At 46.2% G+C, this 141,324-nt stretch overlaps 5 protein-coding genes across 13 annotated transcripts; 3 read left to right on the top strand and 2 right to left on the bottom strand.

Moving 5' to 3' along the window:
- The first annotated feature begins 16,714 nt into the window (after window positions 1-16,714).
- On the top strand, window positions 16,715-23,391 carry Foxo4 (forkhead box O4). The gene is made up of 3 exons (XM_042694861.1): window positions 16,715-17,552; window positions 21,872-22,925; window positions 23,226-23,391. Exons 1-3 carry the CDS (start codon window positions 17,100-17,102, stop codon window positions 23,231-23,233), a joined length of 1,515 nt encoding a protein of 504 aa, XP_042550795.1. The 5' UTR covers window positions 16,715-17,099; the 3' UTR covers window positions 23,234-23,391.
- A 1,888-nt stretch (window positions 23,392-25,279) lies between these two features.
- On the bottom strand, window positions 25,280-28,480 carry CUNHXorf65 (chromosome unknown CXorf65 homolog). Its single transcript, XM_042694863.1, has 6 exons — window positions 28,008-28,480; window positions 27,662-27,796; window positions 26,536-26,604; window positions 25,918-26,078; window positions 25,650-25,765; window positions 25,280-25,315 (listed from the first exon to the last, which is right to left on the bottom strand). Exons 1-5 carry the CDS (start codon window positions 28,024-28,026, stop codon window positions 25,667-25,669), a joined length of 483 nt encoding a protein of 160 aa, XP_042550797.1. The 5' UTR covers window positions 28,027-28,480; the 3' UTR covers window positions 25,280-25,315; window positions 25,650-25,666.
- Window positions 28,481-28,779: 299 nt separating this feature from the next.
- On the bottom strand, window positions 28,780-33,086 carry Il2rg (interleukin 2 receptor subunit gamma). The gene is given in 9 exon segments (XM_042694862.1): window positions 28,780-29,189; window positions 29,192-29,347; window positions 29,739-29,808; window positions 30,041-30,137; window positions 30,594-30,756; window positions 31,479-31,618; window positions 31,786-31,970; window positions 32,176-32,329; window positions 32,924-33,086. Coding segments are annotated over 9 exon segments (1,155 nt in total). The 5' UTR covers window positions 33,039-33,086; the 3' UTR covers window positions 28,780-29,114.
- An 8,248-nt stretch (window positions 33,087-41,334) lies between these two features.
- Med12 (mediator complex subunit 12) lies at window positions 41,335-71,518 on the top strand. 4 transcript variants are annotated; one of them, XM_042694835.1, is made up of 45 exons: window positions 41,335-41,636; window positions 42,127-42,231; window positions 42,426-42,614; window positions 42,692-42,851; window positions 44,449-44,630; window positions 45,038-45,148; window positions 45,257-45,511; window positions 46,485-46,631; window positions 47,425-47,524; window positions 47,642-47,778; window positions 48,671-48,799; window positions 49,926-50,052; window positions 50,496-50,725; window positions 51,314-51,394; window positions 51,861-52,031; window positions 52,241-52,385; window positions 52,554-52,604; window positions 52,938-53,056; window positions 53,272-53,415; window positions 53,835-53,998; window positions 54,275-54,406; window positions 54,769-54,996; window positions 55,172-55,316; window positions 55,489-55,609; window positions 57,340-57,441; window positions 57,541-57,654; window positions 57,898-58,073; window positions 58,264-58,443; window positions 59,740-59,811; window positions 60,265-60,398; window positions 60,539-60,700; window positions 61,384-61,495; window positions 61,766-61,855; window positions 62,614-62,723; window positions 62,975-63,110; window positions 64,787-64,948; window positions 66,013-66,387; window positions 66,830-66,980; window positions 67,116-67,309; window positions 67,478-67,555; window positions 67,645-67,862; window positions 69,983-70,217; window positions 70,576-70,716; window positions 70,915-70,996; window positions 71,238-71,518. In XM_042694835.1, exons 1-45 carry the CDS (start codon window positions 41,538-41,540, stop codon window positions 71,279-71,281), a joined length of 6,540 nt encoding a protein of 2,179 aa, XP_042550769.1. In that variant the 5' UTR covers window positions 41,335-41,537; the 3' UTR covers window positions 71,282-71,518. The 4 variants fall into 4 exon arrangements, with proteins under 4 accessions (XP_042550769.1, XP_042550768.1, XP_042550767.1 ...); XM_042694834.1 differs by having other exon boundaries at window positions 67,116-67,318; XM_042694833.1 differs by lacking the exons at window positions 70,915-70,996; window positions 71,238-71,518 and having other exon boundaries at window positions 67,116-67,318; window positions 67,645-67,699; window positions 67,775-67,862; window positions 69,983-70,631.
- Window positions 71,519-73,525: 2,007 nt separating this feature from the next.
- Nlgn3 (neuroligin 3) lies at window positions 73,526-99,332 on the top strand. Of its 6 annotated transcripts, none has more exons than XM_042694904.1 (7): window positions 73,526-73,642; window positions 76,523-77,182; window positions 82,734-82,793; window positions 84,638-84,787; window positions 93,091-93,276; window positions 96,341-97,130; window positions 98,070-99,332. In XM_042694904.1, the coding sequence occupies exons 2-7, from the start codon at window positions 76,726-76,728 to the stop codon at window positions 98,911-98,913; spliced, it is 2,487 nt and encodes an 828-aa protein (XP_042550838.1). In that variant the 5' UTR covers window positions 73,526-73,642; window positions 76,523-76,725; the 3' UTR covers window positions 98,914-99,332. The 6 variants fall into 6 exon arrangements, with proteins under 6 accessions (XP_042550838.1, XP_042550837.1, XP_042550839.1 ...); XM_042694903.1 differs by lacking the exon at window positions 73,526-73,642 and adding an exon at window positions 77,846-77,905 and having other exon boundaries at window positions 76,726-77,182; XM_042694906.1 differs by lacking the exon at window positions 73,526-73,642 and adding an exon at window positions 93,974-93,994 and having other exon boundaries at window positions 77,062-77,182; window positions 93,091-93,280; window positions 96,339-97,130.
- Window positions 99,333-141,324: the final 41,992 nt, after the last annotated feature.

Genomic DNA, 141,324 nt, shown 5'->3' with positions numbered 1-141,324 from the left:
AGAGTTCAACCAAGTCAATTGCGTGATGAAGTAAGTACATCCACATACACACTCTTCAGAGAAAGTAATTGAATTCAGAGTCTCTACAACTCAATATTCACAATGTCCAGAAAACCTTATAAAATTATGTAATATATGAAAAGTCAACAAATTGTGACCCAGTCTCAAGAGAAAAGACAGTTAATGGAGGACAAACTTGAGATGATGTGAAAATGAGGTAACAAAGGAGTTAGCAACCTGAAGATACAGTAATGAAAATGTATAATCTGAAAAAGAAAAAAAAAGATTAGAAAAATATGAGCAAAGCTACTAGACTTCCAGAACAATACCAAAGGGCCAACCTTTGTGTAATTGTGGGTTGAGGATATAGCTTTGTGGTAACGTGCTTGCCTAACATGCACAAGGCCCTGAGTTTTACTCACACACACACACACACACATACACACACACACACACACACACACACACACACACACACACATACAAACAAACAAACATAAATAATTTATGATTGTAATACCAGAAGTAGGAAAGTGTACAGATAGATACATTTGGAAAAAAGGACGATTGAATATTTCTCAAACTTAGGGGGAAAAACATGCATTTACACAGTCAAGCTGGGAAATCTAAAACAGAATAAATATGGAGAAAACTGGACCTACTTGTATCATAATCAAACTGCTGATAACCAAAGATAAATAGAAAATCCTGCAGGGCATGATGGTTCAAACCTTTAATCACAGCACTTGGGAGGGACAGGCAGGAAAACTGAATTTGAGGCCAGCCTGGGGTACGTAGTAGAGTAGCTTGGGCTACATAGTGAGAACATGTCTCAAAACAACAAAAACCAGGGCTGGGAAGGTGGCTCAGTGGTAGAGCGCTTGCCTTGCATGCATGAGGCCCTGGGTTCGATTCCTCAGCACCACATAAGCAAAAAGAAAAAAGCCAGAAGTGGTGCTGTGGCTCAAGTGGTAGAGCCCTAGCCTTGAGCTGAAGAGCTGAGGGACAGCGCCCAGGCCCAGAGTTCAGGCCACACGACCGGACCCAAAAAACAACAACAAAAACAAAACATTTAAAATGAAGTTTAAAATAAAGACATCTTCAGATAAAAGAAAGCCTGTTGCCTAGCCTACTGATGATGTGCACCTATAGTCCCAGCCACTTAGGAGGCTAAGTCAGGATAGCTAAAGCCAATCTGGGCAACATAGCAAAACCTTGTGTAAACAAAAAATTCTCTCTCAGCAGGGCACCTGTGGCTCACACCTATAATCCTAGCTACTCAGAAGGCTGAGATCTGAGGATCACAGTTTGAAACCAGCTTGAGCAGGAAAATCCATTAGATTCTTATCTCTAATTAAGCACCAAAAAGCTATGGCTTAAGGTAGAGCACTAGACTTGAGTTAAAAAAAAAAAAGGTCAGGCCCCTGTGTCTCACACCTGTAATCCTAGCTACTCAGGAGGCTGGCTGAGGTCTGATGATGGCAGTTCAAACTCGGCTCAGGCATAAAAATCCGTGAGACTCTCATCTTCAATAATCCACCAGAAAACTGGAAGTGGTACTGTGGCTCACGTGGTAAAGTGCTCACTTTGAGCTGAACATCTCAGGGACAGCGCCCAGACTGAGAGTTCTAGCCCCATGATTGACAAAAAAATAAAAAAGCTCAGGGATGGGGGCTGGGAATGTGGCTCAGAGGTAGAGTGCTTGCAGTGTATGCATGAGGCCCTGGGTTTGACTCCTCAGCACCACATACACAGAAAAAGCCGGAAGTGGCGCTGTGGCTCAAGTGGTAGAGCGCTAGCCTTGAGCTGAAGAGCTGAGGAATAGTGCCCAGGCCCAGAATTCAGACCCCATGACCAACAAAAAAAAATCTCAGGGACAGTGCCTAGGCCCTGAGTTCAAGCCCCAGGACCAGAACCAAAAGTGAGAGAGAGAGAAAGAGAGAGGAAGGGGGAGGGAGGGAAAAGTTTTTCTCCTAACGTTTTTGTGCTTGTTATTTGCTGTGTCTGGAATACTTAGACTCTTCTCTAGTCTTTCCCTATATTTAGCTTGCTATCTCCTATTATCCTTCCCATGAAAACATCCTGATTTCTCCAAGTTCAATTTAGATACTTTTGTACACCTACAATCCCCTGTCATATTTTCCCTATCACATTGTATGTAATTATTTCTATGATTAACTGTGAACTCCACAAAACTATATGTTCCACAAAGACAAGTATTTTGTTTTTAATTAATATATTTATGTACTACTCAATGAATATTTATTGAACAAAGGAAAGAATGTCGGATTCCCACATATTGTTTTTCTTGCTACTACACCAGGCTGCCATCACAAGACAGGGTCTCCTAACCGTGGCTTAAAATTAATTATTATTATACTCTTTAATTTTATGAAATGTATTATTTGTTGAAAATTACACTTTTCATTGAACTATCTACACTGTTTACATGGTTGATTACTGCTTTGGGACAATCATTATGTACTTTGCACTGAATTTTAATATTTAATGATTATGGAAATTCTCATTTTAATAGTTCTTCAAGATAGATGAGTAACACTATGGGAATTATAAGGCTATGATATGTATAATTGATAGACTGTTATAGAGGCACTAAAATGACATACAGACCTCTGAAATTAGTTGAAAACATGCTTATATGTGAAATGAGAGGAAATAAGAACACAAACTTTATAGTAGGTGCCAATGGCTCAGACCTGTAATCCAAGCAACTCAAGATGCTGAGATCTGAGGATCACATTTTTGAAGTCATCTTGGCCAGGAAAGTCTGTGGGACTCGTTTTTTAAACTTTTTTTTATTGTTTATGTTATTTATTTATCTTAAATTATTGTAAAGGTGATCATGGAACTCATCTCTAATTGACAAGCAATAAATTGCAAGTGGAGAGCAACAGCCTTAAGCAAAAAAAAAGCTACGCAACAGTGCCCAGGCCCTGAGTTCACACCCCAGAACCAGTGTACACTCAAAAAAGATCACATTTTATGTATAATGTGATTATGGTAATTTTTTTGTGCCAGTCCTGGAGCTTCGAGCAGTTTTCCTGAGCTTTTGGTTTTTGCTCAACACTAATGCTTTACCAATTGAGCCACACCTCCACTTCCAGCATTTTTTTAGTGATTAATTAGAGATAGGAGTCTCTGAGACTTTCCTGCCTGGGCTAGCTTTGAGCAATGATTCTCAGACTCAGTCTCCTGAGTAGCTAGGATTACACATGTGAGCAACAGGCGCCTGGAGATTACGATACTTTTAATTCATTCATAAAGAAAAAAAACTGTAGGTAGCAGGGGCCAGTGGCTCACAGGTGTAATCTGAGGAGGCTGAGATCTGAGGATCGCAGTTCAAAGTCAGCCAGGGCAAAAAAGTCCATGAGATACTTGTCTCCAATTAACCACCAGAAAACCGGAAGTAGTGCTGTGGCTCAAGTGGTAGGACATACGCCTTGAGCTGAAGAGTTCAGGGACAGCACCTGGGCCCATTGTTCAAGCCCCACGACTGACAAAAAGAAAAGAACCGTGGGGGCTGGGAATGTGGCTTAGTGGTAGAGTGCTTGGCTAGCATGCATGAAGCCCTGGGTTCAATTCCTCAGCACCACAAAAACAGAAAAAGTCAGAAGTGGTGCTGTGGCTTAAGTGGTAGAGTGCTACCCTTGAGCACAGAGAAGCTCATGGACAGTGCCTAAGCCTTGAGTTCAACACAGAGAAGCTCATGGACAGTGCCTAAGCCTTGAGTTCAATTCCCTAAGATCGGCAAAACAAAAGGACTGGAAAGGTGACTCAGTGGTAGAGCGCTTGCCTTGCATGCATGAGGCCCTGGGTTCAATTCCTCAGCACCATATAAGCAAAAAGAAAAAAATCTGGAAGTGGTGCTGTGGCTCAAGTGGTAAAGTGCTAGCCTTGAGTTGAATTGCAGAGGAACAGTGCATAAACCCAGAATTCAGGCCCCACGACTGGACCCCCCTCCCCCCCAAAAAAAGAAAGAAAAAAAAGAACTGAGCACCATATGTCAGTGGCTCAAGCCTTTGAGCCTAGTTACGCAGGAGACTGAGATCTGAGGCTCAAGGTTCTAAGCCAGCCCAGACAGGAAAGTGTCACACTCTTCTCTAATTACCTACCACAAAGCCTGAAGTGGAACTGTGGCTCAACGTGATAGAGCACAAGATTTGAGCAAAAAAAGCTCAGAGACAGTGCCAAGGCCCCAAATTCAAGTCCCACAATCGAAAAAAGATAAAAGAAAAAAAGAGGGAGAGAGAGAGAGAAGAAGAAAGAAAGACAGAAAGAAAGAAAAAGACAGAAAGAAAGAAAAAGAAAGAAAGGAAGAGAGTGAGAGAGAGAGAGAGAGAGAGAGAGAGAGAGAAAGAAAAAGAGAAAGAGAAATAAATTGTGGAAAGAAATACCAAAGTAGTAAGTGTAGTTTTCATTAGGTAGTAGGATCTTCCTTTATTCTCTAAAGTAGGAACATACTTTATTCTCTACATTTTTTTTCTATAATATACACATGTAGTTTATTACTTGTATAAGGGGATAGGGACTTTGTTTCTTTAAAGTTTAAAATAGAAAGTCTTTGACTAGGTAGCTCACTAAATTGCAATCACAAGTAAAAATAAAACAGAACTGCATTTAAGCCTGTTTTCTCTTTAACTTATATCTTAATGGCCTGATACCACTTACAGATTTACTGAGTGAGTGCCTGATCTTCTTGAAGGAGGCCCCAGGAAAAGAAGAAAAAAGGGGATCAGTAGTGGGAATTGCCAGAAGCAGAGGGAGAAAAGGGCTAAGCAGAGATCAGAGAAAACATAAAAGAACAGGAAATGGGAGGGGAATGGAATGACAAGAAGATAGGTAGACTTTTCTTACATTGGGATTCATATAAAAAAGAGGAGCTAGAAGCAGAGTTAGCATCTTTTTATGCTATTTTATTATTGTCTATATTAAGACTACACAGGATAGTGTCCAGGGTACAGGCTGTATATCTTCAACACACATGTGCTGTCATATCTGCCTGATACTGCCAGGAAAGATCAACTGGACATTAGATCTGGACATTCTGGAGCCTACTCTGGGAGCAAATTGCGTAACCAAGTGCCTATCTATGTGAGCTATAGATTTTGCAGGCTATTTGGGACAGCCAGGAACCTTCTGGTGGGTGATAAAGCAGATTTGGATGGGGATTCAGGGAGTCCCAAAGGCATTTATAGAAAACAAGAATGCATTATCAGTTGTCTTAGGGTTTAAACCCCATTTATGACATACAATGAACTAACTAGTTAAGATGCTATTTGTAAGATGTTTGTGCTTTTTTTTTCTGTTGAGTTCATGCCCTACTCTGTCACCCACAAAAGTTTTATTTTATTTTATTTTTTTGCCAGTCCTGGGGCTTGAACTCAGAGCCTGGGCACTGTCCCTGAGCTTCTTTTGCTCAAGGCTAGCCCTTTACCACTTGAACCATAGCACCACTTCCGGCTTTTTCTGTTTATGTGGTGCTGAGGAATTGAACCCAGGGCTTCATGAATGCTAGGCAAGCACTCTACCACTAAGCCACATTCCCAGACCTCAAAGCTTTTAGTGGGCTAGTGGAATGACAGATGAAGGATTCTAGTTTATAAAATGTCAAGTGAAGGTATTCAGATGACTTTCTACATGGTTTGATTTGATTATCGTTATTTTCCCAGAAAGAACAGTTTTTGAGCAATACCCTGTTTTTTCAGTATAGTAATCCATTTTTCTTTTGTCAGTGTGAACTTAGGGCCACATGCTTGCTAGGCAGGCACTCTACCACTTGGGCCATGTACAATAACCCAATCTAGAGGCCAGGAAAATGGAGACTTAATTATAAGAGAACAGCATGTAAAAAGGACAAAGAGAGGGGCTGGGAAGGTGGCTCAGTGGTAGAGTGCATGCCTTGGAAGTGGTGCTTTGGCTTAAGTGGTAGAGTGCTAGCCTTGAGCTGAAGAGCTGAGGGACAGCGCCCAGGCCCAGAGTTTAGGTCCCATGACCAACAAGAGAAATAATAAAGATGAGACCTCTGAGAAGATGAGTCCATGAAGACAATGACTGAAGCCATTATATTGGAGTGTATGTGTGTGTGTGTGTGTATGTGTGTGTGTGTGTGTGTGTGTGTGTGTGTGTGTGTGTACTCCTAAGGCTTGATCTCAGGTCCTGGGCACTGTCCTTGAACTTTTTTTTTTTAATTTAATTTATTTATTTTTTGGGTCCGGTCATGGGCTTGAACTCTGTGTCTGGGTGCTGTCCCTCAGCTCTTCAGCTCAAGGCTAGCGCTCTACCACTTGAGCCACAGCACCACTTCCAGTTTTTTTCTGCTTATGTGGTGCTGAGGAATCGAACCCAGGGCCTCATGCATGCAAGGCAAGCACTCTACCACTGAGCCACCTTCCCAGCCCTCCTTGAGCTTTTTTATTGAAGGCTAGTGCTCCCCTACTTGAGCCACAACTTCACTTCCAGCCTTTTTGGTAGTTAATTGGAAGTAAGAGTCTCACAGACTTTCTTGCTGGCTTTAAGCTGTGACCCTCAGCCTCCTGAGTAGCTACAAATACAGGCACAAGCCACCAATGTCCCAGCAACAGTGGGTTGTTGTTGTTGTTTTTTTGCCACTCCTGGGGCTTGAACTCAGGGTCTAAGCACTGTCCCTAAGCCTCTCTGTGTTGAAGGCTAGCACTCTACCACTTGAGCCACAGCATCACTTCTGGCTTTTTCTGTTTATGTGGTACTGAGGAACCAAACCCAGGGTTTCATGCATGCAAAGCAGGCCACCTTCCCAGCCCATGGGAGTGGGGTTCTTTTGTTTCTGTTTTGTTTTGTTTTTACCATGAGAGGCTTCCTTAGGAAAGATAGGTTCCTTCTCTCTCTCCCTCTTGAGTGGTCTCTGGCCATATGATGCCCTCTGATATATATTGAGGTGAGGCAGCAAGAAGACCCTCCCCAAATCCCTTGATCATAGACTTTCCAGCCTGAAGAACTGGGAGCCTAATAAACTTCTTTCACTTATAAATTATATGTAATTATAAATTATAAATATAGCCACAGAAAACAAACTAAGAAAACAATACTACATTTTTCTATGTAAATATAAAGGTCTGAGGGCTGAGTATTTACTTAGTGGTAGAGTACTTGCCTAGTATGCATAAGGCCCTAAGTTTGATTCCCAGAACTGCACAAAGAGCAAAGTTCTAGAAAAATACTGATCAATCTCATGACAGTAGTTATTTCAGAAAGAAGGAAAGGTCTATACAGTACAGGTTCAAAGGGATTTTACTTTTATTCTGTGCTGGTCTAAGTTTTTAAAAGAAAACTATACTCATGTATGTTACAATTATTAAACAGGATACAAATTGGTATATGCAATATGAATACAGATGCAAAAATGAGAAAACAAAGGGAATCTTAACGATAGTTGTGCTAGAGGGTAGGATTTTGAGCAATTAATTTCTTCTTTTCTATTTCTAAAAATGTTTTTCATTTTCTTGGTGCAATATTTACTTTAAAAATTTTAGCCAAGGGCTGGGAAGGTGGCTCAGTGGTAAAGCGCTTGCCTTGCATGCCTGAGGCCCTGGGTTCAATTCCTCAGCACCACATAAGAAAAAAGCCGGGAGTGGTGCTGTGGCTCAAGTGGTAGAACCCTAGCCTTGAGCTGAAGAGCTGAGGGACAGTGCCCAGGCCCAGAGTTCAGGCCCCACAACCGGACCCAAAAAAAAAAAATTTAGCCAAGTGCCAGTATAATCCTAGCCACTGAAGAGGTTAAGATATGAGGTTGGAGGTTCAAAGCCAGCCTGGGCAGGAAAGTTTGTGAGAGTCTTATCTCCAGTTAACCATCAAAGGGCCAGAAGTGGATCTGTGGCTCGACTGGTAGCATACTACCCTTGAGCAAAAAAGCTAAGGGATGGCACCCAGGCCTAACTTCAAGCCCCAAATCCATATACACACCAAATAAAAGCTGATGAAATGCAAATCTGACTTTGTGCTGCTGACATAGTTATATTATCACATATTAGTTGCAGCTCTTAAGAGGAAATTGGCTATGGTACATATTAGTGCCAGAAATAACAGCTTGACATTAGTTATGAAAAAAAAAGTGTAATCATCTTTGGTGACAGTTTCCAAAATCCAATTGGTCAATGTAAAACCCCATCCTGCAGCTAATTTATACTGGCAGGCACAATGGGACACTACAGTTTGTAAAACCAGAGATCCCATTGGAATATTTTGAAACTTTCCTTCTTAGGCCTAAGTCACATGACTGGTAATGAGCTTTGAAACCCATCAAATCAAAAATCCCTCTTCTGTGGTGTGGAACTCACATCCAAAGCTCCTTGCTATGGAAAAACTTGATTTCACCTGCACCCCACTTCCACAGGGATATGAGACAAACTTCTCTGTAAGCAACAACACTAGTCACGCTTCTCAACTTTCACACCAGATTGGTAACCCTGTGACCTGACCACCTGTCTATCTGGCTTCCAAAACATATGGATCCTGCCTCAGTCAACAACGGTACATAGCAATACCCCTGGCCTTCATCAGACAACAAATGTAGTTGGTCTCTCTGAGGTCTTGTCAAGGCTGGCTGTGAGAAGAGATATTTATGGAATATATTGTAAGGGACATTCTATCCATCCACTCCTTTAGGTGGCATTTTAAGTTGTGTCCTCAGATCAAGTTAGAACACCAGAAGGTTACATGCCTGGACCATCTGAGCTCAGTCCCTGCAGAAGTGTTTTAGTACTACGCCCTTGGCTTTTAGCCAGGGTAGTTAAGAGAAAGTAATATGGAAATCTCTTCTGTGTATGTTATGAAACTGTTACTGAGGACATGGTCCCTTATGTTAATCCCACATGAGATATTTCTTATGGAATTCAATACCAACAATGGACCATTATGTGGCTGTTAAAAATTATAATTATGAAAGACTAAATATGAAAAATGTGTTTATGATATGTTCACGAAAAAAGCAGAACACAGAATGGTATATAGACTAATTGAAACGATGTAAAATTATATGTGTCTATGGACAAGGATTGAAAGCTGATAGGCAAAGAAAAATTGCATGAGGGCAATGGGATTGTAAGTGTTGGGTGGTTTTTAAATGTTTGCTCTAGCCCTGTCTTTTCAATTTGGGGAGAAAAGAATTCAGAAATAAGAAAATCTCTATCTCTCTTGAAGAATGTTCTGCTTCCCTCTTCCTGATAACAAGACTTGTATAATTTACTGCATTTCCAGCTCTACCCAAAAGGTGTATTTAATGCTCAGTCATCTCACAGTAGCTTATTCTTCCTTTTTATGCCCCTGATTTTCTATTTCTATAATCTTACAACATTTGTAATCTTCTTTCAGTAAGAAAGAGACAAAATATAAGGCAGTTGTCCTAGTTTAAGTTCTCCAGAGTAGGAACGTCTTGGAAACTCTCCAATTAACCAACAAAGTACAGGAAGTGGGGGCGCAGCTAAAGTGGTAGAGCACCAGTCTTGTGTGGAAACAGCTGAGCAAGAACTCATGTACCTGAGTTCAAGCCCTGGTACCAGCACCAAAAAAGGGAGAAAAGCTACACAGAGTTGCAGCAACTTGGGAAAAAATATTTAAAAAGAAAGAGACAAGAACACTGTTAATACTTTTTGGCATATTTTTCCTTTTGGCATTTCTTCTGATCTTTTTTTGAACATATCAATCCAAACTATGAAATTATGAGCATATAACATATAAACTATCATATCTAGCTCTTTTCCTGTATCTTTGGAATATAAATATTTTTCATGTACTGGAAACTCTTCCTGACTTTTATTTAATGCTCTGTTTCGAACCTATGGGCCTCACATATGCTAGGCAAACACTCTACCACTGAGCTATATCTCCAGCCCCTTCTTTCTCCTAATTTTTTTCAACATAGGTAACTCTCCAGCAAATCTCTCTAGCAAAAATTCTTTGGTAGAGAACTCTGGTAAACTAGACACTTATGGTCCAGGTTTTTAATCCTAGCTACTCAGGAGGTTGAGATCTGAGGATGATGGTTCAAAGCCATCCTGGGCAAGAAAGTCATGAGACTCTTATCTCCAAATAACTATCAAAAAGTCAGAAATGGAGCTGTGGTTCAAGTGGTAGATTGACCATCCTTGAGCAAATACATTTCAATGATCTTGTCGAGTACCTGAGTTCAAGCACCAATGTTCTGCACACATACACACACACACCACACACACACACACACACACACACACACACACACACACACACACACACACACACATACACAAAATCTGGTAAAAAAAAATTGTGCTATTATAACTTTCAAAGGCAAGAATCCTAGAAGTCCATAGGAAAGATTAAAAGACACCTGAATGATGAGGCACTGTGCAAGTTATCCATGGCGGGGGGAAGGGGCATAGCAGGCTCTAGGGTCAAATTTATATGGATATGAAGTCCTAGCTCAGGGAAGTCTAAGGCCACAATGGCAATGTAGGGCATTGTACTCACATTGGAAATCACTGAAAGTAGGATTTTAGAGACAGAGAAAAGTTGGAGATCATCTAATACAACATTCTGATTTTTACAAATGAAGAAAACAAAGCCAGAAGAGTGGAGATGACTTATATAGGTTCTTGAATCAGACTACTAATGACTCCTAATAACTCTGGACTCACTTTCCTCTGCAAAATGAAAATAGTAACAGCATTTAACTTACATATTCATTGTGTAGAATAAATCAGATCATTTTTGTCAAGCATATTAGTATAACATCTAATAAACAATAAAAACACAGCTTACAGGATCGTGTCTGTATTCCTAACTACTGGGGAGGCTGAGAGCTGAGGATTGAAGTTCCAAGCCAGCTGAAGCAGGAAAGTCTGTGAGAGTCTTATTGCCAATTAACTACCAAAAAAACAGAAATGTGGCTCAAAGTTGTAGAGCACTATTGTTGAGCACAAAAGCTCAGGGACAGTGCCCAAGCTCTGAGTTCAAGCTCCAGGACCTGCACACATGCACACACATATAGAATAAAATCCAGGTGCCATTGGCCAGGCATCAGTGACTCAGCCTGTAATCCTAGTATTCAGGAGGCTGAGATCTGAGGATCGTGGTTCAAAGCCAGTCCAGGCAGGAAAGTCTGAGAGACTCTTATCTCCAATAAACTGCTCAGAAAACTGGAAGTGGAACTGTGGCTCAAGTGGTAGAGTGCTCGCCTTGAGCTGAAGAGCTGAGAGATAGCACCCAGGCCCAGAGTTCAAGCCCCACGACCAACAACAACAACAAAAAAGCCAGGTGCCAGTGGCTCACTACTATAATTCTAGTTATTCAAGAGTTTCAGATCAGTGGCACTGTGGCTCAAGCAGTAGAGCACTCGCCTTGAGCTGAGGAGCGCAGGGATAGCGCCCAAGCCCAGAGTTCAAGCCCCACGACCGACAAAAAAAAAAAAAGTCTCAGATCTACCTAAGTTATGACGCGAGTGGTAGAGTACCAGCCTCAACTGAATAAAGCCAATTGAAAGCAAGAGTCCCTGAGTTCAAACCCCAGTATACACTCTCTCTCTCTCTCTCTCTCTCTCTCTCTCTCTCTCTCTCTCTCACACACACACACACACACACACACACACACACACACAGAAGTTAAACTATTTTAACACACATTTGAGAAAGATAGATTATAAAATTAGGACTAGAATTTATTCACAGAAATACATCAAAAATGACATAAAAGGGTAGAAAAAATATAGATGCTAGCTATGTACCCGTGGCTCATTCCTGTAATCCTAGCTACTCAGGAGGCTGAAATCTGAGGATTGCAGTTTAAGCTAGTCAGGGCAGGAAAGTCTGTGGAACTCTTATCTCCAATTAATCTCACAGAAAAAAGCCAGAAGTGGAACTGGTGGCTCAATTGGTAGAGTGAGGGATAGCCTTGAGCAAAACAGCTCGGGGACAGTGCCCAGGCTCTGAGTTCAAGTCCCACTACTGACACCAAACAAAGAAATACTATGAAAACCCTAGGTGGAGGTTATACATTTCTTCAGAGCTGGGCAGAGTAACAAAGAAGTAGGGAAGTATCTATGTAATTCAAATTAATAGAGCTGGTTTGTCAGCAGGCACAAGTAGGGGGTGGCACTGTGTAGAAGAGTGGGTGGTGACAGTGAAAGAGGCAAGAGAATCAAGCCCCTATGGACTTCAAAAGGCAAAAAATCAAGTGGTGAGTGGGGTGCCATTTGACCATATAAACTCTGGGATTTCAACTGGGAGAAAAGCCTACACCTCCCATATCCTGCCATATCTGTTCACCGCTTATAACAAAAGTGCTTTTCTATGGACTATCTCTTAGTCCTCCTCCTTCCTGATCAATATCACTTCTAATTTCCAAAGTCAAGGACACATTGCTGACTCTGCTTCTTTTTATTTTTTTTGGGGGGGGGGTTATTTTATTTTTTAATGCAAGCACTGTGGCTTGTCCCCCTTAACTTTATTTCTCAGACTGGTACTCTACCAATGAGCCACAGCTTCACTTCCAACGTTTTGGTGGTTAATTGGCAATAAGAGTCTGGTAGACTTTTCTGCCAAGTCTGGCTTTGACCCACAATCCTCAGATCTCAGCCTCTTGAATAGCTAGATTTACAGGTGTGAGGCTGACTATGCTTCTTGACTGATATATATTCTAACATTCCTACAGAAATGAGGTGAATTATCTTGACCTTTCTAGCTTTTTACATCATGGGTTCTGTTTTCTTTTTTTTTCTCCCACCAGTGGTGTTGCTCACTATTACTTAAACATCTGGTCTCCTGGTGTATGATCATTTTTATCCGTCCAAGGTTTCAAAATATACATTTATCTTATGAAGTCTCCACAAACATCTGTTGATTGATGACAGAGTTTGTAATCCAGTAGGGGAGAAAACATGCCTTTATGAAATGAAAAGCCATGCAAGCATAAGCACAAAATTAAAGAATAAAAACCAAGTTCATAGAGGTTCAGGAGGTGCAAAGGGCATAGTGATCCTTCAGGTTAGGCTAGTCAGGAAATTTTCCAAGAATACACAGATTTTGAGCTTTGAATTAGAAATTTAAGGAGATGATGGACGTGAGTTAGTGGAGAGGTGGGTCTTTTCAAACAAAAGCACAAAGGGTGACAATACAAGCTATAACTCAAGCTAGGACAGGTGCCTGCCCCACCCTATCATTTCTCCTGTCTCAGCAACTGTATACGATCTGCCACCACACCTGTTTCAATTAGAATAGAGCTCTTTGGTACTTAGTGCCCACCAGACTCTCTCCTCTACCAAATTCACCACTCATGGAGCACTTAGCGGGTGCTCTAGGCTGGGCTGCAATAGGAAAGAGTATATGCAGATGTTTACAGGCATTGAAAACAACCATGTCCCATCTCTCTAACCTGGAGTTCAGATAGAGTTGTATATGATCTTCTGAACATCATATAGGTGGACATTAAAGGAAAATTGCCATATCGGAGTCAAAGGACAAAGACTATGGAAAATCAAGATGGTTATTTTTAATGAGCAGTTCAGTATCATTTTAAATCTCAATGTGCTTTATTTAAATCCTGGTTTCATGGATGTCTTTCCACAGAACAAGTGCCAAGCAATATTTCAAATGATAGACAAACTTGCTCCAGAAGTTTGTTGTCTAGCAAGAAAACACCAAGTAGAGCAGCATTTATTTAAAAGTTGTTCAATGAAGGTGGGCACCAGCAACTCACACCTAATCCTTAGCTACTCAAAAGGCTGAGATCTGAGGACTGTGGTTCAAAGGCAGTCTGGTAAGGACATTCTGAGAGACTTTATCTCCAGTAGACTACCAAAAAAAGCCAGAAATGGAGCTGTGACTCAAGTGGTAGACCACTAGCCTTGAACAAAAGAAGATTGGGGATAGCACCCAGGCCTTGAGTTCAAGGCTGAGGAGTGGCACAAAAAAGGTTATGTGAGTGTAATAACCATTCATTCATTCATTCAACCAGCATTTCCTGTGTATTATGAGACCAAGAGCAGAGGTCACAGAAATACATAAAACTTGTCTCTTCCCTCAAGGAGCTCTCATTTTGCTGGGAGAGACAGACAAGTAAACAAATATGGTATGCAGCTATCTAACATGAGCCTGCCTGAGGCACATTGGAAAAGGGACATCTGACTGTAACTAAGGGAAACAGGGAACACTAAATGGGAGTTTTTCAAAATAAGAGATTTGAGGAGGGGATGACAAGAGCTATGGCATCTCATGAAGCAGAGAAAAAGCTACTAAAAGGGCGTGGTGTTTTGGGGTGGGGGGAGGAGAACATAGGAAACAATGACTACTTAGAATATAGTGTATCAGGGAAAGGTGAAAAGGGAAAAGTGTAAAGTGACATGAAGCTGAACAGTTTTGTCAGGGAGTTATTAGGATTTGTTTGTTTGGTTGTCTGATTGGTTGGCTTTGTGCAGGGATTTGTGTGTGTAGGGGTGTGTGTGTGTGTGTGTGTGTGTGTGTGTGTGTGTGTGTTGGTTCTGGGGCTTGGACTCAGGGCTTGGGCACTGTTGCTGAGCTCTTTTGGCTCAAATCTAGTTCTACCAATTGAACTATGGCTCCACTTTTTGGTAGTTTAGTGGAAATAAAAATCTCATGGACTTTCCTGCCTGGGCTGGCTTCAAACTGCAATCTTCAGATATCACCTCTGGAGTAGGGTTACATGTGTGAGTCACTATCACCTGGCTTGTGGGGGGTTTGGGGCCATACTGGGCTTTGAACTCAAGACCAGGCATAGGCAATGTCCCTTAGCCTTTTTTTTTTAAATCAAGTCTGGCCCCATACCAGTTGAACCACAGCTTCACTTCCAGCTGTGTGTGTGTGTGTGTGTGTGTGTGTGTGTGTGTGTGTTAAACTGGAGATAAGAGTATCTCAGATTTGCCTGCCCAGATGGGCTTTAATCCATGATCCTCATATCTCGCTTCCTGAGTAGCTAGGATTACAGGCATTAGCCAGTAGCAAGCACCCACGTTTGCCTGAATTTCATCACATAGGCAATGGGCGAAATCAGAACAGGGAAATTAAATGACCACATGTGACAGTTCCCAGTTCTCCTGTTGCTTGATCTCTGAATATGTTTAGATTATTCATCCATAAAAATGCCAGTAGAGGCCCTGGGTTTGATTCCTCAGCACCACATAAACAGAAAAAGCCAGAAGTGGCACTGTGGATCAAGCACCGGTAGCCTTGAGCTGAAGAGCTGAGAGACAGTGTCCAGGCCCAGAGTTCAAGCCAACAAAAAAAAAGCCAGTATAGTGGTAACTACCTTCAGATTTGAGGTAAGAAATAAATGAGTTAATACAGGCAAAATAATTAGCACATTGACTGACATACAATAGGAGCTCCATAAATTTAGCTGTAATTAGTAGGTGTGTTTCTTAGAAAGGTAGCTTTGTTGGCAGCATGGAATATAAACTGTAGTGGGGAAAAGATTGATGGCAGAAGGTAGAATTAAGATATATTGTGGATTGGAGGTGTGGCTCAACTGGTAGATGACCAGAAATAAGTCCCGAAAAGACTAGCCAGGCAGAATGCAAGCCCCAGTACCGACACAGAAAATAAATAAATAAATAGCTATTTAAACCCATTTATAAGCAATGTCTTCAACTGGATTTTGGAAGTATAGCAAGTTAGGAGAAAAGAGTGGTGAAGGTTAAGGGCATCTCTCGAGACCAGGAAAAGCATTAACTAAATTCATAGATTAAAAGTAGCAAAAGGAAAGGAGTGTGGGTGCAGAAACTGATAAAAAGTTCAGTTGGGGACCTGTTGAATGAGAAGTGAAGCCGTTTGAGGATAGGAACAGGGAGAATATCAGTATTTAAGGAGAGGTCAGTACATTTGGTGAGGGAAACTAAGTGAGAGACGAAGAGATCGGCTCACGTGGAGAGCGAAGAGGGGTCAGAGGGGTCGAGTGTGGGGGTGGGGGGACTACCTCCATCAACAAAGCTTGGTTTATATTGCACCAGCGCCCACATCCAACGCACCAGCACCCACATCCACCTCCCAAACGTGCAGTTTCTAGTTTCCAGTTAATTCCTTGCTTCTTGCCTCTAGGCTTCTGCTTTTTGTAAGGACAACATGTTTTCTTTTCTTTTTGCTTTCTTAACCAAAGGGAGGGAAAGGTCTGGAATCTGTCAACACAATGTCCTAGGTGATCCAGAATCATAAGGGAGTGGGTGGAAAGAGAGGTGGGTAAAAAATGATTTTTAACAAAAGAAAAAATAGTCCGCGACGACCTCTAATAATTAAAGTTCCACCTCCCCATATCCTGCCACGCCGTCTCCAGCCGCTGGTCTTGGACTCCTGGTCGTGAGGTAGGACGGGAGATGTAGTCTTCAAGACGGACCAGAGTGGCACGACTGAAGAACTCGGTTTCCCAACTGGCTCTCTAGGCGCGTGCGCAGATGGCTGCCCCAGCGAGTGGTAAACAGAGACGTCAGGCGGGGGCTGCTGCTTGGAGCAAAACAAAAGGGAAACCCGGGGGGCGGGGGGTGGGGGGGGTCGGATAGGGGCTTCGGTGCGGGAATCAGGGAGGCTGGGAGCGCGAGAACCTTGACCCTGTTACGCGGGACGAGAAAGGAAGAGGAGGGGGGAGGGAGAGTCAGGGGAGGGGCGAGTGACGCGGGGGAGCGGGGCGTGGGGGAGGGCAGTGATCCGGGTGGAGGAAATTTGGGAGGAGTGTCCGGGGGGCAGCAACTTAAAGGGGGTGGGAACTGCGGCTGAAAAGACGTTCGGTGATGGGAGCGCAATGTATGAGGGGATACCGTGCCTCAGGTTTAAAAGAGCAGGAAGCTGAGTGAGAGGTTGCAGAAAGTGTCTTCGCTAGGTGGAGGTTACAGGTGGTGTGTCGAGGAAGAGCTTAGAGGCTGCAAGCTGCAGTCGGGAAAGGGATCAGAGAACTGTGTGAAAGACACAGTTTGGGGGCTAGCGTCTTGGCTCTAGAGAGAAGTTCTTGACTTTGAGGACTAGAGGGGAATGTGCCTTCTGACCCTCGGTGCTTCCCCCGTGAGGGGAGGCATGGTGAGGGACTGTGGCAGACTCCTCTGAACGCCCAACTGCAGAGGTCCAGCTCCACGTATGGATCCAGGCAATACGAAATCAGCCACAGAGGCTGCCGCGATCATAGACCTCGATCCCGACTTCGAACCCCAGAGCCGTCCCCGCTCCTGCACCTGGCCCCTTCCTAGACCAGAGCTCGCTAACGAGCCGCCTGAACCGTCCGAGGTGGAGCCAGGTCTGGGAGAAACGGTACACACGGAGGGGCACTCCGAACCGATCCTGTTGCCCTCCCAGCTCCCAGAGCCGGCAGGGGGCCCCCAGCCGGGGATCCTGGGGTCTGTAACAGGTCCTCGGAAGGGAGGCTCCCGCCGGAATGCCTGGGGAAATCAGTCATATGCAGAACTCATCAGCCAAGCCATTGAAAGCGCCCCGGAGAAGCGGCTTACACTCGCCCAGATCTATGAGTGGATGGTCCGCACTGTGCCCTACTTCAAGGACAAGGGTGACAGCAACAGCTCAGCAGGATGGAAGGTAATAATGACCCCCTTACTTTCATCCCAACACCATCTACATCTGGGCCCTTTCTCCCTCTCCATACTTCTACTCCAGGACTCCCTTTATTGCCCTCACTCCTTTGAGAAGCCTTAGAGATCCACCTTCAATCTTCAGTTAGGCAAACATTTACTTAGTACATAGTATATGCCACACTCACTTCGAGCTTGATGCTGGAGGATCGCAGATGAATAAGATACTGTCCCAGTCCCAGAGAAAATCGAATTCTGCTGCTCACTGCTCAGCACTCCCAGCACTTTGGCTTGGGCTTCCCCAAACACTTAGTCCCACAGAGAAGTCTTTATCTTACGCACAGCAGGAGCTGTGGATTCCTTGCTTGAACCTAGCTGCTTCTCCTCCCCCACCTCCCACCCCAACACCTTTTCTCCCATTCCTGTGTGATTACTTGGATTCGCTGCTTGCCTTCGAATAACTCAGCGTAGAGGTACGGTTGGTGTAGAATTCTTCTACCCAAGATGAAGGGTGGAAGCAAAAGATTTTTTTTAAGTGATGTTCATAGGGAAAATAGTTGATTTTTTGCATCATGGAGAAAAAGAGCTGTGGCTGGCTGTCTCCGTTTACCCTCTTAATTACCAAGAGACTCTCCCTTGTAGAGCAATCCAAGCCTTGAGGAAGAGTCTTGATTTACTTTCGAGGAATATTACTCGTGAAAAAGGAGGTAGGGCTTTCATTTTAGAACACAGGTTGGGAGTTTCCTTGGCCTTCTGCAAATAAAAGTGGGAAAAGATCTTACAAGATCCCCTGAAAGGGGCTGGGAAGGTGACTCAGTGGTAGAGCGCTTGCCTTGCATGCATGAGGCCCTGGGTTCAATTCCTCAGCACCACATAAGCAAAAAGGAAAAAAAAGCTGGAAGTGGTGTTGTGGCTCAAGTGGCAGAGTGCTAGCTAGCCTTGAGCTGAAGAGCTGAGGGACAGCGCCCAGGCCCAGAGTTCAGGCCCCACGACAGAACCAAAAAAAAAAATCCTCTGAAAAACTCAGTCAAGAGAAATCAATAACTAAAGACAAAATTAGGCAGCTTCAACTCATAAGAATGCCTTGTACTTTGGTGGGTGGTGTGGTTAGCATACAACAAAATGCTGAGGGCAGAATGAGCAGAGGGTCTTCCTCTTAAGTATCAGCATTTGAGGGATCAAATTTGCAGTATGTGTAGGGGCTGGACAGAACATAAGACAGGACAGCTGAGACCCTTGGCACTATTTCTGGGTAGACTGCCACGCCACAGTCTCAGCTCATAAAGAGAGCTCCACTCCTCGGACTCAGCCTACCCAGCTGTTTTTCTTTTTTCCTAGGTTCATTTTCCAGGGCAGAAGAAATAACTAGGAGTTGTTAGTTATGTTGTGGGAGTATGGCCCCTCTTTATGATTTACAGTTACATGGGGCTTTGTAATTTATGAAATCATCTAAATTGCCTTAATTTTATTAATCTCCACAGCAATTCTAAGATTCCACAATCTAGATATGAAGAAAGTAAGGCACAGAAAGTAAGATTAGGAAACCTGCCTCCTATTAGAATGAAGGCTTGAACTGGTCTCACTAGAAATTTTACTTATCTAAAGAGAGCACATCCAATGAAATGATTGCAGAAATAAATGAAGCTGGGTCTAGGACTTGTGAAGCCGCCCCCCCCCCCCACATACACACACCTCTCCCAGAGGTTTCATGCCTGAGTTGGCTTCCCTGGTGCTATGCCAAAATCACTCCCACCCCACCAGGGGGCGGCACTCACTTAGAACCAGAAAGCTTAGGTTAGGTGTGTTAGGGAACAATTAGCAGCCAACCGCACACCCCCCCCCCCAACACCTAAGAACTGCAGGTTCTTAGGGAGCCAACCTCTCTGGCTTGGATTGCTCTAAAGCCTCAAGAAGAGAGGTTGTGAATGGGAGTAGAGCTCAGTGGTAAAGCACTTGGATGGCATGCTTTTGTGTAGCATGCTCAGTCCTAGGTTTCACATCCAAGTACCACAAAGAAAAAAGAAAGCCAGTAGACCCAAAGATTGAGAATAAGGAAGGGGAAACTCATGGTGTCAGAAGTCACCTCAACTGTCGTCAGTTACTAAGAACTTAGCTCGATGGACAAGTGTGATTTCTTGATGGAGCTACAAGCATTGATGCAACCTTATCAGGGTGATAAAGAGTTATATAGCCTGGGCACAAGTAGCTTCTCAAGCTATGCTCCCTAGGCAAAGGGTCTGCTTATCTGAAAGCACTATGCAGAGACACGAGTTGTTTCTGACTGTCCAGAGTTTCAATCTATTACTGGCTCCAAGCACTTTTTGCCTCTCCCTTAGTTTCTTAACTAAAGAACAATCTGTGTAGAGGATCAAATGTCCCTAAAGGTAGAGAGATTATGCACAAATTCCTGAGAAATGGGAGGAAAGTACCGGGAAAGAAGTAGGGAAGGGGCTGGGCGCCAGTGGCTCACGTCTGTAATCCTAACTACTCAGGAGGCTAAGATCTGAGGATCACAGTTCAAAGCCACCCGGGCAAGGAAAGTCCGTGACACTCTTATCTCCAATAAAGCACTAGAAAACCAGAAGTGGCGCTGTGGCTCAAGAGGTAGAGCGCTCGCTTTGAGCTGAAGAGCTGGGGGACAGCACCCAAGCCCAGAGTTCAAGCCCCACGACCCACCAAAAAAAAAAAAAAAAGAAGAAGAAGAAGTAGGGAAGGAAAGGAAGATGGGTAAAATTGGTGTAACTACCCTACAGCCTGCAGTGGAAATAATCCACACTACAGGTTGAAGTGCTTGCTGATCTGTCTTTTTCTCTGGGTCCCTGGAAGAAAAGGTATTCCTAGTGTGGCTAGTGAAGGAGGAATGGTGCAATACCCACAGCACTCTAGAGCTGACAGAGCCTCAAAATGGAGCCACAGCATAGTCACCCTAGGCTACCCACCAATCAGGCAACATATATTGATCATGCACTTTAAGCTTGATGTGCTGTGGGCTTACTCCAAGGGGGCACTGTTGGGGACTATAGAACTGTCCTTTCCCTTCATGCTTACACTTAATGAGACTAACTATATGAACTATAAACCATACCACATAGCTTGGGTAAAATTAATGTAGAATCAATTGAAAATACGGTGCAAGAAATTTGTCAAGACAGGGGCTGGGAAGTTGGCTCAGTGATAGAGCGCTTGCCTTGCATGCCTGAGGCCCTGGGTTCAATTCCTCAGCACCACATAAGCAAAAAGAAAAAAGCCGGAAGTGGCGCTGTAGCTCAAGTGGTAGAGCACTAGCCTTGAGCTGAAGAGCTGAGGGACAGCGCTCAGGACCAGAGTTCAGGCCCCACGACCAGACCCCCCCAAAAAAAGAAAGAAATTTGTCAAGACAAGCAATTACAATACAAAAGAGGTCGGATTTAAGCTTGGTCTCTAGTGGAATCTAGAGAGAGAACATCTTCTTCAGGCAAGAAAGGGAGAGATAAATTGTATCTCGTGAAATGTGTGGAGGGTTTGTATCCTGTTGGCAGAAATAAGACTGGGATTCAGCAGAGGTGGGGAATGGGGGTGGGGAGGAACCTTCTGCAGAGAGCTAGTTGGGCTGCCTGAATGCCCAGTGGGGAGTGGAGTACAAGCTGTACAAGGCTCCAGCCCCTCAGCCTATTCAGAGAAGAGGTTCAGGACAGGGGTCAATTCTGGGCTGATACGAGCACAGTCCTATAATCTCCACCCAAGCCTGCACTCAAGGAAAGGAGTAGAGCTATGCAACCATTTTCATTCCCATATCAACAGTAGCTCATGCTGAGTTAGGAGTACTGTTTCTCCATGCCCATACATCCCAGGATTTGGGAGAAGCTCTCCTGGGAACTGAGTATGGTCTCTTCCCTCCCCCTTTTTTTCCCTTTCTCTCCCCCCACCCCTGAGGGTGTGTGTGTGTGTGTGTGTGTGTGTGTGTGTGTGTGTGTGTGTGTGTGTGTGTGTGTGTGTGTGTGTGTGTGTGCGTGTGCACATACTGGAGCTGGAACACAGGGCCTGGGTACCATCCCTTAGCTATTTCACTCAAGATGGATACTTTAACTACTTGGGCCCTGCCAGAGCTCCATGTTCAGCTTTTTGGCAGTAAGAGTCTTACAGATTTTCTTGGGCTGACTTTGAACCTTGATCCTCAGATTCCAGCCTCCTGAGTAGTTATACTTACAGGTGTGAACCACCGTTGACTTTCCTTTGAGTTTCCAAGAATACCCCTGCTGTATCCTGGCCTCTCTTTAGACTTTGGCAAGTCACCTTCTCTTACATACCTGCCTCATGCCCCTTTCCTGCTGTTTCTGCCCTCTCTAGAACTCTATCCGCCACAACCTGTCCTTGCACAGCAAGTTCATCAAGGTTCACAATGAGGCCACCGGCAAGAGCTCCTGGTGGATGCTGAACCCTGAGGGAGGCAAGAGTGGCAAGGCACCTCGCCGCCGGGCTGCTTCCATGGATAGCAGTAGCAAGCTACTCCGCGGCCGCAGCAAAGCCCCCAAGAAGAAACCATCTGTGCTACCAGTTCCACCTGAAGGTGCCACTCCAAGGAGCCCCATGGGCCATTTTGCCAAGTGGTCAGGTAGTCCTTGCTCTCGAAATCGTGAAGAAGCTGACATGTGGACCACCTTCCGTCCACGAAGCAGTTCCAATGCTAGCACCGTCAGCACCCGGCTGTCTCCCATGAGGCCAGAGTCTGAAGTGCTAGCAGAAGAAGAAGTGCCAGCTTCAGTCAGCAGCTATGCAGGAGGCCTCCCTCCCACACTAAATGAAGATCTTGAGCTTCTGGATGGGCTCAATCTCACATCCCCCCATTCCTTGCTGTCTCGGAGCAGTCTCTCTGGCTTCCCTTTGCAGCATCCTGGGGTTAGTGGCCCCTTACATACCTATGGCGCCTCTCTCTTTGGCCCAGCAGAGGGGTCCCTGTCAGCAGAAGGGTGCTTCTCAGGCTCTCAGTCTCTAGAGGCCCTGCTCACCTCTGATACACCACCACCCCCTGCTGATGTCCTCATGACCCAGGTTGATCCCATTCTATCCCAGGCTCCCACACTTCTGTTGCTGGGGGGTATGCCTTCCTCCAGCAAGATGGCCTCAGGAGTTGGCCTATGTCCCAAACCCCTAGAGGCTCCAGGCCCCAGCAGTCTGGTTCCCAGCCTTTCTATGATGGCACCACCTCCAGTCATGGCAGGTGCTCCCATCCCCAAGGCCCTGGGAACTCCTTTACTCACACCTACTGAAGCTGCAAGCCAAGACCGAATGCCTCAAGATCTCGATCTCGATATGTATATGGAGAACCTGGAGTGTGACATGGATAACATCATCAGTGACCTCATGGATGGGGGTGAAGGACTAGATTTCAACTTTGAGCCAGGTACAACAGCCCCACCACCACCATCACTATAGCATTCCCAAAGCCACATCCACTCCTAATTCCATGATCTGAGCCTAGGAGAGAGAACAAGGGGGTGGTCAGAACTCCTGAAGAATTGAAGGGAGGATGTCACATTAAAGCAGTCCAGTTTCCAAATAAGGCCTTAGATAGCACAGAAATGGGAGGGGAGGGAGGAAAGGAAGCTGTGTTTCTCTTGATGTGACTCTGGATGGTGGTGGGACATGAGCCTGTCCCATATGAATCTCCTCTTACCTTGTTCTCTATTTCTTCTTCCCACAGATCCTTGAGTCACGGCGGGAAGCTTTGCCCTCTGCTTCATAGGTGGAGCCAGGCGTGTCCATATGCAGTTTTTTTTCCCTTGAGCCCTCCCCAGGAATTTGGGACCCTGCATTAGAGCTAGGGTGGGGTCTGGTCACACACACATACACACACACACAGGTGTTGAAAAAATTATAAAGATAAACTGCACCATATGGGAAGTGTGGAGGGAGGGATATGGGAGGGAGAAATGGAGGAGGGTTATTCTCACTGTGCCAATTAGGGGGTAATTATGGCCCTTTCTCAGGAGCCATTCTCTACTTCCCCCATTTGTACCCCCTAGGCTTTTGTAGCAGGAACCAGCAATGCTGTTGGAAATGTGAAGTCACCAGTGGCCTTACCCCTGCCTTTAGGAGCAGGATTATTTTTTTTCTCTTTCTTTCTCTTTCTCTCTCTCTTTCCTTTCTTTCTGTAGAGTTATAATCTGAGCTGAGCCAGGCGAGGTAGAGCCTGGGATTTTTATGCAGTGGCCCCTTAGGCCAGTGGGGGGGTGGGTTGGGGGGAATATGGGACCTTAGAAGGGCCAAGGTCTGAGCACTGGAATAGCTCACCTGGCCAAATTACTTTTGGAAGGCTGCAGATAATGGAAAGGCTTTTATAAACTTTTAAAGAAATATAAACACAAATATCAAGATTTTTTTAAGTGGCAAGTTGTTAGTGATGGAGAGATTTTCTTTTTCTGAAGGCTTTGTCATAATTAAATGATGTGATACAAACACTACAGACTATATTAAGGGAGATGGGACATGAGGGAAGAGGTGGGAAGCAATAGTGAACTTGGGGAAGAGCTCCTATTTGGACCAGGTCTAGAAAAAGGTCTTTGCATAAATGAGTTGGAGTTTCCCTAAGACAATATCCCGCATTCTGTCAATTTGTGCCTAGAAAAGTGTGGTATTGAGGTGCAGCCACATTCTTGTATAACCCAATGCAGGTTAGTGCTACTAGGGAAGAGTGCATTGAAGGCCTAGAATTAGCTCTGGGCCTGAGGGGGAAGGGAAGAAGAGGAGGAAAGGATTTAGAGTATTAAAGTTAGGTACAGAGACCTCCCTGTTCAGGCCCCTGACAGCTGTCTCTGCCCTTCTTCCCCTTCCCTGACTACAGAGGTTATGTGGAAGCCTGTGTGGTGGCAGGCAGTTGGGGGGAGGAGGAGAACTGGGAAGGGGGAGGTGGGGAGCTTTGGCTGAGGGTCTGGGAAATGAGCAGGGATGGGGGGAATGTGGATCAGGTTTACTAGCACCTGCCAGGGAGGCCATCTGGGGCTCTTCCACCCCAGTCCCCGAGGCAGCCCCTCCCCCAGTGCCCTTTGCATTGTCCCCTCCCCCACCCCTGCTGTGGGTTCCCATCATTTCCTGTGTCAGCGCCTGGCCTACCCAGATTGTATCATGTGCTAGATTGGAGTGGGGAAGTGTGTCAAATCAATAAATGAATAAATTCAATAAATGTCTATAACCAGCTCTGGTTTCTGCTGCCTTGCTGCCCCTCTCCGCTTAGGGGGAGGATGGGGAGGAAAGGCGAAGGGCAGTTGGTTGAAGGGCGGCTGGGGAGGGACTGCCCTGAGGCAGCGAGGTAGCAGGGCGGGGAATTTCAGCTTGGGAGGTAGTGGAGTGTGGTGGGGGAGGGACACCTAACCCCAGCAGGAGTTAGGCGGCTGCTAGATAGGCCTCTCTAGGGGAGGTAGTCTGGTTTGAGAAGACCCCACCCCCTACTCTGGCCCTCAAAGGCTCATTGTACTAGACTTCACAGCCTTTGCCTCACCCCTACCCATGTTCTGGCTTCAGCCTGGTCCCGTCGTCGTTCTCCTGTTCACCCAGAGCCTTCCTGGTGCCTGGGGCCTACTTGAGCCTTTGTGTGGATTTTGGGAGAAGGAGTCTTAATGGAAAAAAGGAACTTCATGTTAAATTCCAAGAATTTCATACCCGAAGTTGCTGCTCTTACTTGGTCACTTTATTAACTTAGCGAAGTCTCTCCAACCTATCAAAGTCTGTTCTGGTCTTAAGGATTGATCTGGGTGGGAAAGGAGACCCATTTTCATCAGCCCGCACTATCTTGGACTAGAAAGGGAAAGCAAATCAATTTACAAAGAGGTCCTGCTTGGACAACTTTGTTGTTGGTTGTGGGGCTTGAACTCGGGGCTTGGGTGCTGTCCCTCAGCTCTTCAGCTCAAGGCTAGCTAGCACTCTGCCACTTGAGCCACAGCGCTACTTCCGGTTTTCTAGTGGTTTATTGGAGATAAGAGTCTCACGGACTTTTCTGCCCAGGCTGGCTTTGAACTGTGATCCTTAGATCTCAGCCTCCTGAATAGCTAGGATTACAGGCATGAGCCACCAGCGCCCAGCTTGGACAGTTTTTAAAATGTAATTTCATATCTGAACTTGCTGCACTTACTTGGTCACTTCATTAATTCAACGATGTCGATCCTTCCTGCCAAAGTCTGATCTGTTCTTAAGGATTGGTCTACGTGGGAGAGGAGTCCCATCTTCATCAGTCCGCACTATCTTGGACTAGAAAGGGAAAGTATGTGAATTAACAAAGAGATCCTGCTTGGATAATCTCAAAAATGTCAAAGGAAGAAGCAAAAAGGTTAGAGGTACATCTTGGGTATACAAGTGGGATTCTGTAAGAAAATGTAGCCTGGGAAACCCGGTAGAGGTACCTTTTGCTGGCTGAGAGAAAAGTGCTGGGATGTGCTGCCTTTGAGAAGTCTTCCTGAGACGTTTGTGGAAGATTCAGCGGCAGCTAGTTTCTTGGCTTCCAAGGCTCTAAGCATCTTTAATCGGCTCTTCTCCAGTATGTCACATTGTGTTCGAAGAGCCTCTGAGAACAGGAAGAGGCCCCCAGTGCTCTGAGGAAGAGACATCTTCCCCATCTTGACCCTCCCATATTTCAAACAATCAATTGGAGTAACTTGGCATTAGGAAGAAATTATGGCTATACAGAGAAGATGGCAGAAAAATCGGGACACATGGTTTAAACTACCCATCCTCCCCACAGTGGACCTAGACCCTCCTCACTGTCTAAGGCTTCCATGATTCCACCTACCTATATTTTGTTTCATTCTTTCCTTTCTTAATTTCTTAATTTCTCTTGATTTATTCCTGCCTTTTTTCCATTCTGTTTTTCTTTCAGATACTCTTGTTTTAGGTAGTCCAGACTGACATCAGATTCACAATCCTCCTGCCTTCTTAGCCTCCCAAGTACTGGCCTGTGTTGTCTATCATGTAGCTATGTACAATACTCTCCATGTTCTTCCTTACCCCATCACACTCCTTACCAAGCAGCTCAAGTTCCGGATGCTTCAGGAGAGGCACAACAACTTTGTAGGAATTCTCAATTCTGGTTCCTGTGAACATAACAGTATGATATCCCCAGTCCTCCCTTTGTTACCCAGACTCCCCCCTACTGAAGCCCAAGATTTCAGAGCTTTTAAAACTAAACACTACCTGGAGCTAGTGTACCTTATTTCCTCCCCTTCACTTTGAACCCAAAGGTGAATAATGGACTCCAGGGGGGACATAGGATTCATGAACTTAATCCATTTTCATTGATGCAGTGCCCTTTTTCCTCTTTCTTTTCTTTCTTCTTTGTCTCTTGCTTTTTTTTTTTTTGTTCCAGTATTGGGGATGCAACTCAGGGCCTCAAACATGTTAGACAAGTACTCTTATCACTTAAGTTATGCCCTCAGTCCAGAGGCAGTGTACTTTCAAAATTAGACTGACTAGATACAGACAATTGGGATATCTGGTTTAGTGTGCTCTAGTTTACTTATACATCTGAGGGGGGATTGTTTTGTTTTCTTATTTGATTTGTTAATTTGTTTGTTTCATTATATAGGATAGACTATCCTCAAATTCAGGATCCTCCTGCCTCAGTCTTCTGAGTGCTAGTGAAGAGTATCTCTCTCTTTTTTGCCCATCCTGGGGCTTGAACTTGGGGTCTGGGCACTGTCTCTGAGCTTCTTTGGCTCAAAGCTAGTGTTCTACAACTTGAGCTACAGTTCCGCTTCCAACTTTTTTAGTGTTTAATTGGATATCTGAGTCTCATGGACATTCTTGCCCCGGGTGGCTTCAAACCATGATCCTCAGATCTCAGCCTCCTGAGTAGCTAGGAATACAGGCATAAGCCACAAGAGCCCGCAAAGAGTCTCATTTTAAAAACAATGTGGGCACCAGTGGCTTATGCCAGACTGGAGATGTGGCTCAAGTGGTAGAGTGCCAGCCATTAGTGAAAAAGCCAATTGAGAGTTCAAAGCCCTGAGTTCAGGTCCTATCACAGAGAGAGACAGAGAGAGGTAGAGATAGAGACAGAGACAGAGACAGACAGACAGACAGACAGAACAATGTTTCTGACCCATCTTGGAGACCTGGTTCTGTCTCTGGGAAACATTCCCAATATTGTACCTGGAGCCCCACGCTCCACCTTACAAACGTAGTAGGTGTTTCGAACTGTAAGGAATTTGCTTGCATATTCTGTAGGGGTCTTCGACAGGAAAAGCAGCTTCAAAGTTCCTGATTCATCACACAAATCGATGGTGTCTAGAGGGAGGCCACAGGATAATTGGGGCAGTTAAGGACAGAGAGTGAGAGCAAAAAGGGCCAGTGATCATAGGGTGGGTTGAAGAAAGCTTCAGAGATATGAGGAAGGAACTCTCTTCTTATCAGAAGGAGGGTTTGGAGACAAGAGGTGATGACCCTGGTTGGTTTTTTTCCCCCCTTGGTTACTAATCCTCTCCCCCAAATTCCTCACCTGTTTTCCGCAACCCCATTTTAGTGCGAATATAATGGAGCAACAGGAGGATAGAACAATTGGTGTTGACCAAAAATTCCTGATTATCTGAGAAGAGAAGGGATGAGGTATTCCATCATCTGTGTCATCTCTGCCTCAGCCCTCCCCATGCCCATACTCATATACCAGTTATATTCTGCTCCTCACCTCCATGTTTGATGACTATGAACATATTTTTCAAGATCATCTCCGTCTTCAGAGAGCCCCCTGATGAGTCATGTGGAAGGAATGTCTTCTACAGGCCCTGAACAACCAAAGGGGCCCATCCGGTTGGGGACTGGAGGGTCAGATGGATCTCATAGGTTGAAGAAACCCAGACTGGGCAGCCAGAAGAAAACTTATTGGCAGTTGTGGATAACCACCATCCCTAGGGGTGGGGCCTGAGGCTGCATATGAAGCATTATGAAGTCAGAAGTGGTGTATGTGGTAGAAAGTTGGAGTAATGATAAGGACAGAGGCAGTAGGCTGAAGTTTAAAAAACTTGCTGGGAATCGGGGCAAAATGGCAAATCTAACTCTAACCTGACTCCAGGAATGAATGCAGAAACTAACAGGAGAAAAATAAATTTCTAGAGCATTACTCTTCTAGTCAGTTAATTTGTAATACAAATGTAGAAAAAGTAGCTTGTACAACATGGCTCTAATGCTCTTTTTTCCCCACCCTCACAATGCCTCCCACACTAATGATACCCCACTTTTCCCCTGCCTCCCACCCCCACAACAGACATTCTTGATGATTAGCAAGAGCAACTTTATTTCTTAATGATTCAGGAACAATCGGGGGTAGGCCAAATTCAGGGTTAGGTGGAAGAGGGCGATGAAGGGATGGAGGGAGAAAGAATCTTGTAAAAGGAAGGGCTAGACTGGGGGAGATGAGAAACTTGTACAGAGTAAAGGAACAGTACCTAAGTAGGGTGATATCTAATTAAGGTGCAATCACATTTGGGGTATAAAATTTACAATAAGGGCTGGGTACATGGCTCAAGTGGGAGGCTCTGGGTTGAATCTCCAGTACCATCAAAAAAAATCAAATTTAGCCAGAGAGGGAGGTAGGATGGGTGAAGGGAAGTTAATATAATTTAGGGCTACATGACCCTGGGGTTCTAGCTGGAGATAGAAGCTCAGGCTTCAGGGTATAACATGGGAGGGGGGCCAGTAGTGGCTATGTTGGCTGCAGGGGGAGCCCCCAGGCCCCTCCACCAAGGCTCCTCCTTTTGGGGGGATCTCACTGACATGGTAGAACCGTTCACTGTAGTCTGGCTGCAGACTCTCGGCCAGTCCTTTAGACACACCACTCCAGGCCTAAAAACAGATATCTCAAGGTCAGAGGTCAATTAGGAAAAAGGGAGCAAAAGACTCAGGCTCTGTGCCAAAGAATCTCTCACACTGTCTGCAAGCATTATGATTATAGAAGGATCACTCATACTCCTGAGCCCTAATACCACTATTTCCCTGGGCTTTGCATATCTATAGTCGATTTTTTCTGTGTGTGTGTCTGCCTAGCCTATCCAACACTTATTTAGCCATATCCTTACAATACAGGTCCTGTCCTCCTTCACTCAGTTGTTTCCCCTGCCCAACACACACACACACACACACACACACACACACACACACACACACACACACACTGTCTTGCTGGCTAACAGTTGGCAGTTTACAGACTGCAGTATGCTTATGACAACGTTCTCACCGAAAAGTTCCCATGGTATTCAGTAACCAGATCCTCTAGGTTCTTGAGAGTGGGAATTCGAGTCATTGTCCTGAGTGGGGAGAAAGGGAGATCACATAGGTTAAAATTCCTTCATTACCCCCTTCCCAGCTGTTCCATATGAAGCCAAGGAATTCCCTGTTTTCTGTGTCAGTGGCTTCCCCCCATCACCATGCTCTTTGGGGGTGATCCTTCATTCCTTTCTGTCTTGCCCTCTATCTCTGGGAACCCTGGAATAACCCCAGCTACCCCACCTCATTTGGGGGTGGCTCATGAAATCTCACCTTTCCATCCAAAAATACACAAAGAAAAGGCAAATAATCACTCCCACAGAGCCAAGGGGGATAAGTGAAGCTTTCAATGCAAACCACAAAGGATTCTCTACAGGAAAAAAAAAGAAAGGAAAATGGACCTTACATTTGTGATACCTCTACGACGTGGGCACCAGGCACCGTGCTAAACGTACTCCCTATACTTATAATCTTTACAACAGCTTCTGAGAGGAAGAAATATTATCTATATTTTACAGATGAAGGAATAGGATCAAAGAGGTCAGTCCAGTTCCAAGGCCATCTTCACCATGCAGGTTCTCTGGAATGCTGCAGGGAAAGCCTACACATTCCATATCTCCCTTGAGAACCCTTTGGCCTATTTCTCAATCTACTCTCTGACTCTGATAGCACACCCTCCCAACCCTTCTTCTCAGAGGATGACTAGGGAGGGGAGCTAGGCATCTAGTGTGGAGGCTTAGGATAGGGAAATAAAACAAAACACAGTGATGATGGAAAGGCTGATTGGGGGGGTTGTGATTGGAGTCATGGATTTGACTGGCTTTACCTTTTGAAGTACTGCCTCCCCAGTGGATTGGGTGGCTCCATTCACTCCAAACCTGAGCACTTCCACAAAGTGGGTTAAAGCGGCTCCGAACTCTGAATGTATACAATTTCTGCCCATCCACACTAGGTAGGGAGAAGTACCGTCTACGATCCACTATTTGTTCCTTGGAAACAAAAGTAAGGCGAAGAAAAGGTGAGTGTCTATAAAAAGAAGAACAAATTAAAGAATATTCCTGCCTACAATTCAAGATCATCTTCTTTTTCCAAGTTCTGGTTCTGTTCCAGTTCTGAAGAAAACTGGTTCTGGCCGGGCACCAGTGGCTCATGCCTGTAATCCTAGCTACTCAAGAGGCTGAGATCTCAGGATTGTGGTTCAAAGCAACTCCAAGCAGGAAAAGTCCATGAGACTCTTATCTCCAATAAACCACTCAGAAAACCAGAAGTGGCGCTGTGGCTCAAGTGGTAGAGTGCTAGCCTTGCGCTGAAGAGTTGAGGGACAGTGCCCAGGCCCAGAGTTCAAGCCACACGACTGACGAAAGAAAGAAAGAAAGAAAACTGGTTCTGGTTCCTCCCAGTTAGTTTTCCCCCTCCTCTCTCAACCACTCAAACCACACTGAGTCCTTTACTCATGTGATTCCCCTCCCCTCCCCACCATCCCCTTATGGCTTTCTTTTGTTTCCTTGTCTGTCTGGTGTCAGGAAGAATCTGGACAGGAAAACCTAAATGAAAACTCTGGTGATGATAGACAAAGGAGTGGGGGAGGGGTGGTCAGAGAAGCTGGGAGGCAGAGAACAGAAGAGAAACTATCAGGTCCTCCTATCTGACTGCATCCTTTCACCTACTTGCTTCGCCTTAGCTACTACATCCATTTCCCCAAATCACTTACAGTCCAGCCACGATCCTGGTCACTCTGGTACTGCACCAAGTGTTGTAAACAGTGATCAAAATATCTGTTGTCCCACCTCAGTTCCAGCTGAGATTCACTCAGGTCGTGAAGTGTTAGATTCTCTGGAGCCCAAGGGATCACTGGAAATATGTGTGTATGTGTGGTTATTCCCTTGGCCTACACAAGTGGGAATCTTCAAGGTAGCACCTTTTATGCCTCCTCCTTTCCCCATCCATTTCCACGTGTACAACAATGGGGGAACACCACATCTTTCATCCCACAGGCCTCCCACTTATTTCCAGATTACCCAGATTTTGCAGTGCCAGCCTCCGTGTGACCAATCTCTTGGGTTTCTGAGGGTCCTGGAGCCGAACAACAAATGTTTCATAGAGATGGATTTCTTCTTTTTGAAACCAACAGCCAGAAGTGATGTCTTCTGCGAACAAATAGTGGCCACACTCCTGGAAGGTATTATTATCAGAGTTCTTGTACCTAGAGACAGATTGGAAGGAAGAGGCATCATGGGGTAAACTTCCCTAGCCTCACCTGGTCCGAACTGACATATAATTTATCCCATGAGAAACTAATGGGGTGTCTGGGAGACACACCTTTCTTGGTCCCCATGCTGTTTCTCTCATCTGGTTCACCTCCCCATTTCATTTCCTTCCCTATGCAACCCCCTCTTCCCTTCACATACAAATAATGCAGAGTCAGGTTGGTAGGCTGGGGCTCAGAGCTGCTGTTCCAAGTGCAATTCATGTACTCCACATTGAACACAAAGCACTGAACTTCTGGGAGAGGCAAGGTGGAAACACTGAGGGATTCAGGAGCCATAGAATTCGAGGAGAGATCTAGCTTGGAGAGAGAATAAAGTAGGAGAGGAAAATAGAAGAAAATGATTGTCAGAAGAAGAAGCATGAAAAAAAAAAAAGAAAGAAGAAGGAGCATGAAAGGTAACCACTTTTTATAAATAGAGATAACAAAAAACAAAGATAATAAAAATAAGCTTGATGCAAGTGAGTCACACCCGTAATCCTAGCTACTCAGGAGGCTTAGAGCTGAGGATCATGGTTCGAAGCCAGCCATGGCAGAAAAGTCCATGAGACTCATTTCCAATTAACCACCAAACAAATCCAGAAATGGAGCTGTGGCTCTAGTGGTAGAGTGCTAGCCTTGAGCAAAAGAAGCTCAGGGACAGTGCCCAGGCCATGAGTTCAATCCTCAGGACCAGCACCAAAAAAAAAAAAATATATATGTATATAATATATATTAAAATATAATTAAAAACAGAAATGAAGGAACAGTAGTATAAGGCAATGAACCCTTCCCCTAGCCCTCCCTCTCTTCTCCAATTCTGCCCACATTGTTGTAATGACCAGATTTCTCTACAACCCCTCCCCATAGCTTCCCTCTCTCCAACCCCCTTCTGGCCTCAGATTTCCCACCAGCTGTGGCGTCTTCATTCCCACTGGGCTTGAGGACTGTGGAGTTCAGCCCCACCCCCAGCAGAGGCAGCTGCAGGAGTAAGAGGGGTTTCAGTAGCAGTGATGGCTTCAACATGGCGTTTGCAATTCTTTTCCTGGGTGTAGTCTGTGTCGGGAACCTAGGCCTCTCACCCACTACCCCTCCCCACCCACACATTTCCTTCTGTCATAACTTCCGGTGGAAAGAACCTTAGAAACCAGGCTTTTACAAGGGGTGTGGCAAAAAGGTTCAGTGATACAGTCTAATTCCTCTGGGGCACTGAGTGCTGCTGTAAGGTGGCATTGAGACTAAGTTGATATGTCCAAGATTTAAGAATCCTCTGACCACAGGAGGATAAGATCTAAGGTTCATGGTTCAAAGCTAGCCTGGGCAGGACAGACTGTGGGACTTTTTTCTCCAATAAACTACCAAAAAACCTGGAAGTGGAGCTATGGCTCCAGTGGTAGTCTTGAGCAAAAAAGAAGCTTAGGGCCAGCGCACAGGCCCTGCATTCAAACTCCAGGACTGGAAAAAAAAAAAAAAACAGCTGGAAGTGAAGCTGTGGCTCAACTGGTAGAGCACTAGCCTTGAGCAAAAAGCTCAGGGACAGTGCGCAGGCCCAGAGTTCAAGCTCCAGGACAAGCACAAAAAGAAAAGTAGGCCAGGTGCTGTTGGCTCAGGTCTGTAATCCTAGCTACTCAGGAGGCTGAGAACTGAGAATCGTGGTTCAAAGCCAGCCCAGGCAGGAAAGTCCATGAGACTTATCTCCAATTAGCCATCAGAAAACTGGAAGTGGTGCTGTGGCTCAAGTGGTAGAGCGCTATCCTTGAGCTGAAGAGCTCAGGGACAGAACCTAAGCCCAGAGTTCAAGCCCCACCACCGACAAAAGAAAAAAATGGAAAGGGAAAAGGGAAGGGAAGGAAGAAAGAAAAGAAGAAAGAAAAGAATCTGCTGACCATTAAATTCTGACCATTAAATCCTGGGGAAGTACTCTGTCGCTCTGTCTCTCTGTTTCTGTCTCTGTCTCTGTCTCTCTCATACACACACACACACACACACACACACACACACACACACACACACACACACACACACACGGGCTTAAATTAACGGCCAGGCACTGTCCCTTAGCTTTTTTTTTTTTTTTGCTCAAAGCTATAGTTCTAGTATTTGAGCCATAGCTCCCCTCCTGGCTTTTTGGCGATTAACTGGAAATAAAAGTCTCCCTTGGATTTGTTTACCTCAGCTGGTTTCTGGCTTTTAACCATGATCCTCATATCTCATCCTCCTGAGTAGCTAGGATTATAAGCATGAACCACTGACACTAGTTCAGAGCATCTTCTCCTCTAAATCATTATCTTTTATACTGGAAGATTTGGACACCCTTCCCACACATTTTATGCTTCATTGGTTCAGTCACCATTAAATCTGTCAAAACCAGGTGCTGGCAGCTGACACCTGTAATCCTAGCTACTCAGGAGGCTGAGATCTGTGGATCAAAGTTCAAAGCCACCCCAGGCAATAAAGTCTGAGAGACTTTTATCTCCAATTAACCATCAGAAAACCAGAAGTAGCTCTCTGGCTCAAAATGGTAGAGCAGTAGCCTTGAGCAAAAGAGCTCAGGAACAGCTCCCAGGCCTTGAGTTCTCAAGCTTCACGAACAACAAAAAAATCTCTTTTCAAGTTCAACTTTCTCAAAAGGATGGAAAATACTAGGTTGGCTCATGTGGGCACATATATATCTATTTTTCCTCTAACCTAATCTGAACCGGAATACCTACATTAGCTGCTGTCTGAGCTAGGTCCTTGTTGACATAGGTGAGATCTGACTTCAAAATGGAGGACCAACAATATTAGCTGAAATCTCCCCAACTTTTTTTTTTTTTTGGTCGGTCCTGGAGCTTGAACTCTGGGCCTGGGTGCTGTCCCTCAGCTCTTCAGCTCAAGGCTAGCACTCTACCACTTGAACAACAGCGCCACTTCTGGTTTTCTGGTGGTTAACTGGGGATAAAAGTCTTATGGACTTTCCTGCCCTGGCTGGCTTTGAAGCGTGATCCTCAGATTTTAGCCTTCTGAGTAGGTAGGATTACAGGAGTGAGCCACCTGCGCCTGGCTGATCTCCCCATCTTTTCCCTCCTACTTCTCCCTCTTTTTTTGGGGGGGGGGGTCTGGTCATGGGGCCTGAACTCTGGGCCTGGGCGCTGGCCCTCAGCTCTTCAGCTCAAGGCTACCACTTGAGCCACAGCGCCACTTCCAGATTTTTTCTTTTTGCTTATGTGGTGCTGAGGAATTGAACCCAGGGCCTCAGGCATGCAAGGCAAGCGCTCTACCACTGAGCCACCTTCCCAGCCCCCTCCCTCTTCTTTTTTTGTACTGGTCCTACATCTTGAACTCAGTGCCTAGGCACTGTCCCTGTGCTTTTTATTTTTTTTTTTGCTCAAGACTAGTACTCTACCACTTGAGCCACAGTGTCACTTCTGGGTTTTTCTGTTTATGTGGTACTGAGGAATTGAACCCAGGGCTTCATGCATGCTTCATGGTTTTTCTGTTTATGTGGTACTGAGGAATTGAACCCAGGGCTTCATGCATGCTCTACCACTAAGACACATTCCCAGCCAACACTCTACCTTTTGAGCCACAGATCCACTTTGGGCATTTTTGGTAGTTTAGTGGAGATAAGAGTCTCAGACTTTCCTACCTGGCTGGCTTTCACCCACTATCCTCATCTCAGCCTCCTGAGTAGCTAGGATTATGGCTGTGAGCCACTGGTGCCCTGCTCTGCCTTTCTTTTTGTCTTTCCAATCTCACTTCATGGCATTATCACCCTCTTAATTAACTAGACTTGAAATTTCAAGATCTTCACCACCCTCCCATACCCTGAGAATCCAATTGGCCTTGCTTCTGTGGCATTTCTCCCAGCAGTTTCCTCCTTTCCATTACCACAGCCACTGTGCTAAATCGGCCTTTCATTACCTCTAGTCATGATTATTACCGGAACCCACGAATCTGTCTTCCTTTCTGAAGGCCTTGTGCTCTCTCTCTAATTCATTCTTCATTCTGTAGCTAGATTTACCTTCCCCTGAAACACAGATTATTGGAGAATCTATTTACAGAAATTGTTTATCCAGCCAACATTTATTGAGTCTTTCATATGTGCCGAGTACACTGTTTATGTTCTGGGAACATACAGACAAATAAGACATCCTCATCAATCCTAGATGTTCATAGATAAGCAGGGAACACACAAACAAATAATACAATATAATGTAATATGTTCCACAGAAGCGAGGTAGATATTCTCCAAAGTATATGAGCATCAAAGAGGAAGTAAACTAAATTGACTGAGATGGAGAGAAAAGCTTTACTGAAGAGGTGCTTTTTGAGCAGAATCTGAAAACAAACAAACCAGAAAACAGGGTAGGACATCAGGCAGAGCATTTGACTGAGATCTTGGAAAAAACTGTCTTATGGTCTAGGATGTATTAATTTGTGTTGCTATCATAACGGGTTATACCACAAACTGTATAGCTTAAAACAAAAATTCATTTTATCATAGTCCCAGAAGCCAGAAATCTGAAATTGAGTTGTTTTTGTTGTTGAGTTTTGTTTGTGTTTTCTTGAGGCAAGGTTGCACTTTATAATTCAGGATGGACTTGAACTTGTGATTTTGCTACCTTAACCTCCCTAGTGCTGGGATTAATGACTTTCAACACCATACTCATCTCTGCTCCATGCCCAGCTATGTTTTGTTTTGTTGTTTTGTTTTGTTTGCCAGTCCTGGGACTTGAATTCAGGGCATGGGCATTCTCCTTCAGCTTCTTTTGCTCAAGACTAGCACTGTACCACTTGAGCCACAGCACCACTTCTAGATTTTTCTGTTTATATGGTACTGAGGAATCAAACCCAGAGCTTCATGCATAGTAGGCAAGCACTCTACAACTGAGACACATTCCCAGCTCCCCAGCTATGTTTGTTTGTTTTTCTTAGGTGCTTGCTGGCAGCTCAGATGTGTAATCTAGAAGGCTGAAATCTGGAGAATAGAAGTTCAGGCCAACCCAGGTAGAAAAATTCAGTAGACTCAATTTCCAAAATAACTAGCAAAAACATGGCTGATTGGGTGCTGGTGGCTCACTTTTTTTTTGGGGGGGGGTCCGGTATTAGGGCCTGAACTCTGGGCTTGGGCACTGTCCCTCAGCTCTTCAGCTCAAGGCTAGCGCTCTACCCCTTGAGCCACAGTGCCACTTCCTGCTTTTTTTCTTTTTGCTTATGTGGTGCTGAGGAATCAAACCCAGGGCCTCATGCATGCAAGGCAAGCACTCTACCACTGAGCCACCTTCCCAGCCCCTGGTGGCTCGCTCTTGTAATCCTAGCTACACAGGAGACTGAGATTGGAGAATCCCAGTTCAAAACCAACCTAGACAGTTAAATCTGTGAAATCCTTATTTCCAACCAAAAGGCAGCAGTAGAGCTGTGGCTCAAGTGGTAGAGTGCCATTGTTGATTGGAAAAGCTAAGAATAAGCCTGAGTTCAAGTACACACACACACACACACACACACACACACACACATACATACATACACACATATACACACACACGTAGGGCTAGAGGCTGGTGGCATAGCAAATTGAGGTTCAGAGTTCAAATGGCAGTCCCTCCCCCCAATTTTTATGTCTTGTCATGCTAAGAATTTTTTGTCATGCTAGGAACCAAAGTTTAATGAAATTTGAGCATTTGTTCCTTCTAGAGGTACTGAAAAAGGATTTTTCTTTTGCCAGTCCTGAGGCTTGAACTCAGGTCCTTAGCACACTCCCTCATCTTCTTTGGCTCAAGGCTAGTACTCTACCACTTGAGCCACAGAACTACTTCTGGCCTTTTCTGTTTGTGTGGCATAAAGAATTGAACCCAGAGCTTCATGTATGCTAGGCAAGCACTCTACCACTAAGACACATTCCCAGTCAAATGGGCTTTTTTGGAGTCAGTTATGGGGCTTGAACTCAGGGTCTGGGTGCTGTCCCTGAGCCTCTTTTTGCTCAAGGCTAGCACTCTACCACTTGAGCCACAGAACCACTAAGATATTTTTCTTTTTTGTCTGTCATGGGGCTTGAACTCGGGGCCTGGGCACTGTCCCTCAACTCTTCAGCTCAAGGCTTGCACTCTACCACTTGAACCACGGTGCCAATTCTGGTTTTGTGAGTGGTTAATTGGATATAAGAGTCTTACTGAATTTCCTGCCTGGGCTAGCTTTGAACTGTGATCCTCAGATCTCAGCCTCCTGAGTAGCTAAGAGTACAGATGTGAGCCACTGGTGCCTGGCTGATTTTTCTTTTTTCTAGCCTCTCAAAGCTGCTATGAATCTGTATCCTTGACATTGGTTAGTAGCTACATCATTTCAATCTCTATCTCTGTCTTTTTTTTTTTTTTTTTTTTTTTTGGGTCCGGTCATGGGGCCTGAACTCTGGGCCTGGGCGCTGTCCCTCAGCTCTTCAGCTCAAGGCTAGCGCTCTAGCACTTCAGCCACAGCGCCACTTCCAGCTTTTTTCTTTTTGCTTATGTGGTGCTGAGGAATCAAACCCAGGGCCTCATGCATGCAAGGCAAGCGCTCTACCACTGAGCCACCTTCCCAGCCCTCTATCTCTGTCTTTACATCATCTTTACCCTGGGTCTTCTTTACCTTTTTTTCTCTTCTAAGGAAATTTGTCATTTATAAATTTTCAGTGTATATAACTTTTTAGAAGCCACCATTTAACTCATGAGGAAGAAAATTTTCTAGCTTTAGATTATTTAACATGTAAATAAATTGAAAAAAATTAAAAACTAGGGATAGCCTTCCATTCCAGCCAGATTGGACACATCTTTTTTTTTTTTTTTTTTTGTCGGTCATGGGGCTTGAACTCTGGGCCTGGGCGCTGTCCCTCAGCTCTTCAGCTCAAGGCAAGCGCTCTACCACTTGAGCGCTCTACCACTTGAGCTACAGCGCCACTTCCGGTTTTCTGGTGGTTTATTGGAGATAGGAGTCTCACGGTCTTTCCTGCCCGGGCTGGCTTTGAACCGCGATCCTCAGATTTCAGCCTCCTGAGTAGCTAGGATTACAGGCCTGAGCCACCAGCGCCCGGCTGTGGACACATCTTATGTTCTTACTCTGACTGGATTTAGCCTTTCCTTAACCTTCTGTGGTTTAAAATCCTTCAAGGCTACATACTCATTAGAATGGCTCAATTCCATAACACTGACAACACTAAAGCTGGCAAGGAAGTGGATTAGGAAGTGTCATTTCTTTTATTTTTTTTTTTTGTCAGTTGTGGGGCTTGAACTCTGGGCCTGGTGGCTGTCCCTCAGCTCTTCAGCTCAAGGTAAGCGCTCTACCACTTCAGCCATAGTGCCACTTCCAGTTTTCTGAGTGGTTTATTGGAGAAAAGAGTCTCCTGGTCGGGCTGGGAAGGTGGCTCAGTGGTAGACCGCTTGCCTTGCATGCATGAGGCCCTGAGTTCAATTCCTCAGCACCACATAAGCAGAAAAAGCTGGAAGTGGCACTGTGGCTCAAGTGTTTGAGTGCTAGCCTTGAGCTGAAGAGCTCAGGGACAGCACCCAGGCCCGGAGTTCAGGCCCCACAACCGGCAAAAAAAAAAAAAAAAAAAGATTCTCATGGCCTTTCCTGCCCAGGCTGGCTTTGAACCGTGATGCTCAGATCTCAGCCTCTTGAGTAGCTAGGATTACAGGCATGAGCCACTGGTACCTGGCTGTCATTCCTTATTGGTGACAATGGAAGGCTCTGAGTTCATTCCCAGAATGTAAAGAGCAGGAAGGATGTAGAGGGTAAGGGATAGAAAGGAGGGAGGGGAGAAGAAAGGAAGGGGAAAATACTTTCGTATCAATGATGTATCAGTCAATCCCTCAGTTGTAATAAGTGCTCTGCTGTCAGTCAGAGTGAAGTTTGCTTGGAGGGGAGAGGGATATTGGTGCTCAATAAAACAAATGTTACCACCTCCAATGTATTGCTCTCCGAAATGAAGCAATCAATTTTTCTCTCCCTTGTAATTCAATAGCACTTAGTTGTTCTCTTTGTTATTTTCTTCTTCTTCTTTTTCTTCTGGTTGTTATCTATTTGTTTATTGAAACAATCTCACAATGTAGCATTGGCTGACATCAACTCTTTGATCCTCCTTCCTCAGCTCCTCCAGTACTGAGATTATAGACTATAACACCACACCTAGTTTTGTTACTTTTATTAGGCCACCCGGGCTGTAGTTTCTGTTAAAAAAAACCTACTAATACTATAAAATAGAACATTAGTTCTGAAATTAGGAAAGAAGCCTTAGCTCCAGCTCTCTTACTTAGTATGTGTATAAAATTAGCTGAGGGAATCTTCATTCTGAAAATCAACTTCATGTATCTACAAAACAGTGATGGGGTGTTTGTGCAGATAAAGTCTGAAAAGTATGTGACTGTAGGTACCTCTTACACTAGTGCAATGGTTCTTTACTGGACTTCAAACACATTTCGGGGATACACGGATGCCCTGCTCTGGGGCGTCTGTGAATCTCCCTGGAAAATATTTTTCTGAAAAGATAGCCCATAGTTTCCCTTGGCATTTTTTTTTTGGGGGGGGGGGGTCCGGTTGTGGGGCCTGAACTCTGGGCCTGGGCGCTGTCCCTCAGCTCTTCAGCTCAAGGCTAGCTTGAGCCACAGCACCACTTGCAGCTTTTTTCTTTTTGCTTATGTGGTGCTGAGGAATCGAACCCAGGGCCTCAGGCATGCAAGGCAAGCGCTCTACCACTGAGCCACCCTCCCAGCCCTCCCTCGGCATTTTTTTTAAAAGATGGAATCTCCCTAGGTACCTCCCCAGGCTGGCAATCATTCTGTCTCAGTCTCCTAGGTGTAGTGATTATAAATGTCAGTCACAGGTTAACACCTCCTCTGAAGGTTTCCAAGATGCCTTAAAAGATTAGCAAAAGAAAGGACGAAAAGGATTAGGAATCTTCAACTTCGAGACACTTTAATAGGTACTTTCTCATGCATGCATGGTTTCTAATGTTTACAACCAACCTTACAAGTATTAACATACCCATTATCCAGATGCATGAATTAGGTAAGTTAAGTGTTTTGAAAAAAGTAGAGTTCGTAACCTATTCAAACATTACAACACGTCTGCTCGAGGCCAATAACTGAGTTAGAGGTTGGGAACTTGGTTCTAGTCAAAGTTGGCTATCACAGCTGCGTCCCCAATTACAGGTCTGGCCCTCCAGCTCCAGTACAATACCTCGATTAAGGAGGTCCCTAAATTCTCCTAGAGTGAAATTCACTTTCGGTTGGTAGGGCGGAAAGCTCCTGAGGCGCGGGACTCCGCCCCACGCCGGGGCAGACCACGCCCCCTCTGCAGTCAGTATTGTCCGAAGGTTCCCAGCGTCCCTCGGATGGCCTCGGTAGTTTCCGGTAAAAATCGAGAGTTTCTAACGTGTCCCCTAGTTGTCTCTCGGCCGCCGTCCTCTCAACTGCCACCTCCTTTTCCCTCCTCCTTTTCCTCCCCTTTTCCCCCTCCCCTCCCCCTCCCCAGGCCCGGCCCTGCTGGCGCCTTTGGCACTACGGGCTGGGCAAGATGGCGGCTTTCGGGATCTTAAGCTACGAACACCGGCCACTAAAGAGGCCACGGCTGGGGCCTCCCGATGTGTACCCTCAGGACCCCAAACAGAAAGAGGTGCGTTTAAAATGTCGGGCTCCGCTAGGGCTGGGAACCGGTGATTAGCCTGAGGGGAAGCATTGACAGTTGTACGGGGGAGGGGGGGTGTGGGGCGGGGCGATTAGGTGAGAGCAAAAGTCCCGGAAGGCAGGGGGAGTGTAAAGTGGGCCAGTGTGGAGGTGAGCCCGGGCCCAGCCCGGGAATCCCTTGGTATGACTAGGGAATGATGTCGAGGGCCGCGCCTGAGGCACCCCCTTCTACACACAAACCTAAGAAAGTTATGTGAGGCTGCCCGCGAGGGAAGTGATGTTGAGGGTGTGCTGGGTGGTTGAGAATTTTAGTGATTATGGGGGTGAGGGTGGGGTCCAAATGAATATAAGGACCCAGCTTTAAATAACAACCTGTTCTTCTCTGAAGAAGTCTCCTCCCTTTCTCCCTTGTTCCTATCTCTTCTACCCTCTTCCCACGGAAGGGAAAAAAAAGCTAAAATGCTGTTTTCCTTCCTCAGGATGAACTGACGGCCTTGAATGTAAAACAAGGTTTCAATAATCAGCCCGCTGTCTCTGGGGATGAACATGGTAGCGCCAAGAATGTCAACTTCAATCCTGCCAAGGTGAGATCACCCCTGCCAGGCTGAAAGAAAAGACTGAAGAATCTCAAAGGCCCTGGGTTGGGAAAACTTCAAGGGAAAACCTAAATGGCTGAGTTTGACTTCATAATCCATTACTACCATATTAACATTTCCCCATCAAAAGCAAGATCATCTGTCCATTCTTCCCACCCTGAGGTGCAAATTTCTTCCCTCAGATCAGTTCCAACTTCAGCAGCATTATTGCAGAGAAGTTACGTTGTAACACCCTCCCTGACACTGGTCGCAGGAAGCTCCAAGTGAACCAGAAAGACAACTTCTGGCTGGTGACTCCAAGATCCCAGAGTGCTATTAACACCTGGTTCACTGATCTGGCTGGCACCAAACCACTCACACAGCTAGCTAAGGTGAGGAACTGTCTTCTGTTCTCTAGATCAAGGAGAGAGTGTGGGTGAGATCTCACTCTTTGTGATGTCCAATCCAGGTCCCCATTTTCAGTAAGAAGGACGAAGTGTTTGGGTACTTAGCCAAATACACAGTGCCTGTGATGCGGGCTGCCTGGCTCATTAAGATGACCTGTGCCTACTATGCAGCAATCTCTGAGACGAAGGTTAAGAAAAGAAATGCCCTTGGCCCCTTCATTGGTGAGTAACCCCTAACATCAGGAATACCACTGCTGACCTTAAGGAGGGATAGAACAATCCTTAGAATCATTCTCTTTCCTAATCTGTATTTCTTGCTTCTGTTTGTGTCTTGGATTTACCCAAATAATAAACATCAAGTCATTTGATTACCTCAGTGTATTCACGTACTGTGTTATAAACATGACCAGCACATGGACTCTGCCCTTAGGATCTCAATAGGAATATACCAAGATATATGTTCAAGTAGTATAATTAAATGTAGAAAGCAGTAAGTATCCAAAGAGGATTCAAGAGATTCTTTGAGACTTTGGTGGACAGAAAGATTACTTTCTCTTGTGAATACCTGGAAGACTTTAGAAAGATGATGGCATTTGTTTGTTTTATTTTTACTATTTATTATTTTAATTTTTGTCTGTCATACGGCTTGAACTCAGTACTTCAGCACTGTCCCTGAGCTTTTTTGCTCAAGTCTAGCACTTTACCACTTTGAGCCACAGGACCACGTCCAGTTTTCTGGTAGTTAATTGGAGATGTGTCTCACAGACTTTCTTATCTAGGCTGGTTTCAAACTGCAATCCTCAGATCTCAGCCTCCTGAATAGCTAGGATTATAGGTGTGAGTCACCAGCACCCACTATATTTGTTTATTTTTTACTTTTTATTGTTATTATAAAGATTATGTACCAAGTGTTACTGTTTCATTTATGTATTTTAGAAATTATCTTTTGTATAAGTAGTTGTATATATTCAACAAAGCATTTTATGAACACAGTGTATCTCAAACAATGTAATCACTTTCCTCACTCTCCCCCACCCTTCTCAACTGCACCCCTTGCCGGAGATGATGGCATTTACCCCGAGGCTAAGAAGAAGAGTAGAATTTAGAACTTTGATAAGGGCTGAGTACAAGGCCCAGATGGTAGATAGAGCACCTAGGCAGCAAATGTGAGGCCCTGCCTGTGTTCAAACTTCAAAATACCAAAAACAAAAAATTTAAAAATAGTCTTTTAAAGGCTGGGGTATGGCTTAAGTAGTAGAGTACCTGTCTAGAATTGTGGTGGTTATACATAGAGATAGAGGACAGAAGGGTAGTATCAAAAAGGCCACCTTTCAGGTTTTTTTTTTTGTCGGTCGTGGGGCTTGAACTCTGGGCCTGAGTGCTGTCCCTCAGCTCTTCAGCTCAAGGCGAGCGCTCTACCACTTGAGCTACAGCGCCACTTCCGGTTTTCTGGTGGTTTATTGGAGATAGGAGTCTCACGGTCTCTCCTGCCCAGGCTGGCTTTGAACCGCGATCCTCAGATCTCAGCCTCCTGAGTAGCTAGGATTACAGGCGTGAGCCACCAGCGCCCGGCTTACCTTTCAGGTTTTTTTTGGGGGTGGGAGTCCAGTCATGGGGCCTGAACTCTGGGCCTGGGCGCTGTCCCTCAGCTCTTCAGCTCAAGGCTAGCGCTCTAGCACTTGAGCCACAGCACCACTTGCAGCTTTTTTCTTTTTGCTTATGTGGTGCTGAGGAATCGAACCCAGGGCCTCATGCATGCAAGGCAAGCGCTCTACCACTGAGCCACCTTCCTAGCCCTACCTTTCCATTTTTCCTTTAGAATGGACTCAGATCATCACCAAGTATTTATGGGAACAGCTACAGAAAATGGCTGAATACTACCGACCAGGGCCTGCAGGAAGTGGAGGATGCAGTTCTACTATAGGGCCCTTGCCTCATGATGTAGAGGTGGCAATCAGGCAGTGGGACTACAATGAGAAGCTCGCCATGTTCATGTTCCAGGTAGGGAGGAGGGCAGGTTGTTTGAAGCACTGGAATGGGCCTAATTTTACTCTCTGCCTAGGTAGAATAGCATCTACCTGTTACTCTGCTCTGGTTGTGGTTCTCTTCACCATTTCATTTACTTTTTTTAAATTTTTGTTGGTGGTGGGGCCTGAACTCGGGGCCTGGGCACTGTCCCTCTGCTCTTCAGCTCAAGGCTAGTGCTCTACCACTTGAACCACAGCACCACTTCTGGCTTTTTTTTTCTGCTTATGTGGTACTGAGGAATTGGACTCAGGGCCTCATGCATGTGAGGCAAGCACTCTACCACTGAGCCACCTTCCCAGCCCCTTTATTTACATTTATATGCCTCAGCTCTGACAGTCCCTGGGCTGAACTAATACTTTTCCTGTCCCTGATACCCATAGGATGGAATGCTGGATAGACATGAGTTCCTGACCTGGGTGCTTGAATGTTTTGAGAAAATCCGCCCTGGAGAGGATGAATTGCTTAAACTGTTGCTGCCCTTACTGCTTCGAGTAAGACCTAGGATTTTGGAGGGCCTAAGGAGGATTTGAGGTAGAGTAAGATGCTAGAGTGGTGGTCCTTGCAGAGAATCAGGAGGTCTGTTGGCCATGTTTTCACAGTACTCTGGAGAATTCGTTCAATCTGCATACCTGTCCCGCCGCCTTGCTTACTTCTGTACCCGGAGACTGGCACTGCAGCTGGATGGTGTGAGCAGCCATTCATCTCATGTTATATCTGCTCAGTCGACAAGCACACTGCCCACCACCCCTGCCCCTCAACCTCCAACTAGCAACACACCATCAACCCCCTTTAGTGACCTACTTATGTGCCCTCAACACCGGCCTCTTGTTTTTGGCCTCAGCTGTATCCTTCAGGTAGGTACTGCGTAGATCCAAGAAATATTAAGAAGTAGCTTAAGAAAGACTAGCGTGCTCATCTGGAGAATGAGGGTGATATCAACATGGAGGTGGGACAAGGCACTGAGTACTTTTTCTTGGAGATTATTGCTTCCCAATGATGTCGTGTTAATCCTGATTTGGGGGGATTTTTGTCAGCTTCTCATAGAACTAAATAGTACAATCAAAGCCTCTCAGGGTGAGATGCTGAGTATGGTGAGGCATGCTTTCAATACCAGCACTTGGGACACTGAGGCAAGATGATCATGGATTTGAGGCCAGCATGGGCTAAATAGTGAGATCCCTCCAAAGGAAAAAAAAAAGGAGAGAGAGGGAAAGAGGAGGGAGGGAAAGAACAAAGGTAAAAGGAGGGAAGGAAGAAAGAAGAAAGCAGGTGAATAGAGGGAATCAGTGATGGGCAATATATGCCTTAGGATAACCTAAGGGTTAGATCTTTTTTTTTTCTTTTTGCCAGTCCTGGAGCTTAAATTCAGGGCCTGGGTGATGTCACTGACCTTTTTGCTCAAGACTAGAACTATACCACTTGAGCCTCTGACTCCACTGCTGGCTTTTTTAGTAGTTAATTGGAGATAAGAATCTCATAGATTTTCGGGGGAGGGGGGAGGCTGGGAAGGGAGGTGAAGGGTAAACAAAGGAGGAGGCTGCAATGCTTGGTAAGAAATGTACGCATTATCCTGCCCATGTAATTGTAACCCCTCTGTACAGTATGTTCACAAATAAAATAAAATTAAATTAAAAAAAAATAATCTCACAGATTTTCATGCTCAGGCTGGTTTCAAGCTGCAGTCTTCAGATCTCAGCCTCCTGAGTAACTAGGTTTCTATGTATGAGCCACCACTACCAGGCCCTAAGGGTTAGATCTTTTAATGGGATTCTACAAAAATCACCATGGTAACTTACTTTGACTTACTTAGCTGTTTCTATTTGGCAGACCATTCTCCTGTGTTGTCCTAGTGCCCTGGTTTGGCACTACTCACTAACTGACAGCCGAATTAAGACTGGCTCACCACTTGACCACCTGCCTATTGCCCCTTCCAACCTGCCCATGCCAGAGGGCAACAGTGCCTTTACTCAGCAAGTAAGTCTGACCTGATCCTCTCAGATTGAGATATGAAAAACAAATTACTGGGGCTGGGAAGGTGGCTCAGTGGTAGAGCGCTTGCCTTGCATGCCTGAGGCCCTGGGTTCGATTCCTCAGCACCACTTAAGCAAAAAGAAAAAAGCCGGAAGTGGTGCTGTGGCTCAAGTGGTAGAGCACTAGCCTTGAGCTGAAGAGCTGAGGGACAGCGCTCAGGCCCAGAGTTCAGGCCCCATGACCGGACCCAAAAAAAAAAAAAGAAAAACAAATTACTTTTCCAGATACAGTTATTCTGTTTTTTGTTTTTGTTTTGTTTTTGTTTTTGGTTGGTTGTGGGGCCTGAACTCTGGGCCTGGGCGCTGTCCCTCAGCTTTTCAGCTCAAGGCTAGCACTCTACCACTTGAGCCACAGCGCCACTTCTGGTTTTCTAGTGGTTTATTGGAGATAAGAGTTTCATGGAGGGGCTGGGAATGTGGCTCAGTGGTAGAGTGCTTGCCTAGTATGCATGAAGCCCTGGGTTCGATACCTCAGTACCACATTCACAGAAAAAGGCCAGAAGTGGCGCTGCGGCTCAAGTGGTAGGGCACTAGCCTTGAGCACAAGAAGCTCAGGGACAATGCCCAGGCCCTGAGTTCAAGTCCCAGAACTGGCAAAAAAAAAAAAAAAGTTTCGTGCACTTTTCCTGCTTAGGCTGGCTTTGAACTGTGATCCTCAGATCTCAGTCTCCTGAGTAGCGAGGATTACAGGCATGAGCCACCAGTGCCTGGCTAAGCCTTCTTTTTTGATATTGCAGGTCCGTGCAAAGTTGCGTGAGATTGAGCAGCAGATCAAGGAGCGAGGGCAGGCAGTTGAAGTTCGCTGGTCTTTTGATAAGTGTCAGGAAGCCACTGCAGGTGAGTGTCGGAGGACGTATGTTTGAAGAAAGGATGGGGTGATAAGGACATAGACTTCTGAGAGTTGGAATGTGTGAGTTCTCTAGTTAAATCTTCTTTACTGTTTGTGTTCCTTAGGCTTCACCATTGGACGGGTGCTCCATACTTTGGAAGTGCTGGACAGCCATAGTTTTGAGCGCTCTGACTTTAGTAATTCACTCGACTCCCTTTGTAACCGAATCTTTGGATTAGGGTCTAGTAAGGATGGACATGAGGTGAGCAGAATTTTACTCATCCATTAGAAAGGATGATATTATATCATTTGCAAAGAAATGGAAGGTCTTGTAAAAAATCATATTAAATGAATTAAGTCAGGCCCAGAGAGACAAAGGTTGCATTTTTCCCTCATATGTAGAAGCTAGAATTAGTTTATAAACATGTAAGTAAATACATTGGGTGGTACACAAGTGTATACAGATGTATTAACTGAAATATGGCAGTATTAAGGGAGAGCTCAAATAATGTAATTTCTTAGAGAAGCAAAGTAAATGTTCAGCAAAATAAACACCAGGAAATGGGTGTTTGAAAGGAGTAGGGCCAAGGGGAGGGGAGTATATGAATGAAGAAGAGAAGTAGGAGGGGAGAGAATACAGTCAAGAATTCAGTGTGGGAAGGTGGCTCAGTGGTGCTTGCCTCTCAAGCATGAGGCCCTAGGTTCCATTCCTCAGCACCACATAAGCAGAAAAAGCCACAAGAGGCACTGTGGCTCAAGTGATAGAGCACTAGCCTTGAGCTGAAGCGCTGAGGGACAGCGCCCAGGCCCAGAGTTCAGGCCCCATGACTAACAACAACAACAAAAAAGAATTCAGTGTGTATTCTACAAAAATAAGTAAGGGAAGGTGTGGGTTCGTAGGGACAGGTAAGAATGTTGAAAGAGTGATATTGATCAAGACACACTATATTCATAAACTGCCTTGGTAAGAGGCAACTACTTAAAGATAACTTTAGAAGAAGAAAGCACAAAAACATTGCAAGGGCAGTAGTATGTATGAGGGAAGGCAAGATGAGGCATGGAAGCCAGAGAATTTCTGTAGATAATGGGGCTCAGCCTTGAAGAAATTGGAGTTCAATTCTTTGTCCCTTGTCCCTATCTTCCTCTGGTTACAGATCTCTGATGATGATGCTGTGGTATCCTTGCTATGTGAATGGGCTGTCAGCTGCAAGCGCTCTGGACGGCATCGTGCTATGGTGGTAGCCAAGCTCCTGGAGAAGAGACAGGCAGAAATTGAGGCTGAGGTCTGGGACAGAGAAAGGGGAATAAGATTGGCCAATGGGAAGGAGTTTAACTGAGTTTTGAGAGCTCAAAAATTATTGAGGTGGTAGTGGGACTGAAGTTGAATGTGGGAGAACAGGTTAAAGAAGTGGTAGGGAGCCAAGCATGGTGGTACATACCTGTAACCTGGGAGACCGAGAAAGGAGGATCATGAATTCAAGGCCAGTTTGAGCTAGAAAGCAAGACCTTGTCTCAAAAATAACTCAAAACAATAACAACAACAAAAGACACGGGAAGAGAAAACAACAGAGAGTGTTGTGTGTGTCTGAAACACCATAGTGAAATATCTTGGTGTAATTAATATACCATAAAAATAAACAACAGGCTGAGTGCCACTGGCTCACACCTGTAATCCTAGCTACTCAGGAGGCTGAGATCTGAGGATTGCAGTTCAAAGCCAGCCCGGGCAGGAAAGTCCATGAAACTCGTATCTCCAATAAGCCACCAGAAAACCGGAAGTGGCTGTAGCTCAAGTGGTAGAGCACTAGCGTTGAGCTGAAGAGCTGAGGGACAGAGCTCAGGCCCAGAGTTCAAGCCCCATGACTGACAAAAAAAAAATGAACAACAGGAAAGCAAAACAGGCTGTGATGGGGTTGGTGATACTGACAGAAGGTGGGGAGGACTAACTAGGAGGGTGAACAAAGGTAAGTATGGTCAAAATTTATTTGCATACATGGAAATAGATTAAACCTGTTGAAATTGTTTTAAGGAAGAGAGAGGATAAGGGAGAATGAAGTCAGTTTGGACTGATAGTGAAATCAATTCCCATGGATAAGGGATACATTGTATACATGTGCAGAAATGTTACAACTGTACAAGGAATGTATGCTACAAAAAAGAAACAAATAAAAGAAAGTGATAGGGAACCTACAGGCAATGTTAAGGCCCTGAATTAGATAGGTGCTGAACAGTTTCTGGCTTGAAAAGAGATCCAAGGCTCTAGTTGGGAGGTGACAAAGAAAATGGCGTTCAGAGGGGGAATAAATGTGAAAGGTGTGTCTTGGAGACGACACAACTTATACTTCAAGGGTTACACCTCAAGGAGTGAAGAAATGGGGAAAAGTCAATCATGAATTTGTTCTCTTGTAGCGTTGTGGAGAATCTGAAGCAGCAGATGAGAAGGGGTCCATTGCCTCTGGTTCCCTTTCTGCTCCCAGTGCTCCCATTTTCCAGGATGTCCTCCTACAGTTTCTGGATACCCAGGCTCCTATGCTGAGTATGAGCACCTGCCGCCTTCTAGTTCTTTTGCTTAGATTCATTTACTACAACCACTGCTATAACAAATGATAGAAATATGTTTTCTGTCTTGGACTCAATGTAGAATGATTTGTAGACTTGAGTCTAGTTCCAGATGATTTTACAGAGTAGCAGAAAAGAATAAAAACAAGGACATGTGATTGTAATGTTTTCTCTGTATAATAACAGAGATGCTGTGTTCCTTATTGAGGTGTTGTATGGGGTGGGGCATAAGGTGAGGTAGGCAACCCTACAGTGTTGCCCTCAACAGTTTCTAGAATTTAGGGGGATTATTCCTAAAATTGACTCAAGGAGGTTCTTCTCGGAGATATATGCTCGAGAAACACTGAGCCTCAGATATGTGTCTTTCTCTGTCCCCTTTTGTGCCCTGCTAATTTATCTCTTCTCATTCCCTCTTTCCAGCCGATCCTCGAAGTGAGAGTGAACGGGTAGAATTCTTTAATTTGGTACTGCTGTTCTGTGAACTGATTCGACATGATGTTTTCTCCCACAACATGTACACTTGCACTCTCATCTCCCGGGGTGACCTTGCCTTTGGAGCTCCTGGTCCCCGGCCTCCATCTCCCTTTGATGATCCCACAGATGACCCAGAGCGTAAGGAGGCAGAAGGCAGCAGCAGTAGCAAGCTGGAGGTGTGTGGCCTTTCCCTTTCCCTTCATTATTCTGTGTGTGTGTCTGTGTGTCTGTACACACACATACATACTAATGCACACAGCTAAACTGGTAATGATAGGGCTTGAACTCAAGGGTTGGGCTCTCGTAGCTTTTTGAACTTAAGGCTTAAGGCTGATGTTCTACCAGTTAATTGAAGATAAGAATCTCTTGGACTTTTTTTTTTTTTGTCAAGGCTGCTTCAAACTTTGATTCTCGGATCTCAGCATTTGAGAAGCTAGGATTACAGGCATGAGCCACCAGCACCCAACTTCACTGTTCATTTTGACATTCCCATCTTCATGGCCCCCAGAAGCCTCTGAGTCTCTTGCCCAAGAAGGATAATATTTCTTAGCACTTCACAGTTTTTCCACAATCACTCTTATGTCAGATTTTTCACTTGGTCTTCATATCAGCCTTATGAAATACTCTTACCTTGCAAGTGACTGAACAAGGCTTAAATCCAGCATCCAGGCCTTCTCTAGTCTCCTCTTTCCAGTAGTTTGTAGGTTGTGAAGGGTAGATACCTGAGACTAAAACAACTTTGCTTATGTTTTTTTTGCCCTCAGGACCCCGGGCTCTCCGAATCTATGGACATTGACCCTAGTTCCAGTGTGCTCTTTGAAGACATGGAAAAGCCTGATTTCTCAGTAAGTTAGATCCTGAGCATAGAAGAATTCAACTCCTAGACCCTTCCATTCTGTCTATTTTACATTATGTTATTATTTTTTTGGTTGGTCCTGGGGCTTGAACTCTGGGCTTGGGTGCTGTCCCTGTGCTTGAGCCACATCGCCACTTCCAGTTTTCTAGTGGTTTATTGGAGATGAGTCTCACGGACTTTCCTGCCTGGGCTGGCTTTGAACCGAGATCCTCAGATTTCAACCTCCTGAGTAGCTAGGATTACAGCCATGAGCCACCGGTGCCAGGCTTATATTATTTTTTGTTTATGTGGTACAGAAGAATTAAACCCAGGGGCCTCATGCATGTTAGGTGAACAATCTACCACTAAGCCACATACATTCCCAGCCCCTATTACACCTCTTTTTGGAATCTCTTTATGCTCCCTCATCCCCTGTTTTTTTTTTTCTAATTGTTCTGCTCTTTCAAATCTCTTAGCTCTTCTCTCCTACTATGCCATGTGAGGGGAAAGGCAGCCCATCCCCTGAGAAACCTGATGTTGAAAAGGAGGTGAAACCTCCACCCAAGGAGAAGATAGAAGGGACCCTTGGAGTTCTTTATGACCAGCCACGACACGTGCAGTATGCCACACATTTTCCAATCCCCCAGGTATTGTTCCCTAATAGCTTTCTGACCATCTCTTTTGAACCCAGATAGCTATCTAAGGAATTTGCTGAGGGACTGGAAACAATTCCTGAGGGTGCTGCAGGGTGTGTTGGGAAGGGGCTTGAGCATGGTGGTGCTGCGGGATATGAAACATGCTCTTAGGAGGGCAAGTAGACCTGTACTAGAGTCTGACAAGTGCCACTGGGACACAGGAGGAGTCATGCAGCCATGAGTGCAACCAGCGGTTGGTCGTATTGTTTGGGGTGGGAAAGCAGCGAGATGATGCCCGCCATGCCATCAAGAAAATTACCAAGGATATCTTGAAGGTTCTGAACCGCAAGGGGACAGCAGAAACTGGTGGGTTTGAGACTCTTTGAATAGTTATCCCCCAGAGAATTGCCCTAGTCAGTCTTCCCATGCCCAGTGTAGGGAACTCCTCAGTCGTGTCCCAATATCCTGTCTCTTGGAGTCTCCTGAGAGCTCTAGTCCTTTTGAAACTTCCCCCCTCATTCCCCCCCTCTGCAGACCAGCTTGCTCCTATTGTGCCTCTGAATCCTGGAGACCTGACATTCTTAGGTACCTCACAGTAAGCCCCATATTGCCCTCTTGCCCTCCCTCCCTCCCTGGGCCCTCTCCTCCCCCCCCCCCCCCTTCCATCCCTGTATATAATCCTCTAAGGTCCACGTAGTCTGTGGTCCTCTAATCCTTTGTTTCATTGTCCCTTCCCTTCATCCCCCAGCCCTTCCCCAACCTCCCTTCCCTTTTCCCTTCTTCCTTTCCTCCATCCTTCCCTCTCCCTCCCCCTCTCCCCCCTCCTATAACCTCCTGTCCATATCCACCCCCTCCCCAGTCCCCAGTCAACTAGTTGTCTTTTTTATTTTGACTCAACTCTTTCAACTGTCCCCTTAGGTGGGGAGGATGGGCAGAAACGCCGACGCAACCGGCCTGAAGCCTTCCCCACTGCTGAAGACATCTTTGCTAAATTCCAGCACCTTTCACATTATGACCAACACCAGGTCACAGCTCAGGTGTGGGCCTAAGTTAGCCCCCATTCCCACGTTCTGGTCTTCTGTCCTGTTTTCCTTTCTCTCTTATCTTTTTTTTTTTTAGTCCCCTGGGCAGGCTAAAGCCTATTGGTCTTATCCTCTCCTACCATCATCCTTTCCTGCTGCTTCTTGGGTTCTTCCCTCCTTCCATTCTCGTCTCATTCTCACTGCCGTTCATTCCCACTACCCCTTATCAGGTCTCCCGGAATGTTCTGGAGCAGATCACGAGCTTTGCCCTTGGTATGTCATACCACTTGCCTCTGGTGCAGCATGTGCAGTTCATCTTCGACCTCATGGAATATTCACTCAGCATCAGTGGCCTCATCGACTTTGCCATTCAGGTGGGAATGTTAGGGGAGATAAGGGTGGAGAAAGGAATTCACAAGGGCAGGAATAGAACTTCAGCCATTTTTCCTGGCTATTTGGAAGGGCTAAAAGACGAAGCACAGGCGAAATGGAATATCAGTTTTAAGAGTGCAAGGATAAGAGACCTAAGTGTTCCCTGGGGAGACCCAAGAGACAGATTGGAAACTTGGGCACAAACTGTCCTCTCCCCTGTGGAGTTAGTTCATAAAACTCTGTCCTGGAGATTGGTTTGAGTCAAGGACAGTGGCACATGGTAACAAGGCCCTTATGTCCTGAGTGGGCTCTAGCAGGAAGGGATTCAGGCCTGCCCTTTGCCAGGTTTCTCACAGAAAGGCAAAGTTGTGGATAATGTAAGGATCCTCTTCTCATGTCTTGCTTCCATCCACCCTGCTAGCTGCTGAATGAGCTGAGTGTAGTTGAGGCTGAGCTGCTCCTCAAATCCTCCGATCTGGTGGGCAGCTACACTACCAGCCTGTGCCTGTGCATTGTGGCTGTCCTGCGGCACTACCACGCCTGCCTCATTCTCAACCAGGACCAGATGGCCCAAGTCTTTGAGGGGTAAGCCTGAGCTTCAAAGTAACTGCAACACAGGGTTCTGACAAATGCTGATTGGCCTGCTTGCTACTGAGGTGGGGAAGGTTATCAAGGGCCTTTGTATCCTGGTCCCTATGTGCCACCAGTTGATCCAACCCTACCCCCCCCATCTCTGTTTTTTGTTTTTGTTTTTGTCTAAGACCGGGACTCGAACTCGGTACCTTACACTTTTGCTCATTGGCTAGTGCTCTACCAACTGAGCCATGCCACCAACCCCCCAACCCTGCCCTCTCATGATAGGCTATGTGGCGTAGTGAAGCATGGGATGAACCGATCTGATGGCTCGTCTGCAGAACGCTGTATCCTTGCTTATCTCTATGATCTGTACACCTCCTGTAGCCATTTAAAGAGCAAATTTGGGGAACTCTTCAGGTAAGAGAGGTAGGAGGTAAGGGATAGAGAATGGGACCTCCTCCCATCTCCTTCCTATTACCACCCACCTCAGGAGCAGAACACAGCCCAGGACCTGCCATCTGTGCAGGGCACTTATGGACTGTGTCCTCCATGTGGCTGCCTAACTAAGAGTGGGCCTTCTTCCTTGCCTTCAAAGGCCCCTCTCTCTTATTCTCACATGGTTCCTTTCCTGCCCAGTCTGCTGTGGCCCAGTGCCCTTTTCTTGTCCCAGTCCCAATGTCCCTACATCCTTCACTCTTTTTTTTTCTTTTTCCTCCTTTTTGGCCATCCCTTACCTCACCAGAATTTCTTTATCACTGTTATTTCTCCAACCCCTGCAGTGACTTTTGCTCAAAGGTGAAGAACACCATCTACTGCAATGTGGAGCCATCAGAATCCAATATGCGTTGGGCACCTGAGTTTATGATTGATACCTTAGAGAACCCGTCAGCTCACACTTTCACCTATACAGGGCTGGGCAAGAGTCTTAGTGAGAACCCTGCTAATCGCTACAGCTTTGTCTGCAATGCTCTTATGCATGTCTGTGTGGGGCACCATGACCCTGACAGGTATGGGGTGTTCTTAGTGAGGTATGGACATCATGCTCCTGACAGATATTGGGAGGGATAACATACCTGGGAGGTATTATACCCTTGATTATTACTTAGGCAGAGCTGAAAAATGAATGACTCTAAGGTTTTGTGGAGAAAGGCTTTTCCTAAGAGCATTTGTACTTTTCTCTAGGGTGAATGACATCGCAATCTTGTGTGCAGAGCTGACTGGCTACTGCAAGTCACTGAGTGCAGAGTGGCTAGGAGTACTAAAGGCCTTGTGCTGTTCCTCGAACAATGGCACTTGTGGTTTCAACGATCTCCTGTGCAATGTAGATGTGAGCCTTGGGGTGGGGTTTTTCTGGGGAGTGGAGTAGTTAATGGGCAGAGGTCTGGCAATGATCATCAAAATCATTGTGGAGGGTCAAAGTTGAGTAGAGTGGTGACAGGGTACATTGAGTGGGGGCCCATTCTCCACACCCAGCCATGGTATCTTACTCTTCCTTCTAGGTCAGTGACCTGTCTTTTCATGATTCTCTGGCTACTTTTGTTGCCATCCTCATTGCTCGCCAGTGTTTGCTCCTAGAAGATCTGATTCGCTGTGCTGCCATCCCTTCACTCCTCAATGCCGGTAAACTACCAATCTGCAATCTCTAGATGTTAGGACCCCACATTTCAATGTGTACCTCATGGCCATCCCTTTTGTGGAATATCCTGCTGAGTCTCTGACCATCACCAGAAAGTCAGTACTTTGGTGCCTCTCAGGCAGGAAGGGGCCTATTGTCTTTCTTACCTTCCTTGCTTCCTTGCTTGCTTGCTTGCTTGCTTGCTTTGTCAGTCATGGGGTTTGAGCCCTGAGCCTGGGTGCTGTCCTTCGGCTCTTCAGCTCAAGGCTAGCGCTTTACCACTTGAGCCACAGCACCACTTCCGGTTCTGGTTTTCTAGTGGTTTATTGGAGGTAAGAGTTTCACGGACTTTTCCTCGACTTTCCTGCCCAGGCTGGCTTTGAACCAAGATCCTCAGATCTCAGCCTCCTGAGTAGCTAGGATTAAAGGCGTGAGCCACTGGTGCCTGGCTTACTATATATATATATATATATGTATATATATATATATATATATATATATATATATATTTTTTTTTTTTTTTTGCCAGTCCTGGGCTTGAACTCTGGGCCTGGGCCCTGTCCCTCAGCTCTTCAGATCAAGGCAAGCACTCAACCACTTGAACCACAATGCCACTTCGAGTTTTCTGGTGGTTTATTGGACATAAGAATCTCACAGATGGGGCTGGGAAGGTGGCTCAGTGGTAGAGCACTTGCCTTGCATGCATGAGGCCCTGGGTTCGATTCCTCAGCACCACATAACCAGAAAAAAAAAAGCCGGAAGTGGCGCTGTGGCTCAAGTGGTAGAGCACTAGCCTTGAGCTGAAGAGCTGAAGGACAGCACCCAGGCCCAGAGTTTAGGCCCATGACCGGACCAAAAAACAAAAAACAAAAACAACAACAAAAAAGAATCTCACAGATGCCTGGTGCTGGTGGCTCATTAGAAAACTAAAAGTGGTGCTGTGGCTCAAGCGGTACAGCTGGCTCAAACGGTAGAGCGCTTGCCTTGAGCTGAAGAGCCCAGGCCCAGAGTTCAAGACCCACGACCAAAAAAAAAAAAAGGACAAACAAAAAAAGAATCTCACAGACTTTCCTGCCCTAGCTGGCTTTGAGCCATGATCCTCAAATCTCAGTCTCATGAGTATCTAGGATTACAGGGGTGAGCCACCCACACCCAGCAGGGGGCCTATTTTCTAACACTACTTTTGTAGCCCTGAACTTTACACTTGTGTGCATGTGCATGTTTGTACAGTGCTGGAGATTGAACTTATGCTTGCCACTGAGCCAATGCCCCAGTCCCAATGGCCATTCCATTTTTTGACCTTTCAACTACATGACAATTCTTTGCTCTACCTCTCAGTATTATATTGCCTTTTCTCTTTTCATCTTACTGGTATTCCTCCTTTATGCTCTTTTTCAACACACACACACACACACACACACACACACACAGAGATGGTGTTAGTTCATTAATTTAGTTCCTCCTTTCCTCTTTACAGGACTGCTTTTTCCATTGCTGGTGCTTCAACACAGGCCCATGCACTCTCCCTAAGCTTTTTCCCCCAAAGTTGGCACTCTACCACTTGAGCCATACCTCTATTTAGCTTTTGCTGGTTAGTTGGAGATAAGAGTATTGTAGATCTTCCTGCCCCATGGCTTCAAACCAGGATTCTTAGATCTCATCCTCCTGAGTAGCTAGGATTATAGGCGTGGGTCACCAGCACCTGGCTAAATCTGCTTTTTTTTCTTCCTTTTAGCTTGTAGTGAACAGGACTCTGAGCCAGGAGCTCGGCTTACCTGCCGCATCCTCCTCCACCTTTTCAAGACACCACAACTCAATCCTTGCCAGTCTGATGGAAGTAAGTGACCCTGATTGGAGCTAGGAAGCAGTAGAAAGTGAGGCTTTTCTGTCCCACTGTTTCTATTCTTGCTTCCCCTAACTTCAGCTCCCTCTCCAGACAAGCCTGCAGTCGGAATCCGTTCCTCCTGTGACCGCCACCTGCTGGCTGCCTCCCAGAACCGCATTGTGGATGGAGCTGTGTTTGCTGTTCTCAAGGCTGTGTTTGTACTTGGTAAGGGGGTAGGAAGGGAGTGGTGCCAGAAGTGTGTATAGGGTGGAGTGCCAGCTAAACTACAAGGGGCAGTCTTTTTCCCTCCCGAAGGTGGTCTCTCTGACCTTTGGGGGGGAGAGAGAAGTATTTCTGTCCCATAGAGCATCATTTGGGGGAGTTTCTGCCTCTGTGGGCCAGGGTGGGTTCTCCACACAGTGTTCTGATCTCATTCTGCTCTCCCTATCTCCCACCCGTGAACCACAGGGGATGCGGAACTGAAGGGTTCAGGCTTCACTGTGACAGGAGGAACAGAAGAACTTCCAGAAGAGGAGGGAGGGGGTGGCAGTGGTGGTCGGAGGCAGGGTGGCCGCAACATCTCTGTGGAGACAGCCAGTCTGGATGTCTATGCCAAGTACGTGCTGCGCAGCATCTGCCAACAGGTCAGTCTCACCTTCCTTCCCCCCCCCCCACCTCCTAAATGCCTCTGTATAATATAGTCTTGTTTCCCAGCCCATGATCACACCACCTCTCTACTATACATCAGATCCCTTATTCACCTCTCAGCACATCCCTTTTTTCCTGCCTACACGCTGTTTTCCCCCAGTCTCCCTGATTTATCATCTTCCTCAGGAATGGGTAGGAGAACGTTGCCTTAAGTCATTATGTGAAGACAGCAATGACCTGCAAGATCCAGTGTTGAGTAGCGCCCAGGCCCAGCGTCTCATGCAGCTCATCTGTTATCCACATCGACTGCTGGACAATGAGGATGGTGAAAATCCCCAGCGACAGCGCATTAAGCGTATTCTTCAGGTAGGCCAAAGTGATAGGGGTCCTGAAGGAGGCAATGGGTCCCCATTTGGGGAGAAACACTAGGAAATGAGAAGAAGAGAGAAGAGTCAGGAAAAACAACAAAGATGTAGGAGAAAGGGAAGAAGAGAAATAGCTGCAGTATTGTTTCTAGTAAATCCAATATAGCCTATCCTTGAAACTAATGGTTAGGTAACATGCAGCTATCAGGAGGGAGTGCAGCTCAGCAGTGGGAGGCATAGCAAATAGGAGGCCTACTTTTTGGCTTTATATGTTTGACACTTGGGCTGTGATTGAGTAATGGAGTAGTAATAGTGATTACTTATTGAGCATATACTTTGAGCACAGATGCTGCACAGTGCATACATTTTACCATTTGGTCTTTACAAACCTAGAAGGTGGCTCTGAGTATCTCTGACCAATGAGGAAATAGGTTTGAAGAGGTTAATTAGCTTGTTCAAGGTCATATAGCTAGTAAATTTAGATTCAGTCTGTGAACCTCAGTATGCCTGTACCACCGTGTGGGGGGTGGGGTCGGGGGGAGGGTATGTGCATGGTCCTGGGGCTTGAACTCAGGGCCTGGGCACATCCTTGAGCTTCTTTTGCTCAGGGCTAGCACTCTACTACTTGAACTCTATAGTTCCATTTCTAGACTTTTTGGTAGGTAATTGGAGATGAGTCTCACAGATTTTCCTGCCCAGGCTGGCTTTGAACTACCATTGTCAGCTTTCAGCCTCTTGAGTAGCTAGAATTATAAGCATGAGCTGCTGACACACAGCTGTACCCTCCCCCCTTTTAAACTTAATCACACTGCTGGCTCAGTGTTTTTCGGGTGAAAAACTAAGGCAATGGAGGAAAAACTAAAGGAATGAGGTCTCTTTAGCCCAGAGGACATAGTGCTGAAGGCAGATTGGCTAACAGTAGCTTCATAGGACTTTGAAAGATTTTCCTGTAAGGGACTTTGAGCAGCTGATCTAAAACAACAGAGGCAGGCTTCAACCTTTAACGTCAAGGATTTAAAGGTTAAGCATTAAGTAGAACTTTAGGAATCAAAGAGAAAAATCAAGAGAAATCTTTCTTGAATCATATTTAAAATAGGCCAAGTTTTAAAGAATTCTGAATTATTTCAATGTGGTCTTTCCTAAAGAGAGGAGTATAGAGGTCCCTTTTAGGGGGTCCCTCTGGGAACTTGTGATTCAAGGTCATGGGAGATAGGGAATTGGCCACAGGATGTTTGTTAACTGGAAGTGATACAGTGATGACTGACCTGAGGATGGGTGGTGGGGGATTCTACAACAGAACTTGGACCAGTGGACCATGCGCCAGTCTTCGCTGGAGCTGCAGCTTATGATCAAGCAGACACCTAACAATGTGAGTAGTGCCTGCCAAGGCCTTCATTTTCCCCTGCCCACTTCCAGCTCCATGTGTTAATGTGGGTAGCTACCATATAAGAATCTAGGTCCTACACTTGCACTCTTGACTAAGTGAAATAACAAGGGCTGGGAAATGGTAGGCATGTGGAACGGATGATAAGAAAAATGGGTTGGGAGTGTTAGAGTTATGAGCTATGGGGCAGCTTGGTTGTGGTAGTGGAAGAAACTGTTTCTATGGTCATAGACATAAAGAGGTGTGCAGAAGGGAAGACAGTGGGAAAATATGGAGGTGCTGGAGGACATAACTTCCCACAGTGTGATCCCTACCTTCTTGTCAACCTCCCTAGATTGCTTTTCTTTTTCCTAATCTCCCATCTCTCCTACCATCTATTTTCCTTTTCCCCCAGCTATTTATTTTTTTTATCACCTCCATGACTTTTATTCTTTCCAGGAGATGAACTCCCTCTTAGAGAACATTGCCAAGGCCACGATTGAAGTTTTCCAACAGTCAGCTGAGACAGGGTCATCTTCTGGAAGCACTGCAAACAACATGCCCAGCAACAGCAAAACCAAACCTGTGCTCAGGTTGGGCAGAAACATGTCCAGATTCATCCTTTTAGAATGCTAGTATGACTGATGTCTCTGTGTAGAGAAGATGCTGGGGGATGAAAGGAGAGAATGAATTGTTCAAACGCCTCTCTAACCCCATATCTTCTGACTTCCAGCTCTCTAGAACGCTCTGGTGTATGGCTGGTGGCCCCCCTCATTGCCAAACTGCCTACTTCAGTCCAGGGGCATGTATTAAAGGCTGCCGGGGAGGAATTGGAGAAGGGTCAGCATCTAGGTTCCTCTTCCCGCAAAGAACGTGATCGACAAAAGCAGAAGAGGTAAAGGGGCTTAAGAGCCTAGGATTGAGGAGTAGGAAGGAAACAAGGCTGGACTAGGGAAGAATAAAATTTGGGATTGAGGACTGAGAGTAGACATTCCAGAGAAGTGGAAAAATCAGAGGATAAGAGTGGCATAGATGAATAATAGGTCACATCTTAAGAGAATAATCTGAGCCTGCTGATGGTTCACTCCTGCACTCCTACCTACTCGGGATGGAGTTTAGGAGCAGAGCAATTTAAGACCACCCAGGCAAAAAGCTCCCAAGACCCCATCTCAGACAATAGCTGGGTGCTGTGGCACAAGCCTATTATCCTAGCTACGTGGGAGAAATCAAGAGGATCATGGTTCTAGGTCATCCTGGGCAAGCAATGTTCATGGGACATGCCTGTCATCTCTAGTTATGGTGGAAAGCATAAATTAGGGGATTACAATCCAGACCAGCCTAGGCAAAAAGTGAGATCCTATCTCACAAAAAACTAGAGCAAATAGGGCTTAGTGGTATGGCTTAAGTCAGTCGTGGAGTACCTGTCTAACAAGTGCAAAGCCCTAAGTTGAAATATGAATACTGAAAGAAATAAACATAGACTCTAGGACATGGAGAAATGAGGTCAGAAATTGCTTGACCCACTGTCTCCTCTCCTCCTCCTTCCCCTCCCATTTTCTATTTTTCTTTTCCTTTTAGCATGTCCCTGTTAAGCCAGCAGCCCTTTTTATCCCTGGTGCTAACATGTCTGAAAGGGCAGGATGAACAACGTGAAGGACTCCTTGCCTCCCTTCATAGCCAGGTGCACCAGGTATGGATCTGTGGGACATGGAGGTAGCAGCATAATGAGGAAGGACACACCTAAGAAGCCACTGTGTACTTGAAACTCTCATTACTTTCTGATCAACACACACTGAGTGCTTTGGAATAGAAATGAGAAGATCCCTGAGATGCATGATAAACGTTTCAATTCTATTTTTTTGTTTGAGACTGGGATTCATACTCAATATCTTACACTTTCATTCATTGGCTGACATTCTACCACCTAAACCATGCCTCCAACCCCTTGCTTCAATTCTAGATTGTGACTAATTGGCGAGAGAACCAGTACTTAGATGATTGCAAACCAAAACAGCTAATGCATGAGGCACTCAAACTGCGGCTCAATCTGGTGAGGAGGAGAAACAAGGGGTAGGGCTGGAAGTCAGTAAAGAAGCCCAGGCTGGGGAGGGGAGGGTTGAGGATGGAGGTCCCAGATTTTGGAGGGGGGGTCTTTGAATATTAACTCTGTTCTCCTAAAGGATGTAAAGACTAAAAGTGGTTGAAGGGACCAAATCCCTGTGGTCTGGGTCCAATAGGTTGCATACAATGGATCCTTGCAGAGATTCTGCCTCAATAGTGGAGGTTTTTTTTGTCAGTCCTGGGGCTTGAACTTGGGGCCTGGGCACTGTCCCTGAGCCTTATTGCTCAAGGCTAGCACTCAACCACTCGAGCCACAGCTCCACTTCTGCTTTTTTGGTAGTTTAGTTGGAGATAAGAGTCTCATAGGCTTTCTTGCCCAGGCTGGCTTTGAACTGTGATCCTCAGATCTCAGTATCTTGAGGAGCTAGGATCACAGACTTGAACCACCAATGCCTGGCTCAGTATCTGATATTCTAACGGGGCCCTAGAAATACTAGGAATCCATTATGGGATGTCAAGTGGAATGTTGGAAATCATTTAGTTCAACTCCTAACTCTTTATAAGGAAATAGTGGCTCAGAGGTATCGAATTCAGCTGCTGGCCTAAGAATTATGTTGCAAATCATAGGCACAAATGATGGGACATAGCCTTGGGTTCCAACTCCCACCCATTCAGGTTCTAACTTAACTTTCCTTAAGCACTGGCTGTTTGCCTGTGAGCCATCTGACTGACTTGTGGCCCTGGCAGGTGGGGGGTATGTTTGACACAGTGCAGCGCAGCACCCAGCAGACCACAGAGTGGGCCGTGCTCCTCCTGGAGATCATCATCAGTGGCACTGTAGACATGCAGTCCAACAAGTACGCACCCTGCCTTGCCCTGCCCTGCCCTGCTCTGCCCTGCAGTACTGGACTCTGGAGAAGCCCCTACACCCATGCTAGCTGCATAAGCCACTGAAATCAGGGTGGCTCTATGTCTCTAGATTCCCCCAGGGTCTTGGTGTCCTTGGGGTAACATAGCAAGCACCTCTCCCCTACCTGCTTATGACCTTCCCCAATCCCTTTTTTCTTTTGACTTCTCTGGTTCTCTTCCTGGCTTTCCACTCACACAGTGAACTCTTTACTACTGTGCTGGACATGCTGAGTGTGCTCATCAATGGGACATTGGCTGCAGACATGTCTAGCATCTCACAAGGCAGCATGGAAGAAAACAAACGTGCATACATGAACCTGGTGAAGAAGCTGCAGGTGAGCAGAAGAGACAAGGGCATGGTTTTGGGGTACTTGAGTATTTGGTTGTCAGCTCCTGCTGCCCTGGCTTTGCATTTGCTAGCCAGCCTCATGGACTTATTCTGTTGTAAGCCTTCTACTCTTCCCTTTTTGTGTGTCTGCTCTTGGTTAGCAGGTGCGTGCGTGCATGCGTGCGTGCGTGTGTGTGTGTGTGTGTGTGTGTGTGTGTTGGTCCTGGGCTTGAGTTCAGAGCCTGGGTCTTGTCCCTGAGCTGATCAAGGCTACCACTCTACCATTTGAGCCTCAGTTCCACTTCTAGCTTTTGGTTTCTCATTTCTAGATTTTTTGGTGGTTAATTGGAAACAAGGGTTTCTTTTGTTTGTTTGTTTGTTTTGGGTCCGGTCGTGGGGCCTGAACTCTGGGTCTGGGCGCTGTCCCTCAGCTCTTCAGCTCAAGGCTAGCACTCTACCACTTGAGCCACAGTGCCACTTCCGGCTTTTTTCTTTTTGCTTATGTGGTGCTGAGGAATCGAACCCAGGGCCTCGGGCATGCAAGGCAAGCGCTCTACCACTGAGCCACCTTCCCAGCCCGGAAACAAGGGTTTCCCTAGCATTCCTGCCCAGGCTGGCTTCAAACCATGATCCTCAGATCTCAGCATCCTAAATAGCTAGGATTATAGGCACAAGCTACCAGTGCCCAGCTTCCTTTTTTTTTTTTTTTTTTTTTAACCAATCCTGGGGCTTGAACTAAGGGCCTGGGCACTGTCCCTGAGTTGCTTTTGCTAAAGGCTAGCACTCTACCACTTGAGCCACAAGACCATTTCCAGCTTTTTCTGTTTATGTAGTGCTGAAGAATTGAACCCAGGGATTCATGCATGCTAGGCAAGCACTCCACCACTAAGTCACATTCCCAGTCCTCCTTTGGTTTTCTTTTTTCTCTTTTTCTTTTTTTGTTGGCCATGGGACTTGAACTCTAAACCTGGGCACTGTTCCTGAGCTCTTCAGCTCAAGGCTAGTGCTCTACCACTTGAGCCACTTCTGGTTTTCTGGTGGTGAATTGGAGATAAGAGTCTCATGGACTTTCCTGCCCAGGTTGGCTTTGAACCGCCATCCTCAGATCTCAGCCTCTTGAGTAGCTAGGATTACAGGCATGAGCCACCAGGGCCTGGCTCCTCCTTTTGGTTTTTGAGGCAGGTTGTCAGTATATAGCTCAAGTTGGCCTCTCTCCATCCTTCTGTCTCAGCCTCCCAAGTGCTAAGATTACAGGCATGTACCTTTATGCCAGGTTCTGTGCTACTTGAGACATGCCAGCCTTCTTTTTTTTTTTTTTTTGGGGGGGGGGGGGGTCCGGTCGTGGGGCCTGAACTCTGGGCCTGGGCGCTGTCCCTCAGCTCTTCAGCTCAAGGCTAGCACTCTACCACTTGAGCCACAGCTCCACTTCTGGCTTTTTTTCTTATGTGGTGCTGAGGAATCGAACCCAGGGCCTCGAGCATGCAAGGCAAGTGCTCTACCACTGAGCCACCTTTCCAGCCCCATGCCAGCCTTCTTTTTGTCTATCTGAACTTTTTTGTCTGAGACTGAGACTTGAACCCAGTACCTGATGCTTTCACTCATTGGCTAGAGTCCTACCAAGTAAGTGAACCACACCTCCAACCACTATATTTGAACTCTTGTCCTGTCTTCTTGTGCCTGCAGAAGGAGTTGGGGGAATGCCAGTCAGACAGTCTGGAAAAGGTTCACCAACTTCTGCCACTGCCCAAGCAGACGCGAGATGTCATCACTTGTGAGCCACAGGGTTCCCTTATCGACACCAAGGGCAACAAAATTGCTGGCTTCGATTCTATCTTCAAGAAGGAGGCATGTTCTGCTATCTTCCCTTGTTCTCTGCTTCTTTTCTCTTTTGTGAGGGAACTTCCAGCTCACATACTAGATTCAGGGTTCATTAGGCTCAGTCCACGGAAATCTGCAAACTCTCTCTGAGCTTTCAGAATCTCCTAGCTTTCCTTTGTCTCCCTCTCTTTGGAGTTCCACCTTCTTTCCTTGGTCTCTCCCTTCACCTCCCACCTTTTTACATGCCACCACTCTCGGCACCCTGCACCCCTTCTTTCCTTTTCCCCCATCTGCCTCCTCTCCTATCCCATCCATCAGTCCACTTACACCATATCTCTTTTCTCTGTGTGTATGTCTCTCTCCTCCACCCACCCATCTCTGCTCAGTTTTCTTTTTTCCCCATCTGTCAGTTGCAGTATTTGTTGAGTTAACTGTTTTCTTTGTGTACAGTAGAGAGGGGACAGACAGGGTGTGGACTTTAAAACCCAAAGTGCATTTCCTTCATATATACATTCTCTCCCTTTCTTTCCTCTCCCATGTGTGTCTGCCTCTGTCTCTGCCTCATTCTTTTTTGGCTTTTCTATCTTTCTCCACTCTCCTCTCTTTCCCTCTTTTTATTTCTGTTTCTGGCTCTGCCTTTCTCTGCCAGTCTTTAGTCTTTCCCCGTCTTCTCTCCCTCTCCCTGCCTGCTCTTTCCCTTTCTCTCTTTTCTCTCTCTGTCCTTTCCTATTTTTGTCTTATGTGAATGTCAGTTCTCTCCTTTCCTGCTCTCTTCCTTTGTCTATTCTCACCTTGTTCTGTGCCTCTGTCTCTGCTTCTTCCTCCTTTGCCTCTGCTCCATCTTTCTCTACTGGCTTCATTTCTCCCTTCCATATCTCCTCTCTGGCCTTGCTTTCTTTCCACATAATGCTCTTTCCTGCAGGTAAGTGTATCAATGTGCTGGAGTATGTCTTTTCTCTATCACCCCTGTCTAAAACTTTTTCCTGTATTAAAATGGCCATCAGATATTTTGCCCCCTTCTACAAGTTCTCATGGCCTACCTTCTGTGTTCAGAGTGTTCATAGCTCATTGTCTCTCATTTTCTGGAGCAGGGTCTTCAGGTTTCTACCAAACAAAAGATCTCTCCCTGGGACCTATTCGAGGGCTTGAAGCCATCAGCACCACTTTCCTGGGGCTGGTTTGGCACTGTCCGGGTGGACCGGCGAGTGGCTCGGGGAGAGGAGCAGCAGAGACTGTTGCTCTACCATACACACCTGCGGCCTCGGCCTCGAGCTTATTACCTGGAGCCACTGCCACTGCCTCCAGAAGATGAAGAGCCACCAGCTCCCACACTGCTAGAACCTGAGAAAAAGGCTCCTGAGCCCCCCAAAACTGACAAACCAGGGACAGCTCCACCCAGCACTGAGGAACGCAAGAAGAAGTCCACCAAGGGCAAGAAACGCAGCCAGCCAGCCATCAAGACAGAGGCCAGTGCCACCTCCACCAGAGTTCTCCCCCAGCCCTCACTCATGATGGTTTTGTACATAGTAGAAAAGGGAGGGTTTCTGGTTTACTAGAGGCATGGTGGCACGTGGGAAGTGGGTGCCAGTAGAATCAGGATAAAAATTAACCGTATAGTTGGGTGCCGGTGGCTCAGGAGGCTGAGATCTGAGGATCGCAGTTGGAAGCCAGCCCAGGCAGATTTTTATCTTCAGTTAACCACCAAAAGCAGCCAGAAATGGAACTCTGGCTCGAGTAGTAGCGTGCTAGTCCTGAGCAATAAAACTCAGAGGCAGCCCCAGGCCTTGAGTTGAAGCCCCAGGACAACATTTAAAAATGACCATATAACTGTAGTTCCTTCACCCCATTCTCCCCCACCCACCCCCACTCTTCTACAACCCAGTCACTTCTTTCTGTATACTCATGTAGGACTACGGCATGGGCTCAGGTCGAAGTGGCCCCTATGGTGTGACAGTGCCTCCAGACCTTCTGCACCATGCAAATCCTGGCTCCATGTCCCACCTCAGCTACAGGCAGGGCTCCATGAGCCTGTACACCCAGAACCAGCCACTACCTGCAGGTGAGTACCTGCCACAAGCAAAGGTGGAGTCACGTGATCATTCCTCCCTCCTTTGGGGAATGGTGGATGAATAGGATTCTGATAAGGGCTGAAAGGATGAGGAACCCAGAGAGGCCAATCTGCTTTCCTTTCCAGGTGGGCCTCGTGTCGACCCATACCGCCCTATGCGATTACCAATGCAGAAGCTGCCAACACGACCAACTTACCCTGGAGTGCTGCCCACAACTATGACTGGCGTCATGGGCCTAGAACCCTCTTATAAGGCCTCTGTGTACCGGCAGCAGCAACCTACAGTGCCCCAGGGACAGCGCCTTCGTCAACAGCTCCAGGCAAAGATAGTGAGAGGGGCAATAGGGAGGGCTGTCAGGGAGAGGGGCTTTGGTGGGTCCCAGGACTGAGGAGACACTTGGGATTTTTCACAAGAACACCCAGGGTGGGAGATACAAGAGAAGAAAGTATTTCCTGAGTTTGAGTTTTCTCTCCTTTTCTTCCTTTAGCAGAGTCAGGGGATGTTGGGTCAGTCATCTGTCCATCAGATGACTCCCAGCTCTTCCTATGGTTTGCAGACCTCCCAGGTAAGAGCCTAGAACTGTGATCCTCAGGGATAAGGAAACAGGCAGCTGCACACACTCATAACCCTGACTCCTCCCTTCCTTCCCTCCAGGGCTATACTTCTTATGTTTCTCATGTGGGACTACAGCAACACACAGGCCCTGCAGGTACCATGGTGCCCCCCAGCTACTCCAGCCAGCCTTATCAGAGCACCCACCCTTCTACCAATCCTACTCTTGTAGATCCTACCCGCCATCTGCAACAGCGGCCCAGTGGCTATGTGCACCAGCAAGCCCCAACCTATGGACATGGACTGACCTCCACTCAAAGGTACTCAAAGTAGTGAAGGCCTGGGAAGGAACACTAAGGTATGAGAGAGTATCTGATTTAGGAAAATCTGTGCCTGAAGGTGATCGGACTGGTCTAGACTTTCAGAGACATCAGGAACACTTGCCTGGTCACGTAACCTGAAACCACAAAAGGCTGACATTGGAAAGGACCCTGGAGACTGATAGCCTCACATTTACTATCCTAACATTTCTTTGAGGCTCAGAGAGAAGAAATCATTTATTCAACTCTGATAAGAAAAGATCTGGGATTTACAGATAGAATACATGATAAAGAGTCATCACAATGTTATTAAGCAGTTCAACTCCAGGGTAGTTAATGTTAGCCAAACCTTAGTTATGACTTGGTAACTGTCATGAGGCTCTGCAGCCTCAAATTCACTGCCAACATGCTAGCACCAAGGTGAAGAGAAATAGCAAAGAAAAACCAGAGTCCCTTACCACAAAGAATTTTTACTAGAGTTCACAAGTAAAACTATTACACAGAGGACTATTTATACAGTACAGTGAGTGTAAATAAAATAAATCTATATGGGCACTGGTAACTCACACCTGTAATCATAGCTACTCAGAAGGCTGAGCAGTTCAAAGCCAGCCAGAGTAGGAAAGTGTGAGATTCTTATCTCCAATTAATCAGCAAAAAGCTGGAAATAGAGCAGTGGCTCAAGTGATAGAGCATTAGCCTTGAGGAGAAAAGCTAAATCTAGACCCTGAGTTAAAACCCCAGTACTGGCATGCATGCGTGCGCATGCGCGCGCGCGCGCGCGCGCGCGCACGCGCACACACACACACACACACACACACACACACACACACAGACACGCAGACACACACACACAAACTGGAATACTGTTATACTGTCAGTGTGGACCTGAGTCACCTGAGAAAGGTTCATGAAGGAAGTAAGGCTTGATTTGGCCTTTGATGGATAGTTATGATGAATATTGTTAAGAGGAGAAAGAAGGGCAAGAAGAAGCAATAGGGGAGGGGCTGGGAAGGTGGCTCAGTGGTAGAGTGCTTGCCTTGCATGCATGAGGCCCTGGGTTCGATTCCTCAGCACCATATAAGCAGAAAAAGCTGGAAGTGGCGCCGTGGCTCAAATGGTAGAGCACTAGCCTTGGGCTGAAGAGCTGAGGGACAGCGTCCAGGCCCAGAGTTCAAGCCCCATGACCGACAAAAAAAAAAAAAGATTATCTTTGCCAGGCGCTGGTAGCTCACGCCTGTAATCCTAGCTACTCAGGAGGCTGAGATCTGAGGATCGAGGTTCAAGCCAGCCTGGGCTTGAAAGACCGTGAGACTCCTATCTCCAATAAACCACCAGAAAACCAGACGTGGCACTGTAGCTCAAGTGGTAGAGCGCTTGCCTTGAGCTGAAGAGCTGAGGGATAACGCCCAGGCCCAGAGTTCAGGCCCCACAACTGACCAAAAAAAACAAAAAACAAACAAAAAAACCCAGAAGCAATAGGGAGCCAGCTGACACAGGAGTATGTAGATTCCAGTAGAGATGGCAGAAAGAATAGGAGAAAAAATTTGAAATGTTACTGGGGAGACAACAAAAAACTTTTTTTTGGTTGTGAGGTTTGAACTTTGGGCCTGGGTGCTATCACTCAGCTCTTCAGCCCAAGGCTAACACTATAGCACTTGAGCCACAGCACCATTTCTGGTTTTCTGGTGGTTAATTGGAGATAAGAGTGTCATGGATTTTCCTGCCTGGGCTGGCTTTGAACCATGCTCTTCAGATCTCAACCTCCGGAGTAGCTAGGATTACAGTCGTGAGCCACTGGCACCCGGCAACAAAAAACTTTCGATGAGTGTTTACTGAATGACTGTCCTGTGTCGAGACTGTTTTTCATAGGAGAGAAATAGCTAAAACAGAATTGAAAAATTCCTAACTATTAAGGTTATGAGACACTGAAATGGAGTATTGTCTTTGTGCCTTATTCCCTGACCTACAAGTCTATTCGACTCCAGAAGAACTCCTGGTTAGTGCCAAGAGGAATGAATGCAATGATTTGTTAGTTTCTCTCAGGTCAGGGACCCAGAGTTTGTACCGCCCCCTTTCCCTGCCCTGTGCCTTGACCTTTGGACTTCTTCTCTTTGGAGGTTTTCACACCAGACATTGCAGCAGACATCCATGATAGGTACCATGGCTCCACTGAATGCCCAGGGCGTCCAGGCAGGCGTCCGTTCAGCTTCCATACTGCCTGAGCAGCAGCAGCAGCAGCAACAGCAGCAGCAGCAACAGCAGCAGCAGCAGCAGCAGCAGCAGCAGCAGCAGCAACAGCAGCAGCAGCAGCAACAGTACCACATCCGGCAGCAGCAGCAACAGATCCTGAGGGTGAGGCCTTGGCATTGCATCCAGAACTTAGGAGCCCAAGGAGGGAGGGAAGGACAGATTCTTTCTCCATTATCACCAAGATTCAATGAGGTAGTATGCTGAGCACCCAGCCAAGTGGTTGGCCAATGGTGGTACTGTTTTTGTTGTTGTTTCCTGAGGAACAGAGTGTGCGAATGGACACTGTTGGGTATATAGTAGGTTTACTTTCTTCCTCTGTAGTAATCCGACAAAGGTAGATGGAGATCCAGAGTTTCCTCCTGGTCTTCTTGGGCCCAGCTTACTCTCCCTTCCTGCCCTCATCCTTCCAAGGGAGTCACAGCTCCCTTACTCTCATTAGAAGTATCTTGTATCCTCATAGCAGCAACAACAGCAGCAGCAGCAGCAACAGCAGCAGCAGCAGCAGCAGCAGCAACAACCACCACCACCACAACAACCACACCAGCAGCAGCAACAACAACAGGCGGCACCTCCTCAACCTCAGCCCCAGTCACAGCCCCAGGTAGCTGCTGGATTACAGCTCCAGACTCAGGGACAGCTTGCCCAGACTGGGCATACAGCCAATGAGCTAGGTTGGGGATAGTGTGCAATGGAATAATAGTGGAATGCTACGCATGGTAGTTTACAAAGGATTGGGAGGTAAGGATCAGGAAGGAGATGAAAGGGTAAGAATTCCATCATCTACATTTCTCTGCCTCAGTTCCAGCGCCAGGGGCTTCAACAGACTCAACAGCAGCAACAAACAGCAGCTTTGGTCCGGCAACTCCAACAACAGCTCTCCAGTAAGCCTTGTCTTCCTTTCCAAGGAAAACCTTGGGGAATAAGTGGAGCATGGGGTAACAAATGTAGCAGAGGTGCTGGCTTCAGGCCTAGGTTGTAAGAAAAGATGTTTCCCTTCCTCTTTTTCCCTTTCCCCTTCTCCTTCCCTTCCCTCTGCTTCCCTTCCCACCTAACTAGCTTTTCTCTTGCATAGCCATAAACATATTTGATCTGCCACCCCTGATGATCTCTGATTTTCCACAGATACCCAGCCACAACCCAGTACCAACATATTTGGACGCTACTGAGCCACGTGGAGGAACTACTTGAGCACTGGATGTAGCCCTAAATACCCTTTTCCTCTTAATTCCCAGTCCTTTTCGTGGGCTAGCACCAGTAGTGGTTGGGCCTCTTCCCTCAGGCTCCATTTTTAATGAATTTTTAGTATTTTTGTTAATGTGAAATATTGAGCTGTTGGGTTTTTGTATAATATTTATAGAGACCCCAGAGCTGTTGCACCCAATATACAGAGCTTTGCAAAGGGAGTGTGTGAGTCTGCGTGTTGGGGAAGGGTCGTCTCTTGGGAGATACTGGGAGCTGTACCAACAAGTCAGAGCCTTCAAGCTTCCAGATCATCTTCCCTACTTATCTTCTACCCCCTACAGTTATTTATTTTTTAATGCTACTACTGAGGCTTGAACTCAGGGCCTCACACTCTCACTTGGCTCACATCCGCTCAAGGATGGCAGTATACTGTTTGAACCACACCTCTGCTTCTGGCATTTTTCTGATTGGAGATAAATCTCTCAAGAGTTGTCTGCTTGGGAAGGCATCAACCACTATCCTCAGATCTTAGCCTCCTGAGTAGCAAGGATTATAAGTGAGAGCCACCAGCACTAGGCTCCCTACATATCTTAGGTCTGATTGGATTGCTATACTCTCTTCCGTGCTCCCAGGCAACATCTCTTAGGGGGACAGCTTACCTCCCAGCTAAACTGTTCAGCTCCTTTACTGTCTTCTCCATGGGAGACTTACTGATGGGATTGGGGATGGGCCATTAAGCCTGGGGGAGGGGGAGGAATCAATGGAATCCCATTCTCCTCTACAACAGCCCAGAAGATGGGCCTGGAACAGGCTGGGGTGGGGAAATGACTGACATCCAGCCTACCATTTGTTTGCTGTCTCATGTGATCCTAGTAAGGCAATGAGCGGCAATAAGCTAGAGGACTTCCAGAGAGTCTCATTTCTGGGTTGAGAAATTGCACTCCATTGGTACTTGCCATCATAGAATAGGTGGCTGTAGGAGGAAGAGAGCCCTAGTAAGAAGCAGCACCTGTTTCCTCTTTGCCCTGCTGCTGGAACTGTTTCCTTTCACATGACCCACCTTGGCAGTTACCCAGGGTGACTGTTGCTCACTCCCATTTTACAGTAGAGAAACTTCCAAACTTCCTCCAGAGTCATATTTGGACCTGGGGCTAGGCCATTCTCATCCTCCTTTGCATTCTGCCTTGGGCCCTAGATCCAAGATTATGAAGAAGAGCCAACTGCTCATAAAGCAGTGGAATCTCCTGGTCTGCCTAGCTGGGGCTGGAAGAAGCCCAGTTCCAGCCCAATGGCTGGATGGTACAGGAAGATTTGACAACTTAAAGGCATTGTCCAAACAATAGTTGCACTCTTATCATGAAGTACCACATGTGCTGATAAAACTAGGAGTACCAATCAATCAATACCCGTTATAAAAATAAAAATCCTTCAAGGTCCATTGATAAAACCCTCCTGTGTGTCTGGGATTTACCAAGTTCCTGAGTTGCAATATGAGGAAGAGCTCCCTGACATGGCAAATGCCAACACAACTCAAATATTTTCTCACTTGACTGTGGCCTGACATACTCAGTGGATCATGGGGGTAAAAGCTTGACTGGGATAAAGGGTGTTTGGAGGAGGTTGGAAGGTACTATGCTAACTAGATAGGTACACTACATATGGAAGCAGACAATGACACCAGGTTTGAGTGCAGGACAGGTAGAGGCTAAAATGGGTAGGCAGCTTGGCATCATGCTGAAGTCTGAATCTGACCTGCCCCAACAGACATGGCAAGAGAAAGAAACAACATTGACCTTTGGGAGAGTGACAGGATCAGGGGACAGTGGCCCCATTGGTGGTTGGTTGCTGCCTGGGTAGTGCTGCAGCTGAAGAGAGGTGAGGGATGCTCGATGAGCTGGAAACATCTATTGCGTGTGACTGGGGGATTCTGCATGCAGTGCCTCAGTTTCTTCCTTTGTGTCAAGGTCTCCTGCTTTGTGAGAAACATTTAGATTAGCTGCCCTGGAAGAACACCTGTCTGATAGCTTGCAATTTGAGGTGTGTTCACTTATAAGGGAGAGGAAGAGTGTGAGCAGAGCCTGCCTGAGCATGAGGTGGGGGTGGGGGGTGGGTGGGAATTGGGCCATGCCCCAGGACTTGAGCCATCTTTGGCACAAAAGGAGTTAATGGCAGGGACCGCGCCCCCCCTGTGTCCGGGCACGCGCAGCGCGCCCCCTCAGTGCGCGGGCACAGCAGCCAGGCTGCCGGAGAGCTGATCTCGGGATTCGGGTGCGGAGCCCTTGGCCTGGAGGCGATATGGGTGGTCCGTGGCGCGGTTCAGTCGCTCACAGCAGCCCAGGGAACAGGTGAGGCCGCCTGCCCCCACCCCCAGTCTCTCATCTTCTAGCTGCCCATCCCTTGCCCCCCATCCTGTCCCCTCCCAATCCCGGACTCCACCATCCTCCAACCAGTAGCTCCCATTCCTTTCAACACTGCGTTCTCCATAGGCACCCCTGACCCTCCAATGTCTCTTTGCTTCGTTTCCCTCTTCTACCTCCTCCCTAAATCCCGCATCTCTATTATCCTCCCATCCATGGTCCCTCTGTTTCTACAGCCCAGCCCGCATGCTCACCAAAATACCCTTATCCAGGGCCCCTAGCCCCATTCCTGTATTGCATGTTGCCAGTCCCCCCTCCCCTGCAGTGCAGCCCCATCCCCCTCCCTCATAGCATCTCCTAGCCAGGTTCCTTCCCCCACACTCTGCAGCCCCCCCACCCAATGGAGGCCTTTATTCTATCCTCCCCATTCCAGTGCAACTCCATCCCCCAATACTGTTCCGATTCCTCATAGTCCCCAACACTGCAGTTCTCAATAGTACTCCATTCCTACACAATGCCCCTTGCCTGGTGCTCCCAATACCAGATCCTGCCCTCCCCCCAAAGTGCCCCCCAGATGTCATTTTCATCCCAGCATTGCTATTTCCCGTTGTCTTCTCCCAAATGCTAGTTGGACTGGAACGGAGATCTTGGCCTTGGGATCCTACAGTGGGTTTTAGGGTACAGAGGGCATTTGGGGGTCGGTCTGCTTGTCTAGGTATTTATGGGGGAAGGGCTGCAGGAAATTGACTCAAAGGGGAATTTGGCATTTGGCGCCGAAGGGTTACTGGAGAGGGAGGCATCTTGAAAGGGTTAATGGAATTTGTGAGGTGGGAGCAGCACCGAGGGGGTTAATTGGGGGGGGGGTTGCTGGCAGGGAAGCCGTGTGAATGAGCGGTCTGTGCCCCAGGGTTGCCATGGAGATGGTGAATGGGGGGATTGTGTGAACTCAGCTGCGGACTATCCCCCCCCATATACACACCCACCCACTCCCTCCTGCCCCACCTCCCTACTCCTACCCCTTCCTTCCCCTTCCCCTCCTCCCCTCTAGCAGGATGCATTCTGGGCAGTGTCTGGGATCTTCCCCCCCATGCTTAGCTCCCCATTTCCTCTGATCTCCCACCCTTTTAGTCACTTTGTCCACCCTCCTCTTCTCTCTTTCTTCTTCCTCCTCCTCTGTCGCCGCCACTGCTGCTGCCGTCGCTGCTGCTGCTTCTTCTCCTTCTCCTCCTCCTCCTCCTCTTCCTCCTCCTCCTCCTCCTTCTTCTTCTTCTTCTTCTTCTTGTTCTTCTTCTTCTTCTTCTTTCTCGTCCTCCTCCTCCTTCTCCTCCTCCCCCTCTTCCTCCTCCTCCTCTTCTTCTTTTCTTCTTCTTCTCCTTCTCCTTCCTCTTCCTCTTCCTCCTTCCTCTTCCTCTTCCTCCTCCTCCTTCTTTCTCTTTCTCTCTTTCTGTCTCTCTCTCTCCCCTTTTTCTTCTTCCTCCTCCTCCTCCTCTTCTTCCATTCTCACTCATACACACACAGGCACACACATACACACATGCACACACACATACACATATTCTCATTCCCCTCTTGTGGTGGCCGATTGCCGGGCGTTCCCATCTCCCTCCCCCACCCCTTCAGCTACTTCTTAAAGGAGCAGGCCTGCAGTCTCAGAAGGTGGGAGAAATGGGGTGAAAAGGAAATGTGTGTGTGTGTGTGTGTGTGTGTGCACATGTGCATGCGTGGATATCCATGCAGGACTGTCTGTGTGTACCTGTGTGTATGTGTTGACTGTTTAACTGTGTCAGAAGGCCTGTGTGTCTGTGTTGCTATTTCTGTTTCTGTCTCCACCTATGTGTCACCATTATGCTGCATGTGTCTGGATATTTACCTATGCGGGTATGTGTGATTTTTTTTTTGAGTAAGTCTCTGTATGTGTGTCTGAATATTTCACCCTGTGAAGCTTTGGCTGTGTGGGGTGCTGTCTCAGAATGTGGGACTATATCAAGGGATCTCTGTGGGTTTGGAATGTATGTCTCTGTGCGTGAATATGGTAGTGTCCATGATGCTGGCTTGGTCTCTCTCACTGCCTTTTTGAGTCTTTGTGAGTTTTCCCCCACTATGAGTCTTTGAGTGTGTATGCCCACAGTCCGTTGTTTATTTTACACTGGACTAGCATCCAAAATGCCTAGCATGCTCCACAGAATGGGTTCTGGCATTGGGTATGAATGAAGAGAGAGGCAGCAGAAAGGACCAGGGCTTAAGGGTTTGGATGTAATGAAGACTTAGGAGCAATGTCCATAAAGGATATGGGAGGGTCTGGGTATTCTAGTGGATGGCTGTCATGCCCCTGTTCTTGCCTGAGGATGAGGGGGTCTCAGTGGCATCTACCACTTATCTGCTGCCTCTCCTTATGAGTTCATGTCCTAGAATGAGTTCACCATCTTCCCATCTTCTGATGTGGAGATCCCTGTGTGGGGTTACCAGGTCTCAGGGGCTAGACAGTTCAGTGTTCACACAGCATGTCCAGGGACTTGAGTTCCATTTCCAGCTCTCTCCAACACCACCATGCCTTGCTACTATAGCTCCAGCAGTCCCTGGCAAACTCCATTGGCTGTGGAGTTGAACCTGACTGTGAACTTGGAGTAGTGACAACTGTCACTCCGTTCATCTCCTTAGAATTTCTACCTATGCCATGCATATAGAATGGTTCTGACAGGCTGTGGATCACCTGGGAGTCCCCTGGAACATGGTTCGTGATACCTCTTCAACTATAGGAGCATAGGCCAAGCTCAGTAGAGCTGCCCCCACCTGCCCACCCACCCACCCAAGACCCACTCTGCAACCCTCAGACACTCTCGGATGACACATGCCTCCCTCTTTCCACAGGCCTGTCTGGCCCTGAGGGAGTCCCCTTTGGAAGCGGTGGTGCTTGGACGACCTGCTCTCTACGTTGCTGGGCACCTGTAGGTGTCCCCCGAGAGCTCAGTTTTGAGGTTCAAGTCAGTGTGGCCATGAAGGGGCTGCCTATTGGGCTGATGCTGTGACTGACCCTGGAGTCTGCCTCTCCTGCCAGTCCCCCTGCCCGGAACATGTGGCTGCGGCTTGGCCCGCCCTCGCTGTCCCTGAGCCCCACGCCCACAGTTGGCCGGAGCCTGTGCCTCAGTCTGTGGTTTCTCAGTTTAGTGCTGAGGGCCAGTACCCAGGCCCCAGCACCCACGGTCAATACTCACTTTGGGAAGCTAAGGGGTGCCCGGGTGCCATTGCCCAGTGAGATCCTGGGGCCTGTGGATCAATACTTGGGGGTGCCCTACGCAGCTCCCCCAATCGGCGAGAAACGTTTCCTGCCCCCTGAACCACCCCCATCGTGGTCAGGCATTCGGAACGCCACACACTTTCCCCCAGTGTGCCCCCAGAACATCCACACAGCTGTGCCCGAAGTCATGCTGCCAGTGTGGTTCACTGCCAACCTGGATATCGTCGCCACTTACATCCAGGAGCCTAATGAAGACTGCCTCTACCTGAATGTCTATGTGCCCACGGAGGATGGTGAGTGCTATGGCCAGGCATTGTACCCTCCCTGCCTCCCGCCTGCCCTGCTGTGTTTGTGGCTTGCATGTGGTTGTGTGCCCTGCAGCATGAGTCTGTCTGTCTGTGAAACTGCTTCTAACCATCACTCTGCTCGGCCTCCCCTCTCCCCTCCCTGTTCTTCCCTCTCCCAGCATTGTCTGAGCTCCCATGTGTGAGTGACACTGTTGCCAGGAGGGGACTGGCCAGGCCTGGGAGCTTTGACAGGTCTAGGTCCAGTGCTGGATGGGGGTGCCCTGGGGAGTATGGGTCTCTGCTGGCAGCTGCCCCGCGGGAGGATGCTGGCTCCACCAGGCCCCACCCCCCACCCCATTGCCACGCCACCTGCTTCAAAAGGTGGTAGGTGTGTGTGGCTGAGCAAGCTGGGTGTGTGTGGTGGGGGACTTGGGGGGGCAAGACAAGTGGGCGAAGCTTAGGTACCTCCTCTTCACTAGCTGATGCCTCCTCCCGCGGGGGCGGGGGTCACATTAAGGTAAGTGACAAACAAAGGAGATGGTGGGACAGGCTCTCTGCCATGTGCCGCCTGCAGAGCAGCTCAGCTCTTGGGACCTGGGGGCGGGGGTGGGGTGCATGCCCCTGGGCAGAGGCCTCCTGTTATTTTTTAGTTTTTTATTCATTTTACAGTAAAGCGGATTTCCAAGGAATGCGCCCGAAAGCCCAACAAGAAAATTTGTAGGAAAGGAGGTAGGTAGCGAGCTGGTGGGGAGGGAGAGAGAGAGAGAGGGAGGGCTGCCTGCCCACCTGCCCTTACCCCTGAAGACCCAGCCTTCCTTCAAGAAGCCCAGGTTCAGGGGGCGGTGAGCAAGCATAAAGTTCACCTCATCAGAGGGCCTTGGCTGCTTTATTAGGGAAGTTTCAGTGGCCTAAGTCAGGTTCAGAGCAGAAGCAGCAACTCTATTGCCTCCAATCTTACCAGCTCCAAATTCCATCCTAATGTGTGGGCCAAAATCAGAGCCAGTGGCTCTCCTGATGACACCTCAGAAAAAACTTTAGGCAACCAAAGCAGAGTCAGACGCTCTGTTCTCTCCCGCAGGGAGCAATACCACAAGACACTGCCCTGTCCTAGGTTGACAGTATAGACTCAACTCTCCCAGGAACCTTAGAACGAACACATGTACAGAGTCTATTTTTCCTTCCACATGTACACCCAGTCCCTGCTTCTGGCCAGATCCTAGCTGCTCTGGTGGCAGAATTCATGGATCTCTGGTGGCAAATTTTAAATTTATCCTCTTGCCAAGAGGAATTTGTTCCTCTGTATAGTGGTACCTCCTGCCTGAATATCTTTTTTTTTTCCTGCAAAACATTCTTATATCTATCTCCAAATCCGTCCCATACCTTTAGAAGCAAATAAGGCAGGGATCAGTATCCCAAATTTACAAATAAGGAAATGGGCCTAGGGGAGTTACTTGTTGCTGCTCAAGGCCCTATTGCTACTGTGTAGCAGATCTGGGGCCAAAACCTGGGCCCCTTGACCCTCAGGGCATGTTCTTTCCACTGTAGCTCATGCAGGCAATTCCCATATGGCCATTCCCACCTCCCAGCTGTGGAAGAAAAATGGTGACATGGGGCTGGAGTGGGCCGACTTGAAACGATTAATAGCTTACGGAACAGGTGGACAATCACAACCTGATCCCTACAACCCTTTGGCAAGCTTGGAATTTGTTTTCCTTTGATGTTGTCAGAGTGGGGACATCAACATTCCTGGGACAGAATGCTCCCTACTAATCTTGCCAGGGGCCAGGGGCTCACACCTGTAATTCTAACTACTTAGGAGACTGAGAAGCTGAGGATTGGGGTTCAAAGCTAGCCTGGGCAGAAAAATCCGTGGGACTCTTTATCTCCAGTGAACCAGTAAAAAGGCAGGAGTGAAGCTGTGGCTCAAGTGGTAGAGCATCAGCCTTGAGTGTGTGTGTGGGAAAGCCGAGCTAAGAGCACAAGAACCTGAGTTCAAGCCCCAGTATCAGGACAGGGTGGGAGGCGGAATAATCTCTGGGGGCAGAATAGGGAATCTATGTGTTAAATACATGCCTTGAGAACTTTTGATGCACATTGGAGCATGGACTGATACATGATGCCCTAAGGACAACGTTTTGTCCTCTCCAACCCAGTCCCACCTTCAAACACAGTAGACAGCCCATGCATGACTTTCACTCCAATGCAAGGTGCTGTGGTGCTTCCAGAAGAGTGCAGGTCTGGGAGCATGAAGCTTGATGGAGTCCTAACTCAGCTTCCAACTCACAGTAGGACATGAGGCCAGTCTTTTCTGTTTCCACATCAGAAGGTAGAAGGAGGCAACTGTGGTCTGAAAATTCCATTAGCCTATAAATATATTCAAGAATAGTATCTCTTAAATGTGCTCCCATGAGTTTTGTGATGTCTTGGGGTGAAGAGAGTAGATGCCATTACCATTAACAACATCCCAGGGCTCCAGTGAGAGTCTAGAGCAGCCCTGATACTCCAGCCAGAGAGCTGACTGGAAGCTGCCTCTCAGTATGAGTGTTTACCAGTCACAATTGTGAATAATGACTGAAGTCATGGGCTAGGTGCTGTTGGGATGTGGAGGGATGTGAGGCAGAGGAAGAATTTAGAAATTACAGCGAATCCCAGTATTGGAGAAGCTCCAAGTCTATTAAAACTCATGTGGGAGCCAAGCTCCAGTGGCTCATGCCTATAATCCTAGCTAACTCAGGTGGCTGAGATCTGAAGATCCCAGTTAGTTCAAAGCCAGCCTGGGCAGGAAAGTTTGTGAGACCTCCAATTATCCAGCAAAAACCTGGAATTGAAGCTGTGGGTCAAGTGGTAGAGCACCAGCCTGGGAGTGAGGGAGGAGGCTAAGGAACAGTACCTAGGCCCAGAGTTTAAGCCCTAGTTCTAGCACAAAGCAAAACAAACAAAAAAACTTCATGTGGAGTCAGGTATGGTGGCCTGTGCCTATAATCAGCTACACCAGATGCAAAGGTAGGAGGATCCCAGTCTGAGGTTCACTCAGGCAAAGTTAATTTGAGACTCTACACAGAAAAAAAAATAGCTCGGCACCAGTGGCTCAGGCCTGTAATCGTAGCTACTCAGAAGGCTGAGATCTGAGGTTCAAAGCCAGCCTGGGCAGGAAAGTCCATGAGACTCTTATCTCCAATTAATCATCAGAAAACTGGAAATGGCCCTGTGGCTCAAGTGGTAGAGCGCTCTCCTGGAGCTGAAGAGCTCGGGGACAGCGTCCAGGCCCAAAGTTCAAGCCCCGCAAAAAACAAAAAAACAAACAAAAACCCTAAAAACAAAAGGAGTAGGAGTGTGGCTCTAGCAGTAGAGCACTTGCTTAGAGAGTGCAAAACCCTGGTTTCTATCTACAGCACTGCAAAACTATCAAAACCAGCAGCAACTAGTTTCCCTAAGCCCCACAAGGCTAGTGTGGGAAATGGGGACAGGATTGGAAGAAGGCATTTGGTCATTTAGCTATTCAATTGAGTTCCCTCTTCTGGGCCTGTTGGCCATTTGGAACAGTTACAAATCTTAATCTCTTTTGGGGAGACCCATACCCAGAGGTCATTAGGGCTTTTGTATGCATAGGTCTGGAGAGATGGCCCTTGGCAGCTTTGCATAGTGTCTGCCCATGGTGCCTGGTGAGGCCCAGATCAGCAAGGAATTGTTCAACAGGGCCATGCTAAAGGCATCTGTGCAAGGGAGGTTGGGCCAGTGCAGCCACGAAGGAAGGACAGGAAGCAAAAACTTTCCTGGGGGAAGATCTGCTCCACCCCCACCCTCATCAAGGTGGAAGAAATCAGTGTGTAGGGACAAGTAATTCTTTTCAGTTCAGTGGGCTGTCCACTATGTAGGTAATGATGTCTGGGTCCCATCAGGGTTCTGAAGGTGCCACTGGCAGGTGTTGAACTAACCTGTTAAGACGGTGAGTGCCACTGCAAGTTCAGGAAGCTGGAGGCATTTCTACTGCGAAGCTGAGCTCTTGCTTTAGATGAAAAGCCATTTTGTAGTAGGAGAGTAGTTCCTGTTTTGATTAAGAGCTAGAAGGATATCCAGTCATCAGAGCTCAAGACAGCTGAGACACAGGGCTATTTGCTTCCTACAGGCTGGGGGTATCTGGTGTCCTGGATGCCAGAGGGTAATGCTTGGGATGCCAGCAGAATTACCTCCATTACCACACATGATCTGATCCAGCATCCAGGCAGTAGGCCCTCTCTCTCCACAGACATTCTAAATACTTCTAGTCTCCTCAGAACAGGAAGAATTGATGCCAGCCTACCCCAGATCTTGAATGTCTCTCTTCTTTCTAATCTCTCTTCTTTCTAATCTCTCTTCTCTCCTCCCCTCGGCTTTCCTCTCTACTCCTCCCCTACATCCACACTCCTCCTTCTTCTCTCATTGACTTGTTCCCCTCCCCTTCCTTTTCCCCCTTCCCAAAAGGTGGCATGGTACAGTGGAAAGACCATAGACTTTGAAGTCAAGCAGACCTGGGTTTGCTTCTTACCTTTAGCACTTCCTAGCTATGTGATCTTGAGCAAGTCACTTGACCTCTCTGAACCTCAGTTTCCCCATCAGTGAAACAGGAATAAAGATAATACCTACCTCCCTGGGGTGTAAGGATCAAACAATATGGGCAGAAGTAGAATACCTGGCACATGGGAAATATTCAGTATATGGTAGGAACTATTGCCATTATCCCTATCTCTTTCTCTCCTCTCTGTCTCTTCTCTGTCTCTCTCTGTGTCTCTGTGTCTGTCTCTCTCTCTCTCTCTTTCTCTCTCTCTCTTCCCTCCTCCCTGTCTCCCCTTTCTTCCTTCCCTCCCTTCCCCCTGGCTCTCTACATCTCAGAGCAATGCTTGCTGCTCTCAAGACTGGTTCCTGTGGGCAGGAACCCCATTTGCCATTAATCAGAGCAGGGGTCCCCAATGAAGGCCAGAGAGTAAACTTCATCTCCCATTTTCTCCTGTGGGAATCAGGGTCAGCTGAGGCCTAGCTCAAGTCTGTGCATTGGGTCCCAGTAGCTCAGGCCTGGGGCCCCTGGTACGTGTCTCTGCTCTAAGTTATCTCATATTGATATCCACATGTGCTGGCAATGTCACTTCTCATCTTCAGAATCTGCCCCTGCTCTCCAGCTCAACTTGCCTGTGTCCACCTGCGCAGTCCCTCTCCCCCCGCCCCCACTGCCCAGAATGAATCCTTGCCGAGTGGGTCTCTGGCCCTGTGCCCTAGCCCACCTGCTGCTACCTCCTTCCTACCTGGGAAGGGAGTTGATTGAGAGGGGCTGCTGGGGACATGGAGGTTGGGGCAGGGAGGTGCAGGGAGGCCAGCACAGCAGAGGCCTGCAACACCATCATCCTGATGAAGGTCTGAGCCTCAGCCCACCCATTCCCTCAGTTCTTGCCATCCCTCCTGCCTGTCCTGGGCCCAGGCCCAGAGCTGGCTTGCTGGGCCACACTGCAGTCATGCTGTTTTTGAATTCTCTCTCTGTTTTGTTCTCTGTTCTGTGCTGTTGTGTCTCCCCGTGTCTGGTCCCCAGGATCCGGCGCTAAGAAACAGGGCGAGGACTTAGCGGATAATGACGGGGATGAAGATGAAGGTATTTGGGGGCTGCAGGGCGCGGCGGCTGGTGCATGGCACAGAGCCCCTCCCCTTTCTCGATGGGGAGAAGCCCCGTCTGTCTGTCTGTCCGTCCGTCCGTTGGTGTGTTTCTGTTCCTGTACAAGGCCGTTGGGCTGTTCCTCCGTCTTTGGTCCGTTGGCCACTGGGAGTTCCAGGGTGATGGAAACGGCTGGCAGGAGCAGGGATCACAAGCAGAGCTATGGGGAGGGCATCTCCCTTGCCCCGAGCCCCCTCCCTCCCCCCGTCTTCTACGGTTCATGGGCACCTGCCTGTGCTGAGCAGCAGGGAGTGTGGAGAGGAAACAGGGCAGTGGAGGGTCTGGAGAAGTACAAAGGAAACTGGACGGTGTTTCATTAAGGAGACCCCTGTGTCTCTTGGAGAGGCCCAGCTGGACGGCGCATAGAGGAACAAGACAGTGACAGAGGCTAGAACCTCCCCAGCCATCTCCCAGAAAGAGAGATGGTCCCAAGGTCAGGGACTGCAGTAGATTTAGGACAAGACCAGAAAGGCTGTGGGCTAATGTGCCAGGTTAAAGCCATCAGTAGATGGCCTAAGCTCCTTGGGTGATGGTTGGACCAGCCTTCTTCCTTGGAGTAACAGGTTCGTTTGTTCCGCAGAGAACACCCCCTTCTACCTCCACACTCTGGTCCTACCCCTTCACCCTGGAGGGGCCAGCCAACTCAGGGGGCCCATTGGTGATGGGGAGAACTATGTTGGTGTGACAGTCCAGCTTACAGACTGACAGACTACAGGCAGAGCCTGTAGATCAGGCTGAGAGCCTTGTCTGGACTGCCCCAGGCCTGACACCAGACACTAGGCTGCCTGAGCGTGGGAGCAGTCACTTGATGGGCCCTCCTTGAATGGCCCCTAGGGAGGATCCATCTTAATGCTGACTGGGAGCAAGCTGTGTTGTTTTTTTTAATGAGGGGGGACATCCCCAGTGTTTCTGCTTAAGTCCACCCTAGGGAGAATGGGGCAAATGGGCACACGTGGCTGAGACACTACATCAGTAAGGCTCCCCTACCCCACCTCTGCCATTCACTTCCCTTTTCCCGCCTCCTTCCTCGTTCTTTCCCTGTGCCATTCCTTATTCCCACCCCTCTTGTCTCTGTCTGCACTGGGGGGCAGGGGGGAGGCAGCTCCTGCCAATGGCCATTTTTTCCATGTAACTGGTCCAGTCTTGGAGGTTTCAGGGCTCCCCAGACCCTGCTCTCAAAAGCCATGTCAGGTCCCAGGACTCCTGGGTGCCCAGGGCAGGGACTCACCTGATGCCATTGAGAAACTACCAGTTCATGCTTTTCTTGCTGCCCCCTCCCAGAGCCCAGCTGTGGACCACCTAGACCTAATTCTATTAGGCCCACCTGGTTACTTTCAGTTGGGAGGCAATCAAAACCTGAGTCTTTAAAAATATCATTGAAAGGGTGAACAAATGCAGTCATGGTATTCAATATACACTATGTAAAAAATAACTTTGCAACTTATGGGCAGGGATGAGAGGAGGGAAAACAAAGGAAGGGGTACCATTGTCCAAAAAAATTGTTCTCATTACCTGCCTTATGCCATGGTAACCCCTCCAAATATCACTTTAATCATAACAATCAATTTATATTAAAATTTTTCTATATCATTGGAATTCAACTGACTCTGGCCAAAGCTTGAGCTCTGGGCTAAGTAACCCCATGAGTCCTTCCCTCAGATGGCAGTGGTGTCCTGGCACCTGGGATAGCTTTACTGCTTGCAACCACCCCCCCCCCAGGGCTGGCGGGGGTGGGGGAGGAAGGGCATTCTATCCAGCCTGTGTCTTACCCCTTCTCCTTACAGACATCCGGGACAGCGGTGCTAAGCCTGTCATGGTTTACATCCACGGAGGCTCTTACATGGAAGGGACAGGCAACATGATTGATGGCAGTGTCCTCGCCAGCTATGGCAACGTCATCGTCATCACCCTCAACTATCGAGTTGGGGTGCTAGGTACGATTCCCTGCCAGGTGCCTAGAAGAAGGCCTGGCTTCTCAAGTTGGGAGGAAAAAATGCTGGAGAATTCAAAACAAGTTACTTGGATTCTCTAGCTATTGTTAATGACCATAGCCATAGCTTGTATCTCACCACCCCTACCCAGCTGATGAGGGATTCCTCATATTCCTAGGCCCTTTCTTTGGACCCAAGTACATGCCACTGAAAATTCAGTTTAAATTGCACATATTTGTTTAAGTCCCAAGCCAAGTCTCTCCTCCCACACTTTGTCTTGACTGAGTTTTGTAGGGTTCATTAATTTTTATTTTTTGGTGTCTTTATTCTCACCCCTATCCCCAACCTCACATGCCTAAGCACTCCATACCTATACACTATGCCTACTGATCCACCCATGACCACTCACCCTTAAGCCCACATACATCCACTCTCGATGCATACAGTTCTTTCTCACTCACCCTCACGGAGCAAATGTGTGTCACTCCAGGTCCACACTACAGACCCCTCACACATGAACACATTCTTCTGCCAGTTCATAGACACATATAACCCTCCTCACATCCACACGCTGTATACTTCCCATCCACACCCCATTTTTTCATCTTCCGTATATATGCGTATATATAATATGTACACACATTCTCATATACTCCCCACAGCTCTGTACTCACATCTATACCCATGTACACAGAGTGTACATCACACTTTTCCTCTATCCCCATACTGACATCTCCCACAAAGACCTACACCCTGGACAGCCATGGCTACACTCAAACTCCACATCGTTTACATGTACATAAATATCCTTCCACCCACCCCACACATACACACTCCTATCCTTCTTCACGCCTTCTCCACTTCTGCTGCCACTCCACACACCCACATAACTGCATACATGTACACATCTGCCCCTTGCTTTCCTCACATAAGCACAAACCAATATGCTCCCTCCCTTGATGAAAACTCCCTACTCATCCATCTGACATGTGAACCAATACTAAACTCCCACACCTATCCCTGCCTCCACATCTACAAATATCCATCCATTATGCACATCTACACACACACCTATAGGCTCCCATCTATATGCATATACATGTATGCATAAACACACATACATGCTTCCCACACATGCTCTGAATATATACATCCCACTCATACACATGTGCTTCTTTCATCACTCCACAAATCTCTACTCATCCATGGATCTAGAGCTGCATCTGTATACACACACACACACACACACACACACACACACACACACATCTCCCTATCCTGAGAATACCCTTACTTCTCCCTATACTTGCATGCCCCAAGTACATATACATGTACACATTCTACGCTCTCCATACATACATCTCCATTCATACCCAGTGATACTCTTATTCACACATTTATTTCCCAATTGCCTATGCACGCACACACGTACACACACACACACACACACACACACACAAGCACCAAGCACCAAGCACTTCTCCCTGCGATACACATGCTCATTTGAGTGATTAGGCTCCCTCTCTCTGCCCTGTACCTTTCTTAGTGAATTCCAGGGCCTATCTATGACCAAGGTCTCCTGGAAAACAAGTGCCTCAGGGAAGGTGACAAAGCACATAGGGCCTTGCTCCCTTCCAGACAGCTCACCCAGGCTCCACACCTCTGTAGAGACCTGAAGAAGCTAACTTCTTTGCTGGAGGGCTTGTGTCCTCAGAATTCCAGCGGGAGTCTAAGGTGTTTGTCAGGTCTGTGGGCCTGAAGGCTGAACCCGCAGTTATATCTTGCTTACTCCCTGACTAGTTGAAGGACAGAACTTTATTTTTAATTTGCTCTGGAGTATATTGCTTTGCCAGTTCCAATCCCAGAGGTCTTGGCACTACATTTCACTTCCAGGTGGCAATCCCCTCTTGACTTACCTTAATATTATGTAGGATAGGAAAAAACTTATTGTGAGTTCAAACTGGAGATATGATATTCTTCTGAGAAAAGCTGAGTCAGCCTGCATCCCCTTCAGTCTCTCCCCGGACACACAGAGTGTGCTGGTCGTGACCCTGATCCCTCCACAGGCTAGTGGATTTTACATTTCTGTCCTTCTTTCTTATTACACTCCTCAGACACCATATCAAGGCTCTTGTAAGCTCCTTTGTCTTGTTAAGAAAGGGGATCTGGAGGTCAAGGTACCATGAAGGTGACTGTAAGTCCACACACTAAGGCCACACAATTCCTAAACAGCAATGATTATGCATAGACATGATCCGATGCAGATATCCAGCCACTATGCACATTACTTGATGGATGGTTACATCTGCTAATTTCTTAGAGTAATAGAAAATATTCAACTTAGCTGCTTTTGTAAATTATCAACACAAAGTTCCATCTATAAGGTTTACTAGAATGTACAGAGAATTCTAATATGTACCAGTTCCATATTGTCAGGCCAGCTAGGAATGAAGGGAAAGCATAGAACAGAGAAAAAAAAAAAAGGGAAAGTAAGGAAGAGAAGAAAAGGGGCAAGTACTGGTGGCTCATGCCTGTAATCCTAGCTACTCAGGAGACTGAGCTCTGAAGATCATGGTTCAAAGCCAGACAGGGCAAGAAAGTCCCTGAGACCCTTATCTCCAATTAACCATCAGAAAACAGGAAATAGAGCTGTGGCTCAAAGTGTTAGAGTGCTAGCCTTCAGTGAAAGTGCTCAAGGACAGCACCTAGGGCCTAAATTCAAGCCTTATGACCAACCAAAGGAAAAAAGAAAGAAAGAAACAGACCTGGGAGAGCAAAAATGCTAAGGTACTATTGGGGAAATGAGTCAGTGAGGAGACAGAAGGAAAGAGTTGGAATTTCAGTAGGTTGTGAGGACTCCAGTGTCTTTTGAGAGTTGTAGGCAATACAGAAGGTTGTTGCACAGGATCACAGTAAATGATATCTTCCTTTGCTAGTTACTTCACAACTCTTCAGCTCCTCCTCCTCTTCTCCTTCTTCTCCTTCTTCTTCTTTTGTCAGTCATGGGGCCTGAACTCTGGGCCTAGGTGCTGTCCCTCAGCTCTTCAGCTCAAGGCTAGCACCCTACCACTTGAGCCACAGCACCATTTTCGGCTTTTTCTGCTTATGTGGTGCTGAGGAATCAAACCCAGGGCCTCATGCATGCAAGGCAAGTACTCTACCACTGAGCCACCTTCCCACCCCCTGCTCTGATTCTTAAGTTTTGGGTTTTTTTTTTTTTGGTCTGGTCATAGGGCCTGAACTCTGAGCCTGGGCGCTGTCCCTCAGCTCTTCAGCTCAAGGCTAGAGCTCTACCACTTGAGCCACAGCGCCACTTCTGGCTTTTTTCTTTTTGCTTATGTGGTGCTGAGGAATCGAACCCAGGGCCTCAGGCATGCAAGACAAGCGCTCTACCACTGAGCCACCTTCCCAGCTGATTCTTAAGTTTCTATATTAATAGTTCTTAACATTCTGGGGACTCTTGTGAGATTCCAATGAAAGCTATGAACTGTCCCACAGAATCTCACACACACACACACACACACACACACACACACACACCCCACATATAGAAAGTACTTCACAGGGATGGGAATGTAGCTTAGTGGTAGAGCACTTGTCTAGCATGAGCAAGGCCCAGGGTTCTAGCCCTAGCACCACACACATACAAAAGAAAACTTCATGGAAGTGGAGGTGTGGCAGAGTGCCAGCCTTGAGTGAAAAAGCCAAGCAGGAGCTTCAAGGCTGAGTTCAAGCCTCCGTACTGGCTCACACACACTCAAAAGCAAAATTTCAAGCCAGGTACTGGTGGCTCACACCTGTAATCCTAGCTATTCAGGAGGCTGAGATATGAGGATCACAGTTTGAAGCCAGCTTGGGCAGAAGAGACCATGACACCCTGATCTCCAATTAACTACCAGAAAATCGTGGGGTTAGAGGCATGATTCAGTTGGTAGAGTGCTAGATAATAAGCAAAAGTGTTAGGCATTGAGTTTGAGTCCCAGTCTCAGATAAAAAAATAAAAATAAAAAAAAAAACAAGAAAAAGCCAGGAGTGGAGCTGTGGCTCAAGGGGTAGAGCACTAACCTAGATCAGAAAAGCTCAGGGACAGTACCTAGGCCCTGAGTTTAAGCCCCAGGACACAGAAAAATTAAAAAAGAATTTCACAATACCCTTGAAGTTCATCCATGGAGCTCGTACTAAGAAAATTCATTTACAACCTCCTCTCATTTGGGTAATCAGAACAGTGCCTTGGGGAAGAAGGGGTGTGACCAGAATATTATTCTTGAGGCTTAGGCATTCTTTGATGGTTCAAATATCATTATCCCATGCTTAGAAGGAGTTATAAACTAAGATTTGGTCTGAAGTTCTCCACTACTTCCTGTGTACCTTTCAGTTCCTGTTCTGGCACAGAAATATAATCAGTAAGCCATTGATCGCATCTGGGTACATGTAAAATATATATTTTTTGTCTCTTGGCACCAGACATAGAACATGGGTTTGTCCATGATGCTTGAGGATTTTGCTGTGTGGCAGAGGCTCAGTCATTTTGTTTTCCAAAACATCACAGAACAGGTGGCCAATTTTGGACCAAAATGGCATGCATGTACCCTCACTCCCATCAGCTTCTCCTGAGTACTGAAACAATGTGGCTTAGTGGTAGAATGCTTGCCTAGCATGCATGAAGCCCTGGGTTCAATTCCTCAGTACCACGCACACAGAAAAAGCCAGAAGTGGTGCTGTGGCTCAAGTGGTAGAGATAGCTTTGAGCAAAATAAGCTCAGGGACAGTCCCCAGGCCTTGAGTTCAAGCCCCAGGACTGGCAAAAAATAAAGGAAGAAAAAAAGGAGCTTTTCTAGACATCTTGGTTGATTCATGTATATGGAGAACATCACAGTCTTGTCCAGGGAAGAGGGGTAGCTATTATTTCAGAAACCCCCCACTGGACTTGAGGCCAACAAAAGAAAAAGACTCCAGCAGGATATAGGATATTCCTGGGCTAAGGAGCTAGGGACTTGTCTCCTTTTATTCTAAGTTCCAAAATTAACAATACTATATCCCTGATTGGGTACCCTCCAGGTAAACAAAAAACCTGGTCAATATCTGTCAAATCATCCCATCTTCTTTTTGATAAGCAGCTTACTAGGTACCACAGTATCAACTTGGGCCCAGGGAAGCTGGCTTAGATTTAGTTAGACAGTTTATGCCTAGCATTGGGTATTTTAGCCTCTCTTGTCTTGTGGTTTTTAGGGGTGGCCAGGATACTTGGAAACAAAAATAAGTGGCTGATATCCCAAACCACCAGATTGTGTGTGCTCCTGATGGATCACACTCACCAAGTCTTCTTGACCCCATTTGGATGTAGTTCTTTTTTGTGTATGCCGGAATTAAGGCTTGAACTTAGGGCCAAGGAACTTTCCCTTAGCTTTTTTTTTTTTTTTTATTAAGGCTGCTGCTCTACCATTTGAGCTATAGCCCCACTTACAGCGTTTTTTTACTGGTTAATTGGAGATAAGAATCTCATGGACTTTTCTGCCTGGGTTGGTTTTGAACCATGATAATTAGATTTCAGTCTCCTGAGTAGCTAGGATTAGAGGCATGAGCCACTGGTGCCCAGCTGGATAATAGTTTGTTTTTTTTGTCAGTCATAGGGACTGAACTCTGGGCTTGGGCACCCCTCAGCTCTTCAGTCCAAGGCTAGTGCTCTACCACTTGAGCCACAGCGCCACTTCCAGCTTTTTCTGCTTATGTGGTACTGAGGAATTGAACCCAGGGCCTCATGCATGCAAGGCAAGCACTCTACCACTGAGCCACCTTCCCAGCCCCAGGATAATAGTTCTGGAAGCAGAATTCTTCTTGTAATAGGGATCACTGATAGGGCACCATCCACATGCTTCAGTGCTCCCTTTCTGGAAGGTCAAACCATCCACCCAGTTTTCAGTCCTTTGTTCCCTAACCCAGGAAATTGGTTCATGTTGGAGAAATCTACCACATCCAACTGCAGGCTTTGCTGCTGATTAGGACCGACATCTTTGACATATTTCACTGAATGTGAAATGAAACTGGTGAAGGCTGAAGCCAAGTCTGCTATTGCCTAAGTAAGAGAAAAGGAAAAGAGAGTATGAGGGAAGGAGACAGAAGGAAAGGAAGGTTAAGAGAAAGACATAGTGATTTTTGCCACAGGGTTTCAAGGGGTAGTAGGCAACCGAATTGGGTCTTGAGCTCCATAATTTTTTTAAAGACTTATAGGAATGGCTTTAGTTTTCTTAAGGAACATGGCAATTTTGAGTTGAATTTTTCCACTCATCCTTGATCTAATCTCTTTTTCTTTCCTCATCTGGAACCTGGGGCTAAAGAGGACTTTTGATGAGGTCCTGGGAGGAATAACTAAGTACTTTACATACTTAATTGTACCAAAGGTAAATTAATAACACACTTGAAGAGGCCAAGAGGATACAGAAAGATTCAAAAGGCAGTTATCAGGTCTTGGGCCTGCTTGAGTCTATTTGAATTCAGCCTCTGCCCAAGGACCACCAGGACTGCAGGAGAGCTCTCTGAACTGTGAGCACCTTCTCCAACATGGTTTTGCACTAAGTTGATTCCAGGTGCTGTGAATGAGCTTTTAATGGTGGACTCAAAGGATACTAATCCACATGTGAGTTTTCAGTGTGCTGGAGCACTGCAATTACCCACCTGAAAAGCACCCTTCCAAAAACCTAGTACAGAAGAACACAGTCTTCTAAGGATCAGGGAAAAGAGATGAAACAAGGCAGCCGGATAAGTCTAAAATGGAAGCAGGTGGTGATGGGGAATATAGGACATCTCTGTGGGATAGCCAGCAGGTGGGCGGGAAGGTAGTCTCCATGGTAACAAGTCTCTGTAGCAGCAAATCCCAGCAGGTGGGTGGGAAGGTAGTCTCCATGGTGACATGTCTCCTCAGCAGCAAATCCCAGTGGGTGGGCGGGAAGACCTGTTTCTGTGGTAACGCACTGCACTGACTTCTTCATTTCTTCACCAGATGAAAAAGATGGTCTAACCCAGTGGCTTCTCAACTTTAGCAGGCATCAGCATCACCTGGAGAGCTTGTTAAAATCATAGATTGCTGGAACCCACCCTCAGAGTTTCTGATTAATTAGGTGTTGGAGGAAGGGAAATGAGGACCTACTCTGAGGATGAAGGGAAGGGGGCCATCCAAGGTCCTGCAAAAATGTGGGGATGAAGTAATTTGTATGGGAAGGACTAGGAGAGGTTAGATATTATTACCTTTTAGAACTTTCACTTCCTGCTGGGTGCTAGTGGCTCACACCTGTAATCCTAGTGACTTAGGAGGCTAACATCTGGTGATTGTAGTTCGAAGCCAGCCTGGGCAGGAAAGTTCATGAGACCCTTATCTTCAGTTAACCATGTAAAAGCTGCAAATGGAGCTGTGGCTCAAGTTGATAGAGTGCTAGCCTTAAGCAAAAAAAAAAGTTCAGAGACAGCCCCTAGGCCCTGAGTTCAAGCCCCATGACTGGCACAAAAAGAAAAAGGTAAAAAGAAGCCGGGCGCCAATGGTCACGCCTGGAAGTTGATATCTGAGGATCGAGGTTCAAAGCCAGCCCAGGCAGGAAAGTCCGTGAAACTCTTATCTCCAATAAGCCATCAGAAAACTGGAAGTGGCGCTGTAGCTCAAGTGGTAGAGTGCTAGCTTTGAGCTGAAATGCTAAGGGACAGCGCTCAGGCCCAGAGTTCAAGTTCAGGGGAAAAAAAAAAAGGAATCTTCCTTTACAGAGAAGGAAGGGGAAAGGAGTAACTATATTGGGTTTGTACCCATTTTATCCTTCTTACAACTCTATATTTTTAATATAATTGTACAGGAGCAAAAACTGTGGCCCAGAGATTTTAAATAAGTTTTCCAAGGCCATGTGACTTGGATCCAAATCAAGGACCATCTGACTCCAGTGTCTTTTGCTTTTTCCACTATACCTTGCCAGATGTTTAGTATCATGTCCCTTGAAAGCATGTTTGGGCAGAAGATTCAGAGTTCTGACCTCTTGCTGGTTCTGGAGTTTAACTCTCCCACCTAAAGGAAGCAGCCACTTCCAATGTTCTGTTTGGCCTCCTTCCAAACTGGATCAGGGATGGAAGGCAGGGAGCCAACACTGCCTATATTAATGAGGCTAGACCTCCCAGGAAGAAGTGGTTTAGGTTAGCAAGATGGGAAGAACTGCATGGCCATGTGCTCATCCTCTGTCGCAACTCCCCCCACCCCCAACTCCTACCTGCGTCCTCAGCCAAATCCTCCATCCCTTTGCCTTTACTGTGCTCATGCTCTTTGTTTAACCTAGGTTTCCTGAGTACTGGTGATCAGGCTGCCAAGGGAAACTATGGGCTTCTTGACCAAATCCAAGCCCTCCGGTGGGTAAGCGAGAATATTGCCTTCTTTGGAGGAGATCCCCGCCGTATTACTGTCTTTGGCTCGGGCATCGGTGCGTCCTGTGTCAGCCTCCTCACACTGTCACATCATTCTGAGGGTGAGTAGCTCCTGGAGTGAAACAGACTAGTCCCATGCTGGCTGAAAACCTTGAGCCCCAGGGCCTTCTAGGCTCTAGAATGCCTATTTCCATGTCCCAGGAACAGAACAAGGAATCCACCAGTCCTCTTCCACCAGCTAGCTAGCCCTTCAGGAAGAAATGGAAGAGAATTGTTTCTTTGGGGAAAGAAGTATGTCTCCAACTGTGAGAGAGAGAGAGAAGGAGAGAATCTCATTTACACCCTAGAAGAGTAAGGTACTCCTTCGGTCATGGGAGTCTTTATTGGCAGAATGGGAGTACAATGTTTCTCTCTGAAGGGACAATACTTCTTTTTGTTTTCTTTCTTTTTTTGCCAGTTGTGGGACCTGAACTCTGGGTCTGGGTGCTGTCCCTCAGCTCTTCAGCTCAAGGCTAGCACTCTACCACTTGAGCCACAGCACCACTTCTGGCTTTTTCTGCTTATCTGGTGCTGAGGAATCGAACCCAGTGCAAGGCAAGCACTCTACCACTGAGCCACCTTCCCAGCCCTGGGACACTAGTTATTTTTGGCAGAGAAAATATTTCAGTATGGCATGGACATGTTACTTCTGAGATGAAATCTAAGGGTAGAGATTAGTTCCTAGGTATAAGAAACACTCATTGTCTGCCTTTCTCTCGAAGAACAAGTCTGTACAAGAGAGAAAATGAACTTGAGCAGAAGATGGGCCCAAAGTGAGAATCTTTGGCCTGGGAGATAGATTTCTTCTGAGGGACAGTGGTCTGTTATTGAGTGACCTCTTCCTGGGATATACAACCCACAGAAGGAAGGTTTATTTTTAGCCTCTCTCCAGTGGTGGGTCTCTGAGCCACTTCCAAGAGGTGGAACACAATCTTTGTCCTTTGGCAAGGGAATGTTCTCTCCATCTCGAGAATGTACAGAATATTCTGTCTCTGATAGGCAAAGCTGAGTGTGTGTTTGGGGGAGAGAGAGACAGACAGACAGAAAGAGATAGAGAAAGACAGAGACAGAAACAGAGAGAGGGAGTAATGGGAACTAGTAAGGTGAAAGATTTTTCTTATGTGCAGGTTCTAGGGCTTGAACTTAGGGCCTGGGTGCTATACTTGAGCTCTTTTGCTTAAGACTAGTGCTCTATCACTTGAACCACAGTTCCACCTCTGGCTTTTTGAGTGGTTAATTGGACATAAGAGTCTCACAAAATTTCCTGCCCAGGCTGGTTTTAAACCATAATCATTAGATGTCAGCCTCCTGAGTAGTTAGGATTACAAGCATAAACCACTAGTACCAGGCTACAGTTGAGCTTCGTGTGTATGTGCCCGTTTATCCTGGGACTTGAACCCAGGGTCTGGATGCTATCCCTGCGATACTTTTGCTCAAGACAAATGCTCTACCACTTGAGCCACAGCTTCACTTCCAGCTTCTTGGTGATTAAGAGTCTCATAGACTTTCCTACTTGGGTTGGCTTTGAACCATGATCCTCAGATTCAGCCTCCTGAATAACCAGGGTTATAGGCATGAGCCACAAGCACCTAGCTAAAGCTGAATTTCTAATGAAGAAAAGATCTTCCTGAAATAAGTGTCCCTTTTCTGAAGTAAGGAAATCTGAATGAATTAAATTGAAATTGCAGTGGAATTGAAATTGACTCTATGGTTGGTGTTATTCTGGCATGCTCTCTTTAAAGGTCTGTCTTTCTTAGAGAGGAGAATTACCTTCTCTGGCCTAGAACTTCTGTCTCTGCCTCTCTCAAGACTACCCTGGTGAAGGGAGATTAAGGTGGGATTTGTATCCTCTAAAGAGAGGGAATGGGGGGCTAGGGTATAGCTCAGTGGTAGTACTTGCCTAGCATCCCTACCTAAGGCCCTGAGTTCCATCTCCAGCAGAGAGAAACAAAGAATGTATTTCTAGTTGGCAGTAGTGGGAGTATAGATCCCTCTCTTTTTTCCCCAAAGTAGGGCACAATAACTGACTGTGAGGGTCCTTGTGTCTGAAGACAGACTAGGGGCCTTTTCTCGTTGGGGACTCTTGTAAGAGGAAATGACCTTACCTGGAATGGTACTTGTGTCTCTGAAGGACTGTCTTGTTTAACGAGTTGTTTTCTTGGGCTAGGGGTATGGCTTAATAGCAGAACACTTGCCTAGCATGTGTGAAGCCCCAAGTTCCATCCCCAGCACTGCAAAAAAAATTCGTTTTCTGTGCCTTTCTATAATTGTCTCATGGAGAATAATCTAGAAAAATTAGGTTCTCTTAAGTAGTAATCTGCATTTCCGTCCCTTCCCTTCTGCTCACATAAACTGGCTTTCTGCTGGAGCAGTGACATTGTGTTCCTAAGGGCCAAATTATCTTTGGAATATCAGTTTTCTGATATTCAAGTTCATGTACACAGAACTCCCTTGAATATTAAGGCTATGGAGAATGGTAGACTTTTTTAAGAGGGGAAGAAGCTGCTTCGTTTTTAGCTTAGAGGATAGGAATCCTTTCTGCTTGGGAGAAATTTAGATGTGTTGTTAATGGCTTCTGCAAAAGGGAAGTCTCGGCAGTCTCGGGGAGAACATGTGCCTGGGAGACTTTCAGACCTTAAGGCCTTTGCCCTGGAGATCCTTCCCCAAAACTCCCAGAATATGGGGCTGTCTCCTGCCTGCATTTCTCATCTCTCATGAAAAAGACCCCTTTGTGGTGTCAGCGCCAGCTCCCTGGTGGTGTGCTGGCACAGAGCTGGGCCCAGCTGGGCAGGAAGCAAGAGGGAAAGACAAGGGATGATAAAGAGAGGGAGCATAAGGAGGCTCATGTCTGGGACCCAAAGGGTTACTTCTCACTGTCATTTCCTTAACCCCCACGTTACTGATCATTGCACCAGAATAGGGAAGCAGTAGAGGAATGAAGGTGGAGAGAAGTCAAGAAAAGGGCCTGGCAGTTGTGGTCCTAGCCAATCATTCCCCCTGCTAAAGACTTGTTTTTCTTTCCTAGCCTGTTCATGACATAGGGCAGCCTTAGTGACAAAGGAATAAGATGTTTTATGGCCACGTGTGACAGAACAGACCTGACCCACTGTCACTTACCTTCTATAGGGCTTTTTCAGAGGGCCATCATCCAAAGTGGTTCTGCTCTGTCCAGCTGGGCTGTGAACTACCAGCCAGTGAAGTACACCAGCCTGCTGGCAGACAAAGTGGGCTGTAATGTGCTGGACACCGTGGATATGGTGGACTGTCTTCGGCAAAAGAGTGCCAAGGAGCTGGTAGAGCAAGACATCCAGCCAGCTCGCTACCATGTGGCCTTTGGCCCTGTGATTGATGGTGATGTCATTCCTGATGATCCTGAGATTCTGATGGAACAGGGAGAGTTCCTCAACTATGATATCATGCTTGGTGTCAACCAGGGTGAGGGTCTCAAGTTTGTGGAAGGGGTGGTTGACCCTGAGGATGGTGTCTCTGGCACTGACTTTGACTATTCTGTCTCCAACTTTGTGGACAATCTATATGGCTATCCTGAGGGTAAGGATACCCTGAGGGAGACCATCAAGTTCATGTACACAGACTGGGCAGACCGTGACAACCCTGAGACTCGTCGTAAAACACTGGTGGCACTCTTTACTGATCACCAGTGGGTGGAGCCCTCTGTGGTAACAGCTGATCTGCATGCCCGCTATGGCTCACCTACCTACTTCTACGCCTTCTACCATCACTGCCAGAGCCTCATGAAGCCAGCTTGGTCAGATGCAGCTCATGGGGATGAAGTACCCTACGTTTTTGGTGTCCCTATGGTAGGCCCTACTGACCTCTTCCCCTGCAACTTCTCCAAGAATGATGTGATGCTTAGTGCTGTCGTCATGACCTACTGGACCAACTTTGCCAAGACTGGGTAAGGAGAAAATGGGTGTTTTCTTCTTTGGAACCCCAGCATGACCTCCTTTTTCCTCTGTCTAACCTTTTCCATCATATCCCTTCCTATGATATCCTCCAAAGCTTGTTTCTTAACCACCCCACCCCCCCCCGCCATCCCTTTTGGAGATTTCCTGCCATTTTCCTTCCTTCAAATTCTTCTTGAAGGAGCTAAGAGTGTAGCTCAGTGCTAGAGCACCTGTTCATGTGCCCAAGGCCTTGTTGCCTAGTACCATAAAGGAAAAAAAAAAAAAGAAAAGTAAGGTTGTGTTGAGGATCCAAACCAGCATCAAGCATGAGCAGGTGCTGGGTGCTGGTGTCTCACAGTTGTAATCCTACTCAGGAAGTTGAGATCTGAGGATCAAGGTTTGAAGTCAGCACGAGCAGGAAATTCCATGAAACTCTTGTCTCCGATTAACCACCAAAAAGGTGGAATTGGAGCTATGGCCAAAGTGGTAGAGTGCTAGCCTTGAACAAGAAAACTCGGGGACAGTGCCCAGGCCTTGAGTTCAAGCCCAGCACTGGTACAAAAATCAGAGACCATGTGAGATACGAATGAAGTCCAGAAAAAAATCTTTAGAGTGTTCTTAGCAAAAGTAAGCAGCTGAAAAGTTTGCTAGATGCCCAGTAGTATGTGAAAAGACATAGCATCTGCATAGGCCAAGCTCAGGGGATGAGCACTGTTCTGGTGATGCGTGAGCCCACAAAGGGGAGTAGGAGATCAATCAGATCAATCCATTCCTTTCTTCAGGGTATGGCCTCGGGGTGTGTACAGAGGGCCAGACTCAGAAAAAATGGGAATAGTGGGAAAATTTGAACTGGGGAAGAGAGTTTTATAGGAGGGTGTGAGAGGAAAGTGGCCAGGTGGTCCTTTCCTTAACCAAGTAGAGTAACCCAGAATTTCCATGTGATATTTCAGAGATCCCAACAAGCCCGTCCCCCAAGACACCAAGTTCATTCACACCAAGGCCAATCGTTTTGAAGAAGTGGCCTGGTCCAAATACAACCCCCGGGACCAGCTCTACCTTCACATTGGGCTCAAACCCAGGGTCCGTGATCACTACCGAGCCACTAAGGTGGCCTTTTGGAAACACCTGGTGCCCCACCTGTACAACCTCCATGACATGTTCCACTATACATCCACAACCACCAAAGTGCCGCCTCCGGATACCACCCACAGCTCCCACATCACGCGAAGGCCCAATGGTAAGACCTGGAGCACCAAGCGGCCAGCCATCTCCCCTGCCTACAGCAATGAGAATGCCCAAGGGTCCTGGAATGGGGAACAGGATGCAGGGCCACTCCTGGTGGAGAACCCTCGAGACTACTCCACCGAATTAAGTGTCACCATTGCTGTGGGAGCCTCGCTCCTGTTCCTCAATGTTCTGGCCTTTGCTGCCCTCTACTACAGGAAGGACAAACGGCGTCAGGAGCCCCTAAGGCAGCCTAGCCCTCAAAGGGGAGCTGGGGCCCCTGAATTGGGAGCCGCTCCTGAGGAGGAGCTAGCAGCACTCCAGCTGGGTCCCACTCACCATGAGTGTGAGGCCGGTCCCCCCCATGACGCCCTACGCCTCACAGCATTGCCCGACTACACCCTGACCCTGCGGCGCTCCCCTGATGACATTCCACTCATGACCCCCAACACTATCACGATGATTCCCAACTCCCTAGTTGGGCTGCAGACATTGCACCCCTATAACACCTTTGCCGCAGGGTTCAACAGTACCGGGCTGCCCCACTCACATTCCACTACCCGGGTATAGCTCCAATCCAGAGCACAGCTCATCTCCTGGCTCCTTCCCTCCCAGATACACACACACACACACACACACACACACACACACACACACACACACCATGTGCGTACAAACACTGACACACACATGCATCCATACACACCACATATGTATACGCACGCACCTGCACCCTACAGCAGACCCATCTGCACAGACACAGATGTGGACATGCACCCGCATGTATAAAACCACCAAGACAGAAGTCAATCTGAGCAAACCCTTCCAATGGGGGGCACAAAGGAGTCCTCGATAAACTGAGGACCCACAGCAGCTGAAACCAGCTCCCTGAGCCTGACCACAGACACTCCTGGGGGGGCCCTGAAAGCAACCGCTGAACACCCCCTTGGTGCTCGCCTTCGGCCTCTTGGAACTGCACCATCAACCAACTCCAGACTTGGGAGCTTTAAAGAGCAGAATAGCTCTTCCTCCCCCAGACTTGGTCGTTTTTCTGGGTCTTGTTTTTTTGTTGTTGTTGTTGTTTTGTTTTGTTTTGTTTTTAAGAAAACTGGAAACAAATGCTTTTTCCAATCCATGACTGTGAAGAGGCTCCAGAAAGGAGGCTCCAGGTCCAGGTCTATCTGGTTCTGGAATCCCTATGTTCACACATCAGACCAAGGAAAAGGAACCCCCACCCACCCCTCCCCCCAAAAAAAGAAAACGATTTGAGCAAGACCATCTGGGAGAGTTCTCTTGGGGAGAGTTCTCCTGCCTTTCGTGTGTCCCCGAAGAGGGCTGCAGAGCTGTTAGCATGACTTGCTTCTTCTAAAGGCTAGCAGCCTTGGCCTGGCTAGGCCGGGGGACCCTAAACCTGGTGAATAAGGTACTGTGGAGGCTGTGTTATTCTTGGGACCCCAGGTACATAATCTCGGTTCTGCCTCTGCCCTAGGGGAAATGCTATTGGAATTTGCCCCATTTTCTTTAGTCTCTTTTTGTGTCTGTCATTTCTCTTTCAAAAAAGGCAGTTTTTTTTCCCCCTTCTTTCGTTATTGTTGTTGTTGGCTCTTTTTTTTTTTTTTTAAAGAAAAGTTCTTAAAACACTAACGGAAAACCCATGGAGTTTGTCCTTTGTAAAAATTTTAAACAGTGTCTTGATATAAAAATAAAAAATCCAGTTAGCACTCCCAACCTGCCTCCCTTGCACCGGGCATTTGCCCTGACAGCCTCAGAGCAGGGCACCTCTACTGGCCAGGAATCTGACAATCGCAGCCTGGTTGCCTTGGAACTCAAACAAGTCTGGGCTGTGCTCTGGGCTGTGCTCTGCCGGCCCCCAGGGCCCCTTGCATGAACGTCTCTCCAGATCGTTATCAGGTTGCTGTCTCCATCCCTCTGGCCCCCAGCACTCCAGGTTCCTGCAGCTGAAGCCTCCTAATGAAACAGCAAAAATAATACTTCCTTCCTCCTCTGTTACCACTGCTGTTGTCTTCTTCTCCTCTTTCTCCTACTGTTGTCTCCTCCTCCTCCTCCTCCTCCTCCTCCTCCTCCTCTTCCTCCTCCTCCTCCTCCTCCTCCTTCTCTTCCTTCTCCTCCTCCTCCTCTTCCTTCTCCTCCTTCTCCTCCTCCTCCTCATGCTTTTTTTCCTCCTCTTCTTTTTCATCTTCCTCTTTTTCCACTCCCACCTCCAACACCACCCTGCCCTCATCTTGGGGCTGGGAGGAAGCTTGATCTCTTCCGTGCTGAAATTGTTTCTGTTCCTATCTAAATCCACTGTCTGTGCCATTAGCCACGTGGACTCCCTGGCCTTGGGTGACTGACAGAGCAGAAACCCCTCTTTCCCTGGGGATGCTTCTTTCCTGTTTTGTGAATTCCAATTGGAGAAGTCACCAGAGCCCTGGGAGCAATTTCCCTCAGGATTGTGATCAGTAGCTTCCTGGCAATTCTGAGGCTTGGACTTCATGGGGATCCACAGGGTTAGCATTGTGGGATGGATTCTCAGTGACATGAAGGACTAAACTTGGAATCTGCTCATCGGGCGTGACAGTTGGGCAGGGTTGCTGCTGATACTTTGAAAGCCAGGAATAGAATTCTGCAAAGTGCCCCTGACAAAATGAGAAAGTTGAGCCATCATAACCAGGATAATATGCGCAAGGGATGAATACAAGGTAGCATGGACAAAGTCCCAAAGCCAGAGCTTTGGAAATGGACATACTAGTTGATGACAGATGTATAGTTAAAAGAAGAACTGGGGCTAATGGCTCACAATCGTAATCCTAACTACTCAAGGGCTGAGATCTGAGGATGGCAGTTGAAAGCCAGCCTGGACAGAAAAATCAGACTCATCGCCAAACAGCAAAAAGAAATGGAGCTGCGGCTCAAGTGGTAGAGCACTAGCCTTAAACAAAAAAGCTAAGGGACAGTGCCCTGGCTCTGAATTCAAGCCACAGTATGGGCATACACACACACACACAACAACAACAACAATTGAGGAGAGGTTGCACAGGAGGAATGGATTCACAGTCGTAGAGCTGTTGTATTCCCTCTTTCCCTCCCTGCCTCTCTCCCTTGTTTCCAAAACCCACATGCGTACTAGGGTATAGTAACAAAAAACCAGCACCAAGGAGCCATGAGTGTTAGAACTAGAAGTGACCTCACTGTCTTCTAGCCCAAGCCTTCTATTTTTATTTTTATTTTTTTTGTTAGTTGTGAGGCTTGAACTCTGGGTCTGGGCACTGTTCCTGAGCTTTTTTGCTCAAGGTGAGTGCTCTACCACTTGAGCCACAGCAACACTTCTGGTTTTCTGGTGGTTAATTGGAGATAAGAGTCTCACAGGAGGGCTGGGAAGGTGGCTCAGTGGTAGAGCGCTTGCCTTGCATGCCTGAGGCCCTGGGTTCGATTCCTCAGCACCACATAAGCAAAAAAGAAAAAAGCCGGAAGTGGCACTGTGGCTCAAGTGGTAGAGCGCTAGCCTTGAGCTGAAGAGCTGAGGGACAGTGCCCAGGCCCAGAGTTCAGGCCCCACGACCGGACCCAAAAAAAAAAAAAAAAAGAGTCTCACAGGACCTTCCTGCCCAGGCTGGCTTTGAACCATGATCCTCAGATCTCAACCTCCTGAGTAGCTAGGATTCCAGGCATGAACCACTAGCGCTCAGCCCCAACCCTCCTAAATTATAGTTGGGGAAAAGGGCCCACAAAGCCTATTATAGTAGTGGTAGGAACAGCTCAGTAATATATGACATTTGCCACCATCCTCCTCCACTTTTTTCGCTCTACTTACTATTGGTTATGCCTTCCAAAGCATGCACAGGCCAATCCTAGGCTGACAGGTCTCTAACATAGGTGGAAAAGTGAAGAAAGTCTAGTGAAGCACAAGACCAATTGTGCCAAAGGACTGAGTGTTGGGATTTTCTTCTTTTAATTTAGAAGGAGGCTGATGAGGAAACATTCAAGGTTGCTGAGTACCTACAATGTGACAAGTATGTTCCATTTCTATTGAGGATGTGAGAAGGGAGATGAGATTAAAAGAAAATCCCAGGGAAGGCATTGCTGTGGATAGAAGACATTCATAGGCCCTTAGGAAGTCCTCAATAGAAGTTGCTGAATGAAATGAATGACTACAAAAGAAAAACACCACTATCCTTCACCCACCCAAAAGCCAGGGGCTGGATTACATCACCTTTTTGGGTCAATTCAGAATATTTTCATCTTCCAACTTTTGATTGCACCATTTCAGGTATTTCCAAACTGGGTCTCATAGTTTGAGGGGCGGATAAGCCTCCCAATCAGAAAACTTTTTGGAGGAGAATCAGACTCTGCTTCTCCTCTCATAACTCAAGATACTATAACAAAGCCAGGCTTAAACCTATTAAAAGCTCATCAGGGGTACTGGTGGCTCATACCAGTAATCGTAGCTACTCAGGAGGTTGAGATGTGAGGATCAAGGCTAAAAGCCAGCCTGGGCAGAAAAGTCCATGAAACTCTTATTTCCAATTAATCACCAAAGACCCAGAAATGGAGCTTGGCTTAAGAACAAAAGCTCAAGGATAATGCCCAAGGCCATGATGGCACACACACACACACACACACACACACACACACACACACACAAAACTGGTCCTCACAACTTTGAAAGGTCTGAATGGAAGAGGTAAGTAACCTGCAAGATATGGTAGGATTGCAGTCTAATTAGCGATTCATTTTGTGCCCATGTAGATTGACATTTTTGATCCTGTTTGCAGACCACCAGCCTCCAATCCCCAATTCTTTGTTTGAAGAAAAGTATAGGATATACTTGGATTTTCTTCCATATTGTCCAAGTCATTACTGCCGCATCCCTAGGTTGATCTGCTTTCTATTTTAGTCCTTTGGGAAGCTGAACACAGATCTCCGGATCTGAATTTGTGCTGTGTGTGAGGGGTCAGAGGTTGGTCAATGTAGAAATCTCCATAGAAGAATAGTTCAGGACTGATCCTGGGCTAGTTGAGCTATACTATGACGGATAGAAGAGTAAACACTGGCAGGAAGACAAAACTGAACTATGATCAAATTAATGAAATACCTAATCCAATACATCTTATGGATGAGAGAAATTGCAGGAAAGAGGCCATGGAGGGAAAGGGCAGAGCATAGAGGTGAGATGTAGGCATGCTTAAGGAGCAGGGAGGGGGAGGGGAGTGGCCTGATGGGGTGGGAGGGCTCAAAATTATCAGGGGACATCAGATTGGCCAGGTGGGCTGTCAAGCTCTTCACCAAAGAAAACTTTGTTGGATGAGTGATATGGAGGCCATGACCCAACTCTTGGACTAATGGTTTTATATTGAAACAACAACAACAACAACAACAAAAACACCCTCCGTCTGCTCCACATTCACTCCTCCTCTACAAGAAGACCTTTCTTTCAGAGTAGAGAGGACAAGGTGAGCACTAGAGAGAAGCTGCTGAAGGCAGTCTAGTCCCACAGAGTTTTCAGCTGCTCTGAGAAACTCCATCTCATGATCTGGGTCAATAACAGCCTGGAGCACTTGGACGCCGTGCTGTTTAGTTGCAGGACAACCCTACAGAGAATGAAAGAATTGCATGCTACAACCCAGACATGGGCAAACATGGCCCATCATTTTGCAACTGAGAAAAGGTGAATTCCGCAGTTAAACATCAATACATAAGAATATGGATAGAGGACAGATAATTAAAAGAATCAAAGAAAGTGATTGTCTAGTCCCTATATGGATTAAAAAATATATCTTTCCCTACCCAGATCATTGCTTTTGCTCAGTAGACTGGCTAGGTCGATAGATGAGGGATTACTAAGCCTACAATGTACCTGGGAGTTCAATTAAACATTCTCTACAGACTTTTGGGACAATACAGAGAAATGTACATGTGTAAAGGTAAACCAAGGAGAATTCTGAACTCTGAAGTGAATACACATGAAAGGATTCTGTTTTAATGTCACTAAGTCAGACTTACAAATGCTATGAAGCTGGTAAACTCTCTTATTTGAACTCCAAAATGGAATGGCACATGGGTAGCACACAAGAGAGGTGGCATACAGAGTCTTTAGAGTAAATACAACGTTATTATCAGTTATAAGTTGAAAGCATAGTTTGGCTGCTACAAAAACAGTTGTGATCTTGGGTCATGTTAATAAGGGGATAACATTCAAAATAAAGGAGATTGTGTTACTCTGCACTGATCAGACCACACCTGATGCCCTCTGTTCAGCTATGGGAACCAGAATTCAAGGGACATATTAACAAAGTATGTCCAGAGAAGAGTGATAAGTCCAGTGAAAGAAATTTGTCTACTGATGGACAATCATTCTGGGCTTATAAGGGAGAGGAAGCTGGAGATTTGTTCTATGTAACTCCAAACATTCTGGGACCTAATGGATAGAAGTTATAAAAATGTAGATTTGGGTTCAACATAAGAAAGTTGCTCTTTTTCCTTTCCTTTTTTTTTTCTAATGAAAAAAATTGTAATAAAAGTTTTAGCTCATGATTGCAGCCTCTTGAAGTCCTTTAAAGTTTATTTTAAAGTCAGAGAAGAAACAAATTCCCTAAACCCTTAACACCCTAACACAAATGCTTGGCTATGTATAAAACGAACTTTCTAAAGCTTAGTAATACTGTGTAATTAGAGTGGATGGCCTAAAGGGCAAGGAGATAGCCAAGCTATGACAGAACAACCACCAGTCTCTGTGGCTGATGCAAAGACAATGAAAGTGGCTGATAAAGGCTGAGATGGATGACTTGTAGGCTTACTGAGATCTTATGATACTTGAGCTGGAAGGTCTCATGATAAAGTATTCAGGCACATATTTCTGGATCAGAGGTCCAAAGTGGGCCTGAGGAGAGACTGGAAGCAGAGATAACAACTGGTTTAAGAGGTGCCTGCTCTAAGGGCTACCTCTATTGTCAGAGCCATCACCCCCCCCCCAGTTGAATTTCGAAATTTCAGTATCAGAAGCAGCTCTACTGGTTGCCTAGTTCCCCTTATTTATGATCTGATGATCTTATGATTGATTCCCTTATGCAACTTCTTTGTAGTTATCTTGCCTCTGTTGAAATACCTCCTGTAATGGGGAAAATATCATCCTCTGAAGCCCAACCATTGTATACTGGATCATCTGGAACCACTATGGATTGAGTCAAAGTTGGTTTTCCCATAGTCCTTACCATTTGCTCCTGTCTATGCCCTATTCCAAGACAAAACAAGGTTACTTCCTCTAATATATATTTGAAAACTGGATTCCACGCTACTAGTAGCACCTCGTTCATCTCCCCTCCATGTTCAACGGCTATAATAAGTAGTTCATACACAATAGTTTTTATATCCTTTCATATTTAAGGTCTCCTTTCTGTGCTTGCTCCAAATTGCAAAAATCCCTGATAGTGTTTCATGTTCAAGGCTAAAGATAGCCAAACTGGATGTCAGTGGCTCACACCTTTAATAATCCTAGCTACTCAGGAGTTTGAGATTTGACAGTTGTGGTTCGAAGCCAACCCAGGAAGGAAAGTCCCTGACACTCTATCTCCAGTTAGTCAACAAAAAGCTGGAAGTGGACCTGTGGCTCAAATGGTAAAGAACTAGCCTTGAGCAAAAAAGCTAAAGAACATCAACCAGGCCCTGAGTTTAAGCCCCAGTATTGGCAAACAAAAATAAAGGACAGCTGAGCACTGGCAGCTCACACCTGTAATCCTAGCTTCTCAGGAGGCTGAGATCTGAGGATCGTGGTTCAAAGCTAGCCTGTGCAGGAAAGTCTATGACACTCTTAGCCCAATTAATCACCAGAAAACTGGAGGTGACACTGTGGCTCAAAGTGGTATAGTGCTACCCTTGAGCAAAAAAGTTGTTCATGGAGCACCTAGGCCCCAAGTTCAAACCCCATGACAGACAAGAAAATAAAATTTTTTAAAAAGCAATCTCTCACAGTGGTCCATGAGCAGAGTAGAAAGCAGAGCCACGAACTCTCTTCTTCTAGATTCAACAACATTAGCATGTGAGCAGTAATTAACATCTGTCAAAAGTAATGATCCTGCGTCTCCTTGATGGAAATCTAGTTGGTCCTTATAACTCAATGTTGCTCCTATGGCATGCCCACCGACTACCCTCCCCTGCAGGGGACCTTCCCAAAATTCCTTTTTTTTTTTTTTTTTTTTTGCCAGTCCTGGGGCTTGATTGAACTCATGGCCTGGGCACTGTCCCTGAGCTTCTCTGTGCTCAAGGCAAGCACTCTACCACTTGTGCCACAACTCCACTTCTGGATTTTTCTGTATATGTGGTACTGAGGAATCAAACCCTGGGCTTCATGAATGCTAGGCAAGCACTCTACCACTAAGCTCCCTTCCCAAAATTCTCCAACCGGAAATCTTTTGTTTGTTTCTTCTTTTTTTCGGTTGTGGGGCTTGAACTCAGGGCCTGAGCACTGTTCCTGAGCTTTTGCTCAAGAAACTCACTCTACCACTGAGCCACAGCACTACTTCTGGCTTTTTCTGTGTATGTGGTGCTGAGGAATCGAACCCAGGGACTCATGCATGCTAGGCAAGCACTCTACCACTGAGCCACCTTCCCAGCCCTCCAACCTGAAATCTTAATCTAATGTGAAAGCCCACTTCTCCATCCCTAGCCCTTGCAAGCCAGTAACCTACACAATCAGTTCCCAGAACCAAGCCATTTCAGGCCATTACCTTGAACTCTCAAGGCAAGTCCTGAAACTCCTTGCAACTCTCCAGCTACCTTTGACTCTGACCCCAGCTAGGACACCACTTAAGTCCTTCCACCCTTGTCTCCATTTCACCTCTCATCTCCTGACTCTCCTCAGGTCACCATGGCATCCCTCTTCAACTTGTATTAAAGTTGATCTGGTCTGTTGAGGTCGGTGTCTCTGTCTGCCTTCATTCCAATCCACTTTTGAATCCGTCCTTTTTCCTAACACTCCTCACCCACCTAAAACCTCTTTGCAGCTCACCTACCTTGAATTTACACACTTAGATTTGATACACTGAGCTCTTAAACTTTATCTTTCATCTTCCTAGTTCATTATGAGCTCTTGGGATCTTTCTAGCTTCATACCATTTACAAATTTGATCAGTATGCCATCAATGTCCTTGTCTAAGTCATTAATTAAATTATTAAATGGAACCAGGAAGTCTGTAATCTTGGTACTCAGGAGTCTGTGACAAAAGGATCTAGCCCAGCCTGGACTACATAGTGATACCCTATCTCAAAAAAAAAAGGGGGGGGGGATTGACTGGGCACCAGTAGCTCACACCTGTAATCCTACCTAGCTACTCAGGAGGCTGAGATCTGAGGAAAACAGTTCAAAGCCAGCCCCGGCAGCAAAGTCTGTGAGACTCTTATCTCCAATAAGCCACTAAGAAAACTGGGAGTGGCGCTGTGGCTCAAGTGGTAGAGCACTGACCTTGAGCTGAAGAGCTGAGGAACAGCGCCCAGCCCGAGTTCAAGCCTCACGACCAACAAAAGAAAGGGACCGACAGGCCAGAGACTACAGTGCAGGCTCACACAGATTTATTAGTCACCAGCTGTGAACATACCTTCTTGTCGTATGTGTGTGTGTGTGTGTGTGTGTGTGTGTGTGTGTATACTGATTCTAAGGCTTGAACTCAGAGCCTAGGCACTGTCTCTGAACTTTTCCACTTAAGGCTAGTGCTCTACTACTTGAGCCACAGCTCCACTTTGAGATTTTTTTGATGTTTTATTGGAGATAAGAGTCTCATGAGGGCTGGGAAGGTGGCTCAGTGGTAGAGCCCTTGCCTTGCAAGCCTGAGGCCCTGGGTTTGATTCCTCAGCACCACATAAGAAAAAAGAAAAAAGCCGGAAATGGCACTGTGGCTCAAGTGGTAGAGCACTAGCCTTAAGCTGAAAAGCTGAGGGACAGCGCCCAGGCCTAGAGTTCAAGCCCCACGACCGGACCCAAAAATAAAAAAAAAAGTCTCATGAACTTTCCTGCCTGGACTGACTTCAAACTGTGATCTTCAGCCTCCTAATCCTAGGATTACAGACATGAACCACTGGCACTCAGCTTTTTGTCTACTGTTTACCTGTTTTCCCTCTTATTCACAAGCACATCTCACACTAGTAATTCTTAAAATAAGATTACATTCTGAAATCTTCTTTGAAAATAAGATAGGGGAAGAGAAGGGAGCCAAAAGAAAGGAAGAGAGTTGGCCTTTAGCTATTTACCTTCCATCTCCTCCTCCCCAATCTCCAGCAGACTTCAGTCTTCAAGAAAGAATTTCCAGACATCTCAGGTACAGAAAGTTGAAAGAACTAGATAGTTAGCAATGTTGAGTCAACCTGAGTGCTGGTGGCTCATATCTGTATCTAGCTACTCAGGAGGCTGAGACTAAGGATCACAGTTCAAAGATAGCCCGAGAGTAAAGTCTGTGAGACTCATCTCCAATTTACAGCAAAAAGCCAGAGTGAAGGTGTGGTTCAAAGTGGTAGAGCAGGGGCTGAGAAGGTGGCTCAGTGGTAGAGCGCTTGCCTTGCATGCCTGAGGCCCTGGGTTCGATTCCTCAGAACCACATAAGCAAAAAGAAAAAAGCCGGAAGTGACGCTGTGGCTCAAGTGGTAGAGTGCTAGCCTTGAGCTGAAGAGCTGAGGGACAGCGCCCAGGCCCAGAGTTCAGGCCCCACAACCGGACCCCCCCAAAAAAAAAAAAAAAAACCCAAAGTGGTAGAGCACCAGCATTGAGTACAAAAGTGAAGGGAGAACACAAAGCTCTCTGAGTTCAAGCCCCAGTACTAGCACACACACACACACACACACACACACACACACACACACACACACACACACAGAAAATAGAAAAAAAAAGATGAAGTTCAGACCCATCTTTCCCTTTTCCTAACTATATGTCCCTGGGCAAGTTGCTTAACTTGTTTGTTCATCTGTAGCATAGAAAGCATCTACTTCATGGGGTTGTTGAGAGGGTCAAATGAGAAATTGTACGTGAATGTGTTTTGGAAACATAAGACACTATTATGATGATTTATTGAGCCCTAACTATGTACAATAGGATAAATACAATATAGTCCTTGCCCTTGGAAACTTAACATTATTATATTATATGTTCACAAACAAACAACCATGATATAAAGTGGAATAACAGGGAAAATGACACCCTCTTATGACAATTTGGAAGAAGGGTGGTCCCTCAGACTGGGGAACAGCAACAATGGCTTCACTGACACAGATCTGTACTTCAACTAATGAGACAGATCTGACAGAAACAGCATAGGCTGAGCACAAGTAGCTCATGCCTGTAATCCTAGTTACTCAGAAGGCTAAAATCAGAGGATTCTGTTTTGAAGCTAGCCCATGCAGAAAAGTCCAGGAGACCCTTATTTCCAATTAACCAGAAAAAAAAATACTGGAAATGGAGCTGTGGCTCAAGTGTTAGAATGCTAGCCTTGAGCAAAAAATAGCTCAGGAACAGCATCTAGGCCCTGAGTTCAAGCCCCACAACGGACACCAAAAAAAAAGGAGAAAGAAATGGCAGAGAGGACAGTATTCCAGGTGTCACAGTCCCAGAATGGGAGTTTGGATTTTGTTCATGACACTGGATATAGTTATGCTTGATCAGAAGCAACAATGAGGCCAGTTGGCCACATCACAGCCTTTTTTTTTAGTGCTGGTCCTGGGGCTTGAACCCAGGGCCTATGCACTGTACTTTAGGCCTGAGCCACCAGCACCCAGGTCACATCACAACTTTTTAAGACAAGGTCACTCTAAGAATGTACAGAACAAGAACATTCAGCCCTTCACAGGAGACTAGAATTGGCTCAGACTCCTAGGTCTCATGTTAGGGGTTATTCAACTGACCTTTCTGAAGAAAAACAACTCTTCTGGGGGGGTAAAGGCATCTAGAAAGATTCCAGGAAGATCACCTTTTCTCTTATCTGAAGTTGAGAAATAGCTCTCCAGGAAAGGCAGGGGCAAAGGCTATATTTAAGTCCCAGGAATCTGTAGCTACAAGTGGCTCTAGCTTAAGGATGTAAGCCTTAGCACTGAAGGATTGTTATCCACCATATAGTCCAATTCCATGTGGGGAACAGGGAGGGAGAGGAAAATAGTTGAAGGGCTCTCAAGGTCCATTTCCAGACAGTTTGTTTGGTCCTACAGTTATGATTTGCTGCCACCTGGTGTCCAAAAATAACTATAGCAGTCTCATTTCCCCTCTTAAAATTGGAGCTTTGTACTGCCACGCAGCACCTAGACACTGGACCAGCTTCCTTCCAAAAGGGTAGAACCAGCCCTTTAGACATCTAGTGGGGTCTGTGGAATGAAAAAGAAGTGGGATAAAGGAAAAGTACTGTTCCAAGACTCATGGATGTCTATTCCTGTTACCAAATTTTCTATCCCCCCCCCCCCCCAGGGTTCTGCTGGGAATGTATATTTTCTAGAACACTACAGAATTGAATTTGCTACATCCCCCATTCCTCCGCCAGCACTCCCTTCACACTTGAGCATCTGTAATAAATGATACAAGAGACTGGTACCAGTAGCCCTCACCTGTAATTCTAGCTACTCAGAAGACTGAGAGATGAGGATCATGGTACAAAGCTAGCTTGTGAAGGAAGATCTGTGAAACTCTCATCTCCAATTAACCAACAAAACAGAAAGCCAAAACTGGGCACTGCTGGCTCATGCCTCTAATCCTAGCTACTCGGGAGGCTGCAATCTGAGGATCACAATTCAAATCCAGCCAGGCCAGAAACTAATTTCCAATAAATTACCATAAAGTCAGAAGTAGAATGACAGCGCAAGTAGTAAAATGCCATCCTTGAGCAAAAGAAGCTGAGTGACAGTGTCCAGGCCATAAGTTCAAGCCCTATGACTGGCACAAAGAAAAATCTGGGCATAGAGCTATGTATAGCTCAATAATAGAGTTAGCACCCAAATCTGGGTTCAAGCACCAGTATCTGCACAAAAAGACAATACAGCCGGGCACTGGTGGCTTATACCTGTAATCCTCGCTACTCAAGAAGCTGAGATCTGAGGATTACGGTTCAAAGTCAGCCCGGGCAGTTAAGTCTGTGAGATTTTCATCTCAATAAACCACCAGAAAATTGCAAGTAGTGCTGTGGCTCAACTGGTAGAGTGCTTGCCTCGAACTGAAGAGCTGAGGGACAGCACCCAGGCCCAGAGTTCAAGCCCAACAGACCAAAAAAAAGAAAGAAAAAAGAAAAGAAAAGAAAATACAAAATCTTCCTCTCAGATTTAACTATTAAAGTTATGAGGGCTGGGAAGGTGGCTCAGTGGTAGAGCGAGCGCCTGCCTTGAATGCATGAGGCCCTGGGTTCAATTCCTCAGCACCACATAGGCAAAAAAAGAAAAAAGCCGGAAGTGGCACTGTGGCTCAAGTGGTAGAGCGCTAGCCTTGAGCTGAAGACTGAGGGACAGCGCCCAGGCCAGAGTTCAGGCCCCATGACCGGACCCAAAAAAAAAAAAAAGTTAACGTTATCATGAGCCTCTTAAGTGTGGCCAAGGGAGCTAAAGGTCTGCCTCGTCCACAAGCTAAGGCTTACATATTCTTTCCTTCTAAATAAGGTAGACTGTTCTAGAATGACTAGGCTAGGAGGACTCCTCCATAAAATATAAATAAATAGAACCTATTCTATTGAGGAGGCAGAAGCAGCACCTTAGGGAATTGAGCAGATTGGCAGTGCCTGCATTTCCTCTCAAAGCTTATCCCAAGTAGATTCAAAGTAAACAATAAAACTAAGCCTGGAAGGCAGGCACTGTTGGCTCATGCCTGTAATTCTAGCTACTCAGGAGGCAGAGATCTGAGGATAAGGGTTTGAAGCCAGCTTGGGCAGGAAAGTCCGTGAAACTCTTATCTCCAATTAACCACCAGAAAATCAGAAGTGGCACTGTGGCTCAAAGTGGTAGAGTACTTGAACAAAAGGATTCAGGGGCAGTGCTCAGGCCCTGAGTTTAAGCTTCAGGATCAGAAAAAAAAAAAGAAACCACCAAACAACCAAACAAACACCTAAGCTTGGTGGGCTTCAGATATGGCTCCAGTGGCAAGCACAATGGTTCTCAGTTCAAACCCCAAACAAACACCTAAGCTTAGCGGGCTTCAGATATGGCTCCAGTGGCAAGCACAATGGTTCTCAGTTCAAACCCCAAACAAACACCTAAGCTTAGCGGGCTTCAGATATGGCTCCAGTGGCAAGCACAATGGTTCTCAGTTCAAACCCCAATACCACACACAAAAAAGCTAAATTTAGGCTAGGGCTCCCTACAATCCCAACTACATAGGAGGTTGAGGCAGGAGGATCATGTGTTAAAGACCAGTCTTGACAGTGAAACCCTATCTCAAAGGTACAGGCTCAAGTGTTAAGGGCTCCTGCCTATCAAGCTATAGAATCTGAGTTCAAACTTCTGTGCCATCAAAAAAACAAACCTAAGCCGGGTGCCGGTGGCTCATGCCTGTATTCCTAGCTACACAGGAGGCTGAGATCTGAGGGTCACGATTCAAAGCCAGCCCAGGCAGGAAAGTCCGTGAGACTCTTATCTCCAATAAACCAGAAGTGGCGCTGTGGCTCAAGTGGTAGAGTGCTAGCCTTGAGCTGAAGAGCTGAGAGACAGAGCCCAGGCCCAGAGTTCAAGTCCCACAACCTACAAAAAAAAAAATCTAACCATGCAGTAATCTGGGTGATGCTTGATAATATGTTGGTAAAGGGTAGAAGGGCTATGGCTTGAGCTGGAATGACAATGATGAGTAAGATAAGACTGAACTAAGTGAAAGGGTTAATTGTCTAAATTTCTAGGTACCCTTTAATTGTGCATTTTTTGGGGGGAGAGGGGTCCACTCGTGGGGCCTGAACGCTGGGCCTGGGTGCTGTCCCTCAGCTCTTCAGCTCAAGGCTAGTGCTCTACCACTTGAGCCATAGCACCACTTCCTATTTTTTTCTTATGTGGTGCTGAGGAATGGAACCCAGGGCCTCATGCATGCAAGGTAAGTGCTCTACCACTGAGCCACCTTCCCAGTCCCAAATTGTACATTTCTGTTGTAACCTCTCAGGCACAGCCTTTTCAGGCTCTTCTGATGTGTTTGTTTTGGCATTAGCCCTGGAGCTTGAGCTCAGGGCCTGGACATTGTCATTAGCTTTTTCACTCAAAACTGGCACTCTACCACTTGAGACACAGCTCTATTTCTGCTTTTTACTGGTTAAATGGAGACAAAAGTCTCCAGAACTTTACTACCCAAGCTAGCTTTGAACCATGATCCTGAGATCTCAGGCTCCTCTGTTTGCTTGTGAATCCTGCAATAGTTCAGTTTGGAGAATGATTGTAGGAGGCATTTGACTGTGGGGGAGGAACATGAAAATGATTGATGTACACAAGAAAGGAATCATGAGACTGTGTCCATTCTTGTATCTCTACTTTTTTTTTTTTTTTGGCTGATCCTGGGACAAACTCAGGGCCTGGGTGAAAAGATCCATCACATCCATCCCAGGGGACTATGCAGAGGCAGGCAGGGACAGGAGAAAGATTATTACAAGGTTTATTAGAGCCATATTTCTCCTGGAGAGAGAGCACATGACAACCTCTGCTATCTAGGTAGCAGCAGGGTCTGGGGGTAGGAAATAAGGTAGATGGGAGTTCAGGTGGGTCTGGGCAGAGAGCGGGAAGGGCCATATGTACGTTGGGACCTCCAGGGCAGGGAGGAGCTCAATTCTGGGTGGAGCTGAGGAGCAAAGGTGGGCAAAATGCTTTCACTGGGCTCTGCCCTGAGCCTCTCTGTGCTCAAGGCTAGCACTCTACCATTTGAGCCACTGTGCCACTTCTGGCTTTTTCTGAGTAGTTTATTGGAGATAAGAGTGTCTCCAGAGTTTTCTTGCCTGGACTGGCTTTGAACAGTGATCCTGATATCTCAACATCCTAAATAGTTAGGATTGCAGGCGTAAGCCACCAGCGACCAACTGGATTCCTACTTTTATATTTTTCAACTCTTCCCTGTTTCCCCAGTTACAAGAGGGCATGAGTGGAGGACTAAACTAGACAAGAAGTGAACTTTGAAAAAAATCATTTTGCTAAGACAAGGTTGAAACTGTTAAAGTAATATGTTAGTAACAAAGGGATATATAAACAATGAGTTCCAGAAGTTCATATTTCTTATCTGGAATCAACCAGTTTCAACTTAAACTTAGGTGACGCCCTCACCAGTAGCTCGTGCCTGTGATCCTAGCTACTCAGGAGGCTGAGATCTGGTTCAAAGCTAGCCTAGGCAGGAAAGTCCGTGAGACTGTTATCTCCAGTGGTACAGCAGTAGCCTTGTATGAAAAAATCTCAGGGACAATGCTCAGGCTTTCAGTTCAAGCCCCAGTATGGGGGAGGGGGCGGGGAGATGAGAGGGAAGGGAAAAGAGAAAAGATAGGGAGGGAGGAGAGAGGCAGGATAGAGGAAGGGAAAGAGAAAGGAGACAATAAAGAAACCTATGTGATAATATATTAAGAGGGGCACCTAACCACGCTGATCCTTTTAGCCACAGTCACCTTTCCGGTAGGTGGGGTCTGACGTTATACCACGCAGCTGAAGAACCCACTCTCTAGCTGTTCTCAGAAGCCTGCCAGGAACAGGATGGATGCCTGTCTCCTGTTTCAGCCATCGTCTCGGCCCTTGGCTTTCTCCACCCCTTTCAGGTTTCCAGAGATTGAACCGCGCGAGAAACTCCACCCCTTCACATGGTTGTGAAGACCTGTGTTTAGGACACGCGTTCTGACAAATACAAATGTACTCAGTTTTTTTTTTTTAAATCATCTGGAATTGAGGTTTCTGAGAATCTCGCCCCTTGGCCGTTCCTATTGTTCTCAGCTAGTATTTTAGTCCCCTGAAGTGGCCATGTGACCTTGATGGCAAACGCCATCTTCTAGCCAGGCGGGCCTTCACTGTATCAGGTTTCTCCCAGAGTTCGCTTGCGCTCGGTATTTTCCGATTTCAAAGGCTTGGATCCGCCTCTAAAGATGCTTCTTCCGGTCTGAAGGCCTTGGGAGGCTCGCAGGTCATTTGCGAAACAGACTTTGATTGGCACGTTCTGCGTCGAATGAACGCCCGTCTCTTTCTTAGCTTAGATGACTAGTTCCGTTCCCTCTCCCAGCTTCTTTTTGATGACTCATCGCTCGTATTCTCCGCACGCTCCTGTTCCTTAGTCCCGCCCCGCAGCCCCGCCCCACCCCACCCGGGCTTTGGGCTCTGCTCCTTGTTTCACATACCCCCGCCCCCACCTTAAGGGAATGGTTTGGTTGACTCGAGCATGAATTTTTACAGTGTATCTTGAACATCTATGGGAGAGAGAAAAAAAAAAAAGCACAGTTTCGACAGTGCAAAAAAAAGGCTCTTTACCATATAAGGAGCTTAACCCCTAACCGTTCTTTCAGTTCTTTACCGAAGAAGCTAGATGACAGACAGCGGGGCTTCTGCCTCAGTTTCCAATTCAAGTTCTGATCACAGGCTGGTCTGAGTCCCTGGTAAAGGTCAAGCTGGCCGGGCCGCAGCTGTTGACCGAACTACGGAGGAGTCCAGGAAGGTACAGCTAGCAAGGCAAATTTACAAACATTTCTGTAGGGGTGAGGGGACGCCTGCCTAAAGCATCTGGGACGATTTTGCCAAGAGGAAATCGCCCTTATTGTTGGGGGCGGGGAAGGGGGGAGATGGGATCGAGGAGCCCACACTAAACTAAACAGCTGTCCAGGACCCAGAAGAAGAATGGACTTTGGCCTGGGTTAGGAACCCTACTCCAGTCACGGCTCGCCAATCTCCCTGGATTGGATCTAGTGAAGCAGTATTTGTAACAGCAAGTGGACAAGGAGCTGGCTAAATCTGCCCCCTTTGGGCTGCTTCTTGAAGTGCCATTTGCTCTTTTATGCTCAGCCATCTGCTGTCTCTCATTTCACAACTACAGCATGTCATCGAAAGCTTCCATTTCAATCTAGGTTTAGTACAGCCTCGGTTGGGTCTTTGTGCACTGTAGATGAACCCGTGAATTACCCCTCCCCGGGTGGTCTCCTAAGACAGTCTATTAAATGCTCTCTGACTCAAGCACACATGGTGAGGGGGATTTTGTACTTGGGTATTGATTGGTCATTGATTGGTCTCAGGCTGAGAACGCTGGTAGTTCATGGCTTGGAAAAACAAAGAAAGTGCCAGGCACTGGTAGCTCATGCCAATAATCGTTGTTACTAAGGGGACTGAGATGTGAGGATTGCAGTTCGAAACCAGTTTGAGCAGCAAAGTCCATGAGACCTCTTACCTCCATTTTAACCACCAAAAAGCTAAATAAAACTAGAAGCTCAAGTGGCATGACTTCACTCTTGAAGGAGAAAGCTAAGGCACAGCACCCACGCCTAGAGTTCAAGCTCCAGGACCTAAGCACAAAGATGCATAGACATACACACACACACACACACACACACACACATTAAACGCACCTTCCTCTTCCAGTCCCTTTCTAACCAGCATCCCCCCCCCCCATACTCTCCCTTTGGAGGCCCCTTGGCTAAGTTAAGGCTTGAATTGTCCAGGCTTGCCTCTCTGGCCTAGGAGAGGAATGTAGGCAGTCAACAGCTAAGAAATCAACAGCTTTCTTGCCCCTGCTGGAGTGAAGAGTAAGTGCAGACCCAGATCTTTTTCCCTCCCCAGCTTCTGCTTCTGGCTTCTCTCCTTCATCTTCATTATTTCTGAAGAATTCCTCTCAGTAAGCCAAGCATTCCTCTAGGCAAGGCTCAGTCTGTCCTCTTTAGTTGACAAGCAGTACTTGCCCTGACAATCAGACAGCAAAGGTTGAGTGACCCTGAAAATGCTAAAATGTCAAATATGTAAATTCAAACATTTCATACTAGTCACCAATCTAGCGGTCAGTGTGACTGGGAATACAAGATGGTGGTGAAAAACTAAATGGCCTTAAGATGTTTGCATCCTGAGTGAGGTATGTATGTGGGGGGATCCACTTTGATCCAGAAACGGAATAACCAAGGATTATTATTCCTTCTCTTCCCCTCTCAACACATCTTTGTTGAATGCCAATGCTGGAAATGTAAAAATAATAACAAAAAAAAAGTAAAAATAATAACAATAACAAATAGTTACTTCACATTTACTGTGTGCCAGCCACTGGAGCTTGAACTCAGAGTATAGGAGCTGTCCCTTAGCTTTTGTTTTCCCCTCAGGCTGGTGCTCTTTCACTTGAGCCACACCTCCACTTCTGGCTTTTTGCTGATTCATTGGACTTTCTCTCTCTCTCTTTCTTTCTTTCTTTTCTTTTCTTTTCTTTTTTTTTTTGGTCAGTCATGGGGATTGAACTCTAGGCCTGGGCGCTGTCCCTGAGCTCTTCAGCTCAAAGCTAGTACTCTATCACTTGAGCCACAGTGCCACTTCCAGCTTTTTCTGTTTATGTGGTGCTGAGGAATCAAACCCAGGGCCTCATGCATGCGGGGCAAGCACTCTACCACTGAGCCACCTTCCCAGCCCATTATTGGACTTTCTTGCCCAGACTTAATCCTCAGACCTCAACCTCCTCAGTAGCTAGAATTACAGGTGTGAGCCACCAGCACCCTGCTGTGTGCTTCATTTTGAATTGCGACTTTTTCCTAGCTGATGATACTCTTTCAGGATGCCAGCCAGAGGCAGAGGGCCACAACTCCAAGTCACTACCTGGTTACAAGGAGAAACCAGCATGATCCTACAGTGTACTGAGTTATAGTATCTGCTAGGTTAGCTATATTCAATGTATTTTCACCTTAAGGACATTTCCAATATATGAAGGAACCCCAAAGTAAGTCCTGATACTCACCAAGATATAACCCCATCTATAAATTGAGGACTAGTTTCTGCCCCTCTCTCCCTCTCTCTCTATTGGTCTCTTTTCTTTCATCAGGGTCTCAAAATGTAACCAAGGCTTACCTTGAACTGATTATCCTCCTGCCTCTACCTCTTGAATGTTGACATTTTAGGTGTATACCATTACACCTGTCTATATCTTATTTAAATCTCACAGTAGGGCTAGGGATGTAGGTCAGTGGTATAGCAGTTGCTTAGCATGTGGGAGGACCTGGGTTCATTCCCCAGCACCACAACAGCAATCAATCTATGAGTCAGTAAGTAGAATAGCACTCTCTAGACACTATGTCGAAAATGAACTATATAATTTGTGGGAGGAGGATGGAAGGGAAAAACTGGGAGAGAATAAGGGAAGGGATGACGTTGTCCAAAGAGAAATGTACTCTTTACTCGATTTATGTAACTGTAACCCCCTTTGTACATCACCTTTATAATAAAAATAACAAATTTTAAACAATAAAAATATTTTTTTAAAATAGAATAGTGATTTTATAATAAAGGCATTTCTATTATACCCATTTTGCAGATGAGCAAATTGTGGGTCAAAGTGATAAGATCATACAACAGGCTAGAAGTAGAAGATCATACAAGATCATACAACAGGCTAGAAGTAGAAGAATTGGTCCTCAAATCTTGGCAATTTAATTAATTAATATTCTCTACCCAGTTTCCTATTTGGACAGTTAAAGAAATGGGACTTCTTTGATGGCAGGAGAAACTAGAAGAAGAAAAGTCAGAATTTTTAAAAGTTTACTTACTGTTATCATAAAGATGATGTACAGAGGGGTTACAGTTACATAAGTCAGGTAAAAGGTACATTTCTTTTGGGACAATCTTATCCTTTCCTTCACTCTTTCCTAGTGGAAGATCAGGATTTTAAGGGCAGACAGATGGCCCAGGGTAAAGCATGCAATCCCACAAGTAGCAGCAAACCCCTAGCCAGCTTTTTCCACCAGAAGGCAGAGCAAGCATCTCGGTAACCAGGATGCAGCAAAAGCCCAGACCAGCAGGTGGTTGGCAGCCAGAGTGTCTGGCAACCAGTGACAAAGACCTTGCCATGGGGCCTGGGCTTCCAGAACAGGATGCCAGGTGTGAAAAGGTCTGGCAAAAGCACTGTTCCTGTTAAGACCAAGATGCCAGGCAGAGCACCAAGGTAGAACTCTGGCATAGAGAGTGCCAGAATAGGTGCTTAAGGCAGGGGATTTTATCCACCAAAGCAGAAAAGAGCCAAGTTATTAAAGCTACGCATCAGCTCCATTCATTTTTCCTTCTATCTACTCTTGTCTTTTTTTTTGGGGGGGGGGGGTCTGGTCGTGGGGCCTGGGCGCTGTCCCTCAGCTCTTCAGCTCAAGGCTAGCGATCTACCACTTGAGCCACAGCGCCACTTCCAGCTTTTTTTCTTTTTGCTTATGTGGTGCTGAGGAATCGAACCCAGGGCCTCATGCATGCAAGGCAAGCGCTCTACCACTGAGCCACCTTCCCAGCCCCTCTAGCTACTCTTTTGATAACTTTGTTTTGGTTCTTGCTATGTTCCAAGGGATATGCTAGTCTCTGGGTTAGTAGAGACTCCTATGTCAGTAGAGGGGATCCAGACCTGTAAAACAGGTATGTATAATACTGTGTCATAAACTTTCTATTAGACTCATGAACAGACTGCATGGGGTGGGGGTAGGGGAAGGAGACTAACTTCTTGAGGGAGTTCATGAAGAATACTTATTCTAGCTGGGTGTCTTGACACATGGCTGTGATCTCAGCACTCAATAGGTAGAGACAAGAGGATCTTAAGTTCAAGGCCAGCTTAGGTTAAGGCTTAGAGCCTCAGAAAATGAATGAAAAAAAGAAAAGAAAATTAATTCTGCTCAAGAGGCTGAGATCTGAGGATTGAAGAGCACAGGCAGACAAATTCATGATACTTATCCCCAATTAACCACCAAAAAGCCAGAAGTGGAGCTGTGCATCAAGTGGTAAAGCACTAGCTTTGATTGAAAAAGCTAAGGGAGAGTACAAGGCCCTGAGTTCAAGTCCCAATACCAGCATACACATAAAAGAAAAGAAAAGAAAATTAAGTCTACAGTATGTACTGAGAAAAGAGCCCAAGAAATCAGGTTGAGAGTAGTGTAGTAACATGAGCCAAATCACAAAGTTGTGAAAGAACATGTACAAGTTGGAGAGCAGTAAGTAATTCATATTGGACAATTGGTATATAGGAGGGAGAAGTCAGGAATATAAGCATGAAGAACACCTGAGGCTAACCTATGAAGGCTTTTGTAGGTGTTGCTTAAAGATGTTGAATGCTCTTCCAAATGTAGGGGAGACCCAGGTGTCAGCAAATGATTGGATTGCATCCGGGTATTTTAGGAAGACCACATGGGAAACTGTAACCAGAATAACTGGAAGCAAGCAGGTCACTCGGGAGATTGTTGCAATTGTTCAGGTGAACACTAATGAGAACATAAACTAAGACTGTGACAGGAGAGAATTAATTCAGGAAAACATTACTGAGGGAGAACTGATGTAATGTGGTGATTGATATGGTCAGTGAGAAAGAGCACAGAGTTAGATCAACTGGCAAGTTTTCTTGTGTGAGAAACAGAGACTATTGTGATATTATTCACATAGATTAGGAATCTAGAATGGGGCGAGGTTTTGTGTGTGTGTGTGTGTGTGTGTGTGTGTGTACATGTGCCTGTCCTGGGTCTTGAACTCAGGGCCTGGACACTGTCACTGAGCTTTTTCACTCAAGGATAGCACTCCACCATTTGAACCACAGCTCCACTTCCAGCTTTTTTTGTGTGTGTTTAGTGGGAGGTAAGAGTTTCATGGACTTTCCTGCCTGGGCTTTCTTTAAACCATGATCCTCAGTTCTCAGCGTCTGAGTAGCTAGCATTAATCTTGAGCCAACAGAATCTGGAAGGAGAGGGTTTTTGAGGACTTAGATGAGGAATCCATTTTGTAAATGTGGATTTGGAGATGCCTAGAGCTGTGTTGGAAATGCTGAAGAGAACCTTGACTTATGACTTTGTGTAGTATAATATTCCCACTATGGCCAATTTCAAGCCGTCAAAGGAGCATCAATACATTCACAAAAACCATGAAAAGTTAACATTTGATCTCAGAGGTCTATAAAAGGGACTGTGTCCAGGTGGGGGCAGGCAAAGCTTCTAATACCATTTAAATAACTTCAGAGTTTGGGGATATTGCTTATGTGGGAGACTGCCTACCAAGCATGCTTGAGGCCTTGAGTTCAAACCCCTGAACTATAAATAAATCAATAAATAACTTTGGAGTCATACTATTGGACTAAGTCAAGATTTCCAGAACCTTAATGAAGAAGCTAATGGATTCATAAAACATGACTGTAAGATCATATTCAGAACGAGAATTAATTGAAGCTAGGAATGTAGCTCAGTAGCAGAATGTTTCTCTAACATTCACAAGACAACTGTAAAAAAAGAAAAATGCCACAGGTGGCTCACATTTTTTTTTGGGAGGGGGTCCGGTCGTAGGGCCTGAACTCTGGGCCTGGGCACTGTCCCTCAGCTCTTTACCTCAAGGCTAACGCTCTACCACTTGAGCCACAGTGCCACTTCGGGCTTTTTTTTTCCTGCTTATGTGGTGTTGAGGAATCCAACCCAGGGCCTCATGCATGCAAGGCAAGCGCTCTACCACTAAGCCACCTTCCCAGCCCAGGAGGCTTACATTTACAATCTTAGCTACTCAGAAGGCTGAATATCTGAGGATCACACCTCAAAGCCAGCCTGGGCAGGGACACCCATGAGAATCTTATGTCCAATTAAGTAGCAAGAAGCTGTAAGTGGCACTATGGCTCAAGTGGTAAAGTACCAGCCTTGGGCAAAACAACTATGGGACAATGCCCAGGCCCTGAGTTCAAGCCCCAGTATCCACAAATGCATGTGTGTGTGTGTGTGTGTGTGTGTGTGTGTGTGTGTGCGCACACACAAAGAGAATTAAATACACAGAACTGAGAGAATAGAATTTAAGGAATTTTTTTCTCTTTTTTCTTCAGTTATAGCAGTTATATATACACTTACCTAATAGATTACACTTTTTTGACAGCACTGGAGTTTGAATTCAGAGCCTTGTATTTGCTTGTCTTCCTTGTTCAACTGGTTCTCTACCACTTGAGCCATGCTTCCAGCTCAGCTTTATGCTAGTTATTTAGAAATGTAATCCCAGCCGGGCGCTGGTGGCTCACGCCTGTAATCCTAGCTACTCAGGAGGCTGAGATCTGAGGATCGCGGTTCAAAGACAGCCCAGGCAGGAGAGACCATGAGACTCCTATCTCCAATAAACCACCAGAAAACCGGAAGTGGCGCTGTAGCTCAAGTGGTAGAGCACTCGCCTTGAGCTGAAGAGCTGAGGGACAGTGCCCAGGTCCAGAGTTCAAGCCCCATGACCGACCAAAAAAAAGAATAGAAATGTAATCCCACCTACTTTTCTGACTAGACTGAGCTCAGAGCTCAGTCCTCTGGATCTCAGCCTCATGAGTAGCTAGGATAACAGATGTGAGCAACCAGCATCTGGCTTTAAATTACACTTTCATAAAAAGAAATACAACATTTATCTTTTCTCTATGCCCAGTCTCTCCAGAATTTAGAAACTCTTATTGAATATTCTTATTTCCATGGCAATATAATTACTTGCATAAGTTTAATAAGGATCTGTCCTCCTAGTAACAAGACATAATTGGAAACATTGCTTCAATAACTAAGATTTTAACTGGAATGTCATATTCGATAATATTGTACAAAAAAATCTGATACAGGGGCTGGGAAGGTGGTTCAGTGGTAGAGCGCTTGCCTTACATGCCTGAGGCCCTGGGTTTGATTCCTCAGCACCACATAAGCAAAAAGAAAAAAGCCGGAAGTGGCTCAAGTGGTAGAGCGCTCGCCTTGGGCTGAAGAGCTGAGGGACAGCGCCCAGACCAAGTTCATTTCCCACAACTGGCCCAAAAATAAAATAAAATAAAAGACAATTATAGGCTGGGAATGTGGCTTACTGGTAGAGTGCTTACCTACTATGCATGAAGCCCTGGGTTCGATTCCTCAGTACCACATATACAGGAAAAGCCAGAAGTGGTGCTGTGGCTCAAGTGATAGAGTTCTAACCTTAAGCAAAAAAAGCTCAGGGACAGTGCACAGGCCCTGAGTTCAGGCCCCAAGACTGGCAAAAAAAAAGACAACTATATCTACAAATGGCCACTGTCCAAATACATGCAAAGTCATGTCCTTTGCCACAGAACAGCATACTAATGAGTTAAAAATCTCAACCAGGTACTGATGGCTCATGCCTGTAATCCTAGCTTCTCAGGAGTCTGAGATCTGAGGATTGTGGTTCTAAGCCAGCCCTAGCAGGAAAACCCACAAGACTCCTATCTCCAATCAACTGGTAAAAAGCCAGAAGTGGGAGTGTGGCTCGAATGGTAAAGCACTAGCCTTGAGCAAAAACAAAAATGCTAAGGGACAGCATCCAAGCCCTGAGTTCAAGCCCTATTACCAGTATACATAAATACATACAGCCAACCAGACACACACACACACACACACACACAGAATTAAAAATTTCTTTAGCTGTGTAGTGGAGACTACTGAAGAGCCAATGGCTTCACGCAGATTGCAGGGAAGAGAAGTCTACATACCAATGGATTTTCTCACTGTGAACAGCTGGAATGGCTGGAGGATTGGAGAGGTAAAGAAACTCTAGAGCTTATGTAAAACTGTAGGAATTATCAGGTACACATGATCCTTAAACTCAAGAGTTGTGATCACTCAGAACACTGGAGTAAGAAGACATGAAGGCTGGGAAGTACGGGATATCTACAAAGGAGGAAAGCCAGAGGAGAAGAAGCAAGAAAATCAGCATGATAGCATACAAGCGAGAGGAGGCAAGCCTTTCTTTATTTTCTCTCTTTTTTCTCTATTTTTCCTCATTTTTAGGGCCAGTACAAGGGCTTGAACTAAGAACTTCCTGTTTACTAGGCTCTCTTGCTCACAGCAGGCACTCTACCACTTATGCCATATATACCTCTGGCCTAGCTTTGTTGCCAGTTAATTGGAGGTAGAGTCCTGCAGACTTTTCTGCCTAGGCTGAGTTTGAACTGACCCTCCAAATAACAGACCCTTGAGTTGCTAAGATTACAAGTGAGCCACTAGTGCTTGGTTCTTTCCCTTCCTTTCTTTCTTTCCTTCCTTTTCTCATTTTTTCTGTAGTATTTCACTATGGTACTCAGGATGCTCTGCCTCTTCCTCCCAAGTGCCTGGATTATAGACTAGTGCTACAGTAACCAGCTTATGTAGTTTTCCAATTCATGCAAACATTTAATGGGTGCCTTGGCTTTAGTTTGGGGTATGAAACAGACACTAAGAGATCACTCACAAGAGTGCTCTTGTGTAGTAGGAGACAGATACACAGAAGCCTAGGAGTGCTAAAAAAAAAATCAAGCCGGCACTGGTGGCCCACACCTATAATCCTAGCTACTCAGGAGGCTGAGATCTGAGGATCACAGTTCAAAGCCATCTGGGGCAGAAAGTCCCCATGAGACTCTTATCTCCAATTAACCACTCAAAAACAGAAGTGGCGCTGTGACTCAAGTGGTAGAGTGCTAGCCTTGAGCACAAAGATGCTCAGGGACAGTGCCCAGGCCTGAGTTCAAGCCCTACAACTGACAAAAACAAACAAACAAAAGCATTTATATCAGAAAAAGGTCCTGGGAATCTGAGAAATCTTCACAGAGGAACTGACTTTTAGACCTCAGATTTGGAAGAGGAGTAGACATTCTCCTGATGGGGTGGGAGGCGTGGCTTAGTTGTTAGAGTATAAGCCAATGAACCAAAACATCAGGTACCAAGTTCAAGTCTCAGTCTTGGAGCAAAAAAAAAAAAGATGTTCTACTGATGAAGGGAGAGAAGAACATTCCAGGTAAGAGGGACACTTAAACAAAGGCATGTCTATGTCTATGGGCTACCCTGGGCTAGATGTGAAGAAATTGACAATCTGTTATGTAATGTAGATCATGGAAAGCTTCCAGTCATATATCTAAAATTGGAAAGGTAAAAGTCTAGAAGGCAAGATCATGAAAGAGACATATGTAGTTGTCTAACACAAAAGGACCAAGGTCAGCTGAATGGAGAAAGGTCTGGGAGTATGGCTTAGTGGTAGAGTACTGGCCTTGCAGGTATGAGGCCCTGGGTTCAGTTTCAAACAATGCAATCAAACAATGATTTTGGGGAGGATGAAACAGAAATAGGGAAGTAAGGGATGTAAGCTGATTTAGGAAATAAAGATAATGACATAGCCAAGTGCTTGGTTCATGTCTGTGGTCCTAGCTATTCAGGAGGCTGAGATCTGAGGATCATGGTTCAGAGCCAGCTGGGACAAAAAAGTTCATGCAACTTTTATCTCCAATTAACCAGTAAAAAGCCAAAAGTGGATATGTGGGGCTGGGAAGGTGGCTCAGTGGTAGAGCACTTGCCTTGCATACCTGAGGCCCTGGGTTCGATTCCTCAGCACCGCATAAGCAAAAAGAAAAAAGCCGGAGGTGGCGCTATGGCTCAAGTGGTAGAGCACTAGCCTTGAGCTGAAGAGCTGAGGGACAGCGCCCAGGCCCAGAGTTCAGGCCCCACGACAGGACCCCAAAAAAAAAATGGATATGTGGCTGGAGTGGTAAAACACCAGCCTGAAGCAAAAAAAATAAATATGTAAATAAAGCTAAGGGACAGTGCCAAGGTCCAGAGTTTGAGCACTGGTACTAAAACACACACACACACACACACACACACACACACACACACACACACAATGCTGACTCAATTTTAGAGTGACCACAATGAAATTATTAGGCTCTATGCTGTCAGGGTCTGGAATGGGGAAGAACCTTGCCTATGGAACTTCACAGCTGTGTGATCATAGACAAATGATTTAACATTTCTGAACCTCAACATCCCCACCTGCAAAATGGGGATAATAAAATACCTACCTTGTGGCATTATTATTATAATCATAGGAGATAATTTTATGTGTTTAGCACAGGACCAAGAACAGAGTATATATTCAATAAATGTCAAATATTATTTAAGTTATTCATTTTAGTCAGTGTTGATAGCTCACACCTGTAATCCTAGCAACTCAGGAGCTAAGATCTGAGGATCACACATGGCCAGTCTGGAGCAGACCAATCTGAGAGATGCTTATTTCTAATTAACTAGCAATAAACCATTAGTAGAGGTATGGATCAAATGATAGAGCTCCAGCCTTGAGCAGAAAAAAATCAAGCTGGATCACAAGGCCATGAGTTCAAGCTCTAGTACCACACACACACACACACACACACACACACACACACACACACACACACACATGTTATTCATTTCAGAAAAAAAGATTATTCATTTTACTGCACACTTTATAAATGTCAGCAACTGGGAGAAATGTCCAGTGCACTGCTGGGAAGAATGCTGTGGCCCACAGGCTTGGCTTCTCACTCAGCCTTACACAGATAGCAGCTGACATGGGAGAGAGTGGCTGAGACCCCAGATCGGGCAGAGATATGAATTCTCCAAAACATTTACATGGGGGGGGGGAGTGTAGAAGAGGGAGGGGGAGGCTCCACCCTTGGAGAGCATCTTTACATAGCTAAATGAAGTCTGAAGTGCTCAGTCCCTGCGGCCCCTGTAGCAGCGCATGCAAGTGACCTCTTCAAGCCTTCTTTTAGAAACTCTTCTTCGGTTTCCATGGTGTTGTGCTCTCTTCGATCTTCCCTGATTATGCATAGATGCCACAGCTGAAAGCCTTTTTCAAGCACTTACCTCTTCCAAGCTCCTCATTTTCCAAATGACAAGACTGAGGAGCCAGAAAATGGAAGTCACTTTATCAAGGTTCTCAGCCAGTAGCTCTTCCCCCTTGGCCCACCGCTCCCCCTTCTTGGCTCTTTGTTTTCCTAAAGTAGCTTCCTCTTTCTCTAAACTCATCTGTTTGCAGAGCTTCTAGTGTAGATTTTAGGCTTTGGATTGTCAGATTGAAATCTGCCCTTCCCTCTCTTCAGAGGCGCCCAGCTAGTTGTTCCTGCAGCCAGTGAGGAGATCCACCAAGATACTTTACACTGGGCTGTCAGAACCTTATCTTCCCCCACAGCTAAGCTTCCCTCACTGACTCCACTACCCAATCAATAGAACCTACTTTTCCAGTCAGCTAATTCCTTAACAAATCCAGTTGATTAGACACATAGAAATGTTCATACAACAGCTGGGGATGTGGTTCAGTAGTAGAGCACCTGTTTACTATGTTTTCTATGTTCAAAATTCATCTCCAGCACCATACACATGCACAAAGAAGCAAAATATCCATGCAGACCAGGTGTGACTGTGCATGCCTCTCATCCTAGCATTAGGGGAGACTGAAGTAGAAGGATCTCAAGTTCAAAGCCTCTTGAGCTAGATCCTGTGGCAAGCCTGGGCTACTTAGAAAGATTTTATCTCAACAAAAAAAGGGAGGATGGACACGGTGGTTGATAATTGTAATTCCAGCTTCTCAGGAAATGGAGATGGGGGAGGAATCACAATTCAGGGCCAGATCAGACAAAAAGTTAATGAGACCTCATCTCAATCAATACACCAGGCATGGTTTGATTCCAGCTATTCAGAACAAATAGGTAGGAGGATTTCAGTTTTAGGCAGGCCCTAGGCAACAAAATGAGAACCTATCTGAAAAATAATTAAAGCATGAAAGGGTGCCGCAATAAGAAAAAAAAAAGAGGAAATGACCATGCAGTGTAGTCGCTGAACACACAGTGAAATGGTTAGGCATGATCAAACTGTAACAGACATTAAAGATACTTATTTACTTATTTGCCAAGTTTCATCTTTTATTTTTGGGCCCGGTCCTGGGTACTTGAACTCAGGCCTTGAGCTCCTGACCTCAGGCCCTGGGCGCCATCTCAGAGCTTTTGAGCTGAAATTTAGCCCTCTAACACTTGAGCCACAGATCCATTTCCAACTTTTTGGTTGTTAACTGGAGAAAAGAGTCTCATGGATATGCTTTCCCTGGCTGGCTTTGAAGCTCAAACCTCAGATTTCAGCCTCCTGCAAAGCTAGGATTATAGGCATGAGCCACCTGAACCCAGCACCAAGTTTCATCTTTTTCAAAAGGCAGTCACAGAACCTGTCAATGAACATCTAAATGAGAAGCAAGGGCTATTGGAGCTCGATGCAGTGTGTTTTACACTGCTTTCTGCTGCTATCTGGCACCTTTCCTGATGTGTCACTCATCACTGTTATCACTTCCCAAAATCTAATCATTTTTGTACCAGTACTGGAGTTTCAAGGTCTCAAACTCTTACCAAACTTTTTTTTTGCTCAAGGCTGGTGCTCTACCACTTGAGCCATAGCTCCACTTCCAGTTTTTTGCTAGTTAATTGTAGATAGAGTCTTGAGGATTTGTCTGTTTAGGCTGACTTCAAACCAAAATTCTTAAGAGCTCAGAAGCATAAGTGACTAGGATTATAGAGGTGAGTCACACCACCAACTGTAGGTCAACTATTTTTTTTTTTTTGTCATCATGGATCTTGAACTCTGGTCCTGGGTCCTGTCCTTGAGCTCTTCAGCTCAAATCTAGCGCTCTACCACTTGAGCCACAGCGCCACTTCTGGTTTTCTAGTGGTTAATTGGAGATAAGAGTCTCATGAACTTTCCTGTCCAGGCTGGCTTTGAACTGTGGTTCTCAGACCTCATCCTCCTGAGTAGTTAAGATTACAAGTGTGAGCCACCAACACCTGGCATTCTAGATCAACTCTTTATAACCTTCGGCTAGGGTGGTTGAAGTAGCCTATTTTGCAACCTCTAGACTCCTCCAGCTCCAGTTCACCTGCCAGATTAATATCTCTAACCACATTTCCATCTTGCCATTCATCTGGTGAGATGCTTATCGATAAAATTCAAATTGCTTTGTTGTTGTTTTGGGGGTCATTTGTTGTGACATTTCCATGTATGCATACAATGTACCAAGCCAACCTACACCTTGTATCATTCTCCTTTATCTTCTTTTTTCTTTTTAAAACAATTTCAACAGAAGCCTGTAAGCCAAGGCTCAGCCAATAATCCTGGCAGCTTAGGTTCAAAGCTAGTGCAGGCAGGAAAGCCTGTGAGGCTTCAATCTCCACTCTCCTATCTCCAACCAGCAAAAAGCCAGAAGTGGAGTTGTGGCTCAAGTGGTAAAGTACCAACCTTGAGTGAAAAAGCTAAGGGACAGTGCTCAAGCCCCAAGTTCAAGCCCCAAGACTGGCACAAAAAATAAGTTTGATAGGTTTCATTGTACTGTTTTCATTCATATATATAATATATGCATATATATAAAATATTTCAGCCATATTTAAAATTCAGTTTTCAAAAACAGCCATTACAACTTCTCTAGAGGGACTGGGAAGGTGGCTCAGTGGTAGAGTGCTTGCCTCACATGCATGAGGCCCTGGGTTCGATTCCTCAGTACCATATAAACAGAAAAGGCCAGAAGTGGCGCTGTGCTAGAGCACTAGCCTTGAGCTGAAGAGCCAAGGGACAGCGCTCAGGCCCAGAATTCAAGCCTTAGGATCAACACACACACACACACACACACACACACACACACACACACACACAAACTTCTCTATAGAGACAGGCACTTACACTTGTAATCCTATTTAGGAGGGTGAGATCTGAGGAACTTGGTTCAAATCCAGCCTACGCAGGAAAGTCTATGAGACTGTTATGTCCAACTAGCCACCAAAAAGCTGAAAGTAGAGCTGTGGCTCAAGTGGTAGATGTTAGCCTTGAGCACAAAAGCTCAGGGACAGCACCCAGGCTCTGATTTCAAGGCCCAGGACCAACACACATGAAAAAAATGGAGATAAGGGTCTCAGATATTTTTCTGCTTGGGGTTGACTTTGAACCTCAGTCCTAAGATCTCAACCTCCTGAGCATCTAGGATTACAAGCATGAGCCACTGGTGCCCAACCTCTACCTCCAAGTAAGCACCAAAAAAAAAAGTGAGATATGGAGCTGTGGTTTAAGTGATAGAGCACTATCCTTGAGTGAAAGAGCTCAGGGATAGGGCCCAGGACCTGAGTTGAAACCCCAGGATCAGAACACAGGCGAGTGTGCACCCCCCCAACACCTCCACAATCTGGTGCCAGTCCATCTTTCCCTGCCTAGTTGCCTCCCCCTTCCCTTTCAGCTTTTTCTGCCCTGTGGCCAGCTATTACCAATGTTCTTATGTTCCTCAAACACCTCATGCACTTTCATGCCCTGTTTCCTTTTTACATACTGTTCTTTCCTCTACATGTTGTTCTTTGTATTTTGTTTCTATTGGTTTTTTTCTTTTTTTTTTTTTTTTTTTTTTTTGGCAGTACTGAACTTTTTGGTTTGAACTCAGAGCAAAGCATTTGCTAGTTATGCCCTCTGATACTGGAAGCGTGCCCCAATCCTCAAATTCTTTTTTTGTGCCAGTCATGGGCCTTGAACTTGGGGCCTGGGCACTCTCCCTGAGCTTCTTCTTTTTTGTTTGTTTCTTTGTTTGTTTTGGTCGGTGGTGGGGCTTGAACTCTGGGCCTGGGCGCTGTCCCTGAGCTCTTCAGCTCAAGGCAAGCGCTCTATCGCTTGAGCCACAGCACCACTTCTGGTTTTCCAGTGGTTTATTGGAGATAAGATTCTTAAGAACTTTCCTGCCCGGGCTGGCTTTGAACCGCGATCCTCAGATCTCAGCATCCTGAGTAGCTAGAATTATAGGCGTGAGCCACCGGCACCCGGCTCCCTGAGCTTCTTTTGCTCAAGACTGGTAATCTACCATTTAATCCAGAACTCTACTTCTGGCTATTTGGGAGTTTATTGGAGATAAGTTTCTTAAGAACTTTCCTGCCCAGGCTGACTTTTACCTCAATCCCCAGATCTCAGCCTCCTAAGTGCCTGGCTTTCAATCCTCAAATACTTGCTTCTCTCTCAAGGCCCAACTCTAAACACTTGTCAGATTCCACTAGTCAGAAGTGATATCCGTGATGACAGATGTGACCTGGCTTGCCATCGCAGGTACACAGCTCAGCATACTGGAGCTAGCATTCCTCTCCACTGCCTTTTCCTCCTGTGTTCCTACAACATTCTGTTAACACCTCTGGATGACACTTGCCTCCAGTTGGTGAGACAACCAACCATTGAGACTTGTCTCCTTCCTGTTTGTATCCCCACAACCCTTCACAGGCTTCCTGGCACACTGTACTCATATTAGAGCTGCACAGCCAAGTCTTGAAATATCATCTCATTAGTAATTCAGCAAGACCAACTTCAATTGCTGAACATGGGTGGCATGCTGAGAAAAGAAGAATCTGGGAAATTATGTTGGCCAATCTCCAAAAGTATGTTTTGAAGCAGCCTCAGTAACTCTCAAACTGACAGTTTGCTCAAGGGTGATGAGGTAGGATGGGTGACAGCATGGATAAGCTTCTTTTTTTAGGGGGGGGGGTGTAAAAATTCAATAATGGAGTGATCTGAGATCTAGTTTGATTAAATCATTCAATTTAATTTTAATCCAAGTTTTCCTTTTTCTGGGTTTTTTTTTTTTGTGCTGGTACTGAAGTTTGAACTCAGGACTTCACACTGTCACTTGATTTTTTGCTCAAGGTTGATGCTCTGTCATTTCTGGCCTTTTGCTGATTAATTGGAGGTAAGAGTCTCATGGGCTGGCTTTGATCTGCAATCCTCAGATCTCAATCTACTCAGTAGCTAGGATTAGAGGAATAAGCCACTGGTACCCAGCTTTTTTTTTTTCTTTACTCTTTTTTTTGTGTGAAGGTTCTAAGGCTTGAACTCAGGGTCTGGGTGCTGACCTTTAGCTTTTTCACTCAAGGCTGATACTCTACCACTTGAGCCACAGGTCCACTTCTGGCTTTTTAGCTCCACTTCTGGCTTTTCGGTGGTTAATTGGAGATAAAGAGTCTCATGGACTTTCCTGCCCAGTCTTGCTTCGAATTATGGTCCTCAGGCCTTAGCCTCCTGAGTAGTTAGGATTATAAGAGTAAGCCACCAGTGCCTGGTTTCATCTCATGTTTTTAAGTCACAATTTTCTGTCAGCATTTATTGATTATATAAAAAATAATGAATTTCATTATGACTGTTTTTGTGGTATTGGGGATTGACTTGAGGGCCATACACTTGCACTGGCACTCTATCACCAGCACTTTTTCATGTTGTTGTTGTTTTGCCAGTCCTGGGGCTTGAACTTAGGGCTTGGGCACTGTCCCTGAGCTTCTTTTGGTCAAGGCTAGCACTCTACCACTTGAGACACAGCGTCACTTCCAGCTTTTTCTGTTTATATGGTATTGAGGAATTGAACCCAAGGCTTCATAGATGGTAGGGCAAGCAATCTACCACTAAGCCACCTTCCTAGCCCTCTCATGTTGGTTATTTTTGAGGCAGGATCTTGATTTATGCCTCTGCATTCCACCTATCTGTGTTTCCCTTTGTTGGTAAGGTAACAGGTACACATCACTGCACCTAGCTTCTGTATTTCTCCAGTAGCTTGGAATGACAGACATGTGCCATCACACTCAGCCATTGGTTGAGATGTACTCTTGTAAACTTCTATACCCAGACTTGCCTCAAACCATGATCCCCTGATTTCTACCTCCCAAGTAGCTACAATTACAGGCTTGAGCCACTACACGCAACTCATTATGGCACTTTCATTTTGATAAGCTTCTTTTTTGTTTGATTTGAGAAAAAGTCTTGGTATAAAGTCCAGATTGGCCTAGAACTCACTCCATCTCCTGCATAACCTCAACTTTGCCATCCTAGCCACATGCCAGTTGCTCATGCGTCCATTTGGAGGATTGTGATTCAAAGCTAGCCCAGACAGAAAAGTCAAAGAGATTCCATTGCCACTTAACCAGGAAAAAGCTGGGCTGAGCCAGGAGCTGGTAGCTCATGCTTGTAATCCTAACTACTCAGGAGTCTGGGATCTTAGGATCACAGTTTAAAGCCAGCCTGGGCAGAAATGGCTAAGAATCTAATCTCCAATTAACCACCAGAAAACCTAAAGTACAGCTCTGGCTCCAAGTGGTAGAGTGCTAGCCTTGAGCAAAAGAGCTCAGGAACAGCACTCAAGCCCTAAGTTCAAATACCATGACCTACAGAACAACTGGGCTAAAGGTCTGGATCAAGTAATAGAACACCAGGTCTTTTGCAAGAATGCCTAGTCATGGGGCTGGGAAGGTAGCTCAGTGGTAGAGTGCTTGCCTTGCATGCATGAAGCCCTGGGTTCGGTTCCTCAGCACCACATAAGAAAAAAGAAAAAAGCCGGAAGTGGTGCTGTGACTCAAGTGGTAGAGCGCTAGCTTTGAGCTGAAGAGCTGAGGGACAGTGCCCAGGCCCAGAGTTCAGGCCCCACGACCGGACCAAAAAAAAGAAAAAAGAATGCCTAGTGAGCATGAAGTCCTCAGTTCAAACCTCAATACTTAAACAAAAAAATTTTCAATCTACCAACCTCAGCCTCCCAAATTCTGGGAATGTAGGCATGTTCCACCACACCTTGTTTCCACACTGTGGGGGGGAGGGAGGTGCATGTGCCCATACATGCACCAGTACTAGAGCTTGAACTCAGGGCCTGAGCACTGTTCCTTTAGCTTCTTTTACTCAAGGCTGGTGCCTTACCACCTGAGCCAGAGTTTCACTTCCAGCTTTTGGGTGGTTAACTGAAGTAAGAGTCTTATGAACTTTCCTGCCTGGACTGACTTCAAGTGTAATCCTAAGATCACAGCCTCCTGAGTAGCTAGAATTGCAGGTACAAGCTACTAGCACCCAGCTATGGTTTCTACAATTTTTGTAAAATAAACTGAGGTTTATGCAATCATCTTCTGCAGGAGCTAGAGAGAGCAGTGACTGGTATTGAAGGTGAGGGAGTGGAAGCAGAAGTTCCCTTGAACTTTTCATAAAAGGAGTCTATCAGGGTTCAGAAATTAATCTTTTCCTAGAAAGAGATCGATAACTGAGTTCCCTGGATCATGTCCCTTGGAAGAGTAGATAATAGTGACAGGTGACACAGGCCAAATAGTTGGTATATATGACACACCTTTATGGTCTCTTCGCAGCAAGGTTGTTTCAGTCCATCCTGGACATAGCCTTTAGCTCAGGCCACTGTGGGCCATTCCATCTCCAGAAGTGCTGCCTGGTATGTGGCCAAGATGAAAAGATGACTGTAGTCTCCTGCTGACAGCTTAATGACAGCTGAAAGCCTTCAAGGCCCTTCTCTGTTGGCCACCGCCATTCACTCACTTATCCAATCATAATTCATCAAAGTTATTCTTTTTTGTGTGCCAGTACTGGGGCTTGAACTCAGAGCCTCATGCTCTTACTGTTTAGGAGTTATTTATTTATTTATTTTACCCCAGGTTGGTGTTCTACCACTTGAGCCACAGCTCCACTGCCAGTTTCTTGTTGGTTAATTGATGGTAAGAGTTTGCTGCCCAGGCTAGATTCAAACTTTGATCCTCAAATCTCAGCCTTCTGTATAGCTAAGTTTACAGGTGTTGACCACTAGTACCTATGTTCATCAAAATTATTTTAAATACCTATTATGTGGTAAATACACAGGTACTGATAGAGATAAATGGCCCTTGCCCTTTAAAAGTATTTCATCTAGGCTGGGAATGTGGCTTAGATATAGAGTGCTTACCTAGCATACATGAAGCCTTGGGTTTAATTCCTCAGTACAACATAAACAGAAAAGGCTGGAACTGGAGCTGTGGCTTAAGTGGTAGAGTACAAGCCTTGAGTGAAAAAGCTCAGGGACAGTGCCCAGGCCTTGAGTTCAAGCACCAGGACTGGCAAAAAAAGAAAAAAGAAAAAGAAAGTATTTCATCTAATGGAGAAGACGCTAATAAGCAGACAATGAAAGTGCTATCATAGAAATCTATAGGGAGAACAGAAAGGTCTAGAGAAAATGATGTTAGAAATAGCTCACGATGTTGGGTGTCTCATAGGAACATGGACACTCACTCAAAAGGAGCTTGGTAAAGCAGTTTACTCCGGTAGAAGTAAAAACCTATCAAGCAAGCACATAGCATAGGCAGGCTGCTTCCTTTTATCCCTAACCCAGAAGGCCCTGCCCCTCTTCTCACATTGACTGAGCTCAAATTCACTATCTGTGAAAGGAGGTGGCTTAATAAACAGGATACAACTAGAATTCAAGGAGTTTCTAACAGGGTGCCTTAATTAAAGTGCCCACTAAAAGATGTATGTAACTAAAATGTAATTAACAAGGCCCAAACCACCTGGTCAAAGCAGAAAAACAATTTCAAAAAAACAATTCTCGGGGCTGGGAAGGTGGCTCAGTGGTAGAGCGCTTGCCTTGCATGCGTGAGGCCCTGGGTTTGATTCTCAGCACCACATAAGCAGAAAAAGCCGGAAGTGGTGCTGTAGCTCAAGTGGTAGAGCTCTATCCTTGAGCTGAAGAGCTGAGGGACAGCGCCCAGGCCCAGAGTTCAGGCCCCACGACTGACAAAAAAAGAAAAAGAAAAACAATTCCCTCAAGATTAACAGAAGTTACTTTAAAAGAAAATTGTTGTACCGTGTCCTTCATGTCCCCATGTCCCCCATGGTACAACAATTTTCTTTTAAAGTAGCTTTCTTGCTTTCTTTCTTACTGTTAATCTTAAGAGAATTGTTTTTCTTTTTCTTTTTTTTTCTTTTTGGTCGGTCGTGGGGCCTAAACTCTGGGCCTGGGTGCTGTACCTCAGCTCTGAGATGTACAAGACACTATGTTGAAAATGAACTTTACAACTTTGTGGGCGGTAGGGAGGGGGAGATAGCGGAAAAACAAAGTAAAGAATAACAATGCTAGATAGGAAATGGACTCATTACCATGCTCATGTATATACAGTATCTTTACAATAAATATCCATATATTTTTAAAGAAAATTGTTTTTTTCTCAAAATGGTGGAAACAAAACCTAACTCCAACACCAGGCACATTGGCTCATGGTCTGTAATTCCAACTACTTAGGATGCAGACACTAAACAGAGGTTGGGAGAATCAGTTTGATATCAACCTAAGCAAAATTTCTGAGACTTCACCTCAAGCAATAAAAAGCTAGATGCTGTGGAGCACACATGTCATCCCAGGTATATGGGAAGCATAAATAGGATTGCAGTCTAGGCTGACCCTAGCATAAATGCTAGATCCTATATATGTTTCACACACACACACACACACACACACACACAAACACATATCAAAACAATCCAGGAGCTGGTGGCTCATACCTATAATCCTAACTACTCAGGAGGCTGAGATCTGAGGATCACAGTTTGAAGCCAGCGCAGGCAAGAAAGTATGAGACTCTATCTCCAATACATTATTCACAAAGAGCTGGAAGTGGCACTGTGGTTCAAGTGGTAGAACTCTAGCCTTGAGCACAAAGAGGCTCAGAGATAGCGCCCAGTCCCCAAGTTCAAGCCCCTGGACCAGCAAAAAAAAAAAAAAAAAACAAAAGAGGGCTGGGAAAGTGGCTCAGTGGTAGAGTGCTTGCCTAACAGGCATGAGACCCTGGGTTCGGTTCCTCAGCACCACATAAGCAGAAAAAGCCAGAAGTGGCACTGTAGCTCAAGTGGTAGAGCACTAGTCTTGAACTGAAGAGCTGAGGGACAGCGCGCAGGCCCAGAGTTCAGGCCCATGACCACCACCAACAAAATACCAAAAGAAAAAGGGCTGGGGATCTGGCTCAAGTAGTAGAGTGCCTGTCTGACAAGCCCCTGAGTTCAAACCCCAGTAAAGGATAAAGAGGAAAAAAAATCATTAAACGTTGCAATACTGAAATTTTGTGGAAGGCCGCTGAAACAGGGTCTGGTTACACAGCTCAGGTTATCCTCCAACTCATCCGCTACCTGCCTGTCTCCCAAGTGCTGAGGTGACAGCTGTGTCACCATAATCCTTCCCTGTAGTGCTGGGAATACAACCCTGGATGTGGCTTAACTAAAATTTGTCTAACAGGTTGTCTTAATTAAAGTGCAACAGCAGGAAAAGGATGTATATAACTGATATGTAATTAACAAGAACCAAGCTACCTAGTCAAAGCAAGAGCTTTTCAGAAAAACAATTCTCACAAGATAGAAAGAAAAAAAATCTACTTTGATACAAAAGAAGCTTTTTTTCCACAATGGAGGTAACAAAATCTACCTCCCAACACCCGTCCCAGTGATTCACCATAATTCTTTGTGCATGCTGGCCAAGTGTTCCACCACTGAGCTACATCTGCCTGGTCTTCTAAATTTAGGCCAAAAGGCCACTGACCACCTCTCATGACTTTGTATGTGAAAAGCAGAATATCTAGCTGAAGTTTTAGTGTGGTGTGCGTGTGTGTGTGTGTGTGTGTGTGTGTGTGTGTGTGTGTGTGCACGCGCGTGCGTACACACATGTTGTTTATCATTTGTTTTTTGTAGCACTGGAGATTTAACCCAGGACCTCATGGTTCCTAGGCAAACTACATGAGCTACATCCTCAGCATGAAGAAAAAAGTATTATGGGCTGAGTTTTCTTCCAAGAAGCAGTGAGGAGCCAATGAAGGATTTTGAACCATGAGCCATGAGCAGATATAAATCCTAGAAAGACCACTGGAAGAACATTTGGAAAATGGATTAGAAGAGGCCTTAAATGGAACTAGAAAGAGAGTAAGGGGGCACTTATCAAGCTACTTGGGAGATCATCATCTTACTAAGGCAGTGGAAGTGCAATAGATAGGAATAGAAGAATTCATGAGGAGGGGGGAATGTGGCTTAGTGGTAGAGTGCTTGCCTAGCATGTGTGAAGCTGGGGGTTCCATTCCTCAGTACCACATCAACAGAAAAAGCTGGAAGTGGTACTGTGGCTCAAGTGGGAGAGTACTAGCCTTCAGCAAAACCTAGCTCAGGAAAAGTCTGAGGCCCTGAGTTCAAGCCCCAGGACTGCCAAAAAAAAAAGAATAAGACAGAAGCAAAAACTTGAGGACACATAACTAATATGAATAACTCATCTGAATATGCACTTCACAACAAATTAACTCAGATCACAAGGTCAATAATTTCCCTGTGCATTCCATAAAGATTAAAATAAAACAAAAGCTAATGTGTGAAGAAGAAAAAAAAAAACATGAGGAGCCAGCTACCAGTGGCTCACACCTGTAATCCTAGATACTCAGGAGGCTAAGATATGGGGATCATGGTTTGAAGCCAGCTTGGGCAGGAAGACCCATGAGACACTTACCTCCAATTAGCCACTGAAAAGCTTGAAGTGGAGCTGTGCCTCAAAGAGGTAGAGCTCTATCATTGAGTGAAAAAGCTCAGGGACAGTGCCAAGACCCAGAGTTTAAGCCCCATGGCTGGGAGAGAATGAAGTAACAGAAGATACTGTATGAAAGGAAATGTACTCATTACCTGACTCATAATTATAATCCCTTTGTACATCACCTCTATAATAAAGTAAATTAAATAAATAAGCAAACATCAGGAAGCAGATGCTTGAAAGGAATAGGGTAGGATCAAGAGGAAAGAAGTAGATGAATGAAGAGGTGAAAAGGGTGAGAATGCAGTCAAGAATTCAATGTATGTCCTATAAAATTAAGAAAAGTAAGGGAAGGGGTGGGTAGGAGAATGATGGATGAGAATGTTGAGGGCTGGGAAGTTGGCTCAGTGGTGGAGCGCTTGCCTTGCATGCATGAGGCCCTGGGTTCCATTCCTCTGCACCACATAAGCAAAAAGAAAAAAGCCGGAAGTGGCACTGTGGCTCAAGGGATAGAGCGCTAGCCTTGAGCTGAAGAGCTGAGGGACAGCGCCCAGGCCCAGAGTTCAGGCCCCACGACCGGACCCAAAAAAAAAAAACCAAAAAAGAGAATGTTGAAAGGGGTGACACTGACCAAAATGTATTGTATTCATAATTTGCTTTGTTAAATGGCAACTCCTTTGTACAGCTACTTAGAGATAATTTAGAAAAATCAAAATAAATATTTAAAATATTTTTTTAGAATGAATATTATGTTTTTGTCAGTCCTGGGCTTGAACTCAGGGCCTGGGCACTGTCCCTGAGCCTGTTTTTTTTTTTTTTTTGGTTGGTCGTGGGGCTTGAACTCTGGGCTTGGGTGCTGTCCCTCAGCTCTTCAGCTCAAGGCGAGCACTCTACCGCTTGAACCACAGCGCCACTTCTGGTTTTCTAGCGGTTTATTGGAGATAAGAGTCTCACAGACTTTCCTGCCTGGGCTGGCTTTGAACCAAGATCCTCAGAGCTCAGCCTCCTGAGTAGCTAGGATTACAGGCGTGAGCCACCAGCGCCCGGCCCTGAGCTTCTTTTGCTCAAGGTTAGCACTCTAGCACTTAAGCCACAGTGCCATTTCAAGTTTTTTCTGTGTATGTGGTGTTGAGGAATTGAACCCAGGGCTTCACGCATGCTAGGCAAGCACTCTACCACTAAGACACATTCTCAGCCCAATATTCATTTTTTAAATGAACAATTTTTTAAAGCCCATTGGCTTATCCCTGTAATCTTAGCTACTTGGGAGACAGAACTTTGGAGTAGAGTTATTGCAGTTTCAGACCTCCAGGGGGAAAATCTTTGAACAACTCCATCTCAACAGAAAAAGCTGGAAATGGTGGTAGGAACCTGTCATCCCAGCTACAGGGGGAACCTTAACTAAGAGGACTAACATTCAGGAAGCCTCCTGCAAAAGAGGAAACCCTATTTTTTTTTTCCATAGTGGGACTTGAACTCTGGGCCTGGGAACTGTCCCTCAGCTCTCTCACTCAAGGCTAGTACTCTACCACTTGAGCCACAGTGCCACTTCCTGTTTTCTGGTGGTTTATTGGAGATAAGAGTCTCACAGACTTTCCTGCCTGGGCTGGCTTTAAACCGAGATCCTCAGATCTCAGCTGATCTCCTGTAGCTAGGATTACAGGTGTGGGCCACCGAGCCCAGCTGATTGTTTTGCTGGTGGCTCACACCTAAAATCCTAGCTACTCAGGAGATTACTACCACCTGCCCCACCAGCAACCTATGGCACCCAGTTAATCCCTCTGCCATCCCACTGTGCATGTGTAGAACCAGAGGTAGAATCTGAGATGCTGCAAATGCCCCAGAGCCCTCAGAACAGCCCCCATACCCTACCAGGAAGTTGTGCAGGACGAGGAGCATGGACATCAGCCTTCCACTTCAGCACCTAATGCAGCACTGCCAGCCACACAATACTGGACCAGGAAGGGCCAACTGGAGGTGCAGCTCAGCCCCACACAGACCCACGTAGAGATCTGGTTTCTGGACTAATACTCCAAACACAAGCTCCTGAAGCAGAAGTGGGGTTAGTAGGGAGGGAATTTCCCCACAAGATCTCCCTCTCTGTTCCCCTGCTTCCCTGCTACCCTGATTCCCCACTCCTTCCATCCCTCTGGGATCTCTCTAAGACAAGCACATGCCCGCTGGTGGCTATGGCAACAGCTGTGGATCCTGGTATAGCATCACTTCCCAGATGTTCTGGCTCTACATCAGAGGATACAAATCTATGAAAAGGCTGGTCACATCCCAACCCTCCTGCCAAGCCCAGGACCCAGCACATCTGCACGCTTTCTAGGATGAGGTGAAACCAGTTCCAGATAGGGTTTAGGATTAGGAGATAAAGGAGAAAAATGGATGGTGGAGTCTGGCCCCCAGACTTAACCAAACAGTAGACTTCAACCTTCACCTCTATCCTATCTACCATGGACAGGACACCTTCCCTCCAGCTGCACAGAGGTTTTAGAGACAGATTCCTGAGGACCCATGGGCTTCTCACTCCCCTAACCTCTTTATCTACTTATTTATTTATCCATGTAGTACCACTCTGTGGGGTGGGGGGGAGGGGAAATGAACTCGGGCCTGGGCACTGACCCTGAACTTTTGTGCTCAAATATAGCACTCTATCACTTAAGCCACAGCTTTACTTCTGGCTTTTTTTTTTTTTTTGGTCCGGTCATGGGACCTGAACTCTGGGCCTGGGCGCTGTCCCTCAGCTCTTCAGCTCAAGGCTAGTGCTCTACCACTTGAGCCA

The sequence above is a fragment of the Dipodomys spectabilis genome, unplaced genomic scaffold, assembly GCF_019054845.1.
Source record: "Dipodomys spectabilis isolate Male_0828 unplaced genomic scaffold, ASM1905484v1 ptg000176l, whole genome shotgun sequence".
NCBI lineage: Eukaryota > Metazoa > Chordata > Mammalia > Rodentia > Heteromyidae > Dipodomys > Dipodomys spectabilis.
Note: the sequence above shows the minus strand (reverse complement) of the source record. Positions and strands in the feature narration are given on the sequence as shown.

Bases quoted from the DNA above. Each gene is read 5' to 3' on its own strand.
- Foxo4 (XM_042694861.1), top strand. From the start codon at position 17,100: ATGGATCCAGGCAATACGAAATCAGCCACAGAGGCTGCCGCGATCATA. The intron at 17,553-21,871 runs GTAATAATGACC...TGCCCTCTCTAG, and splicing joins ACAGCTCAGCAGGATGGAAG to AACTCTATCCGCCACAACCT.
- CUNHXorf65 (XM_042694863.1), bottom strand. The intron at 26,605-27,661 runs GTACAATATTGG...TTATGTTCACAG, and splicing joins GGTGGAGCGTGGGGCTCCAG to GAACCAGAATTGAGAATTCC. The intron at 26,079-26,535 runs GTAAGGAGTGTG...TCCTGTTCTCAG, and splicing joins TCCGGAACTTGAGCTGCTTG to AGGCTCTTCGAACACAATGT.
- Med12 (XM_042694834.1), top strand. From the start codon at position 41,538: ATGGCGGCTTTCGGGATCTTAAGCTACGAACACCGGCCACTAAAGAGG. The intron at 47,525-47,641 runs GTGAGTGTCGGA...TGTGTTCCTTAG, and splicing joins GTGTCAGGAAGCCACTGCAG to GCTTCACCATTGGACGGGTG. The intron at 66,388-66,829 runs GCCAGTGCCACC...ATACTCATGTAG, and splicing joins AGCCAGCCATCAAGACAGAG to GACTACGGCATGGGCTCAGG.
- Nlgn3 (XM_042694903.1), top strand. From the start codon at position 76,726: ATGTGGCTGCGGCTTGGCCCGCCCTCGCTGTCCCTGAGCCCCACGCCC. The intron at 77,906-82,733 runs GTAGGTAGCGAG...TCTGGTCCCCAG, and splicing joins GAAAATTTGTAGGAAAGGAG to GATCCGGCGCTAAGAAACAG. The intron at 82,794-84,637 runs GTATTTGGGGGC...TTCTCCTTACAG, and splicing joins TGACGGGGATGAAGATGAAG to ACATCCGGGACAGCGGTGCT.